Consider the following 139772-nt stretch of genomic DNA (forward strand, 5'->3'; position numbering starts at 1 on the left):
CCCTGAGCTAGGGAAGAATTTCAGATAATTTTCTCAAGGATGACAGGAATGGGCAAACTATTTCAGGATGCAAATACCTCACATAAGTCTGAGTGCACAGGGGAAGGCAAAGCCTACAGAGAAATCAGAAGAGCCACTGATTTGGGAAGGTCTCAAGCAGGTGGGAGGAAGAGGCAACGTGTTAAAGAGCCAGCACCAGATGTAAAAACAGGCAAAAAGTAGAGTCTTCCAAAAACGAGTCTACCAAAACAGCAGAGATAGAAATCTTCCTAAAATCCTCATACATTAAAAGTCGCTCAAATAAATACTTCTTAGGGGGCTGGATGAATAGAGGGGAAAGCATTTGCAGGCTAAAAGCCCACAACACACAGAGGTTGCCTCCTGACAGAATACTTGTTAAAAGAATCCATTTGCAGCTCCAAAATTCAGGGTCAGTAATTTCTCAGAGTAAGGTTAATGGAAACAAAACAGAATTCGGGCCACTTTTTTTTTTCAACCAGTATGCAGAAATATAGGCCAAAATACACCCTGTTGGCATATCCTCAGGTGATAAGACTACACAGTTTTTGAGATAGTCTTTCTTGGTAGTGTTGCAATGGACACAGTGGAGAGGAGAGAAAGTCCAGTGGTGCAGGGACATTTGTGTGTAAGGTTGAGCAAACGGACTCTGAGGCTTCTAGTGGCTTCTTGACTGTGTTGCAATGGTTCTGCGTTTGAAAGCAGAAAACTTGGACACAAATAAATCAAGTGGCTGGAAAAACTTTCTCAGATCAGCTTCCAGCCCCAAACACTGTTCAGGAAAAAAAAAAAAATGTATGCTTGTCACAGACTGACAGACTTTGGGGAAATCTGACTAAGGGTGGAACCATTAAAGTTGATGGTTGTCTTCTGATTCTTCCTTACTTGGAAAGGAAAACTGATCTGGGCAGCAGTAAAGGCTTGGGACAGTAGGATCTGACTTGTGGTTCACAGTCCGGAGAAGCCATTTTCTCCAGGAACATGGGAGACAATAGAGGACCAAGCAAGATGGCAAGAGAGAGGCTTGTAAGAAGCACAAGACATGGAAGCTCTGGAGGTATGGAACAAACAAGGGGCTGGGGTGAGTCTTTCCAGAAGGAAATGACAAGGAAAGCCATTTAAATTATTTAAAAAATATATATATATACCAGAGCCCTTCATACATTCTCTACAGATGTCAGCTTGGATCAACCACACAGCAGCTACCTATGTCATTTGACTGCAGGTGCTGACACTTCAGGTGGAACACGGATTTTCTTGTTCCAGGTTCAGGGCTACAGGTTGTGCAGATAACGTGTTCTTCAGTCATTACAGCATCTCTCCGTCTGTATCAAACCCTCAGCTAAAGAAATAATATCCAAAAACGATGGAGCCGGTTTAGTTGGTTTAAAAAATAAAGCTTGCCGCACAACCGTGAGGACCTGAAATTAGATTCCTATCGCCCATACAAAAATGTTGGTGTGGCACATGCTTATAATCTCAGCAGTGAGGAGGTAGAAACCGGAGAGTCCTTGGTCTTGCTGGCCATATAGTCTAGCCAATCAGAAAGCTCCAAGCTCAGTAGGAGAGCCTATCTTTTTAAACTAATAAGTGGAGAAATGATTAAGAAAGATATACAAAGTCAAACTCTACCCTCCATACATATACATACACATGTATGTACACAAAACACACCAATGTGGGGGTGGCTGGAGAATGTTGATGGAGAGTTGGTGGGTTCCAAATTGTGTCTGCTAATTAAACCAGAGAATGTGTGTGTGTATACACACACACACACACACACACACACACACACACACACACACAAGCCAAGGTGCTGCTCAGATCACTATGACTCCCTCTTACCCCTCTTACCCTTTTCTCAAAGAGAGTGTTTGGGGTGCATGGTGTTCATCTGCCCCCTTTAATGAGCAAGACGGTGGGGTTAGTATCAGCTAATACTGTAGGAATCAGCAGCACTGTGAGAAGCACATGCACGTTTACTGTAAGGGCATTGTTTGTTATGTTACACACAGCACCTTCTTCATGGATTTTTAGGGGGTATAATTTCTGGTCTTGTTGTTCATCTCCTTGCATTTATGTCACAGCAATGGGACTGCACAAATGGTGCTGATTCCCTATCGACTTCCAGAAAGCTCCAGAACATATTTGCTGCCCAACTTCACTTCATTCTTTCTTGTTAAACTTAATTATTTGTTTTACTTTATTTTTATCATAGTATACAATTTTGTACATTACTTTAAATCCTTTTTGTATAAGGCCAGGTACATACATACATACATACATACATACACGCAGGTATGCATACATACATACATACATACATACATACATACTTGCATACATACTTATAAGTAGAAAATGCCAAATTTCAAGAACAATATTAACTGTAAGAGTTTCATGTACACTTAATTGAAATTAGTGAAATCCTTGTTCCTAGTTAATACTACTTCTTGTTAAAATTTATAAGTAACCCAGTTTTTCTACTTCTCATTTTTATTAAGAAAATCCATTTCCACATGCCAGAAACCTAAATTTCTTTATTTCTCAAAGGAGGAACCAAGCCTTCTGCTTTCTATGGAACAACTTCTCCATCTATTGGCCCGATTTAATATAGCAAATATTATCTTGGAATGAGATGATCCCTTGTAACTCTGGAGATATGTTCTTCATTGTGTCTCTCAAAAAAAAAAAAAACAAAACAAAACAAAACAAAACAAAACAAAAAAAAAAAAAACTCCACTGTCTATAATTAAATGCATTTCCCAGCCATAAGCTTTTCTGCTTTTGGGAGTTTTTAAATCTCTGATTCAAAGCCAAGGAGATGCTTAGATCGCGTCTCTAACTCTTAAAGGAAGCCAAGCCACATTTCCCCCAAACAAGATAGCAAAAGCATGAAACAGAATTGTGCATAGATTTAATGCAGAACAACTTAAAATGTGAGAATCATTTTAAATCATGTTCTGAAGACTTAATGGAATGCTAAAAATGTCAACATGCCAATACTCACTTTTGGAGCAGGTTATGAGTAACAAATCAAATGGGGAGCCAAAAGGGACAGTGGGTTTCATGATTATGCACCAGAGACTAATGCCACACACTGAACCTGAACCAGTCTCACCATTCCACACCCAACAAGAAAGCTTCCCTTGAGGAATTTATTCCCTTCTGACAAAGAAAGCCTATCTTGGCTTAAACAAAATGTTCTTGAAATTCCTGTGGTGTTCAATCTCTGTGTGACTCTCTCTCTATCTCTGTAGTGTAATATAGGATACATATACTCTTCAGACCTGAGATTGAAATCCAGCTCTTCAGGGCTAATGAGATGGCTCAGTGATCAGAAAAGCTTGCTGCTGTTGCAGAGAAGTTGTGTTCCCAGCACGGATATTGGGTAGCTCACTGGAGATCCAATGCTCTATTCTGGTACCCACATGCACACACACCTGCCCTCCCATCACACACACACACACACACACACACACACACACACACACACACACACACAAATAAAAACAAATCTCTTTAAAACAAACGAACAAGACAAAGCCAGCCAGGTGGGGGTGGCACACACCTTCATACCCACCACTCAGGAGGCAGCGGCAGGGGATCTCAAGGCCAACTGGTCCACCACACAAGTTTCAGGGATACACAAAGAGACCCTCCTCCAGATATACAAAGTGTGTGAACCTTGAGCTAGTCACTTTTCTCTCCTCATGAGTAATTGTCTCTCTGTGTTAAGTAAAATGCTATTTAAAAAAATAAATACCACTAATCAGGCACTTGACCAAGGGTAGCTTTTTACTGGAGGTTACTCTTATTGTAAGAAGAGTTTTGCTGTTTTCCCATAATCCACTTCTTCACTAAATATCTGACCTAAAAAAAAAAAAAGTCTATGAGGACCCAAACACTGGGATGTTCACAAGCAGCAAGAAATAATAAGACTCCCATGAAGACTCTGAAGGACAGAAGCAAAAACAAATGAAAATAAGTCCCTTCCTTCTCCAGTCTTTCCAACTCTTCCTAAGCCTCACATTCTATTGGCAGAAACTCACAAAAAGCATCCAACACAGCATACAGGAGAGCAATAGGTTCGGGACACAGCAAGAGAGAAGGCAGAAGGTAATCTTGCTGGGAAAGATGAGATGACAAATCAATTCTCCTAGAAAGACCAATAAGATATTCCTGGAGACTAGGTTGGCCATATGAAGGGCTTGGGAGTCACCATGTTATCCTAAGAAGAAGCTAAGAGTATCAGAAGAGAAAACATCAATAACTTTTCTTTGATAATCAGAGAAATGAAGTCTCCAAGCAAACCATTCCGCTGAAAAACTAGAGAGATGGATAGGAAGATTTGGAGACTTGCAGCTATGGAAGCAGAAATCAGAAACTGGCTAAACTACCAGGGGAAGCAGCCAAGTGGGAAACCTGAACTTTCCATGTCAGTGGCTGGAGACTTGTGGGGCTTGGAGCTGAATTGCAGGCTAGTGGGAATCAACTGTAGTGTGGAGTTTGGCCTCAAAGAGTGGCCAGATCTTCACTGTGCTTGTCAGTGAATATACCCAATGCACTTCCAGCAAGGGGAAGAAAAAGATAACCATTTAGAAATATGCCAAGATCTGCCCTCAAAGAAAAAGATGTTACCAGACTCTAGACTTCTAGTAGGTTATCACAGTCTAACCTTTATAGAAGAGTGAAAAAATACCCAAGGTTAGCTCTATCCAACCATCCAGCCCCAGTTAATACAGAAAAATCCTAAGAAGCCCTGGTCAGATCCCCAGTTCAAAGGCACAAGTTTTCCATGATACCAAAGCCTGATTATGAGACTAAAGAATGCTTCCCTCCACCCACACACTACCAAAGTTCTACTTGCTGCAGGCTTTTAACCTGAACATCATACCAGCCATTCAACCAAAATGAACAGGGTGTGTTAAAACTCAAACAAAATAAGATAAGATGAAATACAACTTGAAGACACAAAACATGTAAGAGAAATAGATATGGCAAGAATGTCAGAACTAATAGACCAAAACATTTTTAACTGTAGCATAGACTAAAGGGTCTATAGGAAAATTAAATAATTTGCAAGAACAGATAGGCAAGCATCAAGATACAAATTCTTTGGAATACATGTTTATTAATTCTTTGAGAATTCCATATACCTATACAATGAATTCTGATTATATTCACACACACACACACACACACACACATACATACACACACATACACACACACACACACACACACACACACTCATACACTTTCCCTTCTACTCCTCCTGATTCCTGCTCCACATATTATTCACACTTTCATGTCCTTTTCCTTTTTTCCTGTATAACCTACTGTAGTAGTTTGTATGAAAGTGGTCTCCATAGACTCATAGGGAGTGGCATTATTGGAGGTGTGGCCTTATTGGAATATGTGTGGCCTCATTGGAGACAATGTCTCAGTCTTCCTCCTGCTCCCTGCAGATGAAGCCATGGAACTCTCAGCAACTTCTCCAGCACCATGTCTACCTGCATGCTGCCATGCTTCCTGCCATGACAATAATGGACTAGACCTCTGAAACTGTATGCCAGCCCCAGTTAAGTTTATAAGAGTTCCTGTGATCAAGGTATCTTCTCACAGCAATAAAACCATAACTAAGACACCCATTGAGTCCAATTAGAGTTACCCATATCACATGGGTATAAGTGCTATCCACTGGGGGACAGACACACCCCTGAAGATAAAATGACTCTTCTTCCTCTACAGCTATCAACTGTCAATAATTCCTCATGAGTCTCTTCCCCATCCATAATGGAATGTTGACTGGCTTGTTCTTGTGTAGGCAAACATATCCTTATCACCAGCTTCTCCTACAGGACCCATGAGAAGTGACAGATGCTCCACACTTACAAACAGGGATGCCAGGACAGTAAGTCCACACGCTCAAAAGATGAAAATAGAAACCTGGGATTATATCAAAGAAGCTTTTTTTTTTCAGAGTCTCAATAGAGTCGTTTGACTATTCTTTATTATGTACGTCGGCTCAGACCCTAAGTCTACCAGGTGAAGCCGAAGCTGGCGTTGTTCATATACTTCTTGGTGCGCAACCCATACATCTCGTCAAGGAGGGGTGGTAATTATCGTGTACTGTGGAACACAGACTCGCCCACCTTCGAGTTGGGCACATCTTTCATAATGATGGCCTCCTCTGGATTCTCCCGAAGAATCTGCAAGGTCCTCTGGTCTTTCTCTGCCTGGAAGAGCGGCATGAGGGCGATCCTGGCCTCCAAGTCCTCGATCAGCAGGCTCCTGCGCTCCTGGTTCCACCTCATCATTCTCCAGTAGCCAAAGATCAAGGCCCCGATGCCCACAGAAAACACGCTCCACCCCGACACTCCCCAGCCAGGGCTTGTAGTTGATGGGGCCATAGCCCCCTAGTGAGGGCATGTCCTGCTTCACCTTCGACGCCATACTTTGAGGCACAAAGAAGCTTCTATGCAGCAAAGGATGCCAGTAGTAAGTAAAGTTTGAATTGACAACCACATTATTTAGCATCCCTCCCACAAGAAATAATTATATATCAACCCAACAAAGTATATAGGTAAGATGCAAGGAAAACTGTAAAACTCCAACGGAGGAAATCAAAGGATCAAATAAACGATGAGAGATGGATGCTGGAGTATAGACTGATGACAGTGTCAAGATGTCAGCTCTTCCCAACGTGCTCTACAAATTCAGTGCAATTCCAGTTAAAGTCCAAGAAAGTTATTTCGTGTGTGGACTGGTTGAGGATTTATTATTAATAAAGTGGCTCTACAGTTTGTGTTGCATGGCAAAAGATCCAGAAGCACCAGTTACTCAAGGAAGAACAAAGTAGGAACCCTGGCTCAAACTCAAAGGAGCTCGATCAAGACAGTGTGAATTAGTGGGCAAACCGAACAGCATGAAGAGACCACAAGCACACCAGGTACACACATTCAAGTGATCTACACAAAGAAGAGTATGCAAATCATGAAACAAAGGTAGCCTTTTGAAGACAGTGCTGAAAAAAAAACTGGACATCCAGATGCAAAAAGAGACCTAAGACACACCTTCGAGCTTCAGTAAAGATTAACTCAAAATGGTTCATAAACAAGAAAATCAAATAATCTTAGGTACGGCGATGACCTTTTAAATACACCAAAGCCATTGTCCATGAAATAAATAATGCATAACTGGACTTCATTAAAATTAAAAAGGATGTCTCTGTGAGAGATAATGTCATGATAATGAGGAGCCACAGACTGGAAGGAAATAGTTACAAAAGACACTTTGATAAGGGCCATTAACAAAAATATAATCAAAATGTCATGATAAAATAACTCAGCCAACTAATAGCTACTCTAACTTGAAACCCACATCAGGAGAGGGAGCCATATCTGCCATTGTCTGGATGACCTGGAAACAGAAGCTGAATGGCCTAGAGTGCTAAGTGAAATGATTCCTAGTGATATTCTGCTACTATATATATATTCAAGATCTGGGTCACAGGTGTCTCCTCCATTTCTGGATGGTAGGTTTTTCTGAACGGTAGTTTAGTCAAGTTGACAAGTGAGAATAGCCATCACAGGTGCCTAGCCCAACTACCACCAGAGAGACTTCCTCCATCAACAGATGAGAGCAGATGTAGACACTCGCAGCCAAACATAAGCAGAGCTCAGGGGACTCCTCAGAAGAGAAGGTAGAAGGATTATAGGAGCCAGAGGGGTTGAGGACACCACAACACTACCCACAGAATGAACTAAACTCACAGAGACTGAAATGGCAATCATGGAGCCTGTATGGGTCTGTGCTAGCTAGGTCTTCTACACATATGTTGTTGTTGGTTAGCTTGGGTTTTCCTGGGACTCATAATAGTTGGAGTGGAGCTATCTCTGACTCTTTTGCTTGCTCTTAGGACCTTTTCTTCCTACTGGGTTGCCTGGCCCAGACTTAATATGCAGGTATGTGCCTAGTCTTATTGTAGCATGTTATGCTGTGTTTGGGTGATATCCCTGGGGTGCCTGCTCTTTTCTGATGAGAAATGGAGGAGGAATGAGTCTGGGGAAGAGGGAAGGTAGGGAGGGACTGGGACGAATAGAGGAAAGAGAAGTTGCATTCAGGATTAATATATGAGAGAAGAATAAGTAAAAAGAAACGAAAATAGGAAAATTACTCATTTTTTTAAAAGGAAAAAAACCCAAATACCCAGGTGTGAGTATAAGCCAAGTACAATGGTACTCATGAATGGAAACAGAAAAACAAAACTAGTTGTTTTGTATACTAATTATAAAAAGGAAAAAGACTCAAACATCAAAGAAGATACACAAATGGAAAGTATGCAGGGATATTTAATATCATATACCATTAGGGAATTACAAGTTAAAACAAAAATCAAACTCTGCAACACAAAGATAAAATGGCCCAAAGTCAAATCACAGCCAACAACAAATGCTTGCAAGGATGTGGTTATCTACTTTTTTTTTCCATTCTAATTAGAATGTAAAATGATGAAATCACCTTGGGAAAAATTTGTCAGTTATTCATAAAACTAAATATACTCTAAATATTCAGTTACAATCTTTGGTACTCATTCAAATTAGTCAAAATCTCACATCAACACCAACACACAGAGATATTTACAGAAGGTTTGTCAAGACTTGGAAGCAACCAAAAGTAGACACAGACACTGTGATATACCCAAGCATTGGAACATTACCCATTACTAAAAAGAAATGAAATACTAAAAAGTCATGAAAAGGCATGGATGAACAGAAATGCATACTACTAAATGAAAAAGATAGCCAATTTAAAGAGGTGGATAGAGTGTGGCCCCACCTATTTTATACTTTATAAAGAGAAAAAGTAAAGGCCCGTGGTTCCCAGAATCTGGGGAGAAGACACATAGGCAAAGTTTGGAGGGTATTTAGAGGAACGAGAAAGTGTGTGACTCGTAACAATGGATGTATGTCAGTCTACACTTATTCAAATCCATAGAGTGAGCCCTGCTGCAAAGTGTGAGAACTGTGGGTGATACTAAATGTGTCCAAGTGAGGTCATCAAAGCAACAAAGACAGCATTTGTGGTGCTAAATGTCAGTCGTGACATATGACAGGTTTCTGTATTTTATTGTGAACCTAAAATTACCTTTAAAAGTTCATTAATTTTTTTAAGTTTCTGTTTGTTTATTCTGAAAGGTTAATAATGAATCAAGAGGAGTGGGACCATGAGGGAAATGACAAAAAGGTCATATAATCTACTATACCCAGGGTCACAGTGGAGGCGATCAGAAAGGTGAGCAGAGCATGCCATGTGGAGAAGAGCAGAAGCCTCAGGGTAGGCCGTGAACCTGGCAAGTGTGAGCATCAATAAGATGGGCAAAGTGAACATGACATATATCAGAGGCAGAATTTAAATGTTGTAAGAGCTCATTGAAGATGAAGCATTTGGATCCTATCAAACACCATGTGAAGCCATAGGGGAGACTTAATGGTAGAGCAATGCAGTCTGATTTATATTTTAAAAGGAAAACTCAGCACTCTGTGGATGGTAGTGGAAAATGACTGGAAGCAGACAGCCCTGGCAGAATGCTATCAAAGGAGTAGAAGGAAATTATGGGTAGGCTGAGGGACGGAGGTGGTTGTAATGGTAGGACAAACGAAAAGAGATGGAGAGAAGTTTTGGAGGGGAAATTGACTGTCCTTGGACAGATGGGATGTAGGACTCTAGGAATAGATGAGCCAAGAGTGATTCCTAGAGCTTCAGCTCAAGCAAGGGAGGGTCATGTTGTTCCCTGAGACGTGAAGGGGGTTGTGGGGAGAAGTAGACCAGGCTGCTGAGGGAGAAGAGGTGAGGTTCTCCTCTGGATCTGGCATTTGGAACTGATCACATGGTTGGAAGGTATCACATGAGTTTGGACAATAGGAGAGTCTAAATTAAAGAGCTGATTTTGACAGTGTTCAATAAATATTCTGGATAAGATCACCAGGAAAAGAGAAGGGGGGAGGGGTAAAGAAATCCCATAGCAGAATCCTAAGGCTTCTCAACATTAGGTCAAGCAGCTGTCAATCTAAGTAACAAACCAGGGAGCGTCTCCAAGCGCAGTTCCTTTATTTGGGAGTGAATCTCAGAAGGAAAAAGTCTGTAGGAATATCCAAGGAGGCAAACTATTCACTATTTGTTTTAAAGATAAAACAAAGGGTGTTATCTAGGTTCCTGTATAATGATTATTCTTGACTAAAAAAATATCAATAACAATGATATCTCCAATCCATGAGGGACATGCAGCTGCAGGGCAGCTGTTCTTATAGGAATATTTGTCCTGTGGCTTAGTGCAAGGTCAAGGTTACAGCATTCTTCTGATATTTCTTGTTATCAGCTTTATCAGCTATGGGATAACCTGCCTTTATTTGTAATCTTTTCCTAGATTAGTACAGATGACTCCATTATAATTCAAACAGCATTCAGAGTATATGAAAAGAGAAAAGGGAGCAAATAAAGTGCAGCCAATGGAGTAAACAGAATATCCAGAAGTTATGCCGCTGATGCAAACAGGAGAGAGCACAATTAGGAGGCAAACTAGGCCACTGCTGTCAGGAGGCCAGGAGAGATGACTGTTAGCTTGGCAACATGAAGTAAGGCAGCCTTGACAACTGGAGTTTTCAAGGACTGTTGACAATAGAAGCCAAGAGGAATGCTGTGTGTAATGAGAGTCAGAATGGCGGGGTGGGAAGCCTTGAATTCTCACACTGTAAATGCCTAGGTACACGGTAGGGGTTGGGAGGAGCAGGGACATTCTTTCAAGTTTGAAGATCTCCAGGAAGCCCAAGTGAAGAGTTTTGCATCATCTGAGCATCGAAATCAAATTATCAGCAGCCTCCGGTGAGAGTGAAATGTCTTGGGCAATTGCACTCAGAGTGTGCAAGCTCAGAGCATAGGGGATACAAGTCTGAGAAAGTAGCTCCTACCTTCAGGATGCTGGTGATAATTCTATGGTCTCTATCATATGCAAGTACACGTTTATCAATACTTGAAGGAGTTGAGTCACATGGACAATAAGTGGGAAAGAAGTCCACTCAAGGCACACAGTGAAAAAATACAAAGAAAATGAAAGAAATATTGTCTTAGCCAGGGTTTCTATTCCTGCACAAAACATCATGACCAAGAAGCAAGTGGGGGAGGAAAGGATTTTATTCGGCTTACACTTTCACATTGGTGTTCATCGCCAAAGAAAGTCGGGACTGGAACTCAAGCAGGTCAGGAAGCAGGAACTGATGCAGAGGCTATGGAGGGATATTACTTACTGGCTTGCTTCCCCCTGGCTTGCTCAGCTTGCTTTCTTATAGAACCAAGACTACCAGCCCAGAGATGGTGCCACCCACAATGAGCTAGGCCCTCCCCCACCCTTGATCACTAATTGAGAAAATGCCTTAATAAAACTCATGGAGGAGTCTTCCATGCCTGCGCCACGACAGCCTGGATGCTGCCATGCTCCCACCTTGATGATAATGGATTGAACCTCTGAACCTGTAAGCTAGCCCCAATTAAATGTTGGTTTTTATAAGACTTGCCTTCCTTGGTCACGGTGTCTGTTCATAGCAGTAAAACCCTAACTAAGATAGAATTTGGTACCAGGGACTGGGGTATTGCTGTGATAGGCCTGACCATGCTTTTAATTAAAAGAATGTGGATTTTTGGACTTTGGATTTGGAACTCAGTGGAATGCTTTAAATGAGGCTTAATGGGTCATCCTAGTAGGAATATGGAAGACTTTGTTGCTGGGAGTAATTTGAACTGTGTTGACCTGGCCCAAGAGATTTCAAAGGAGAAGAATTTCAGTATGTGGCATAAAGACTGTTTTTGTGGTATTTTGGTGAAGAATGTGGTTATTTTTTGCCCTTGTCTGAAAAGTCTGCCTGAGGCTAAGGTGAAGAGACTTGGATTATATATGGTTCGAGTATTAAAGGCATACCAGGAAGTGAAATGGAGCAAAATCCTGTGTTCTAGGAAATATCACGTTAAGGGAGTGGGACCTTGGGGCAAGATCCTACCCAGCTGAATTTAGATCCAGGCATGGTGGTACACATCTTTAATCCCATGAGACAGGCATGCTGATCTCTGTATTCAAGGTCAATCTACAGAGCAAGAGTCAGGATAGCCAAGCTTAGGCAGTGAAGGATTTGGAAAACATAAAGCCAGTGATAATGTAATAGTACAACGGGGTCATGTTCTAGTAGTTCCTGTAAGCAGCAGAACTCTGCAGCTTCAGCCATGTGGCTCTGGCTCTAGAGTTAAGAATGGAAGGTACTACTGGGACAATTGATGCTGGTTAGCTGGAGCTAAGAAATTAGCAATGATTAAGAAGAGACCAGTATCACTGAGTTGAAATCTGGAAATTGTTTTCTGGGAAAACAAAGAAGCTGTGTTCCAGAGATAGCCAAGGTTGTACCCCGTGCTGCAACTGGACTTGGTAATGTGTAAGAGTCACCCAAGTGGTACTGGTTTTGAAGGCATGAAGGTGTCATGAAGAACAGCTGAGGCTTGGCACTGTGAGAGGTCATGGAAGGCCATTGGAGAAGGTGTAGCCTCAGCTGTAGTTGATGGCCCAGGACTGAAGATGTCATGCAAAGGATTTGAGGCTTGACACCATGAAGAAAGCCTATGAGAGGCTATTGGTGAAGCCTAGTTGGAGTGGAACACCCCTGTGTATTGGAGATGTCAGTACCATGGGATGATCACCAAGAACAGCAGCCAGAGTGAAGTGGATCAACCTGAGCTTAGAGTGCTACAGAGGGCAGAGCTGGAGAAGTGATGCCAGCCCTTAGGAGGAGCCCAAAAGATCAAGTGGAATCCCAGACAATGAAACAAGAAGCTGTATCATTGAAATTATCTTGGAGACTCAAAGATGTTAAAGATGCCAGAGCCATGGGATACATGCTGAGGAAAGCTGCTAACAGGGAGTGGAACCAGTCCAGGAGAAAGCAATTTGTTGCATTCAACAAAGATGAAAAAGGAGTGAAGACTACTTGACATCAGCCATGGAGATGCAGAGTTTGGAGTTTGCCCAGCTGGTTTCCTGTCTTTCTTCGAGGATTACAGTTAAGTGATTAGATGGATCTCAGAAGAGACCTTGAACTTTGGACTTTTAACACATTGTTGAGACTGCTATAGACTATGAGGACTTTGAAAGTTGGACTAAATGCATTTGCATTATGTCATGTTTAAGTATGGCCCCACATAGACTCAGGTGTTTGAACAAGTCTCTATGGGGGCCAGGGAGTGGAATGTGATGGTTTGTATATTCTTGGGCCAGTGAGTGGCACCATTTGGAGGTGTGGCCTTGTTGGAATAGGTGTGACCTGGTGGGAGTAGGTGTGTCACTGTGAGTGCGGGCATAAGATCCTCACCCTAGTTACCTGGAAGTCAGTCTTCCACTAGCAGCCTTTGGATGAAGACATAGAACTCTCAGCTCTGCCTGCGCCATGACAGCCTGGGTGCTGCCATGCTCCCACCTTGATGATAATGGATTGAACCTCTGAACCTGTAAGCTAGCCCCAGTTAAATGTTGTTTATATATATATATACATATATATATATATATATATACTCATGGAGGCATTTCCTCAAGGGAGGTTCCTGTCTCTATGCTTGCGTCAAGTTGACACACAAAACCAGCCAGTACAAATATCTAGTGAGGACTTGTCACGTGAGATAGGATTAAAACGTTATTGAAAAAAATGTTCACACAATATGTTTTGATAATGGTTTTTCCTCCCTCAGTTCCATCAGATTCTTGCCACTTCCTCACCCACTTAACTCCATGCCCTTTGTTTATCTCTCTCTTTCTTTAGAAAAAAAAAAGCAGGCAAACACACACACACACATGCACACACAAAACCATAAAAACAAAGTCAGAAACCATAAAAGACCAGTGAGACAAAAAAGTGCCATATAGAGCAATAGGAAACAAAAGACCTACAAAGATACCACTGAGCTGATTTTGTGTTAGCCATCTACTGCTGGGCATAGCGCCCACCCTGAAGTGTGATTTGTATGCACAGTGAGACTTCACTGGAGAAAGCTATGTTTTTCTTTGTAAATGGTTGTCAATTAGAGATAGCTTTTTGGTTAAGGATGGGAGCCTGTGTCCACTTCCCCATCTTAGTGCTGGGATCCTGTCTGGCTTGAACCTGTGTAGGTTCTGTTCATGCTGCCACAATCTATGTCTGCATGTCTCCCACTCTGCACATTTTTCAGCTGTGGGTCCCTGTATTTGTTCCCATCTCCTGCAAAAGGAATCTTCTCTGATGATGGCTGAACAAGACACTTTTCTATGGGTATAGCAGAATGGCATTAAGAGATCTTTCATTGCTACGTTCCTTTAGAAGAACAATAGTATTTGCTGTTCCCCTAAGAACATAACCTATCTCGTTTTGGGTTCTTGGCTACCCAAGCAGTGTGAGGCATGGGTTCCACATCATGGCGTGTGCCTTAAATCCAAACAGAGTTGTTGGTTACTCCTATGTTTGTGCTGCTACTGCAACAGCATGTCATGCAAACAGGTCGTTGTTATAGGTCACAGGGTTTGTTGCTGGGTTGATGACTACCTTTCTCCTCTGGGAGTCTGGTAGTCTGTAGCTCAAGTTAGGCACTACCTCAACTTAGCCGTGTTCAAAAAGATATATGAGCGTCATCTTCAGCAATAGAGCCAGGATTATAATTTAATGGAAATTAAAATAAACAAGCTAAATGTATTAGAGATTATAATAAAGTAATAACCCTCTGTGTTAGCCTTTTCTGACTGTGCCACTTAGGTTGTCAATAGGACACGAGCTAGAGTCACTGGGAAGAAGGACCCAAGATCGAGAAAGTGCCTCTATCAGATTGGTTTGTGGGCGTGTTTGAAGAAGCATTTTCTTAATTAGTGATTGATGTGGCAAGACCCAGCCCACTGTGGGAAGTACCATCCCATTAAAGGTGGTCCTAGATTGCATAAGAAAGGAAGGTGAGCAAGTCAGGGGGCAACAAGCCAGTAAACAGCATTCTTCCACGGCCTCTGCTTTATTCAATTCCTGCTTTGAGTTCCTGAATAGGTTTCTTTCAATGATGACTATCATGTACAAGCCAAGTAAAAACCCCTTCCAAGTTCCTTTTGGTCAGAGTGTTTTTACAACTGCAGTGGAAATTAAACCAGGATGGAAGCTGGTACCAGGGATGTGGGGTGTGGTTGTGACAGACTCGACCATGTAGTTTTGGGGAGGATTGTAGAAACATTTGGAACTTTAGGCTGGAAACACTGTTTTCTATTAGCTTTTAAGAAAACTCCGTGGTGTTATGTGTGGTGACTTAAATAAGAATGATCCCCCAGAGGCTCATATATTTAAATGCTTGTCATTAGGGAGTGGCAATGTTTGGGAAGGATTGAGGGGTGTGGCCTTGTTGGAGGAAGTGTATCACTGAGGGTGAGCTTTAAAGTTTCAAAAGCCCATGCCAGGCCCAGGTTTTCTCTCTTTCTGCCTAAAGATCCATCATGTAGTGTTCAGCTACTGCTCCACCACCCACCTGTGTACTGCTATGCTCCCCACCATGATAACAATGAACTAAACCTCTGAAACTGTAAACAAGGCTCCAATTAAATGCTTTCTTGCATAAGAGTTGCCTTGGTCATAATGACTCTTCACAGAAATGGAACTGTGACTAAGACACTATGTTTATTTAAAGCAATCTTACTAAGTGCTCCTCATAGAGATAAGTAGAACAAGACATTTCGGCAGTCATAGGCCATCGATGAAATATAGGCTGGTGAGTAGTTTTGAACAGTGTATATGTATGCATGTGTGTGTGTATATGTGTGCGTGTTTTCAAGTATTTTTCAGTAAGCGTGTTTTACTCTTATAAAAACCAGAGTGCTATACAGAGCTGCTCCTTATTTCTGTTTTGTTGGAACCCACATTTACTTACTATGTAACGACAAATGTCTCCTTCAAGAGTACTTTGGTTTTTGCTCTCTAGAAGTTTCAAAAACAACTAAGATGCTGAGCAGTTTAATTGCAGTGATAATGTATTGGCTCTGCTTAGGGAATTAGCTCACAGAACTTTTCCCTGAGGCAAAATAAAAATGTCATGCACAAAGGTATCACAGTGCTTATGCTAACTCTGGCATTTTACACACTTGAGCTCATTATTAATCTCATTAATTTTGTGATTGTTAATAACACTGCTATTTATATGTAACTTAGCCTTTGCAGATTTCCATCAAACACAGCAAAACCCAGTGGATAATGGATCTAAAATGTTAGGCATGTGTCTGAATAATTTTCTGCAGCAGGAAATAGTCTTTGAGATTCCATACAGATGAGCATACTGTGACAACTGAGAAGTGTTTTTACTTATGTTTTGATACATAGGGAAAAGTCAGGCAAAATGCATTCATTTGTTCAACTGAGAATAAGAAAAGATATATTTTCTAAAAGAATGTCAGGTTAAAAACAAGATACCATGTGAGTTAATTCTCCAATTGTAATATTTTTTAAGCCCTAACAAAAGCAATTTAAGATGGGAAGGTTTGTTTTTGTTCAAAGGAACTCGCACAATATGTACTCACTGATAAGTAGATATTAGCCTAGAAACTTAGGATACCCAAGATATAAGATACAACTTGCCAAACGCATGAAATTCAAGAAGAACGAAGACCAAAGTGTGGACACTTTACCCTTTCTTAGAAATGGGAACAAAACACCCATAGAAGGAGTTACAGAGACAAAATTTGGAGCTGTGACGAAAGGATGGACCATCTAGTGATTGCCACATGCAGGGATCCATCCCATAATCAGCTTCCAAATGCTGACACCATTGCATACACTAGCAAGATTTCGCTGAAAGGACCCAGATATAGCTCTCTCTTGTGAGACTATGCAGGGGCCTAGCAAACACAGAAGTGGATGATCACAGTCAGCTATTGGATGGGTCACTCGGCCCCTAATGGAGGAGCTAGAGAAATTACCCAAGGAGCTAAAGGGAACTGCAACCCTATAGGTGGAACAACAATATGAACTAACCAGTACCCGGGAGCTCTTGTCTTTAGCTGCATATGAATCAAAAGATGGCCTAGTCGGCCATCACTGCAAAGAGAGGCCCATTGGATTTGCAAACTTTATATGCCCCAGTACAGGGGAACGCCAGGGCCAAAAAGGGGGAGTGGGTGGGTAGGGGATTGGGGGGGTGGGTATGGGGGACCTTTGGAATAGCATTGAAAATGTAAACGAGGAAAATACCTAATTAAAAAAAAAAAAAGAAAATGAGGAGCAGAGCTAAATAAAAGATTAGAGGAATCTAAAATGTCTGAGAAATTCTTACAGAAATAAAATAAATAAATAAATAAACAAATAAATAAATAAAAAGTTACAGTTCATCAGGTAGCCATGAACTGCCCAATATGGGTTTGGGGAAATCAGATTTTATAGAGATAAAAAAAAAAAACAAAAGTTAAACAAAAAAGTTGCTGTGCTGTTATGTTGAAACAAAGCCTGGCTCCCCAGAAAGCACATCTGCCCTTCTGCAATAAATGGAGTAGCCGCCCATCTTGCTCATAATTACCTATCTCTGTCCGCTGTGTCCCTATATAGTTGTAAAGTTATGAACAATAAGCATTTATTCCATTATAAATGACTATATAAGAACAGTGAAACTATTATAATTTTTGTATTACTCTATATTGTCCAACTATGTGTAAAAGTGTGATAATTGCCCGTTAATGGTGAAAAATCTAATAGCTAACAAACCATTTATTGGTGACAGAAATACCTCTATAGCATTACTGAGGATGGTTTTGTTTTGCTTTGGAGAGACTGTTTTGTTTTCAGTACTGGGAATTGAACTCCACATCTCATCCATACTGACTGAGCATTCTATCATTGAACCACATCTCCGATTCCTTTGGTGGAAATATACATCAATTACAGAAAACACTATGGATATTTCCCCCAACAAACATAGAGCTATCTATGCTATAGAGATCCCAATCCTAGATACATTACTAATAAACATGAGATAATTATGTCAAAGACATAACTATATTTTCACAGTAAGTAATTTGGTTTCAGCCCAAGTGTCCATGAAGTGATGAGTAAATAAAGAAAACATAGTGTCCCTATGCATAATTACGAGCTGTAAAGAAGGAGATCCTTGTCAGCTGTGAGAATATAGATGACCTTGGAAAACAGTATTTTAAGTAAATTAAGCAGGCACAGAAAGACAAATGATGTCACTAATGTATGTAATCTAAAACACCTGAAGTCTTAGGAAGAGTGCGCGTAGGCTGGTGATTAGCCGGAAGCTGGGGGGTAGAGGTAGGAGTCAGGGAGAAGCTTGAGCAAAAGTTCAAATTTCTAGTTTAAAAGGAGGACTAAATTCAAGAGTCTATTTACACCTCGGTGACTACAGATCATAACAATACACTGCATGTTTGAAATTGCTCAAAGAGTAATTGTGGTTTTACCACTAAAATATGCATAAAGAATTTATGTTAAGTGACTTAATTTTTTATGCATTGTACATAATATATTTGTACATCAAAACACAAGGCAATAACTTTATAGACAAATACATACTATTTTGTTTATAAATTAAAAAATACTACGTCATATGGAGACTTAATGCTGATGGAGATTAAATTGTTGCCTCTCAGATACCATTCTATTCTTTTTATACCCTGACTTTAGTGTTGGACCACATTTCTATTTTGCCATTTATCTCTGGGTTAGACTCTGTTTAAGCAAAGAAACAAACAAAAACTGAAGGAATTGTTTCTATAGATATCAGTCTGACAGCAGTGAGTTCCACAGTGCTCAGACTACAGTCTGTAAGGACTATTTTCTACTAAACGAAATGGGGCTTTTTGGAGAATTGGCAGATTCTGGGTCTAGGGAATGCATCGGCAAAGCAAGTATGTTATGTCAGAGTGAAAGGACAATATCAAGGATGTCTGAGTTACATCAAAAGGACTCGGGAGCCAACCTGAAAGCAGTCCCACTGAGTAAAGCTAGATTAATTTAAGCATCAGTCAAAACAATGCTGCAGATATTGAAACCAACATGTCTAGATTCATGAGTTCATAAATCCAAGAAAAGCACAATTGGTCTCTTTAGAAAATAATAGGAATCCAGTTTATTATGCTGAAACCTAGAAGTAAATAAGTAAATATGATTGATGAGAGTAAAATAAAATGTTTGTCTTTCCTAGAAGAATTAGACCTAAAGGAAACCAAGTAGTTAATAAAGAAAGATGTTCACGTATTGATGAGGGGTGGTCTCCACTTGCAATTGATAAAGCATGTTATTATTTCATGGATCTTGAAGAAGATGCAAGATGCCTGGGTCATAAGAGTCTCTGTACTCAGGATACAGAAGGCATCGTGAGCATCCTATAACACTGTCCTTCTGCCCAGTGGAAGGATCTATAAAAGTACAATGCATACAATGGGTTTGCGTCATAGCAGAGAACACTAAACTGGTGATGCTTAATGTTGAAGGAACCTTGCAGCTGTGATTAAATTAAACCAGGTCTGAAGAATAAGGATAATCTCACCAGAGTGGGCCCAGTATAATCCCAGAGAGCCTGATAGAGGGAAGAAGAAGGGTGCGGGAGATAAAGAACATGGAGAGTCACAGAAGTGATGATGATCACTGCTGGCTTTGATGGTGAAGGGGCCACAGCAAGGCAAGCATGTGGTCACTAGCCCCTGGAAAAGAAAGGAGAATGGATTCCTCCTGCACACTCTAGATGGAGTACAGTTCTGCCAACTATTTGGCATCTGCCCACAAGAGGCCATTTCATATTTCTGGTTTACAAAACATAAGACAAAGATTAGTATTGTTCTGAACTTCCAGACGCCTAGTAACTTGTTACAGCTATGATTTTTAAAAAAATTATTATAAGGAGAGAAAAGGGAACTTTCTTAAAAATTTTTTGAAGGATCATTTTGCCTCTTTTCTTAACCTGGGCAATGTAAAGGAGCTTAAACCATTGCTGAGAACTCAGTAAGTTCTGTATCCAACCACATGTCTACTGTCTTCAGGCCACATGTGGATGATTTTGTCAACCCTACGAATATTGTCATAGTTAGCTTTTGTCAACTTGACATAACTTAGACATACCTGGGAAGAAGTCATCTCAGTTGAAAACATGTTTCTATCAGCTAGGGTGTGGACATGTATGTGGGTCATTTTCATGATTGCTGATTGATGTGGTGGCAGATGCCATGCACAAGTAGCTGCAGTGGGCAAGTGAGCTTCCTGGAAACTGCCCACCATTTTTTAAGTGCTTCGATGGGTGTGCCCTGGAGAGGCACAGCCCCAGGGCCTTCATCTCAGATTGCTTCTTGCCACTGATGTGCCTTCTCATGTTTGCCATTGCTACATTCCTCATGTATTTGGCACAGTGTGGTTGGGTGTGAGGAGACCCTCACTGCCTACAGCCTGGCGTGATTCCTTCCTGGGTGGTAGAGCACCCACTCTATTGGGTAATTTTCCTGCAGATCAACATGAAGATGAGTTTTGATAAAATATTATTTAGATGAATTATTTTCCAGGATTCCTGATTTTACTTAAATAGTTTTAGAAAGTTAGAGTAATTGGTAGGAAATTTAAGGAAATGGTTTAAATTGTTTTGCCAGAAAGATATAATGCAGTTAGAATCAAGGATAGAATGTGGCCCCTCCTAGTAGAATAGCAAGCAAAGGCTGCATAAGTTAGAAAAGGAACACAGTGGGCTGGAGAGATGGCTCAGCAGTTAAGAGCACTGAGTGCTCTTCCAGAGGTCCTGAGTTCAAATCCCAGCAACCACATGGTGGCTCACAACCATCTGTAATGGGATCCGATGCCTCTTCTAGTATGTCTGAAGACAGTGTACTCATATAAACAAAAAATAAATAAATCTTTTTTTTAAAAAAAAGGAAAGGAACACAGTGAGCTTTCATGCATTACAAGCACGTAATTGTACTAGAGAGAAAAATCGGCTTGGGACAAGTCAACGATCAAAGAAAAAGTTTCTTCTAGGTTGGGTCTGAGTTCCTGGAGGTTGAGATGTAGGGATGTAGTCACAGGCACAGGTTTCGGTATGCACCAGAAAAAGTCAGAGTTATGAGTAAAGAGTAAATAATTCTATTATAAAAATAGAGGAGAGACGATTAGCCAACTTAGCTGAACAAGAGTTCATAAATAAGATGTAAGATAGGTGATGGTCTGTTTCTTGGCAAATACAAATTGTTGTCAGCAAAGCCTAGGGAAAGACTTGCTACTGTAGACTGGCTTACTTAAACGTTGTTAATCAATAACAAAAAATAATTGCTTTTGGGTTGCAATGAACTTGTGGAGAGAAAGATGGTGGGAAATGTTTAGTTTGGTATGAGTTTCAAACGAAAAATTCATAGTCAATATCCTGTTGTAATTTCCTTCTGGGTAATGATTTTAATTTGTTTTGGAAGAATATGTTTTTGTGGTGACTGTTTTTAGAGAATATGTAACTTGTGGTGATGAGGTAATCTTTTTCTTACATAGACAATTACTCTATATTAGGTGGTATAAAAAGGCTAAAAGAAAAAATAAAGTTGTTTGAGTCAACTCATTGGAGTTTGCTTCATCCACCAAATGTGTGTGTGTGTGTGTGTGTGTGTGTGTGTGTGTGTGTGTGTGTGTGTAAAATGGTTGAAGCCTGATTATTTAAGCTTTGTTCCATCCACCAATTATGTGTGTATGTAAAGTAGTTAGAGCCTGTTTGTTGGAGTTTACTCCAAAATGTGTATATATACACATACATATTTTATATACATATATAAAGTGTCTGGAGCTTTGTTCAATTCACTCAATGTGTGAATGTGTCTATCTGTCCATTGTCTGTCTGTCCATATGTATGTATGTATGTATGTATGTATGCATGCATGTATGTATGTATGTATGTTTGTATGTATCAAGTTGTTGAAACTTGCTCATTGGTGCTTGCTTCATTCACCTAGTGTGTGTGAGTGTGTGCTTGCTGTATACGGTCACCAACCCCACATTCCCTCCTTGGATCACTGAACATATTGTTGAGCTCGTCTTAGACAATGTGGTAGGACCCAGCCCACTATGGACAGCGCTGTTTCTGGGCACTTGGGCCTGGACTGTAAAAGGAAGGTAGGTGAGCAAGCCAGAGGAGGTAGGAGGTAGTCTGTAAGCAGATTTCTCCCTGGTTTCTGCTTCAAGCTCTTACCTGACCTCTCTCAAGGATAGACTATGTCCTGGAAGTGTAAGCCAAATAAACCCTTTGCTCTCTCACAGCAACAGAAAGAAAACTAGAACAGAACTCCAGCAGAAAAACTGGTGAATTCTTAGAAAAATCAAACTAAACAGGAAAAAACACAACAGATTGTTAAAAAAGAAAAATCGCCATTAAAAAAAAAACAACAAACCAAACAATAGCTAAGCTTCAGAGAATGGAGATTTAGACTAACAGAGGGTTTCTCAACAAACACCATGGAAACCAGAGGTCTGGACATTTTTAAGAGCTGGAAAAAAATAATTGGGGGCTGGAGTTGTAGGAGTGCTTGCCTAGCAGGCATGAAGCCCTGAGTGTGATGCCCAGCATCACCTAAACTGGGCACAGTGGTGAATGTCTGTGATTCCAGCACCCGGGGAGTCAATGCAGGCCAGTGAGCACAAAGTCTTTCTCAGGTATACACTGAGCACAAGCCCAGCCTGAGCTAACCCTGTGGAAGTAGAAAAAGGGAATTGGGGGTGAGAGGGAGGAGAACAGAGAAGAGCAGAGGGAAAGAGGAAGAAGGACATTTCTCCCCCAAAGGAAACTTGGGCAGAATTGCGACCAGTGGGCAGATGTTAGAGAAAATATTAAGGAATCTTACTAACTGACTAGGTGCCCAGAACCTCTGAAGAAAGCTAGACATGAATGAAGAACAACAAAACTAGAATGTGTCTACATAAATCCAAATTCATACTGAACGGTAATGATGCTTTAAAGAGTTATTATCTAAGAGCATAACACACAAGACAATAATGGCCCAGAAAGGGAAAGGTAGTGAAATGGTCAGAGTTGTAAGAGCCTGGAATAACTGGGAAAAGAAAGCAATCGCCATAATCAACTTTAGATCTTGACATCACAAAGATGAGCACTGTCCAAGCTTGGGTAAGCATTAACATGGTAACCAAAGGGCTCTGGGAAAATAATAACAGCAATAATTCCCAGGTGCTTCAAAGCACTAATTTATGTAATCTCAATCATTCTGCGACCCAAATACCAAGCTCTTAACAAAGCCAATTTGCTGACCCAATATTTTTATTTCTACTATGACCTTTGGGACAGACTTAAGGGACAGAACAATCATTAATTTGTTAGTGTTTCTTCTTTTAAAAACATTTTGTTTTACTAAATTATTATATTTATTAATATACATTATATATATTACATTATATATATTGTGTGTGTGCACGCCCACACATGCGGAGGTCAAATGTCTGTGGAGGCAGAGATGTTAGATCCCCCCAGGAGCTGGGGTTGCAGGGTGCTTGTGAGCCACTTGATGTAGGTGCTGGGAACTGGATTCAGATGTGCAAGAGAAGAGCACACTCTTAACCATCTCTCTGGCTCCATTAATGTTTCTTCTCCTTCTTCTCTTTCTTCTTTTTATTTTATCTTCATTTACACTCCAGATTTTATCCCCCTCCCAGTCTACCCTCTGACTGTCCCACATCCCATACCTCCCCTCCACCACCACCCTCCCCACCCCCTCCCCCATCTCTACGAGGATGTCCCCACCCTCCCACTCCACCAGACTTCCCCACTCCCTGGGGCCTTCAGTCTCTTGAGGGTAAGGTGCATTTTCCCTGATTGAGTCCAAATCCGGCAGTCCTCTGCTGTATGTGTTGCTGGCCTCATATCAGCTGGTGTATGCTGCCTGGTTGGTGGCCGGGTGCCTGAGAGATCTCAGGGGTCTAGGTTAAATTGAGGTTTCTGGTCCTCCTACAGGGTCGCCCTCCTCCTCAGCCTCTTCCAGCTTTTCCCTAATTCAAGCACAGGGGTCAGCAGCTTCTGTCCAATCTTGCTTATTACTCTACTGCTGTTCCCTGTCTGCTTATCACGCGTTCACATTCTGCCAACAGAGGGCAGCAGCTGACCGCGATCTTGTTCACTTCCTCTTGGCACTTTCATAGCCGAACTTGGAATAGGCAAGATATTTTATTCTGTAGTTTGTAGGAAATGAACATGATGAGAAAAGTTCTTCCATGTTAAAAACCACTCTACCAACTGAACTACACTACCAGCCCCCAGCTTCCCCTCCCCCCCACCTCCCCTCTCCCCCGCAGGCAAGCAACACATTTGCTGTTCTTTTCTCCTTTCATCTGTCAAGGCTACTCAACCATTTCATTGGAAATATAAGTCAACAACAGCTGCTTTGGGTCACAGCATTGTATTTCAGTGCCCAGATAGATATGATGGGCCAGCCCTGACAGTTTCCTATCCAAAAAAAAAAAAAAAAAAAAAAAAAAAAAAAGCAATGCATTTAAAAGAAACCTAGAAAATTAACATACTTGAACTTGAAGGATACTAGACACTTGGTGTACTGGCTAGTTTTGTGTCAACTTGACACAGCTGGAGTTATCACAGAGAAAGGAGCTTCAGTTGAGGAAATGCCTCCATGAGATCCAACTGTAAGGCATTTTCTCAATTAGTGATCAAGGGGGAAAGGCCCCTTGTGGGTGGGACCATCTCTGGGCTGGTAGTCCTGGGTTCTATAAGAGAGCAGGCTGAGCAAGCCAGGGGAAGCAAGCCAGTAAAGAACATCCCTCCATGGCCTCTGCATCAGCTCCTGCTTCCTGACCTGTTTGAGTTCCAGTCCTGACTTTCTTGGTGATGAACAGCAGTATGGAATTGTAAGCTGAATAAACCCTTTCCTCCTCAACTTGCTTCTTGGTCATGATGTTTGTGCAGGAATAGAAACCCTGACTAAAACACTCGGTAATTACACAACAATCCTGAGATTCACAATTGTGCTGCCCTTGGTTTCTAACACCCCACCACCTAGGAAGACTCCACTTACTTACCTAAGTGACCTGACCCTACATTACCGCACTACAGCACGGATCTCTGTACTGCAATCAGAGAGAACAAGCGTGAAAACAGGTTAATACGGTATTGTAGACAACATGGTGACTAAAGTTAGTTCCCAGGATATCTAATTCCCTCCTTTTTCTGTAACTAACAGTAGTCATGATGACAGGGTGTCTGGCTGCTTTGTTGGGTAAAGGTCGAAAGAATGAGCTCTGGAGTAAGATGTGTCTACATGGAAACCAAGACAGCCATTTGCTCTGTGACCTGAGGCGACTAACACGACCACTCTGAACGCCGGTTTTCTCATCTTTCTAGTGAAACAGTACTGGTAACTTTACAGACCACAAACAGTTTAAATGGGCATTTGAGAATACTTTCTATTAGCTATCTTGAGGGAAATGTTGCTTTAGTATCAGTGGCTGGCCAGAGCATTCTGGGAAGGCCTCTAAGGATTCGAATACCTAGGCAGTAAGAAAGAGCAGGAAATTAAGTATGTGGCAGATTGAGGGAGGGGCGGGGCTGAATATTACATGGCACAAAGATGCTGCTGCCTTTCCTAATGATGATAGCTTTTTTGGGATTTAGAAGAAAAATAGGTATTAATTTCAAATTTTTCCTGTCATGGAAAAAGATATACATTGAATGAAGAAAAAAGTAGATATTTTAGTCTTCTCAAATAAGAAATTCAGGAGGAACCCTTTATACTTCATTCACTGACAAACAAATTGCATTCCTCTGTGTTACGCAAGAGAAACCTGAACAGTATGGAGGCCAACAGGAACCAATGAGCAAGCAGTGGTGAGGTGGTGACAGCAGGCCAGAGTCAGCAGCCCTGTGCTGGCATCCGTGATGCGATGTGGCTCCATATGCCAGATAAGGGACAAACTGGCATGCTTCCCCATCCTCATGAAGTCTATCTAGGCAGCAGGTCCCTGGTGCCAATGGATGAGCACGCTAGAACAGAACTGTGTGTGGCAAAATCTTAACTTCCTCAGAATCTGGAAACAGATCCCATCCAGAAGATAATAAAGCAGACACTTTAGGACAGGGTACGTGGGAAACTATATTTTTAATGTGTCCTCTGGTGATTCTGAGAAATATCACTGGTGTTTCTCAAAAGGTGAACTTCTAGCCACGTTTTGTGTCAAACCAGCCTCTTTATGAGTGTAGTGCTTATGCTTTCAGGGTACCCTGAGGCTTGAGAGCAGTATAATAAAGCTTTCTCTGGTACCCCTTCCCTCCTAAGAAATTATGCACATATGAAAGAACATTATAAGCTGTACAGTCAGTTAGACAGTGTTCATAGAATCTTTCACCAAATTGAAGGTCCAGCGTATTAATGCACCTGGTAACCACATTTTAATTCACAAGAGGCCGCTATACAACTCTGGCCACATATGATTCTAGCACCTACTGATCAAGAAATCTTAGGGTTGCATTTCTCAGAATGTGTTCCCAAGCCACATATCACTGCAATGGAGTCAGTGTGGAATAGAAAGAGGCAGTCCTGAGAGCTTAACAGGCCTCCAAATAGGCTGGTTAGTTTTCTGTCAACTTGACACAAGCTAGGGTCATTTGGGAAGAGGGAATCTCAAGAGAGAAAAAGCCTCTATCACATTGACCTTTAGGCAAGTCTATGGGACATTTTCTTGATTAAGTATTGATGGGGGTGGGGTGGGAAGACCACTGTGGCCACCCCTGGGCAGGTGGTCTTGAGTTGTATAAGAAATCAAGTATGGGGGCTGGAGAGATGGCTCAGTGGTTAAGAGCACAGGTTGCTCTTCCAGAGGTCCTGTATTCAATTCCCAGCAACAATATAGTAGCTCACGACCGTCTGTAATGGGACCTGATGCTTTCTTCTAGTGTGTCTGAAGACAGCTACACTGTACTCATATAAATAAAATAGATAAATCTTTTTTTAAAAAAGACAAGAAAAGGAAGGAAGGAAGGAAGGAAGGAAGGAAGGAAGGAAGGAAGGAAGGAAGGAAATGCAGCAAGCCATGGGGAACAAGAAAATGAGCTGCATTCCTCCATGGCTTCTGCCTTACTTCCTATCTCCAGGTTCCTGCCTTGACTCCGTTCCCTCAGTGATGGACTTCCACCTTGAAGTGGAAGATGAAATAAACCTTAGCCTGCCCAACTTGCTTTTGGTCAGTGTTTTATCACAGTAACAAAAACCACACTAAGGCACTAATGAAATCATTACTCTTCTCATGGTAAAGGCTCTGGAAGATAACGTTGCCAGCTGAGTATGGTAACTTTTCATTAAGGCTCTTCTGCCTCTGGCCAGTAAAGTAGAACCGAGTACCCGCCATACTTGAGTAGTTTCATCTCAGAAAGTCACAAAACAGACACTCTGCTAGTGACTACAACTTTTTGTACCATGACAGAAATATTTAGTAGGCAGATTCTGTGTAAGCATGGCCCCACGGTTCTCAAGACCCTGAATGTTCATCTTTCACAACCAATCAAAATTCAAATTCAAGATTCAAGAGTCAGGACAACATAGAAACTGGGTAGGTGGACAGAGAGTTAAGAGACAATACTAAACTCCCACTTGAGATATGATGACTGAAAAGTGACTTGAGAACATCAGGTGATGATGCACCACACGACTAGAAATAAAGAATGTGAAGATGAGTAAGGGTTTTTACCCTGTATGGGGACTGAAGTTAATTTTGATAATACATTTAAAATGAGGGAGACATAGCAGGCTTCAGCTCAGAGTGGCAGGAATTTTGCATAGTAACAGACTGTCTTAGTTAGGGTTTTACTGCTGTGAACAGACACCATGACCAAGGCAACACTTATAAAAACAACATTTAATTGGGGCTGGCTTACAGGTTCAGAGGTTCGGTCCATTATCATCAAGGCGAGAACATGGCAGCATCTAGGCAGGCATGGTGCAGAAGGAGCTGAGATTTCTATATCTTCATCTGAAGGCTGCTAGCAGAATACTGGCTTCCAGACATCTAGAATAAGGTTCTTAAAGCCCACATCCACAGTGACACACCTACTCCAACAAGGCCACACCTACTTCAACAGGGTCACAACTCCAAATAGTGCTACTCTCTGGGCCAAGCATATATAAACCATCACACAGATCAAGGAAAACTTATCAGCTTATAGAGTTACATCTGACACAAGATGAACAAGAGTATAGTGGATGGGCCTCAAACAGAGGATCCAAAAATGAAGACCTGAATCATAAAAGTACAGAGTTGGAAAAGCCTATAGGAAATTAAAATGTCTAAAATTCAACACCACAGTTAAATATCACAGAGAGGCAGCAAGGACAGTAGTGGAAGAGAGGCCACTATGTTCCCAAATACCATGCCACTGATGGCATGGCAAAGAGCAGCCAAGAAGAAGGGTATAGGAACCTCCCATATGTTGCTAAGCATGTTAGCTGTCGCCTTTCTGTTCACATCTATGATTGAATTGTTTTCTTCACTAGTTATCAGTTATATTCACGTTGTCACTGAACCTTAAGATAGGCCTACCTCAGGACAAGTTCAAATCAGCTTGACTACTCCCAGCCTTCCACTCTCACCTTAATGCCCAGGGCATCCAAGAAAAAAAAATTGTGAATGGAATTTGGGAGGTGGGTGGAAAGCCTCCTGTTAGAATACAGAAATTATACCTCCTCTTCAAAATTAAGAATAGTCCAGGGTAACATTGTGTAGCATGATGGGAGAAGCATACATGGAAACGCAAGAGTCAGATATACAGTGGCACATTTCATACCTGGCAACTCTTCAGTGGTGGTTGGAGGAGCTGAATTGAGTGACATGTAAAAGTTCAACCACGGGTCTCTACTTCTAGTGGGAGCAGTGCATGGTAACAGCATTAACTGTACAGACTATTTAGACAGATGAGAAGGACCAACTCTTCCCCCACTGACATCTGGCTAGAGATTAAGCATAATTACGTACAGATGATAAGACTTTATTTCAAGCACATTTCAAATGATCACGTTCCCTCCTAATAAGTTAAGCTATTGGGTGCCAGAGATCAACAACTGCCAAACATGTTTTTTTGTACCCTATGTCCTTGGGTGGGGCTCTCTCTACAAAGCAGCTTCTCTTGGCAACTGGCAGACTCATCAGAGCATTGTGGTTGCTTTAAATGCACCATAGATGCCCTGGGGAAATGCTGAGACACCATTCCTAGAGAGATATGAAGAAATGTCTACTCATCCCAGACAGGAAACTGATCAGAGACCAAAGTACAGACACTGTCAAAGTCCAACTATCAAACCAGTGAGTTTTATTTGTGTTACTTATAGAAATATGTGTGAGGGGTTACTTATAGGAGCAGAAATTACTCAAAGACATCTGTATCACCAAGCCCACCCTATCATGGATGACAGTTCACACAAACTAGAAACGTGGGACACAATGCACATCCCACAAGCAATTCAGTGTTTTGGAGTGTTTTTTCTAAGTTGCATAGTTGGTACGGATCTCTTCCAGGCAGCTCTGCTGGTCTTTGCTTCTTCCAGGCAGCTTGGCTTGTCTGAGAGTGACTCTGAACAATTCTTACTGTTTATAGGTGCTTGAAGCAGGGAGTGATTCTGGTCAGTTCTAGGGACTTCCTGGAGCTATTTTGAGTCATTTATTTACCGTTTTAAGAAGATTCCCTGCAGGATGGCGTGTTTCATCTCCCTTTAAATATCCCGTCTTGAAACATCCCGTTGATTCACCTCCCCTTATAGCTTAAGAAGTTTATAGCTTAAGAAGTTTCCTTCCAAAGTGCAAGGCTAGGAGGATACTGCTACTCAACAGTTAGCTATTTCACAGAAACAAGCAGCACTGCACCTACTGGCTGCTGTTGAAGCTAAAACTTTTGATCCAGGAGCTGCTGTTCCAATCACGACCTCTTCAGCAAACTGCACTGGCTTTGGAAGACTCTGTTCTCCATAAAACAGAGATAGTAAATTCTAGATGAGTCTGCTCATTGGGAAGTTAGTTCTTCCTCCAGACTGGAGAAGAGAGTAACTCTCTACTGACTCGGGAAGAAAAACAAACTGTGATTGGTGCAATGTGGGGCTTGCTGTGATTGGTTCTTAAGTAAAGCTTGTCAGTTTGTTTATGCAGCACTTGTGATTGGTAAGGTAGAACTATGCACATGCAGGGGCTGTGGTTGGTGGAATTACAGTCCATACACAAGTATGTCATAGTCCCCTTCCGGCTATGTGAGAAGACTGTTTCCCCTAATTGTTTTTTTAATCTTCGAGACTTCTTCTGGGATTGCAATATTAGGCCTAGCACAACACCTAACAAATAATCTCTTTGTCTACAGTCTTAATCAAGCTAGGCAGGTTGTATGGAGGAAAATGCGACTTCCATATCTGATGGCACAGACAGCAGCACTGGCATTGGCAATGATGAGGTAGCTGAAGCATTCCAGAGTCATCAAGATCTAAGAGACCCCAACGGCCAAAGCTCAGAGCAACAACACAGAAGGCAGCTAAGAGTTCCCGAGCCCTTCAAGAGCTCTGAACTATAACACTAGGGAGTGGTTAAAGGGTTTCCAAAGAAAATGCAAGAAACTATGACTATATAGGAATAGCAAAAGTGTAAAGACAGGCAGGGGCTCTGAAGAACAAAAAGCAGAGACTGTAAAGCTTGGTCTCAGCCAAAGATCAGGAGTTATAACTCTACCTGCTGCAGAGCAGAAGGAAGCAAGAGCAATACACCTCTGCCCTGAGTACCTGGAATAACCAGCCTTAGGCTTGGACAGCTTGGAACTCAAATCCACCCTGTGATGAGTTCCTGGAACTCAGGGCCTTCAACACTAAGGGAGCAACCTAGAGCAGCAAAACCCATCGCTAGCCAAGTGCTTGACATACTAGTTACTAGTCATTCTCCCTATATGATGCTCGTTCGTGTTAACTCAATGTAGAAGCCTACACTGAATTTCCAAATGATCTGGGCAGCAAAACCTTACATCCTTTCATCTAGAGCTAATCAATCATGTTTCCAAATTCACATTGACTTGAGAGGCTAAACTGCTAAGCATGGACGGAACCCCCACTCAGTCTCACAGCTCAGACTTTAGATCGGTGGACAGCATGTGCTGTAATTAATGGGTTGCTGTAGGCTAAAACCAAGTTTTATATATAGAAAGTTTGCATTCTGTGTAAGCTACAGACATGTTGAAGTGTGCTCCTGATGTATACTTCCTGTGCTTTGAGCTAGTAATAACGGAGAAACTGCCTTTTATAAGAGCTGGGTGTGGTGGGACAGAACCTGCAGTCCCGGCACTTTAAAGGTAGATGTAGGGAGTCCAAGGTCTGGGGAGTTCCACCAAACAATGAGCTCTAAGCCTGCCTGGGGCCCATGAGTATCTGACTCAAAAATCAAACCAAAAACCCCAAACAACTAAACCCTCGGGAAGAAATCTAAAACAAAACAGTAGTTGGGGTAGGAATAGGAAGTGAAGGGCAAGGTGGAGGAGGTGGGGGACACTGGAAGAGGCACTCAGAAAACGTACTTACCACCCAGCATTTAAAAGAAAGGTGGCGTTTTGTGTGCCAACTTGACACAAATTAGTCATCAGAGAGGAAGGAGTCTCAGTTGAGAAAATGCCTCCATGAGATCCAGCTGTAAGGCATTTTCTCACCATTTTCTCAATGGGAGAGGGCCCAGCCCATGGTGAGTGGTCTCACCTAGGCTGGTAGTCCTGAGTTCTATGATAAAGCAGGCTGAGCAAGGCATGGAAGCAAGGCATTAAGCATCACCCCCACGGCCTCTGCATCAGTGCTTGCTTCCAGGTTCTAGCCCTGCTTGTGTTCCTGTCCTGACTTCCTCCAGTGAATTGGAAGTGTAAGCCAAATAAACCCCTTTCTCCTCAGCTTGCTTTTTGGTCATGGCGTTTCATCGCAGCAACAGAAATCCTAAGGCTCCCTACGTTAGTCAGGCAGTTACATGTCACACTCTGCCCCTCGTGAGGGACAGTCAGCCTTCTCCACGCTCCAAAAGAGGAAAAGCCTAGAAATCGGCTCTACACTTCCTGGGACTGAGCCACTAGCAAAGCTAGATGCAGCCTCGGGGCCCAGTTTCTCCCGCCTATGGGGAGGAGCCACGAAGATCAATAGCCTTCAGCTTCGGGCCTTCGGGCCTAGGAGGTACAGAGGGGTGGAGCAGGTCCTAGGCTCCGCCCCCGTCCGTGGCCACGAGTCTCTTGTTCTAGGGGTGGGACGGTGCCCAGCCCCTAAACCTGGCCATGTAGGGGCCTGGGACTCGTCCCTCGGTATGGTCTGCCTTCAGGCTCTGGAAAGAAGAGGTGTTCCCAAGCTCTGCCCCTTGGCCGCAACCTCAAGTCAGATCTGGGCCTTGGGGCGGAATAGGCCCTAGACTCCGCCCATCTGCCAAGATCGGAAGGTTCCGAAGGGAGGGCGCACCCGGACTAGACTGCAAGCTTCAGCCATCGCTTGCAGCTTCTAGAGGGAGGAGGTGCCCAGGCTCCGCCCCTCGGGGGGCGGAGTGAGGCCCGGGCCCCGCCCCTCTCCCGCAGCAGCTGGTTCCGGCCCGCTCTCCACCGGTCCCGCCTCGCTGCCGGAGCGTCCGGAGGACCGCTCAGTGGGAGGAGCGCGGAGTCGGCCTGGGACATTGCTAGCACCCGCCTGTGTGCTCCGGGAACTGCACTGTGAGCGGTGAGTACCACGCGGCCCCGGGGCGTCCGTGCAGGCCTTTCCCACGGGTGCAGACCCGAGGACACGGGGAGAGCTGCGGGGAGGCGGTGGAGCTGGCTCCTGGGGTGACCTCTCTACTCGCTCCCCAGCCTGCGTCGCTCTGGACTGGGAGTGGCTCTACTCGGCGCCCCGGGAGTTCTCGCCTTGGTGTGAGGGCCGCACCGCCGGGGTGTCATTGTGCCAGGCCCAGCCCACGGGATAGAAAGGAACGATTGTGCCCGGCAGATTGGAGTCCCCAGCACGGGGCGAAGGCAGGCGGGGTGAGGGTAAGAGCCCCCTCAGTGGAAGGGCATAGAGTCCAAGGTGATTGATTGAGAAACCCAAGGAGAACGGGACTGTACCACTCTGGCCAGCCCAGTGCACTAGAACCGCAGATCTCCCTGCAGCACGCATGACAGCCTCCCAGCAGAAGTTGCCGAACTTTTGCATTTAGGACCGGCAGCGCGCCTAAAGAACCTTTGTTATATAGATTGTACCTATTGATTTTTGCAGTGTATAAATACAGCGTATAGACACTTAATATACTTAATTCAGATAGACCGATTCTGTAGTTTCCAAAACACTGTTATTAAGAATGGCATTCTTTAACCTTCCTGCAAATCTCTGCTTAGAAGACACTCAGCCTGTTGCAGTATGACAGGTCATGTAGCTTCTGAAGACTTTTAAGTATATTGGTGAAAATGTAACATTGTATTGCTTAAAGAGTGGTTTTGACCGTCCAAACACCTGCGCCTGTGTTTCTCTGCAGCATACTTTAGAACCACCGAAGTAGCCAGTGCTTAGGAGGCATAGTTCACTGGGTTTGCCACTTTATTTATGGTTCTTCCATTCCGCACCGTGGAGGAGTTAACCTCTGATACCCAGGAGCACTCTGGACCTCACTTTCCAACGGAATACGAGATCCCCACAGTTGGTGGTGGCTTTGGGTGATGTTCATGTGTGCCTTGGTTGTTTCTGTGCCTGCTGAGTTGATGTGTGTAAACCTGATGTAGCACACCAGACCTGTGAGTTCAGGGAGGTGGGTGTGACTAGACCATGCCAAATGTGTAGGGGTTGCTGTAAGATTACCAAGCAGTTGAGAGGTCATGTCTAAAACACCAGGTGGCATGTTTTTGCCTCCTTATCCCTGTGTTCAGTTCTGTTGGGGGTTTCTAGCCTTGGGTCTGTTGAAGTATGGTGTCCCAGTCTCCGAATTCTGCCACTTCCACATTCCTGGTGAGCTCTGTGTGTGGTCCTGCCTCTGCCACTGGAAAGCAGTTGCCCATTGTGTCTGTGTGTGATAGATGGAACCCTGCATTAGAGTCTTTCCTTTGTTTCATGCTGTCTACAGGAATTTGAGATAGAAGTTATATACATATTATCAAAAAATGTATACCTCAAAGCAAACAAGTTTCTTAATCCTCTACCCAAAGAGGCTATTGTGTTCTGATTGAGCAGCTTCAGCACTTTAAGTAATACATTAGAAATGATTGTCCTCATGCTGTTGCTCCCACAGTCGGGAGAAGGGGGCTGGGATCTGAGCCCTTGTGTTCTTGTTATACACATTGTTGATACTGGAGCCTCTCTTATTCATCCTTGAGTAGATGTTTATCTCAGCTCCAACTCTTCTGGACCTTGGGAAATGAATGATTTTAGAAGGTGAAGGGCCTGTCTGGAATTTACAGTCAAGAGCATAGGTAAGTACCGTCCAGTTGAGATCATTTCCTGCCTGTATGTGTACATGAAACACGGTCATGTAAGAAAGCAATACCTGCTAGGAAGGTGTGCATCAAAAAAAGCACATGCAAAGGAAACCAGAGGCCTACATGTAAAGATGACAATTAAAATAAATGGTATTTATTACCTTTTCCCCGACAAACAACATTGTTTGTCTTGTTTGCTCCAATCTCCTGTCTTTTAGGAGCAGATACCTCCTCATGCGACCACTAGAGTCTGCATAGGAAAGTCCCTCCCAACCTGTGTCCGTTCTTGGCCTCGCATTGTGAAGGTTACTTCATCTCTCAGAACTTTCGTGTCTCTGACTTTCCAACTAGACTGTGGTTAGTAGGTGTCCCAAACACCCATGGTTTCCTGAGAGAGATTTATGCTAGTGTTTGTGCACGTGTCTTCTCAACTCTGTGTTCAGCAGTGTTACATTTCTGTAGCTTGAAATGGACCATAATGAGAATATTTATTTACAACATGGAAATCATCCAGCACTCCATGTATGAGTTTTTTTCTACCTGGGAACAAATTGCTAAACATTTACCAGCACACTGCTGCTGTTGGAGCCAAGGTGCATTTAATTTGGTTTCTTTTCTCTTTCTTTTCTCTCTTTCCTTCTTTCTTTCTTTCTTTCTTTCTTTCTTTCTTCCTTCTTTCCTTCCTTCCTTCCTTCCTTTCTTTTCTTTTTGTTTTTTTTGGCAAAGTCAGACTCCTTTGCCTGAACAAAGATATTAGGTATGAGGTGTTTTATTCAAGTCTTCCAAATTTTTGGTAGATGGGGACAGGGAAGGCTGTATTTAAAATATACTAATATTGATCAACATGTGTGTGTGTGTGTGTGTGTGTGTGTGTGTGTGTGTGTGAAAAGCCAGACAGCAAAAACCACAACCATTCAGTTCTTATGCTGCTACTGTAAGAAAGCAGCCATGGCAATATAAGCAAAGGAGCATATCTGTGTTCAAATAAAACTTTATTTACAAAACAGGTACTGGGCCATAGTTTACAAACTCTTACACTAGAATGCTTCAAAAATATCTTCTGTGCAGAAAAGGACGTTCTTCAGGAATTCTGGGACTGGAATCTCCAAGGTGGATGTGTGTGGAAGTTGAAGCTACGGAGGTCTTAGAATCAATCATAGAAGAATGCAGAGTAGGTTGTTAACAGAAGGACTCCATGGTATGCACAGTGAGGGGAATCCTATTCCAGGCTCTCTAGAGCCATCTCAGATTTACACTGGGGTAGATGGACCCGCCTTCTAATACAGTGTAGACTTTAACTGTAGGCACAAACCCAGCAGCATCTCTTTCTTTTTTCCTTCAACTTTGTCTTTTATTTAGTGCATACTTATTGGCAACATGTTTGAGGTCTTTTTTCATTCCTTCTTGTTAATCAAGGACAATATCTCCTTATCCCATTTATCAGCTGTCTGTGAAAAGCCAATAGGGCTTGGCTCGCACTCTGTGGAAAGGAGGGTTCAGTGGGCTGTATCTTCATCCAGGCACCTTCCTCCCAGGCATTTCAGGTGCCACACTTGTTGATAGTAGGATTTACAGGGGAAAAGAAACACCTCAGAAACTATATATCCAGTTAGAAAAGAGTGTGTCAGGGTTAAAATATTGGGTTAAGCTGAAAGTCTGTCTATACAAAAGAAGGAGCAAGTCCGTGAGGGTGAGTGACTAATTGTACTATTGGGCTCAGAAAATGACACCTGAACTTAGAGAGTTTTGACTTGTTGAATTCTGTGAACTAAAGACCCAAAGCATCTCTATCAGCTATCCTAACTTCAGGGGCAGGGACAAACCTTCCTCGTACACATGTATATTATAATATTTATCATATGTGTTATATAGACATGTTTTACACATACTGTAGCTAATGTGCATATTTGTTACCTATATACATACATAAGTTGTATTCCCATGTGATCTCACACCCAGGAATGTCAAGTAGCCTCAGAAATGGAAAACAAACACTAAACTATTAACAGTTGCTATTTCTGAGAAGGAGGGTAAGATGAAACCAACAAGTCAGGAGCCTTTTCTCTCTTAGTGTTTGTGATATAAGAGCCTCATCTCTCCTGTCAGATTCATAGGTTCGTTTTACAACTTAAAGCAAAAAAAAAAGTAAATTAGAACAGCCTATGCCTTTAAAGGGAGATGGGGTGATTTCTTTGGTAAGAATACTCCTACACCACACTCCCCAAATCAGGCCAGTGTCTTAGTGTTCTGTTGCTGCGAAGAGACATCATGAATGGCAACTCTTAGAAAAGAAAGCATTTACTTGAGACTTGCTTAGTTTCAGAGGTTTAGTCCATTATCATCATAACTGGGAACACGGTGGCAGGTGGCAGGAAGGCAGACGTCATGCTGGATCCACATGCAGATCCTCAGGCAGCGAGGAGAAACTCAGAGCCCACCCACAGTGACGTACATCCTCCAACATGCCAGTACTTCCTAATCCTTCTCAAGTAGTGTGACTCCCAGATGACCAAGCATTCAAATATATGAGACCACAGGGGCCATTCCTATTCAAACCACCACAGCAAGTGATATTGTCATGGCACATTTCTGAATGAGTATGTGTAATACTAGTACATATTAACTTAAAATATTCAGAGCAAACCCTCTCAAGTCAAAATATTTCAATTTATATTCCTAGTGTTTGACTTAAATTCTTACCAGAGGTTAAAAGTGCTAAAAGCAAAATGTTTGTTGATGGGCCCTTATGGAAACCCTTGCACTGGAGTTACAAAGATCTAGTACGGTGTTTTTAACATAAGAAGTCTAAAATGAGTATTTTCCTATGATCTCTATTTGTGTGTGTGTGCTCATGGGTACGTACGTACATACATGTGTGTGTGTGTGTGTGTGTGTGTGTGTGTGTGTGTGTGTCCCTGTGTGATTACCTGGGTAAAGAAACTGGTTTGCCACAGTAATGAGTGGATTTCTCTTGGTGATGGGGTTAATGTGGGTTTTAGATTTTCCTCAACCTTGCTTCTTAGAGCTTTGCAGTATAAATACATTCTGCATTTGCTTGTGATAAAAGCTAATCTCTGCACACGGAGGAGACGGTTGCTCCGTTCCTACGATGAGTTACCCACAGGCTGCCTGGCAGCAGAGATTTGCAGGTCATTTTTCCAGTGGAGAGAGGAGAGGAGGGCAAGGCATGGGGAACTGAAAACAGGCACACTGACCACTGGAGTCATTCTGGGCAGTGCTGGGCTAGGCTGTGCTGACTTCCCCCTGGAGTCTGCTGTGACCCTTTGTCCACTTGACTGGGAGTTTAGAAGTTCCTTATAGGTTTAGTGCCATCAGCTGACCATCTTCTTGGATCCTTTGGGTGCCTCCACCCCGTCCCCCCATCAGTCTCTGCCTTTCTGTCTTCTCTTTCACTCACTCACTTGATGTCTCATTTTGAACTATTTTAATAAGAAATTTGGGGCACAAAAGTACATGGAAAAGAGGGTGATCTGGCTTCTACATTCTGAACATTACCTAGTGACCAGTCCCGTTTCCATCCATACCATTCTTCCTCCGTCCTCCCTGTACCAGGAGTTGTCATCTTCATATTCAGCTACTTAAATGAAAAACAAGAACAAACACCTTTCTTCGTGGTTCTTTTGTAGTCTGTCTGTCTGTCTGTCTGTCTGCCTGTCTGCCTGCTTTTCAGTTGCCTCATGTGGGCCAGGTGGAGCCTCTGCAAGCCTTGAACCCTCTCGGCCTTTGCTCTTCCTTTTGCCCCGGCCAACCCTGGCTTTCCTAAAGCCTTTTTCAGATCCCAGTTGTGGCTGTTTATATGGGCTACTCTTTTTTCTGACCCTTCTCATACTGTAATTAAATGTGTGTCTATGCCAGTCTTTTCTGTTAGGTTGTAATCTTTGTATAAAAGGTGTGTCTTTTTATCTTCTTTTCACCTGTGGAACCTAGTAATTACTTCTAAGAAGATGCTCAAGAAATGCATGCCAAGTGAGTTGATAAGACTCGCTGGAGGGGGCCTGGATAGATGGCTCACTAGTTTAAGAATATTAGCTGATCTTCCAAAGAGCCTGGAAGCTTTTTTCCCAGCACCCACATGATAGCTCACAACCGTCTGTAACTCCAGTGTCAGGGGATCCAGTGCCACCTTCTGGCCTCTCCACCTGTACCAGGCACCCAAACAGTGCACATGCACACATGTAGGCAAAACCACTCACATGCAGTAAATAAAAATATATTAAAAAGAATTAATGGAGGAATAAAATGAATGTAAAAGAGATGTTTTCAAACATTACCTGCGGCCAAGTAAAGTTTCTCTCATTTGCATAGATTTTTGAAAGTCTTAAAGAGTTGTGATGGGCCAGTTGTTTGTTTTTCTCGTCTCAAACAAAATTAGCATCTGTATCTGGAGCCTTTAAATCTGTCAGCTCTTACCATGCTTCTTCCTACTCCAGGAAAAAGACTTAGACATCCATATCTTATCGGGTCCCTTTTATTGGGTGAGAGTGTTTCTTGGCTCTGTTTAAAGTATAGATTTAAATCTTTAGCAAGAGGAATAGGCTACTTTTCTAGCCTGCCAAGCTTCGTGCAGTAATTTGGTAACAATCTCATCAGTTACTGTAACTTGTATCATAGAGCTCCCAGAACGTACAGTGCTTAGTATATTAACTCATTCAGTTATCCCAGTATTCCTTGTAATGAGGGGCAGAGATGTACAGACAGGTGCTGTGACTTTAAATCTGCAAAGAAAACAAAGTGATGTTTCTTTAATCTTCCTTAAGAAGACAGAAAAAGTTCTTGTCTACCACCTTAAGGGGCAGTCAAACTCAAGTGCAGATTAGAAACCAAAGAATTGGGGATTAAATGTTACTTTGTAAACTTGCAAGGGCATGAAACCACCTTGCTAAGCACTGTATGTCAGAGCAACTCAGCACGATTCTTACCGCATTAACTACCTTACGACATCTCATTCTCTGAGCCAGCAGTTCCTTAGACTTGGCTGTCAAGAGTTTTCCCAAGCACTCTGACGACTTGGCAGATGAGTCTCCCTACTTTTCTCTCTCATTCACTCCTAACCTTAGGGCAGTTTGGGAACACTTGTCTTTGTATGACTTGCCTTGTGCCGTCACTCCAAATGACTTGTGTGGACCACTGATTATTCGTAGTCCTCCTCGTCCTTTGTATGTTAGCATTACAGGACAGGTTATGACATGGTTCCTGAACATGCACCATTCTAAGTTGGCCTCCTATGTGATTCACTAGTTTGAATCTTTGATTGAGAAGAAGAGCACTCAATAGACTTGCTCAAGAACTGCCAAGAATCTGCCATGTTGGAGAGCTGTACCAGGGAGATGTAAAGACGATGAGCCTTGGGACTCAGGATGTTGTTTCCTGCATTAGCAAAGATAAGGGCTCAGTTGCCTTCATGCTGCTGTTGCCTTTATTATTCACATCAACCCAACCTTTCAGAGTTGTCCAAAGTCAAGGACATTTTAGGGAGCTTGAGGCTATCTGGTCCTCACATAGATGCCTTAGAGTTTGAAGATTATTTGAGTTTAATTTTTTCAAACACTATTTAATTTGGATGTTCATATGTGAAATGACTCTGCCTGTAGCTGAGAGGTTGCATCCTAGGTACAAGAGAGTTGTCTGTGGCAAGGGAGGCCTGAGATTGACTTCTAGCTAGGTTACCACCCAGAGGCCTCAACAGGTGACCTAACCCTTCTGACTGTCTTGTCACCTACAAAATAAAATAGTGGCACCTTGTGGATGAGTTGCTTAAAGATATTATCAGCGCTTTGAGGTGCCTGGCACTGCAGTGACAATCCACATGTCCTTGTGCAGTAGCTGCTTCTGGTCTGTAATGCTGTTAATTACTGTGCTTCCCAGCTTTGGTCCTAACCCCACCCACCTCCGGGACTCAGCAAATGCTTGAGTGAATCCCATCAGTTCCTTCTCTCGTATCAGGAGACCTTGTAGTAAGGTGATGTTATCTCCAAACATATTAGGTCACATTATCCTAAGATACACATGACCCACAGGCCGAATGAAGTTTTGATATTCCTTCCTTGCACTGTCCAAGGAATCCCAGATACCAAGACTCAATGTCACCGGGAGTCACATGTGTAAGCTACGCCACATGTATTCACTGAGCTGGAACTAGAGCGTGGTTGCCAAAGAGTTTGAGGGACTACATTTTGCACTGCTGTTCCTATCTCAACACGTCTGCCTGTGGCTTCAAAAGGATCCAACTGCCTGGCTATGATGATGCCCTGCTGTGGGGCAGGAATATGCTGGTCAGAGACAGGAGCCTCAGGTCCTGCAGACTTTGCTGTTCTTGTGGGAAATCATTGAGACCGGTTCGTGTACATGGGCTTCTGGGAACTTCATTAGCATGGTCATTTTCTCTGCATCCTGACAGTTCTGAGATCCTGACTAGACCACCTTGGACCTCCCAAACCCGATGAATGCCAAGGTAAAAGTGGGCCCGGGAGGTCCCTGGAGGCTACACATACAGCCTTTTGTGGTGACGTCCTAAAATTTAAGTCAAAAGCTCATCCCCACAAAAATTCAAGGGCTTGAGGAAGTCATTCAGGTTCCTTTTTTCTTTTTTTAAATGAGTCTCACCTGCTCTGCAATGTAACTCACCCCTCTGCTCTTCCTCCAAACTTACATACAAGCCAGGAATGGTGGCACATCCGACTCAAATTCTAGCATTGGGAAACTGAGATAAGAGGATTGAGAGTAAAAGGCCAGACTAGGCTATGCATGAAGACCCAGTCTCAAAACAACAACAACAACACACACACACACACACACACAAATACAGGGATTTTAATCCAGCAACAGGACTTCTTTAGCAAGTGATCCCATCCTTAGACTTTCTAGGTCTGTGTAATCTGGCTGGATTTCTGACACACTTTAGATTACAGTATGCTCTGTCTGGGCTACAGACACACCCTTAGCGCACAACTCTAATCCCTAACAGTGAAGGTAAGAATTAGTTTGTAGAAGGAAGCAGGCAAGTTTGAAAGTGATGTCTAATTGAGTGCCAGGAGAAGGTACTCAGGAGTAGCACAAAGAGAAAGTGTAGCAGCTTTTGCCAGAGCATTTTACAAAGGCAGGTGGCAGGGAGAGCAGGCTAGACACAGATGAAGACAGAATGAACCGGAGAATAAGGAGGAGCCAGAAGATTAGAACAGATTGCCAAAGTTAGTGTGAGGCCAAGCAGAGAAATTCACTGAGAGCCAAGAGAAGCCAGATCAAATCAGTCTACTTGGAAGATTAGATTGTATAGAGACTTGAAGCATCCAGGCCTAGACCTTAGAGATAGTTAGAACAGAGAAAGAAATGCTCTGAGCTCAACCCAAGCCATGCATTCATACAGATTGGGCACGGCTCTTGTCTCATTGCATCATCTGAGGAAATAAAGTAACATTTATAACACACACATTCACACACTCACACATACGCAGTCACACACACACACAGTCACACACACTTATTCACACACACATACTCTCACATATACACTTTCACATTCACGCACATTCACAACTTAGATGCAGAGAGCGTAATTGGGGTCTCTGCAGGCAAAACTTACTAAGCCCACTAATGACTGTTAGGAACTACAGAGTGAAGAGCACAGACCCAGAGGAATTGAGGGTTACCTTCCCAAGCAGAGAACAAGGCCAGCTGGCCTAGAGCCTGACCTCTGCCTCAGCAGCTCTGCTTTCTGGATTGGTGTTCTGTGCCTTGTGGCTGTTTTTCCTAGATGTCTCCAGAATCTATAAATGCTGAAATTCAGCAACATTTTGTGAAACTGTTTCAATTAACTACCCAATGATACTAAAAATAGAAATGAGTCTTCTGTTGTTTTGATTTGCTTCAGCTAACTTAAAATGAGTTAATTGGGTCGATTCTTTGTCTTTGAGATACAGGTAAGGACAGAGCCCTCTTCAGGACTGTGAAGTCCCCCAAAAGAACTTACTTATCAGGCATTGCTATGGCCTGCCCCTTTTCCCAGATCATGACCGTATTTACAGAGCCTGTGTGCACGTGCTCGGTATGACATGATCATTTCTGTGCTGCATACCCAGAATTCTCAGTATTGTTTAGTAATGAACTAAAAAGAAACAAAGGTTATGTCAGACTCAGGAAGGAACCACATCTTAATTATCATCTAATATTTTCCTACTGAGTTCATGCCTCATCATAGTTTAACAAACTTTTTTTGTTGAAAGCTTATCATTTAAACCAGGTGAACAGCCAGGAATGTATAACTGTCTCTACAAAGCCCCACCCAGTGGCTGAAAAGCCCCAAGTAGCCTGTTACAGTCCCAGCTTGGTGTTTTCCCTCTGGTCCTCGCTCACCTCCATTCTGGCCTCTACCACAGGGCCTTTGCATGAGATCTCACCCTCTTGCAGATTACTCATACCTTAACTGAGAATTGCGTGGAGGAGCTGTGCCTTCAGTTCTCTGCTTGGGTGGCTTCAATGCGGGACCGTTGGTCACCTGACCCTCCTTCCCATTGCCCCTGAGCTGCCTGTTGGCCTTGCCTCTACTTTACAAAGAGCAGACTCCCCACCCCACATTCTACATGGACACTCACTTGTCTAGTCTCTGTGTACTGGCCTATAATGGTGGGAGCTCTGTCTCTGTGTCTTTGCTGGTGTCTCCCTCAGACCTACCACAATTTCTAAGTCAATTCGTAGAAGTATCTATTGAATGCACAAGTCAGAAATTGTTTTTAGAAGACTTTCTAGACCATTGTCCAAACTTACTTTAGATCCGAGATCTACCTTATTTTGTACATTTGGAAAGCAGAGCACGGAAATGTCGGATGCCTACATGAAAACTAATTGTTTCACATCCATTTAAAACTCTAGAAATATATGGCCTGCTCTCTGGTCAGTCACCTAGGATAGGACAGAAAACTGAAAGAAAATAGACCAATAAGTAACGTCCAAATGTACCAAGAAGAAGACAGCCTGGCACAGGCTTCTGAGAAGGGACGCTTAGCACAATGGCAGCTCTGTGTGTAGTATATAGTCGGTGTTCCATGTAGTCGGTGCTCTATGTAATCGGTACTCCAGAAAAAGGTGCTGCCAGTGCTGCCAGAGCCGGCAACTGCTTCATTGTGTGTGTGTGTGTGTGTGTGTGTGTGTGTGTGTGTGTGTGTGTGTGTGTGTTTGGGGGAGTTTTGGTTTGGTTTGGTTCTTTTGTGACGGGGCCTCATTATGTAGCTCTGGCTGTCCGGGAACTCACTATTTAGATTAGACTAGTGTTGAACTCATATAGATCCACCTGCCTCTGGCCCCCCAATTCTGGGATTAAAGGTGTATACCACCTTTAACTTCTTCCTTTCTCTTTCTTTCTTTCTTTCTTTCTTTCTTTCTTTCTTTCTTTCTTTCTTTCCTTCCTTCCTTCCTTCCTTCCTTCCTTTCTCTCTCTCTCTCTCTCTCTCTCTCTCTCTCTCTCTCTCTCTTTCTCTCTCTCTTTTTTTGAGGTGTGTGTGTGTGTGTGTGTGTGTGAATTCAGTGCCTGCAGGGGCCAGCAGCAGGCATCAGATTATCTGGTGCTGGAGTTGGGTGTGGTTTGGAGACATGGGTGCTGGGAATCAAAGTCAGGTACTCTGGAAGAGCAGTCAGCACTCCTACCTAATCTCTGGGCTGTCCTGCCCCAGGGCCGACCGCCCCAGGGCCATTGCTTTTGCCAATGCCTTTGTCTGTGCCACTGTGGTCTTCTAGTCTCTTCCCAATGTAGATCATCGTACTGGCTTCTCCAGTGAGTCATTTGGTTACAAATGCCACACACGTGACTCTAGCTTCTAGTTATAAGCTAAGAGATTTTCATTGGGTTGAAATAGCTTTTACAAATATCTGGAAGGATCAGAGCTACCCCGTTTCTGAGAAAATCCATTTCCCACGTGCACCCACAACACGCAGACAGCACAGCCTTCCTAGAGCTGGGGACAAGCCATGGTGAGTCTGCCTTTCTGGGGACATCTGACCTCAGTATTTATGCTTATATAGACATCCTTGCTTTTTTTTTTTTTAAACAAAATAAGTTGTTTATAAGTAGCATAATGTTTACACACCAGTCAGTTTGGGAATAGGACCAATTAATTTCTCTTTAAATAGAGAGAAGAAAATGGAGCATAGCATAGCTGTGAACTGAAGTAAACTCTAAACGTGAGGACTGACTTTCGAGTTGAGAGCTGTGAACGTTCAGGCTGTATACGTTCAGAACGGACCATGGGGAAAGGAGGCCACCCGGCAAGAAACGCCGAGGGAACCTCTCCCTGCCGGCACCTAGACTGTAATCTGTAATTTGCTCACCCAAGTGAGCAGTCCTCAGAGTGTGCTCTCTGTGATGTGGTTCCTGCCCTATCAGGCGTGTACAGAGCGTGCAGTTCCCAAGAAACTGATGTACTGCCCCCACACAAAAACTAACAGCCCCAAACTCCGCACTCACCCACCACCAATGGGGTTCTGCTATTCAGGATCACTCCTCTGCTTCCTCCTCTGAGGGTGCAAAGGTAGGTAGTGTTGACTGTAGGGCCTCTTTCACATCAGGCAGCGTGACAGGATTCAACTCTGAGAGTGAGGGTAGCATAGGCCTAGTGAAGCTGTAGGCTGGAGTCCGATGGGGAAGATGCAGTCTCATTTGTCTGGTTTTGTTTGTTTTGTTTTGTTTTGTTTTGTTTTGTTACCCTGATCAGTGGCAGTTTGCTCTAAACTAGTATGTCTTTGGTGGACAGAACTGGCATGCACCCTTTGGTCCTGATGCTGCTTAGTTAGAATATGGCTCAACATACCGTTCAAGCAAGGGTGGTGAGTTGGCATCCATTCCTAAGCGGTTCTCAGTCTTCCTCTTACAATACTCTTGTAATTGCTGCTTGGATATGGAGGTTTAATCTAGGGCCACACATACATAGCAAAGCACCTTGGCCTAGATGGGAATTTTGCTCACAGTTAAACCAATGAGCCTCTTTGCTTGCTGCTGTAGGCAGTGAGGCTCTCAATTGTGCAAGCTCTGGGCCAGTTGTGCAACATATTTTAGAGCTTTGGTTATGTAAGGGGGAACCCAGAGTCTGAGTCTCAAATCCAGGCGCAGAGCAAGGGCTGTCCGATTCCCTCTGGGGTTTCAGCACTGACTCTTATCAATATTAACATCTCACTTACATTCCTTGGGGATTAGAACATTTGGTCACCAGAGGCCATCTCAGTTTGTCACCCAGTTTGACCTTACTGGCAGATAAGCAGTTTACAAATGGAGAAATTCACATATCTAACAGACAAAGCAGAAATATTTAACTTTATTAGCTGTTAAGGAAATATAAAGATTGCTTTTTATATCTTGAAGAAACTTGGCAAAAAGTAAGAACAGATCATCTTGCCTGGTCTGTGCACCTCTGTTCACAGCTGGCAGGAAAGAACGTTAACACAACTTTCCAGGGTGCTTGGGGGGAAAGCGGAGATGTAAAATCCTTTCACCTAGCTGGCCTGCTTCTAGGAACTGACAGCCGAGGACAGTTTAAGTGGATTAGGGGCCTCTAAAGCTCTGTGTACAGAGGCGCGGCATTGTTTGGTGATGTTTGCAAACAGCCAGGTCAGGGTAGGCCTACGTGCGCTGGAAGTTTACCTGACGCTGAATATGCACAAGAGAAGGTTCCAGATCCCACACGGAGACCACAGGACAGTTACCAGCAGACCAAGGAGAACTCAGAACTCCTTATCTGCATGGCTCCGCCTTTATATGTCTATCTCAGATTAGGATATTTGTGCCTGATACTTGGGCTTTTGTTTATTTTGTGATTTCCTCTAAAAACTCAGTGTTTGTAGCCTGCGCTGTCCTTGTGCAGTGTGTCCTGTGAGAATTCTGGCGTGCAGTTCACGTAGCTATCACTTCATAGTAGGTTAGCCTTGAGCCAGTCAGTGTCCTACCAAATGATTAACTTTGCTTCCAGGAGGAGGTACAGTGAAGGGGTCCCCTTTATTAAATCCTCCTGTGTAAGAACTCTTCCGCTTTCACTTGGCTGAGTGGCCAGAGGTGAGTGTTCCAGAGCCCTAAGTATTCCGCTAAGCCTCCAAGGAGGGCGGGCTCTGAATGATTGCCTTAGCTTCGCTCTTTAGGATAGCATTGCCCAAGTCGTCTAATTTTCTCTTCTTTTTTACATGTTTGCTTTTCCTCCTGCCTCTAATATCATTGCATTCTGTGCCTAAAACATCCTGCTATGTATGCGGATGCTTCCCACTTACCCACAGAAGAAGCCAGGATTATGTGCTGGCCAATTCCCCAAATCCACAGTCCACTCTCTGGGCCCATTCCTGTCTTTCAGTGTTCCCAAAACAGAGGAAAGAGGCCAGAGCAAAGCCACAGGGGAGAACGCACAGCTAGAGAGGAAAACTGGAGCCTGTGTTTACTCAAAAGGAGGTAGGGCCCCCTAGCCAGTCGGTGGGCTTCCTGGACAAAGCTGCAGACCTTGGAGTAGTTTGGAGATTGGGGGACTGTGGCAGCACAGGGTTAGGAATGGGTTAGAGTTTGACCAGGGAAAGAAGCTGACCGAGAAAGCATTGGCCATGCCTAGGATCTGTGCTAGATCTGGACCTATTCCCAGCCAAAGGTCCTTTCCCCCACTTCCTCATTGAAATATGGTCATTTGGGGATTTCTTGTGGAATTACCAAGCCACTAGGACCTCCTGTATGGAGATTTGCACCAAGAGTGGTAATGTGAGTGGAGCTGTGGAGTGCCCCTAGATTCTTGAGTCCTCCAGATTATTTCTCAACTTCCAAGCAAAACCAGTTTTTAGTTGCAGTAACACAGCTGCTATTGTTTTTGACCTGTGGCTCAGTAAAGGTGGGCAGGCCATGGATAAGGCATGACTCAGAAGAGGTGCTGGAGGGAAGAATTGTCCCGCCATTCAATGCTGAGCTGGTCCTAAGAGACTTCTGGCAGCTGTCTTCAGTTAGGGGCAGGTGGGTAGCCTGGTTGGACCAGCATTACTTCTACAGCAGGAGTTGAGCAGTGGGGACCGCCAGAGTTCACGCCTCTCTGTGCCTTCCTAGGGTAAATACATTGTAGCATCTCTCGGAAGTAGGAGTGCTGGTGTGTTGCCTTGGCAGAGCTCCTACCAGGACTGCAGAAGACCGCACAGGGCTGCCTTACACAGCTCTTGGCAGAGCTCCTACAGGGCTCCTTACACAGCTCTCCCTCCTGATCCCTTGTTGCTCGTGGGATTTTTACACAACCTTGGGTATAGGTGTAGAAAAAGGCATAGGCTCCAAGTATTTACTGAAATATTAAGAAATGTATTTTAAAATATATCTTTGATATATGTGTTAATGACTATACACACACAATTTTAGTATCTGCTAAGGAAAAAGCAATTCTACACACTAATGGAATGAATGTGCTTCTTTTGTTTCATATGAAGAATTAAATCTTGGCTGAATACGTGATGCTGTAGGGTTGGCGCTGATCGGTATCCTGATTTTATAACCATCAATGCTGACAATGCTGCCTCAAATAAACATAGAATACAAAATGGCAAGTGCGTTCTTAGGGACATTTCAGAAATGGATAGAAACTCTGTTGAGGGGCAGGAGAGATGGCTCAGCGGTTAAGAGCATTGACTCTTATTCCAGAGGTCCTGAGTTCAATTCTCAGCAACCACAAGGTGGCTCACAACCATCTGTAATGGGTTCTGGTCTATGACAGCATGCTTACATACATTAAAAAAAAATCACTCTTAAAGGAAACTCTGTTGAAATCCTAATCCAAAATTGATTTATTTTTTTTTTAAATGAAACTCAAGTTAACGATCAAATTGCACTTTTTAAAAACCAAACATGTTAATACATTACAACTCAAAGAAACACTAATTTGGTACTTAACCAGAACGATAGTAAGAAACATTAAAAGTTTTTTGTTTTCCATAATTAAATTACTCTGTGAGAACAGGAAACTTTGACTGTAGCTCATAATATACAATAGTCTTGAATCTGAGCTGCAGTGCTAGGCAACATTGGTTGGGGTTGTGTGCTGTGTGGACACGCAGTCCTGTGTGCACATGTGTGCTCAGAGGCAGGGATGCAGAGAAGTGGCTCAGCGCAGCATGGGTGAGCACTGCCAGAGCCATCTCAGGATCATTACTCATGATTTCCAGTTGACTTTTCGTAGTTGCATTAAATGGCTCCTGGCCACCCTCCATGCAGTGACGCGCTCCCCCACAGACTGTTGAGCAGCTCAGGGTATGCAGGTCGGTACCGGCTTCTGTTCGCTGAGTAGGAAGTGTTTCCTTTCTCCTCTAACACCTACGAGTAGAGTTCGCTTGGTGACCATGGTACTGTTACCATCTTCCTAAGGAAAAGGGAGGCAGTAAGAACTCTTTACACCAGCCAGTTTCTGCAGGAGCCATATTGGGCACCCTGGCTCTGCAGGCTGGTGGGAGAAACAGGATTCACGTGAGGACGTGTGTTGCACCCAGGGCATCTGAGAGCAATGCTAAGGAAATCAGCTAACTGCCCTCACTGAACGGCAGTAGATATGGGTACAGGTGAGCAGTTGATTTCATTGTACATGTTTGGCTGGCTCCAGGCCTAGCACCTTTAGGACACGATACGGAGATAAGAAGGATTCAGAACGTAAGAGTATCTGAAGAAGCGAGTGACAGATTTGCTCAGTTCTTTGAGTTTTCCACACTTCCTCTGACTGAAGCCCTGGAGATGTTCTTCAGTCAATCTTTTTTTTTTTTTTTTTTTTTTTTTTTTTTTTTTTTTTTTTCGTCTAGGCAGGAGAAACAACAGGTTTATCATTGTAGTTGCTATCATGTGGGGTGAAAAATTTGACCGTGAGGCCTAAGGCGTGGATGGCAAATCCAAAGGATGTAGTAATGTGGTGTTTGTAAATGGATGCCGTCTTCAAATTGATGAATCTCAATTTCACGGGCCCAAAGATTTCCAAACTATTTAAGTAGACAAGTTTTGATTTTTCTTATTAGAGAGTTTTGATGTTTTTTTTTTTTTTTTTTTTTAGACTTGGTTGGTTCCCCTCTTACTAAGGCACACTAACAAGTCTCTTGCATTTGTATGATGCTTCATCTTACATGTACCCCCACTTCAAAAAAGACAACCAACCATAAGGCTGGGGCATGGAGGTGCATGTCTCTTTTAACTCCAGCTCTTAGGAGGTAGAGACAGGTATATCCGTGAGTTCAAGGCCAGTCTTACCACATAGCAAGTTCCAAGTAGCCTGAGTTACACATTGAGACCCTGTCAAAAACAAACAAACAGACAACAAACAGACAGCACATGCTTAAATCACTGCCCCGTGCAGCCTCCTCTCCATGCACTGCTGAGTTTTTTTGTCCACTTGATAGGTGCTGGAGTTATCTAGTGTATTACTCTAGTTACTTTCCTGTTGCTGTGGAAAAGCACTGAGACCAGAGCACCGTACCGAAGAAGAGTTTTTCTGGGCTTTGGGCTCCAGAGGGACCAGAGTCCATGATGACATCACAGACATGGCAGCTGGGTCTGGAAGCTGAGAGCCACAAGCAGGAAGCGGGTGGGGGAGGGACCAGGAATGGCCTGTGGCTTTTTAAATCTCAAAGCTTCACCCCCACCCCCAGTGACACACTTTCTCCAGCAAGGCTACACCTCCTAAAACACCCTGAACAGTGCCACCTACTGGGGACCAAGTGTTTAAGCAGCTAAGCCTCTGGGGGAAGTTCTCATTCAGACCACCACATCTGGGAAGAGGGACACTCCATTAAGAAAATGCCTTGACCAGATTGACCTGTAGGCACATCTCTGGACATTTTCTTGATTAGTAATTGATGTGGAAGGCCCAGGCTGCTGTGGATGATGCCATCCTGGGCAGGCGGTCCTGGGGTCTATAAGAGAGCAAGTTGAGCAATCCATGGGAGAGCAAACCAGTAAGCAGTGTTCTTCTGTGTCCTCTGCATCAGCCCTTCCCTGACCTTCATCGATGACAGACTGTGACCCCAGAGTTGGAAGATGAAACATACCCCTCCCCCCCCCGCAAAAAAATTGATTTTGGTCAGTGTTTTCTCACAACAACAGAAACCCAATATAAGACAGGGAGTCTTGTTGTACTATTAACTCTTAACTGCTTCTCCCCGGACTACCTAGTCCAGGCTGGGTACTCATTCATGAAATGCTTCAGACCAGAAGTGTTTGAATGTTTACATTATAGCTGGGCAGGGTGGCATTTGGCTATAATCCTATACCCAGGAAGCAAAAGAGAATTGCTGGCATAAGTGCAGAGCCACCATTGGCTACATGGTGAGTGACAGGCCAGCCAGGGCTGCATAGACAGACCCTGTGTCAAGTATTCTTGCAAATTATTTTGGTTTTTGAAATATTTGCATGTGTACAATTAGATCTCTTAATGATGAAATGAAGTCTCAATATGAAATCCACTTGTTTATGCTTCACATACCATATGTTTCATATGTGTTTGTGTGTGTGTGTGTGTGTATCTCTAAAGCTAATCTTGTATACTGTTTGTTAGCATACCTGTGTTTTGCTTGTGCCTAATCATGTGAATTCAGTTATAAAATCTTAGGTTTATGGCACTGTCTTAGGATTTTACTGCTGCGAACAGACACCATGACCAATGCAAGTCTTATAAAAGACAACAGGTTCAGTCCAGTATCATCAGGGTGGGGACATGGCAGCATCTAGACAGACATGGTGCAGGAGAAGCTGAGAATTCTGCATCTTCATCTGAAGGCTGCTAGTGGAAGACTGACTTTCAGGTAGCTAGGACTACGGTCTTAAAGCCCACTCCCACAGTGGCACACCTACTCCAACAGGGCCATACCTACTTCAAAAAGGCCACACGTCCAAATAGTGCCACTCCCTGGGCCAAGCATATACAAACCCTCACAGGCATCCTCTCTGTACACAAAAGCTCCAGGCTTTCAGTCATTTTAAATGTAAAATGTTTTGGGTTGGCACTTAGTTCTGTACTGCACTTTGAATTGATGCACAGATAGCTGTTTCTTTTAAATTTTTATCTAGTATTTTAAAAACTTGTATGTGCTCATAGTTTAAAATGTAAAGGATCGTAAAGGATACACAAAACCCAAGCCTTCCTGCTGAGGCAACCAGTCCCAAGACGGACTCTTGTGTCCTTAGTGAAGATTTATACCACTGTAGTGAAGAATTGTAGACACCCACACTTTGCATTCTCACAGACAATTCTACCCTGTGCAATAATACCATCCTGCCATATTGGTCGTTCTATAAATGTATCAACTATCTAAATAATATTTACTCATATAAACCTTGAGATGAAGCAGGGAAATTACTAACTATTGTTATACTTAAATTAAAAATATTAGGGAGGGCTTGGAGAGATGGCTTGGAGGTTAAGAGTACTTGCTATTCTTGCTGAGGACCTAGATTTGGTTCCTAGCACCTACATGGCAGCTCACAACTGGCCTTAACTCCAGTTTCAGGGGATCAAACATCCACTCTGGCAGCAGACACACATGGCACACATATATTTATACATGCAGGCAAACATTCATACACATAAAATAAAAGTAAATAAAAATATTGAAGAATAGATTCATGGAAGGGTGAGTCCCACCTTTGTGTGTTTTGCTCTCAGTTGTATTTTTATGTCTATGGTGGACCTAGGAATGGTGTCCTGAACTAGGATAGCTGTCCCCTGTACACATATGTGGGGAGTTGGAGCCTGACCTGAAGCTCAAAGGAAACAGCATGAGAGGGCAGATTCTCAGATATCAGCACACTGCTACTAAGAGATGCCAAGGCGAATCAAAGACTTCTAACTGTCATATTCAAGTTTACTGAAAATGCTGTAGAAATTTAGAAAGTAGAAAGACATAGAACAGTATCAGAAAACAGGCTCTTGGATCCCTGCTTCCAATACAGCTTTACCAGTTGTGGCTTTATTGAAGCAGAGACAGCAGGATCCTGAGATGTATAAACTCACCTGCATGGCCTCCTGGTTTCTGCTAAAAGATGAGTCCAGCTTCTAGGTCTGTTCATATAGCCACGATTGTCTGTTAGATGGCATCTTTTGTTTCTTTTTGTTTCTGCTTTTTCTACATCAAGTTTTGGAAGAATGTTGGAAGTTTTGAAATAAGAGGGAAGGGTGCTTGGGCTGTTTGCTGTTGTGAGAGGCTAATGCTGGCTTTCAGACATGGTAGCTTTACAAGAAACACATTGTTGAGGCTGTCACTCTTGTGTTGGTTCAAGTCCTAACCCCCTTCCTATTTTGAAAAGTTAATAAAGGATTTATGTATGTAAATGTGTACCATAATTTCTACAAAGGGTCCATCTTCCAAAACCAAGTTATCTTCTATTTTAATTTTTATTAATTCTTTGAGAATTTCATGTGTGAATAAAATATATTTTGATCATATTCATCCTTCCTGTAACCCCTCCCCATTATTTAGTTTTTCAGAGACACGTGACCATCAATAAGCATGAAGAACCCATTTGCACACCTTGCTGAGCCCTTGGACGCTGCCCAACCAGGAAAGAGGTTCTTCAACTTGAATAAATTGGAGGACTCAAGATACGGTGGGTGCACGGCTCTGTGATGTAATTGCTGTTGGCAGCTTGTTTCCTGCTGTGTACCCGATCATGCAGTTACGTAGCCTCTAGGAGAGAGTCGGAAGAGATCACAGGAGACAGTGGGCGAGTGTAGGTTAGATCTACAGATACGCACATTCACCTCCAAATACGCATCTTACTGTCTTGTCTAGTTTGTACTTTTCATATATTTCAAGATAGAATTTCTATTTTGTAAATAAAATAGCTTTTAGAATAAATTATTTTTATATGAAGTGGACATGCTGCATTATGTTTAAGGCATTTAATTGTAAGTAGGTCATTTTTCTCATTTCTTGAGCATTAGTTTCTTAAGAAATATTATTCTGTGTACCTATGAAAATCGATATTGCTTGCTGCATGTCATACATGAGAGTCTAGACTGATCATGAGCTGTGATGACTTAATAGGAATTTTTCTTTCTGTTACTGAATTCAAAATAAACAACCATTTAACATAAATAAATAAATTTTTTAGTCTAGTTTTTTGAGTATTTTCAATTACTGAATGTTTCTGTATGAACAGACATTCAAATTCTGAATGTCTGTTCACTGTACATAGTTTTCACCTTATAGACATTTTAAACTTGTCAATCACTTGGCCCTCTTTCCCTGTTAGAAGAATAATCCGATGTCATGTGTCAAGTTTATCTGAGGATTGGCTTTCAAGAGAGTTGTGAAAAGCAGGTGCCCTGTGGTTTGAGGTTATTAATGCTTTCTACCTTAATCCCCAGGACGCTTACCATTTTCTATCAGAGTTCTCCTGGAGGCAGCCGTTCGGAACTGTGATGAGTTTCTGGTGAAGAAAAATGACATCGAGAATATCCTGAATTGGAATGTCATGCAACATAAGAACATAGAAGTGCCGTTTAAGCCAGCCCGAGTCATACTGCAAGACTTTACGTGAGCCTGACACCTCACCTCACCTCACCTCTCTCTCTCTCTCTCTCTCTCTCTCTCTCTCTCTCTCTCGCTCGCTCGCTCGCTCGCTCGCTCGCTCTTCCCTGCCCCCCCCTGCCTCCCTTGTCAGCCTCCCAAGAAAGTTTTTACTGTAGCAAAAATGCTTTGTCTCTGAGAAACCAGGAGATAAAAGGAAGGCAAGGGGCTCCTGGAACAAGAGAAGCCTGCTCTGTCTCTAGTAGTCACCCCGCCTCACCAGTGACAGGGGTACCATCCTCAGGACTGATCACACTGGGAAGGGTAGAAGACAGCACGCAGGAGGGCTGTGTGGAGTCTCTTGTGCAGGCTGCTGTGCCTGCATACAGTTGTGCCTACCGACCTCAGGGATAGACGAGGTGCTTCGTGAGGCCTGGCTTGCACTCGGCTTGCAGCCTGCTGCTCCTCAAGTCTGTGCTGCCCCTTTTCTCCTCCCTCCCCCCACCCCCCTTAGGCCCCATTGCTCTCTTGCACAGCTTCACATCTACTGTCATGTAATACACATGTAGACAGCGTTAGACATCTGCATGAAACTTAGGAGCCAAAAATGAGGGACACATACATTTGTCTTCCTGCCTGGCGTAGTTCACTCTATAGATTATCTCCATTAGCTGTACATGGTTTAATTTTTAGGGTTAAATTTTATTCTTTGGGGCTAACATCATTTGTACTGTGTGCACCATAATACTGTTTTTATCCACTGCTCTTTCCTAGTTGGTTGCATAACTTAGCTGCTGCTACAGGGCCACAGTGAATGCCAGTGTTCAGTGTCTCTGTGATGTGTTGACTTGGAGACTGGGGTAAATACCCAGAAGTGGTATGGCCAGGTTATTTGGAACATCTCAAAACCATTTAGGTTTTTTTTCTTTTTAAGGAATCCCTGTACTGACTGCCTTTGTGGACACTATGTCCACAGTGTATACTGTTCCCTTTGGTCCATGTCCTCGGTGTGTGTTGATGATTTTCTTGATGACTTCCACTTTGATTAGAGTAAAATGGAATCCCAATGTAATTAACTCACTTTTCTTTAGTGGCTCATGAGGAACTAAACATTTTTATGTGTATATTGGCCATTTGTATTTTATCTTTTAGGAACTGTCTTTTCATTTCATTAGTCTTTTTATTGATTGACTTATTTGCTTGTTTAGTTTTTGAGATCTTTACATATTCTAGATGTTAGTTCTCTGTCTGCTGTATCAATAGCAAAGATCATCTCCCATTGTGTTGGCTGCCCCTTCACTTGATAAGCTATTCCTTTAGTATGTGCAAGCCTCTAAATCAAGTATGAGGAAATTTGTTTAGTGTGGTGGTTAGTGTTGTCAGCTTGACAGAATCACCTGGGAGAAAGGTCTCTGAGAATGTCTGTGACGGATTATCTTGATGGCATTCATTGATGTGGGAAGACCTGTCTTAATTGTGCGTAGGGCCATTCCCTAGGCAAGGGATCCCAGACTGTATCAGTGGAGTGCTGTGTGAGAGTTGACCATGTGTCCTCAAGCTCCTGCCTTGACTTCCCCATGAAGGACTGTTCCAGGAGCCATGGGTTGCGGGCCACTGATCCCTTTCTCCCTTAATAAGTGGCGTTTGTCATCCGTCATTTATCACAGCAATGAGAAAGAAGCTAAGACACCCTGGGTTGCTTTGACAGCCTGTGGTGTTTTTTGTGTCCGAGTGGATTTAATGTTGTGTTTTTCTGTATCTGTGAAGAATAGTGTTGGAATTTTGATGAGGATTACATTGAACCTGTAGATGATTTGGTAATATAGCTACTTTCACAGCATTGATTCTTCCAGTCCATGAGTATGGAAGTCTGACCGTCTTTTAGGGTCCTCAGATTCTTTCTCTGGTGTTTTGAAGTTATGATTGTAGAGACCTTTCACTTCTTTGTAAGTCTTATTCCAAGGTATATATCTACTCCTTTGAGTGGTCTAAAGTTGAAGGGGTGCTCTGGGAAGCATCACTCTAATAGAGTTCTTGAGGGTAAACATACTGGTTTCCCATGGTTCCTGTGTTTAAGATAATATATGTGAAGTTCTACAAGGAGGTTCTGCTCACTCATACCACTTGCCACCTATGTGATTTCTGCCTAAGGAAATACATGCTCAGAGCTTCACTTGTCTAAGTCACCTATTGTTAGCTCCTCTGAGGAGATGGTCCCTTGTCAGTTATTAGCACTGGCAAACCTGCAGAATGCAGTCGCACACCTTTATGGCTGTTTCATGCTTTCTTCTTTCTTTCCTTAGGGGTGTGCCTGCTGTGGTGGATTTTGCAGCAATGCGCGATGCTGTGAAGAAGTTGGGAGGGAATCCGGAGAAAATTAACCCTGTCTGCCCCGCTGACCTTGTAATTGATCATTCCATCCAGGTTGATTTCAACAGAAGGTAAGGAAGAAAACTTAGGAGGAGTGCCTTGGGTTTCTGCTTTGTGCAAAATATTAGAATATATATCTTTTTAAAATTTGTGTACGTGTTGGGCTGGTGATGGCTTGCTGGTTGGGGTACTTGCTGCCAAGCCGGAGGCCCTGAGTTCCATCCTTGAGAAGGTTCTCTTCTTCCACATAGGAGAAGAAGAGAACCAATATGCATGCCTACACAAACCCATATACATACAAATAAGTAAACATAAGAAGGAGTTTTAATGTATGGATATGTCCTCTGACCTACACATGAGGGCCATGGAACATGCGTGCCCACACATACCCATATACATACAAGTATATGAAGGATTTTTTAAACATGCATATGTATTTAAGAGTATCTGTAAAGGTGTTGCCAGGAAATTGACTCTCCTGTGAATGATAGTGGGAGAGATGGACTGTGTGAACCCTATTATGTTGTGTTTGCTTTGGATAGGAGTGGTCTGCATCTAGTGGCTTGAATATATAGCTTGAAGTCTGATTCAGCGCACAGGTGTATGTTTCCTCACGAGAGATTGTCGGTGTAAGCGCATGGCTGACATTGGAGGAGTTGGGTTGCCCTGAATCCACTGCAGTCTTGTTCCTGCTTTGTCCCAGTCGCTGTTCTGTCTCTGGCTACCCGGGCCTTGCCATAGTGCCTGCTTGACTTACCCTTCAGCTCCCCTGCTTGGGATAGATCCTCATCATCTCCTGCCAAAATCCATCCCATCTTTCATAGCCAGTTTAAATTCCCATGTGTCAGAAATCCTTCATTAACTAGCCTGTGTTGTGTTCGTCTTGCTGGACTCTGTCTAGAGTGGACCCACAAACCCATGGGAGTTCGGTGTCTGGAGTTGCCTGGTTTACTAGAATGAAGCTGTGCGTGTAATATACACTTAACATAACTAAAGTTAACCTCAAAATTATCCCTAAGTTAAAGGAGAAGTTAAGTTAGCATGGCTGAGGTACCTTGAGATGGGGACACACTAAATCTTGGAAGCTGATTGGTTATCTCCTTTTCATCTCTCTCTACCCCCAAGATATAGATAGTAAGATGGCTTTTCAAGGAAATTGGAACATATGACTTTACAGTTGCAAACTAGCAACTTATCAGTGACATCATAAACATTTCAGAAATGAACAAATCTTAAGCAAACTGTCTGTAGCATTTGTAATCCTAACCTGTCTTACAGGTAACTGAAGTTCTGTGTTCACAGGTCACGGAGGGACGGGCAGTCTCCTGTGCTGTTATGCTGGTGAACTCTCTGCCTTTGTTCTCATTCTGCCTTTGTTCTCATTCTTCAAAAGGCTTTGCTAGATCTGGGGAATGATTCTTTGGGCTAGATGGCCTCTAGATAGCAAACATTACTGTGCATCTCCAATACCGCAGGAGAATCTGGGCACACCGGAAAAAGTTAAACTTGAGAAGAAAAAACTAATTGCCTCTGCCCTTTGAATCAAAATGGTGTGGACAGGCAGGAAAGGGGGTGAGAGGAAACACTATTATTTGTTCTTTCTCCATAAGGCAGAGTTTATACCATCAAGCCATGAAAGTTCCTATGCAAGGTTAGACATGAAAAATCACCTACTGCTGTATCAATAGCTCAAGGATCTCAATGGCAGTCAGCAGTAAGAATTGTTTTTCTGACATGCTTGCAGGTTGGTAGGATGGTGAGCTGACCCGCCCAACCCCCAAGAGTGGTTGGGCAGCTCTGCCTCAAGTGGCAGTGACTGGGCAGGCTGGGGATGCTGATGTGCAGGGCACCTGGTGACAGCTCCATTCCCTTTGTGTTTCTTTGGCACACAGGCTAAAGAAGAAGGCAGTTTAAACACTGAGGGTGTGGGGGAGGGGCTGGAAAACTAAAGTGTGCCTTAAAGCTCTCTCAGCAGTTACAGAGCCACTTCTGTCCACAGTGATAATGATCCAGCAATACGGTTCAGTCAAAAATCAGGGTGGAAACTCCAGTCCAGCTGTGGTAGGTAAGGTTTTGGAACGTTGGTTCAGACATAGAGAAGCAATCGGTCTGAGGAGCCTGGCATCTGACAGAAGCAGGATGAGTATCTGTGAGTGGACAAGGGACTTCCCACATTCTCGTAAGCAGTAAGAGTAGCAGTTCGTATTTTCATAATTCAAATACATTGGATGCATACAGTAAGTTTAATTATAAGGAAATAATAATTCTGGATGTGTCAAATGTTTGACTAGAAAGACTTTCCTAAATTTAGAATTAAAGAAAGAAAATAAGGGAAATATCTATAGAGATATTGTGTGTTCAAAAATAATAGGAAATAAATTATTTGCAAAAACTGTGGCAAAGGTTATATCTTAGTATGTAAACAACTCTGTGATCTCCTGGGAGACAGAATCAGGTGGAATTCCATGTTATAACCAGGATAACCAGGCCAGCCAGTGCTGCATGGTTAGACTGTGTCTCAAAACAAAACAGAAAAGAACAGGAATATGTAATCTATTTAGGAATATAAGACTCAGCAAATGATTTTTTTAAAGATTTATTTATTTATTATATGTAAGTACACTGTAGCTGTCTTCAGACACTCCAGAAGAGGGCGTCAGATCTTGTTACAGATGGTTGTGAGCCACCATGTGGTTGCTGGGATTTGAACTCCGGACCTTCGGAAGAGCAGTCGGGTGCTCTTACCCACTGAGCCATCTCACCAGCCCCAACAGCAAATGATTTTGTAAAGAACAATATATATTTCCAGTTTAAAAAAAAAAAAACTGTTCAAGAGCTGAACAGTATCTTTTTCAGCTTTGCAGGTGATAAAAAAATGAAATAAATATTTCTAGTATCATATTCTTTTATCAGTATAATTACGATTAAACCTTAATTATCAAAGTGTCATGAGGGAGACATTTATGTGCACTGCTAATAGCACTGTAATTGGAAATGATGAAAGCAGTATGTAGTAGTACCTTATAAGCTTCTATGTCTCGAGTCTGCAGAGATGGCTCTTCTAAGTTTAGTTTCTAGCACTCACAGTAGGAGGCTCAACACTACCCGTAACTCCAGCTCTGGGGACCTGACACCCGTCTTTGGTTTCTGGGGGCACCTGCATTCACATACACCAACAAGCACACAGATAAACAACTGAAAATAAAGTGAATCTTTAAAAAGACAAGACAGTTTGCTGTCCTTTGTCCTGGGATTTCTGCATTAAAACATACTTCTGACTAATACTGGAAATTCAGAAAAAGCTCCTGGCGGGTGCCCTGGCTAGTTCTTTGTCATCTTGACACAAGCTGGAGTCATCCGAGAGGAGGGAGCCTCAGCTGAGAAAACGCTTCCATACGGTCTGGCTGCAGGCAGGCCTATGGAGCATCTTCTTAATTAATGATTGACATGGGGGCTCAACCCATTATGGATGTGGTCATCCCTGGGCTGGTGGTCCTGGGTTCTGTACGAAAGCAGGCCAGCGAGCCATAGGCAAGCCATACCCCTCCATGGCGTCTGTATCAGCTCCTGCCTCCAGGTTCCTGCCCTGCTTGAGTTTCTGCCTTGGCTTCCTGGGACTGACACCTGAAAGTGCAAACTGAAATAAAGCCTTCTCAAGTCGCCTTGGTCACGGTGCTTCTTCACAGCAGTAATAATCCTAAGGTAGCTAGCAACTAAAGCATTATTGTAAATGAAAATCTAGACCCCTTCTCAATGCCCCACGAAAGGAAACAGTGCAGTAAATGATGGCATACCCTGACGTGGATAGCTGGGCGTCCCACAGTTACGCTAATGACTAACCCTCAGAATGTGCTTACGTTGTAGTTCGGTGTGCCAGAATCTAAGTTGTCTATATGAGTCAACGCATCGCAGTGATACCCAGAGAAGGTGCCAGCCCACTACACATCCCCTTCTGGGGTTTTAACTTGTCTTTATTTTTACAACAAGAGACTATTATTTGATCATTTTTGAGGGTCATTCAAAAATACTCCCACAAAACCAGCTAAGATCCAAAGGGAGACACAACCAATCCCCCATTGGAGATGTAAGTGGGTTCCATACGGAACCATTCTCAGGTGCTGCCTCTCTCCCAGGCCCCCTTTAAGTTACGTGAGCACTGCTCAGTGGCTCTGTTTTGGAAAGTAGAAGTTACAATACCAAATAGTACCCTACGTGAGTAAGGATTTTCTGAAGTCCTACCACACAAGTAATAGTAGAGTCACCTCACAAAGTCAGATAGCTACTTCACCTTATAAGGAGCAAGCAATGGTTCTTAACCTGCCGGTCATAACCCCTTTGGGGGTCACATATCAGATGTCCTGCATATCAGGTATTTACATTATGATTCATAACAGTAGCAAAATTATAGTTACAGCGTAGCAATGAAATGGTTTTGTGGTTGGGCTTCACCACAGCATGACTGTATTAAAGGGTCTCAGTTGTATGAAGCTTGGGAACCACGGTCTTAGAGACTTGCAGCTGCTGAGAGCTTGATTTCCTTGTACCTCCTCCTCCTTCACAGCTGCTCTGCTGCCCTCAGATCCCAAGTGCTCACACTGTGGATGCCTCTGGGCTCACACCGTGGATGCCTCTGGGCTGTCTTCTTGATTTTTCTCTTCCCTTTAAGTGTTGACTTTCATCAGCTCTGTTTTCTTTCCTTTTTTTTTTTTTTAATGGACCTTTTTCACTTACATGATCGTAATGGAAATGGTATTAGGAAAACTTAAGATGCAATGGTGAATGTTGCATACAAATTCAAATCTAGTGCACGCACACTAGGTGTGGAGAGGCCAGTCGGTCTAAGAGTCTAAGAGTCAGTTCGGGAGACTGGCCATGCTTCTCTTCATAACTAGTATGTTGCTGCCATGTGTCCTGTGTTTGTCTCACTAGCATCCCTGGTTTTCCCCCAAGAATTTCACAACAGTTAATAACTGGGTTTCATGAGTGTGAAAGCTATTTTCTCTGGGAATATTACTTGTGAGTTTCTAGGCTCTATTCCATGAAAGTCTCAGGAACTACAAACATTAATTTGTATTAAATAATTAAGGGGATTGTTACCCTTCTGTTTATGAGGCCATTCAGGGACTTCATTAGTTCTCTAGATTGGAGCAAGGCATGTTGCTACATTGGTAATCCTAGGACCTCGAGCACTGAGACAGCTTGAAGCCGGTTGTCTACACGAGACCCTGTCCCAAAAAAAAAAAAAAAAAAAAAAAAAAAAAACAAAGAAAAGAAAGAGCTTACTAGGTCGGACTAATTTAGGAAAGTTTTGAGTGGTAGTAAAATTAAATAAATTCCAAAATTTTGAATTCTAGGTCTATTGGTTCATTCTGGTAACCACAACAAAGCAAACTGAGCCACACTTTTGCTTTTGCTTTTGCTTTCATGGTGTTAGCTTGTTAGCCTGAGCATTTCTGGCTCTTAATCATTTTGTGAAGACCTCTGTGGTCATTTTGCCCAACATCTTCAGGGGCAAGCATTCTGTTCTCTTCATTCCATGCTTCAGCTGCAGTGTCCTCCTGATGCTGGAAGTTAAGAAAACAGGTGACTAGAGTCCAGGGGTGCTCATGTGTCACAGGAGAGAGGCCACCAGCCATGTAATGAGTCACAATCTCACCTGTACTGGTAGAATTAATATTTGGAATCCCTTCTCTGCTGTTCTTTTCAAAATAAGTTTAACAGACCTGTGTTGTACCCATATTTATCCAAGAAGCCAGTAAATTTCAAAGAGAAAGTTTAATGAATATAGGACTTCAATGCAGTTACTAAGCGTGGTCACACCCGAGAAGGACCAGATAATCCTGACGGGAGCCAGAGGGCTCTCCAGAGGGTCCCTCGGTCAGAATCCTGAAGCACCCAGACCAAGGGCGAGAAAAGCCAAAATATCATCCTAAGAGAGGACAGCGTGTAGAATTTTCAGAGATTCTTATGGTGGTGACCCTAAGAGTTGGACTGGAGAATATGAAGGGTCTGGAAAAGCAAGGCTCAGGTCAGGCTGAAGAACTGGCTTTTTAAACAAAGGATTTATAGTGTATTAGAATATGGCAGGCTGATAATGGTGTGCACATGTAGGAGACTCGGTACTAGTGGAGATATGGAAGTGAGTCTAATGGACTGCGAAGCATTGATGGTAAATGCTTTGGTAGATGAGCTGTGAACAGATAGAGGAGAAAGATGTAGGAAGGCCAGCAGAGTATTAGTTTCCCCGATGCACATGTGCCAGGGCAGGGAGAGACAGGCAGGCAGGAGCCAGAGGCCTGGAAGCCTCAGGAGGAACAGGAGCTGGTGAAGCTGAGGAATGGGCCATGTATCTAAAGGGTCTGATGATGTGGGTGCCTGCACTGGAGTCTTGCCGTGTTCTGCTCCAGCTGAGCCTCTCCTTTCTCCATGTCTTTCTCTGCCTTCCTCTAACATGTAAATACTCAGGCGTTCAGTTTCTCACTAGGATCAATACCTTTTTGTTTGTTTGTTTGTTTGTTTGTTCTTACAAAGTTGAGAAGTAAATATTCCAGGCTTTGGTAGCCACATGCTATCTCTGTCATATAACCCATCCCCAATCTTTAAAACAGAATCACTCTTTGGGGATGAAGCATCTACAGTATTGAGCTGAATTCAGCCCGGGAGCTAGAGTTTATAGACCCCTGCTCTGCTGTCTCTCAGAAATTAATTTCCTTAGAATATTCATGTCACAGTGTGGGGACAAGGTCAGTATATTCAATAAATGTGTTTTGGGGACATGCTGGCTGTTTTTATCTATAAAAACACAGCTCTCGAACTTCAAAAGGAATATGATATTTATTCCCATGGCCTAGGAGTGTGGACGTGGGTTGACTCTGACTGGTACGCTACACTGGGGAAGTGGTTATATAAACACCTTCGTGAGCCAGTGCGTTTGCTATATACGTTGGCAGGGATACCAGATAGGCAGGGTTCAGAAATCAGGACCTCTGATGATGATCGTAGATGTTGGCTGACATGCTTAGCTTTTCGAATGATAGAAGTTAGTGATCTGTTAATAACTTAAAACATCCCAAAGGCTAGGCCAGAAGCAGAGGTGGGTGATGCATAGCCGTTGAAGGAACTAATGATAGCCGCCTAAGATAATTTGAGCTCTGGGTCTGCAACATTCCAACCCTGTCCAACCAAATGGTTCCACTCAGCCAATCAGTGTCGACACCAGGGAGCCCTTTTTCACATCTTCTTCCCAAGAATATCTGTGTAATTTCCCCTGGCTGGCTCCCTTCTTCTTTCTGCCTGGATTGATGTCATTTCCTCCTTTCTGGAAGCTTTGCTGGTCGGAGTTCATGCCCTTTCTGCATACTCCTGTGACATCCAGTGTTACATGTGCAGAGTTAGTAATAACACTCCAGCCTTGTTTGGCTCCTACTCTTTCCTGCCAGGCCCTGAGCCTGCTGAGCAGGGGAGATGCAGCCTGTGCGTTCTCGGTAGCTAATTGGTGGGTGAGTGACAGGAAGGACTGAGGGTGAAGTGGAGTCTGGGAAACAGTCAGACTGGGATTCAGATGACAGTTCATGATTGACCAGTTCAGATGTGACCATGACAACTCATCCCTCCTCCCTGTGTTCTTCTGCGGGTTGTGATGGGGACACGGTGAGGCAGTAAGATCCAAGGGACAGTGTTGGGTGGGTGTGGGGGTAAGAGTGTGGACACCGATCCAGATGCCTAGATCTCACCACCTACTAGCTGCACGGCACCCGGCAGCTTTAACTTCTGCCTATCTCATTCTCCTCATGTATGGCACCCGGCAGCTTTAACTTCATTCTCATTTGAAAGCGCATACATTAGTAGTGCCCAACTCAAAATATCATTTTGGAGATTCAATGAGAAAATTAATCAAGCAGTTAGAATAGTAGCTGTTTCCCAGTAATGTCATATAGTAGTCATAGTAATGTCATCATAAGTAGTGATTATATAATGAGTGGTCTCAGCTGCTTAGTGTTTCCTCATAGTCCATATGCAGACTGTGAGTGCCTTCTGTGTGCTAAACATGCAGAAGTGTGATTAGTCTGCCTGAATGACCCTGAATAAACCTCTGCATGCGACCTGGGGTTTACAGTTGTTCGTGGAGAGCAGCCGTCTACATAAACCCCAGTCTGAAAGACAGGAGACTGAAGATTCTGATCGCAGTGGGCCTGGCCATTGCTCTCTGCTTTCTCCAGCACGAACACATTAGCGTGGCCCCACATGTGGCTCAGTGGAGAGAGGAGAAGCAGGCGTGTCCCTGCTGCTCTAGGCATCCGTGTCTTGAGTTTGTCCCTAGAGTCAGACTTGGGGACTTAACTTTCAATGGATTTCCACCGTGCTGAAGGCTTCGGCGGATCACGTGCACCAACCAGGTCAAAGGTAGCACTCGTCAGCAGCTTGTCTCAGTTTCCCAGCAGGTGACGGGGGCCGTGTACCAGCCTCAAACCTGCAGATGCAGTTGCTGGATGGGTAACATGCGAAGCCTTGCAGTTTATACAGCCAGTCTTTCCTTTCTGACAGGGCAGACAGTTTACAGAAGAATCAAGACCTGGAGTTTGAAAGAAATAAAGAACGATTTGAATTTCTAAAGGTATGGAGCAGAGTTCAGTTTGGAGTTCTGTTTGGTTTTGCGTGTGGGGGGACATGAGGAGAGGTGTGCAGACCGAGTAAAAGTGTCTTCCTGTTGTTCAACCCTAGTGGGGTTCCCAGGCCTTTTGCAACATGCGGATAATCCCTCCTGGCTCGGGAATCATTCACCAAGTGAACCTGGAGTATTTGGCAAGAGTAGTGTTTGATCAGGATGGATGCTACTACCCAGACAGCCTCGTGGGCACAGATTCACACACGACCATGATTGACGGCCTGGGAGTTCTTGGTTGGGGTGAGTCTTCTCCCGCATTCCTATCAGGTCCGCTCTTACAGAGCATGCGTCTCGCTCACCGCCTGTGCTTGCGCGGTCCTCGTCGGGAGCATGCACCTCCCTCACCGCCTGTGCTTGCGCGGTCACAGAGGAAGGCGCTTTCTCTGTTTTATCTACTGCTGTATTTCCAGTACCTAGGAGTGAAATTTGCTTTCCATTTGTAAAAATAAGCTGAATGAAGTTTCAGGACGTTCGTATAAGTGAAGATCAAGTAGGCATTTGTTAACAACGGTGCCTCCTAAATCTCCTCTCTATTAAGTGTGGTGTTGAAGAGATGTTGGCACAGGGGAATTCCTGGGGAATAGAGAGAAGTGAGTGTCCGCAGGGGACTACAGCTCTCTACCAGGTAGACGTGCCGGCTGGGCTGCTTGCCTCTAGCTGAGGGCCAGTGCGGACGATAAAAGCGTTCCCCTGCTCTGCTGTCACTGCAGGTGTGGGTGGTATTGAAGCAGAAGCTGTCATGCTGGGTCAGCCCATCAGCATGGTGCTTCCCCAGGTGATTGGCTACAAGCTGATGGGGAAGCCTCACCCTCTGGTGACATCCACGGACATCGTGCTCACCATTACCAAGGTAAGGATGTGTGTGTGTGCATGGAGTACAGAGAATAGATAACCTTTGGGATTTAGTTCTATCCACCGAGCTGTCTCTCTGGCCCCACCTGGATTTTAAGTTACTTTATGGTAACAGATATATCTATAGTTGGGAAGTATTAGGGCTTTTTCTTAAACTCGCGCAGGAACCTGCCCCGCCCCCTTTCTAATTCACTTGCTTTACAAACAGCATTCATTTACTTTTCCATGGAACAGGATTTGTGGTAGCAAGTGTTGTGCATTATCTCTTTAAAAACAAATTACCTACGTAAATACTGTGTTTGTATAAGAAGTAAGGTGGTTTCGTGGTCTTTATTTTAAACACCTTTTTTTTTCTTAGTCATATACTATAGAAGCCATTTGTATAGACCCTGTGCTTAAAAAAAGCCAAAAGGTTTTCTTTGGTTTAATCTTTATAGACTTTAGAGTTGAATTTATTTAAACACCACAAATTGTCATAGTATTATTCTAAAATGGGATAACAGGGCTCACCCCAAGAGTGTGGTAGAATGCCTGGAACCGAAAGGCTTCCCGTGCACTCGCCAACTGTCCGTGGTTGTCGCTGGCTTCCTGGGGAAGACGGGAGATGGGCAGTCTGTGGGATGTGTGGTAGCCAGAAGTGAGCATTATGTGTGTAAAAACAAATCATTTACCCAAATACTGTCCTTCATTCTGATGTTTCTCATTTGGAACAACTTACCCTGGTTTTATTCACATTTTTTTGCCATTTTTTTCTTTTTTTATTAAAACTATAAGAATAAATTTGCAACTACATTGCTCTTCATATTAAAATATAATAATGATAATTAAAAAAACAAAAAAAAAGAATAAGTTTGCTACAATCTCAGATTTACAGGAGCACTGATGGAAAACCAGTGGGGTCCCCGCCCTCTCCTTCCCAGCTCCCCTAATGTTCACACTATGGTGGCCTTCTCAAAACCAAGGCTGATGCTGATATTGCACTCCTAACTACAGCGTCACCCGTCCCTCAGTGGTGTCCCTTTGCAGTTCTGGGACCCAGTCCTAGATGCCTTGTTGTTTCTAGGGAGCATTGGAAAGAAGTAGTTCTGTTTTAAACACAGGCTGTCAAGCCTCAAACTTTCCTATCATTTCCACTGTGTAGCACCTCCGACAAGTGGGAGTTGTGGGCAAATTTGTGGAGTTTTTCGGGCCAGGAGTGGCTCAGCTGTCCATTGCTGACCGAGCTACGATTGCCAATATGTGCCCAGAGTATGGTGCGACAGCAGCCTTCTTCCCGGTTGATGAAGTTAGCATCGCGTACCTGCTGCAGACAGGTAAGTAAAGGGCTGAAGGCAGCGATGCTGGGAATGACAGCCCTGCCTTCCGCCTCTGCCCACACCGTGCTCCTGTATTATATTAGACTTCCTCTCCCTCTCTGCGGAGACAATATGTTGTCAGATTTAAAGAGGTGTGAAATGGAGCTATGATGTCCAAGAGAAAAACCCCTCTCTCTCTGATACCACAGAACCCAGATATGTGTGCTGGTTTTCAACTGCTGATTTCTTTATATTGACACAAGAGATCTTAGTGATGGTAACTGTTGTCTCTGGGGTGCCTTTTGGTGCCCTTCATACATTGGTAGGGTAGCTTGCCCAAGTAATAGGAGAGGAAACTTAGAATCAGGGCCGTGTAATTAACCAAGGCTGATAAGTAGCAGATTGAGAATTGAAGGCTGTGACTGGCTTACACCTGTGGGTTCAAGCTTGTATTCCTGGAGATACAGCACTGGGGGCTAAGACTTTAGTTGTCAGATGCAAATTCAGATTCTTGCTTCTGCCTTGTCCTAGCTGTATTCCTTAGAGAATCCTTAAAGAATTTAGCTCATAATTTTCCTGAGCTAGCATTTCCTCATTAGTAAATGAGAACCATAATAGTAATAATAGTAGCACTTGTTTCATGGGATCCGAGTTTGAAGTAATTCATATGAAGCCCTTAGTACACAGTGCCAGGCATACCGAACGAAGTGCTTACGAGCCAGAGGTATGAGGTGGTTGGTAATTATTTCAACAAAGTCATGCTAAGAGTGTCTGTGGCAGGTTGAGGACAGATGCGTGGGTGGAGTTGGGCAGTGGGCTCGGGCTGTGGATCCTCCTGATAAGGAACTGTCGCTGTACGTGGATCTGTTCTGTGCACGTCGCTTGGGTAGGAGTAGCAGACAGTGCTGATGAGAAGCGGCCTGGAGGCTGAGAGAGCAGCACCATTGGTGTGTGTTCACACGGAGCTGCAGACGGGCTCTCGGCTTAGAGCCTCCCACCAGGAAATAGTAACGAGCTTATTTGTTACCACCGCCATTTAGGCCGCGAGGAAGACAAAGTCAAGCACATTCAGAAGTATCTTCAGGCTGTAGGCATGTTTCGAGATTTCAACGACACCTCTCAAGACCCAGACTTCACTCAGGTATGAGAGTAGCTACCAGCTGACACGGCTCTTCTTTCTGAGGTCACAACTGCAGTGGTCTTTGTTTTTTCAGGGGTGGTCCAACTATGGGACATCAGTCTCTGTGTTGTTATTATAAGGGACAGGACAGGGTGGCAAAGGGTGAAAAATGAGAAGGTTAAGGACGTAAACATACCAGAGAGACTTCTTTTTTTGTTTGTTTGGTTTTTTGTTTTTTTGTTTTTCGAGACAGGGTTTCTCTGTGTAGCCCTGGCTATCCTGGAACTCACTCTGTAGACCAGGCTGGCCTCGAACTCAGAAATCCGCCTGCCTCTGCCTCCCAAGTGCTGGGATTAAAGGTGTGTGCCACCACCGCCCGGCTCCAAAGAGACTTCTTATATTTTTGGTTGTGAGCCTAGCCTTTAACGGCTGAGCCATCTCTCCAGCCCCCAAAGAGACTTCTTAACATGACTGCTGGCCTACCCTCTGTGACTTGGGTGCCCCCTCCCACCTACTGATTGACACTTCTTCGTGGCAAGCTTTATTAAGGCAGCTGAGCTGTTTAAAGGCCAAGGCCATCGTTGTTACAGTCCTAGAAAGAACTGAAGGCACGGCCATGTCAGTGGTTCTGCTTCTCCAGTGATTTACTTAATTTTCTGGGGAAAAACTGAATCCATATTTTTCCAAGCATCCAAGATTAGAAAGCTAACCAGGCTTGGGGTCCCCAGTGTTCGTGTATCAAGGGAAAAAAAGTTCTCATTGAGTAGTCAGACTGTTTTCTGCAGTGATGGATTCTGGGTCTATCCTTCAGTAGAAAGCCCATCTCAGCCTGCAAGCCATATGTGAGCTACTCTACAGAGTAGGGAGTGGCAGAGAGCAGGCAGCCTATGTTCACCCTGTCTAAGGCTTCAAAGAGTCCTGCCAGCCCATGCCACTCCCGTGCCCATCTTATTATTGGGAAATGACTCTTGCACAGGGTAGGAGGATTGCTGGCTCCCTGGTTTTGGAGCGTGCCTGCATGTTTATTTGGCTGTTTGTTGTTGGGATGTTCTAAGGGCTCGGGTGTGGTTGTGCTGTCTCTTTGTGAAGTCTGTGATTGCTTTTGGCTTGGGTGCACAGGTTGTGGAGTTAGATCTGAAAACAGTTGTGCCTTGCTGCAGTGGACCCAAAAGACCTCAGGACAAAGTCGCGGTGTCTGAGATGAAAAAGGACTTTGAAAGCTGCCTTGGAGCCAAGGTAGGGCCTCTGGACTCTGCCTGTGTCTTAGGTCCAGGCTTTCACAGCACCTTGTTATGAGTCTTCCTGAAGCCTTGTGCCAAGGGCATTTCTTCTCTGTCCTAAATGCTTTCATGATTCCCACGTTAGCTATGGGCCCTGTGGCTCCCCGCACTGTGTGCCTGCCTATAAATACAACCCGTTTATGCGTTTTCACAGGAAACCCATTTTCTACAGTGTCGTTGGCCCTATTCACACACACTGTTTAGGTCCCTGGACTTTAGTTCTTGCCCCTGTGTGTGGATGCCTCTGCTCCATCTCCTGACATCCTGTTCGCTCCATAAAGTTCTGCTCAGATACCCTTCTCTGTAGCATGACCCCAAGCATCTCCTAGCAGGAAGTCATCTTTCCCTCACCTGAAACGTCATAGCACACAGCCTGAAGCCCATCGGGTGAGGTGTCTTTTTCTTTCATTTAGATTGTTGCATGTGTGGTTTCCCCACTGATCTGTGCCTTTGAGCATAAGATTTGCATCATGATCGTCCCGTTACCCCACAAAGCTCCCAGCATGTCTGCTGCTCAGTGAGGGGCTCCCAGATGAGAGGTTGAGATGGATCTTACCCACAAGGCATCAGTGTTAGTTACCAGATGTTCAGCTGTGCCTTACATTACTGGTGAGAGTAATTGACAGTGACAGTAGCAAATATCACCTCCAAATTTCCATGTGGTCAGAATCAGTAGGCTCAGGCCATACCCACTGAACTGCACACTAATGAATCAGGGCTCTTTGCAGGCTAACTTCGAACTGTGTATAGATTTAATCTCCTAGTCTTACTGGAGGAGGGAAGAAAGCAATTGGTATTAACTTCATTGCTGAGCAAGATTCAGGACTCACAACTGCCTTCGTGAATTTTTAAAAAGTGAAATTTTCTGGGCTATTTCAAAGTCTACTCATAGAAGTGTTTGTTCTGTTAACAGTTGGCACTTAAAATTATTACCAAAGTTCTTCCAGAGTGAGAAGTTCTGGTCATATATATTTTTCTCTTTATAGCAGACTGTGTGTGTCCTATTTCTTTCTTACTACGTGCAATATTTTCAACTTTCCCTTCCCACAGCAAGGATTTAAAGGTTTCCAAGTTGCTCCAGACCGTCACAATGACCGCAAGACGTTCCTCTATAGTAACAGTGAATTCACTCTCGCTCATGGCTCTGTGGTAATCGCTGCCATCACTAGCTGCACAAACACCAGCAATCCATCCGTGATGTTAGGAGCAGGTGAGCGCATCCGCTTTCGGCCTCTTTACAGAGCTAGACACTGACTGGGCCAGAAAATTCCAGTGCAACAAATAGCATCCAATAGAAAATATTTGAAGTAGAATTCATCCTGTTTAACAGCCTTCTTATGTGCTTAGCACAGAAAATAAGGGGCGAGAAGCAGAGGAAGCAGGGTTTCTGCTAACACTTAGAATCTGGGTCTGCCTGAGAAAGAGAGAAGTAGAAGGACCTGTTGCTGTGTCATGGACTTTGTTCCCGTAAGGCCCACCCGGGCAGTGAGCTTTGCACTGTCTTGGTGCACTGGCAGTTGCAGCCGGACTGGTGCAGAGGGCACTGGCCGATCAAACTCCATGCGCCCGGCCTGTTGTGCAACGCTGAGAAGCAGTTAATAGTTACATGCAGAGCTCAGTGCCAGAAGAGCTCCTTAGTTCAGAGGTTTGGTCATCCTGGAGAGCCTCCCTTGGGTCCAGAGACCAGAGCCAAGAGTTCTTTCTTAGTGGGCCAAAGGGAAACCTTATGAGAGTTCATCTTTGCCACCTCACTTTATGTGCTTTCCTGGAGTGGACCAGTTTTATCAGGTAACATCAGCAGTCCCTCGTGGGCCTTGTCCCCCTGCTCCCACACCTCTTCCCCTCATGTCTTCCCCACAGCTGTCATTCTTCTGGAGTCAGAGTACAGGCTATCCCATCACAGTCCAGGGCCCAGGGCCTCTGATCTTCTGCTTTATCAATATCTGTGTTCTAGATCTGTTGTCGGCTGCCTGGATTCGCTGTCATTCAGTCCACAGTTCATGTATCTCAGAAAAGGCCTTCCCAGTTACAATTTTTTTTCTAAATCCAAACAGATAATTTTAGATGATTTTTCCCTCCAAACTTTAAAAACACATTTTATAAAACATTCCTGACTGGCCTGGATTTATTTTATTTTATTAGTTGATTGTTTTTGGTTTTTGAGAACTTGCAGTGTCCACCAGTTCGGTCTAACCTCGCAGAGGTTCTGCCTCCTGGTTGCTGGGAGTAAAGATGTGTGCCACCGTGCCAGGCTGTGATTTGTATTTGTTAAAAGGAGCGAGAGGTCCTCCCTCTTGCTTCCTTCCCGAAACTCATTTGGGCTTGCTGCATGCATCCATTGTCTCTGAGTAGTGAACTTTTGATCTGCCAGTCAAGAAGTGTAACTGGAAAAAACCAGGCTTTTTCCTAGTGTGTTCTTAACATATAAATAAAAGGCCACCCATGCTGTGTCTCTGTTCACCGTTTCACAGGATTGTTAGCAAAGAAAGCTGTGGAGGCGGGGCTGAGTGTGAAGCCTTACATCAAAACCAGCCTGTCTCCTGGAAGTGGAGTGGTCACCTACTACCTTCGAGAGAGTGGAGTCATGCCTTACCTGTCCCAGTTAGGGTGAGGAAGAGGGTGTTTGTCTTAGCTTTTGTGGAAGTCCTCTGGCATCTGTGTCTGTGGGTAGCGGTTTGCGCTTATCTGGTGCTGTGTACTTTCATAGCACTCCAACTGCATGGGGCCCATCCATCATACATACAAGAGTGAACCCTGGGCTTCCGTGTGACATCCCCTCCTTTCCCCAGAAGAGGGCGCCGTTCGTCATTTGTACTGAGATGAACCGCGAGCTGGTTGGTAGTGGCTGTGCAATTGTCTGCATTTTGGCATGAAAAGTAGTTACTTACATGGCTGCAGTCGTCTAGTCCTTGAGCCAAAGGAGTGATTAGATGCCAAAACGGTTTCTCCCATTACTGTGTTAGTTTGAATAGTATCTGTTTTCCCCGTGTGTTTTGTAAAATTCAAAAGGTTTGGGGAACTCACAACAATAGGAGATAGGGACGTTAAATGACACATCTGGTTTAAGCTTTTCAGTATTCCGAATCATTCAACTCCTGTGTTAACAAGCTTTAAAATGTCAGTAGCATCCTGTCTTAAACTCACTCCACTCCCATTCCTTTATGACCTGTGGCCTCCGGGAGGATTCCAACAGTGGGGCTCACTGAGCGGACATTTCCTATGCTTTGATGCCTAGGTTTGATGTGGTGGGCTACGGCTGCATGACCTGCATCGGCAACAGTGGACCCCTTCCTGAACCTGTGGTCGAGGCAATCACCCAGGTAAGTCCAGTGGTGTGTGTTCTGCAGACCTCTTGTCTGACGTCACGTAACATGTGGCAAATTCTCGAAGTTTGAAGACAGTCCTTGGGACTGGGATGTGGCGACATATATGCTTTAGAAGTAAGATTGAGAGAGAAGTCAAAGCTGTGTAACGTCGGGCAGCTAAGTTAGCTGGCTTGTGCCTTGGTTTCCACAACTGTAAACTGGAGATGCTATAGCAGAGTTTTAGAGAGTGCTGAATGGAGGGACTCTCGCCAGCCCAAGCATGGCAAACACAGCTCAGGAAGGCCTTGCCCTTCGCCCCATTCCATCTGCCTTGTTAAAAACCATCTATTCCCTTATTTGGCCACTCCCTTCCCCTGAGGCTGACTACCAAGGTCTAGCTATCAAAGTATTAAAGTCCAACAGTCAAATCCCCCTTTGCCCGTCCTAATCATGTGCAATCAAAATTAAACAACTCATCCTAACATAGGGCTTCCCCCTTTACAAACTGCCATTTCCCTGTGCCACATCTATCGCCTCTCTATCCAGAGATAGTCCTCTGTCATGGGCTCCCCGACACACAGCCCAACAAATATCCCTCCCCCTCTCCCTCATCCTCTGTCTCCTGTCTTCGTCTCTTCTTCCCTGCCCTGTGACCCTCTGGGGCAAATAAATGTACTTTGTTCTGAGAACTTGGTCTTGGAGTGTCTTGAGGGTCCCTGCACTGAGAATGATGTTAATAACAGTGAAGTGCTTAGCACAGTGCCTGACACACAGGCGAGGGCTCAGACCATGCTGGCTTGGATGACAAGGAGCTCTAAACGTGTTTGTTAGTGGTCATTTGAAGCTTGGTTCCAGATCATACACACCCCCTTATATAAACTGCCTCGCTTGGTTTGGCTTCTGGCCCCACAGATCCACAGCCCTGCTGAAAAGCACTGTTGGACCCGTCACTGTGGCTTCCTTCAGCTGTCACCCTTTGACCTTTCTTGGTAGTCTAACCTGGTCGTAGACTCCTGCAGTAAAAATTACATCATATGCTGACCCATCTGGTATTTTCTGAAGAACAGAAATGACTGTCCACTGCTCCCTGCATGTGACCTGGAACATCTCTTTCCCTTTGGTATACCCCTCCATGCCCTCCTCCCGGTAGCAGACCTGAGGGAAGGGTGGCTGACGTCTTTGTCCACATGATGTGAGTGCTGACCTGACAGAAGCCTAGGCAGTGCCTTCCTTGTGAACTAATAGTTCTCTTGCCTCACACAGGGAGACCTCGTAGCTGTTGGCGTTCTGTCTGGGAATAGGAATTTTGAAGGCCGAGTCCATCCTAACACACGAGCCAACTACTTAGCATCCCCCCCTCTGGTAATAGCATATGCGATTGCAGGCACCGTCAGGATTGACTTCGAGAAAGAGCCTTTGGGTAAGATTTGGGGGGGTTGTGACTCTCTAGCGAATTGAAAAATAGACTGGAAGGAAGTTGCTGCTGTTAGGAGCGTTCTGGCATGCATCTTTAATCCTAGGACTCAGAAAGCAAAAGGAGGCAAAGACTCTGTAGAGATGAGACAAAGAGGTCTCTTCACTGTTCTTCTGGGTACAGCCAAAAGACAAAAGAAGAAACAAGACTCTGATAGGGGTGGTTGATTGCAAAAAGAACGTAAAGCCCAAACATATTAGCAATTTGTCATTCTGGATTCTTCAGTGATCTTTGGCTTGCCTCCTCTGGCCTCCTGAGGCAGGCTTCCCGTTACTGCGCACCCTGTATGCGCACACTCCAGGTGTTTCAGAGTCTCACAGTCCCAAGTGCTGCTTTGCCCTGGGTTTTTGCTCTCTCTGTATCCTCACTCCACCCTTTGGAGATTCAATGTGGCAGGCATCCCTTAGATTCCCATTTGAAAAATCAAACTCCAGCTACAGTTGACCCTCCATGGCTTTGGATTCTACGTTTTCAATTATCCCTGCTCACTAAGATTGAGTAAATCAATATTCCCAGTGTTGTCAGGGAGACGTGAGCTTGGGGGGGGTGGCAATCTGACTCACCCAGTACACATCGTCAGTGTGCCACAGCCAGACACAGCATCACTCTGCCCTCTTGTCTCGGCTCTTTTATCTGTAAGCAAATGTCCTTTTCATAGTCAGTGACGTTGCTTTCACTTTAGATAGCCTGGAGCATAATCTTGAACTGGCATCCAGTGTTCTACACACAAGAAACCAGTGGTGTGCCTGACATTGACACGGCCTTCAGTCAGGCACAATGTGTGTGCTGTTGGGTCTGAGTTCCCAGTTAAGAACAGTATTGTAGGCCTTCCTCAGTGTCCATAGAGCATTGGCTTCAGGAACCTCTGAGGATATTGAAATCTGCCAGAACTCAAGTGCCTAATAGCGAACGAGAACGTATTTCATATTAGTCACAGACCACCTCTAAGCCACTCATGACAGCTATGACTCTGTCAACGCTGTATAGATGTCGTGTAGGGAAGAACGAGAGGGGAGACGTACAAGTTCAGTGCAGACACTCTTTGTTTTCTGCTTTCAGTCTGTAGTTGATTGAATTAACAAGTTCGGCGCCTACAAGTTAGAGGCCCAGCTGTATGTAAGTGTCTGTAAATAAGAGAGCATATGCTGTGTGATAATGAAAATGGGTGTTAGAGATTTTCTCATCAGCAACATGTCTTCCTCAGGAGTGAACGCACAGGGCCGGCAAGTGTTTCTGAAGGACATCTGGCCCACGCGAGATGAGATCCAGGCGGTGGAAAGGCAGCATGTCATCCCCGGGATGTTTAAGGAGGTCTATCAGAAAATAGAGGTGAGACTCACCATGGCACATGCGCGCACAGGAAAGCATTTATTTTGGGTTATCTCTGCAGACCTCAAGGCTAATAGGAGCATAAGCTATAGAGAGAAATATCTCTTGCTTTCTTTGACTGGAAGTGTGTTCTTGGTTATTCTTCACCCAGGATGCACAGATCAGTTTCAAGGAATGGCACAGGCCTCAATAGCAGTCTTTAGGTCTGCTATAGCTCCACTTTTTTTCAGACATCCTGGCATGTCCCTGTGTTGAGGACCACGATGGCCCCTATCTTTTGTCACTGGAGTGGAGTGAGTTGATTGAATGTGCCTCTCAAAGAATCATTTGAATATTAAAAAAATAAAAAAATCAGAATGTGCCAACTTGTTGAAATGGGGGTGGGGGGGGGACATTGTACATTTTAAAATAGGAGAAAAGTTGGGCATGGCAGCTCATGCCTTTAATCCCAGCACAGCACCCAGAAGGCAGAGGCGAGTGTATCACTGGGCATTGGAGACTGGCCTGATCAATAGAGTGAGCCCCAGGACAGCCTGGATCTACGAAGTGAGACCCTGTCTCAAAGTAACTAAATGAATAAATAAATAAAACAGAAGAAAATGAGTGGGAAAAGAGCCTCGGTAATGCTCGTCCCTGATGGCCAACGTCTTCTGGCCAGGGTGATGGTTTGAAATGAGAATAAGATTCTAAGATGGGGTAGTAGGCATGGAATCCTCTCATTGTTCCCTCCACAAGCTACTCACTGGGAAATAGCGTCAGGGGGCTTTGTCAGCCATCGACAAAGATCAAGTTAAGGATCTATGAAGAAAATTCAAGCCAACTTAGATACACAGTTGCTGTCATTTGCTATCTAGTGTCCATGTAACCTGGAAGCCCCGTATTTTAAGAAAACATATCTGCTATCTGTTGGTTCCATCATGGATGGGGGTGGGACTCACGAGGCCCCATCCCTCCCTGATGAGCGGTGGCTTGGAGAACAGGAGTCATTTCTTCAGAAGTGTAGCTGATGAGAAGGTATCCAGGCTCCAGCAAATCACCCACCCCGTGCTCTTCATACAAGCAGTGCTAATTAAACTGAGCAGGTCAGAAGAAAAAGGCATGAACGCAGGAGAGAGGAGGTGAGAAGAAGGAATGATGTTAGTGAGAATTGGAGGGGACAGGATGTACATGTACATGAAATCATTAAAAAATAAAATATAGACACATATATTGGAAATAAAAATAGGTAACACTTAACAAATTAAAATGAAAGCATTTGGTGTCTGTGGGTGCAGAGCCACTGGGAGCCTTGGCCTTCCCAAGCTCTAAGTAAACATCACCCATCTGGGCTGACACCATCTACTGAGAACCTCCCTGGGCTTTGGACCGAGGTCCCCAGTCTCGAAGTGGTTCGTAAGTGGCAGCTTCCCTCAGCACCACTACATGGCTTCTTTAGTTCCATCATGGTAGACAGTTACCATCAGAGAAACCGAGAGTAGCCAGTGTCTCCACAGGAAAGGTCACCTGCAAGTGAGTCCCTGGGGAGGGCAAAGGGCCTTTCTACCAGGGCAGGACTGGACAGGATTCCTGTCACTTAGCAAGACAAAGGAGCCACTTTGTGTATCTGCTTAGAATCAAAGTGGATTTTAGTAGACTGCTTTCGAAAGTTTTTATGTACCTAGCAGATTTTTCCTGGACTGGAATGTGACTGAATCTTTACCCCCTTTCTTTTCACATTTTTTTCAGACTGTAAACAAAAGCTGGAATGCCTTAGCAGCCCCGTCAGAGAAGCTGTATGCGTGGAATCCCAAATCTACTTACATTAAGTCGCCACCATTCTTTGAAAGCTTGGTATGAATCTTTATTATATTTGTAGATGCTGTGTATTTTAAATTGTGCTTGTTCGTGTGTGTGTGTGTGTGTGCGTGCGTGCACATGCGCATGCATGTCTGTGATGCTTGTATGTGAGCTTGGGCACAGGTGTACCATGCACGTGGAGGTCAGAAGCAGCTTACTGAGTGAGTTCTCTCCGTGCACAGTAGGTTCCAGTATCAGACTCAGGTCCTTGGGGTCAGTGTTGGCAACAGCCTCTACCTCACGCCCTCTCGCTGGCCTAACATTCGTTTTTTAACACGTATGACTGTTTTGCTTGCATGTATGTCTATGTACCACATGTGTGTGATGCCCAGGACGGTGACAAGAGGGCGTTGGATCCCCTGTACCTAGAGTTAAAGGCAGTTGTGAGCCATCATGTAGATGCTAGAAACTGAGGAGTGTCCAGTGCTCCTGACCTCTGAGCCATCTCTCCAGCCCCTGGCTTTTTCCTTTTAAACATAAGCTCTTAAAGATGTTTTTTTTCTTGTACAGTCTTAGCCCACAGCCTTGTGCTGGCTGCTCATTACAGTAAAACCTTTGCATACTCAACCCGATAATGCTCAGTGCGTTGGAGGAGGCTCGGCTGCAGGCACTGTTTCTCTGGTCAGAAGTTCTGTATGACTGTGCAGAGACAGCCTGGTGAGAAGACACCACCTAGGAGAGGACCAGCTATGGTCTTCAGGACTGGTCCGGGAGAATCCTCAGGGGTTGCCATATGTATTTAACTCTTACACTCCATAACAGGTTGCTATGGGACAGTGGGGCGGGGGAGGGAAGAGTCAGCCCAGTTGTCCTTGTCATCTGAAGAATTATGGAGAAGCAGGAAGGATGTCCTTGCAGCTTCGTTCATTGGCTGGTGCCAATGTCACCTTCTGTCCACTCTTCAGAAGCGAATACTTTCAGTTCACCTCACTTTGAATTGTAAACACCGTCGCTATGAGCCAGTGATTGAGACCTTTCTGTGCATTGGTGTAGAACCCCCAGTCTGGTTCACTTGGTGACCTATCTGGGAAACCTGGGCAAATGTTGATTTGTGCGTTCTTCAATAGACTTTAGATCTCCAGCCACCCAAGTCCATAGTGGATGCCTATGTGCTACTGAATTTAGGAGATTCAGTAACAACGGACCATATCTCTCCCGCCGGCAATATTGCAAGAAACAGCCCTGCGGCTCGCTACTTGACGAACAGAGGGTGAGTGCGGGTGATGCCGGAAGGGCTGAAGGCAGAGGGAAAAAATGAAGCTGGCATTTCTCTCTTCCTGTGGTGACGTTGAGATCAGACTGTTGTCTTTCTTTGCTAAGCACTGGTACTCGAAAGCCAGTTGGTTTCCCTGTGAGTCACAGTGACCAGGAGGGATAGCTTCCTAAGCAACTGTAAGCCTTAGGCTCAGCCTTCTCAAGCCTGAAGCCTGGGCAGAGCCTGCTGAGGCCCAGCAGTGTTACAACCTGGAATTCATTGCCATGTCCTGTTGACAGTGTGCCAGGACTGCCTCCAGTGTGCAGCTCACTCACCCCTTCCTCCCCTCAGACAGGCGTACAGTCGTCCCCACACCATTCTCTCTCTGCTCAGTACAGATAATGAATTTGGGGGTTCCCGAGTCTAATTGCCATGTGGGAAGCAAACAATTTCCTGATTTCTGTCCCTCTCTTCTGAATCAGTTCCCTTGGAGAGGGGGCTCAGAGCAAATTTGAGGAGTAAGGCGCTTTTTTCTCTGGGAACTGGAGGGGATTCTCTTGACATTGGAGCTCTTTAGGGCAGTGAACACAAGCGAGTACCCACTCCCTGCAGTGCACAAGCCCACAACATTGGGGACAGGAGTTCCGAGGTTCTGAGGCCTGCCCGCCTACTCCTGAGACCCACAGAAGCTTCTCTAGCCTCCAGATAGAGACGTAACTATTAAATCGTGTTACACTGACCACCAGCCAGTACGGAAGGCACAGGCCAGTAACCTGGCTGCTCTGTGTGTTGGCTGAAACATGCTATTCTTGGCATCACAAAGTTGCCGTCATCGATCCTCCGGCATAAGATCTCTGGCCCTGCCGTGAGTGAATTCACTGCTTCCCTTGGCCTGTAGGCCCTGATTATTCAGGGCAAATTCAGGCCCACGTGTAGTCAGTGGAGCATATCCCGTTGCCCTCCATTCTCTGATCCATCCTGCTGGCCTCCCTATTGCTTTTAATTCAGTTTTCACTTAGGTGTAGCTGTGTGAGCTTCCCGCTGAGTTAAGAGGAGATCCAGATCCTCTTGAGTTGATCCCAGGGAGTATGGATTCCTGCTCTACTCTGCTCCTGCCTGCCTGACCCAGTTAAGGCTTTGAGAACAACCTGCGTGCAGAGCAGTGTCTGGCAGATTCAGTGACGTGCCTGGGTTTATGGCTTTTTCTTTTTGGTCCATGTGTAAGCTAAGTTCACTCTTCACTCACGTGCTACATCTTTTATTAGCCTAACACCACGAGAGTTCAACTCCTATGGCTCCCGCCGGGGTAACGACGCCATCATGGCCCGGGGGACATTTGCCAACATTCGCTTGCTGAACAAGTTTCTGAACAAGCAGGCACCTCAGACTGTCCATCTCCCCTCAGGAGAAACCGTGAGTATCAGAAACCAGTGTCTGTCAGGCTCTGACGCCTCTTCTTCATGGTGGCCTTCCTTATCTTCACAGCCTGCCTGACTTCCTACTGTTCCTCTTGCTGGGTGTCCATATGTGTCCCATTTATCACGGTAGACATTACAATCTCCTGTTGGTTAGTGGATGGACACCAGAGTTCAACTAAGACTCATTTCCTGGAAGTTGAGCTTTAAAAAAAAAATATCTCTGAGCAAAATTTCATCTGTGTTTAAAGTACTTGAGGTATAAATTCCAGATTATTTAGGATATTTATCAAGAGGGCTATTGTTCTTTTCCATTGCATCCGCAGCAGAAGGAAGGGCCATGGGGGGCCCTTTGAGGTTTGCCCAGCCCCGAAGGAGCTTTTTGAAGCTGGTGTATACGTGGAGTTGTTTATTTGTAGGTGTGGGTGTATGGGGTGGGAAACCCTGAACTCAGAGCCACCTGAGGCGAAAGCCCAGTATCATTTATTTACCTCTGTAGGCCTTTTTATAAATCTGTGATCTAGAAATAACACCAGCCTTACGTGGCTTTGAGGCTTAAAACAGTGTGGGGTGATCTGTAAGATCCAGGATGGTCCCACATCTGCAGGTCTCCAAGGTCTGTTATGGACCTGCCTGATAATTGCCTACCCTCCTTGGAGATGACCTGCCCGCTGCTGCTGCCGCTGCCTCTTCCTCCTCCTCCTCTTTTTCTTTATACTTTTCTTTTACTGAAAATATATATATTTTCATACAATAACCCAACAACAACTCAAAAAGGATTCTAGCTGGTGTCAAGTCGATATAAAAATTACCTAGCTCAACAGTCCTAAACAGTATAACAGGCAGGTGAGAAGAAAGCAGAACACAGGGAGGGAGGGAGGGGAAGAGGGAGGGAGGGAGGGAGGGAGGGAGGGAGGGAGGAAGAGAGAGAGAGAGAGAGAGAGAGAGAGAGAGAGAGAGAGAGAGAGAGAGAGAGAGAGAGAGAAATGAGAAAATCTGGAAGGAACGCCAGCCTGCAGGTAACATAAGCTGCTTCCCTGTGGGATTCTGAGCTGCAGTCTCACAAAGCTTTTTTAAGACACAAACTTCCATGCTGTTAGTTCACCAGGCTAGTAATCTCTGGAATGTGGCGGGTAGGTGGTCTCCTTCTGATCCTGCTATTTCCTGTGCAGAGAAAGACACTTCCTGTTGTTGCAGTAGAACCAGTTTAAGTTTATCCCGCTGACTTAGAAATAAATGAGACTCGCACTATGGTTACATTATTTGGCTTTGACAATTACTTGGGGGATAACTGCTAATCTACTTTTCTAACTGCTGGCCTGGCTGCCTCCCCAGTGATGTGCCCAGACACTTACTGTTTCTCCTGGCTGTGCTCATGCTCCATCTGCCCTCACGGCAGCTTCCTCCCCTTGATTCTTCACCCCCAGCCAGGTAACTCAAAACCCACCTACCCCTGATCCCTCCAGTAGCCAATTTTATTTAACCAGTAGTTTTAAATTAAGGAACAAGTTTTGCACAGCAAAAGCTTGTGAATGTGAACTCCTGGCCCTAGACCTTTGGGTACAGAGTTTAGCATTAACATAGCAACAGGCCAAACCTCAACAGGTTGTGTATGTAGCATTTCTATATTCATGAGTTCTGGCTAACTCAGGGTTCAGGTGATGACAAATGGAATTAAGCACAGCCCCAGCCATGCACAGGATTTTAACACGTGAAAAAGCCTGCTTTAGGATTTAACCAAAGGCTTGCCTTGAGCCCCTTTCAGTTGACTCCTTTTTAAAGGACTTTACTTTCTGATCCACTTAGCTATAAACAAATAATTTATAAATTCCCAGTCACCAGAGATGCCATCAGATATCGAGGGAATTCTCAGCTCAGCAGACTATCCTGCAAGAAGCACATTAGTTTGTGGAAGACGTTTCTCACTTGCTAACTTAGCTGACCCTTCCTGACCTGCTGCGTCCATGCATGCTTCTGCCGCCTCCGCCCTGGCCTGCACCGTGAAGGGCAAGAAGACTTTGCATTTGACATATGATTTATAAATATACTGTAAGACTCCAAAAATCAGAGAAGGAAGACCCCAGACTCAGAGAGTATGCAAAGACAGAGCCTTTATTCTTCGGAAGCATCCAGCACGCAGGGATCAACCACTCTTTGAAATGGCAACCTCAGACAAAGGGGCTCAGGCTTCTTATAGGGAACCAGGGCAACTCTCTAGGATTGGGTAGTCTAAAATTTCGTTGGTGGGTGCTAGGGGAAGTCACAGGTGGTCTGCATTCCTATGTCAGGAAAGTCGTGCCCCAGGATGAGATAGGGCTGCCCAGCCGAGATGGCCCATCCTGAGATAAGATAGTTCCCATTTTTGTGGTTATTCCCAGGCTGTTCCTGGAGAGGAGGTTTTATGACCTTGCTCCCTGGTCTTTATGTTGTCCTTTCAGTACCATCTTACATTTCCCTACCTTTCAGAACTGATCATTGCTGCACCCCTAGTACCGGACTAAAACTGAGGCTTTATGGGATTTTTCTTTTAGTTGCAAACGGTTTAGTCAGTAGAAGAGAAAGAAACAAAAACCGTATGTAGTTCCCTTTTTTCCCTCCGATGCCCTAGGATTTGAATTTATAATATTGGAGAGCAGTTACAGTTCAGGCAGAAGTAAGGTTCATGTTGGTAAAAATGAGTAGCTGGTGTGCCCTGGGGACTTAGACCCTCACATGCCCTGGTCTTTAGTTGTTGCTGACTTAGCTGTCCTCGAGGCACTTTGGACCCTGTACTGCCACGGGTGTCCTCGGGGGGTCTGTGTGCCCACTCTTGCCTTTTGTCCATCTATAAAACCTCCCTTTCCTCTTCTCAGCTTGATGTATTCGACGCTGCTGAGCGGTACCAGCAGGCTGGACTTCCCCTGATTGTTCTGGCTGGGAAAGAATACGGTTCAGGCAGCTCCCGAGACTGGGCAGCCAAAGGCCCTTTCCTGCTGGTACGTATGGAGCAGAAGCTTCCTTGTGGGGCCACTCAGAACTGGGGCTGGAGCCCGGAGGGCGCTTGGGAATAGATGCTATGGCTTTGCTCCCAAGACATTATGAAAGAGCAGCTTGTGATATCCACCCAGCCTGCTTCTCTGTGGATCTAGACCTCTTCCACCCAAAGGGCAATGGTCCATAGGGAGAACTGGCTCAGGTAGGTCAGCTGGGCTTGGGCCTGACAGCATCAGCTCTGAAGGTATCTGTCCACAACTTTGGAGGAAAGCCTGTGGTGGCTGACACATTCAGAAATGTATAAGCAGCTATCTTTCATATATATATTTCATTCATATATATATATGTGTGTATATATATATATATATATATATATATATATATATATATACACACACACACATACATACACACACATATATACATATATACATATGTGTGTAAATAGCATGGCTTTCATAATTGTCACCATTCTAGAGGACCTGGGAGAATAGAGCCCATAAATGGGGCAGAAGCCAACTTTATTTAGAACCTCAAATAATTTATACCGTGAGAGTTAAGGTCACATGACTTCAAGCTGTATACAATCACAAGGACAAGATGCACGTGGCAAAAACATGTTTTCCATAGAAGTATATAAAGGATAATTTAAACATTTAATAGGAGCCAGGCAGTGGTGGCACACACCTTTAATTCCAGGACTTGGGAGGCGAGGCAGGTGGATTTCTGAGTTCAAGGCCAGCCTAGTCTACAAAAGTGAGTTCCAGGACAGCCAGGGCTATACAGAGAAACCCTGTCTCAAAATAATAATAATAATAATAGGATTATAGAATAATAATTTAATAGAATAATGACAGCAAGCAATAATGAGTAATTGAAAATAAACTTACTCCAATCCACTATACCTGGGCAGGCACGGAAACACATTCCAAGAGCAGTTCCCTGTTCTGAAGAAACTGAGGTCACAAGACCCTTGTGTTGCTTCTTGGAGTTTTCTCATAAAGCACTCAGAATTATCCTCACATGACTCCATTCCTGGACCATGTTCCAACATGTAGTCTCAGAGCTCGGAGCCCCGAGATGTATTAAGGTTGTAGTCCTCAGTGAGTGTAAGGAGCAAGCTGCAGGCTGTGCTGTAGTCCTCAGCAGTGAGGAGCTGGGTAAAGCAAGGGTGGGTGCTTTCATTGTAAATTGCATGGATTTAGTATGTTCACTCATGCTCATACATATGCAGGTGCATACACACAAGTGCCCACACAGCTACAAGTCGGAGCAAAGATAGCTTGCAGGAGTTGACTCTAGCCTTGTGGGACCTTAGGCATGATGGCTGGTGCCTTTACCCACTGAGCAACCGCACCAGCCAAAGGGTGTGCACATTTTATATTCTGCCAATGTTTCTTGTGTTAAATGTTCTCTTTAAAGAATACACTTCATTTAATAAAGGCTTAGACATTGGGATTTTTAAAACCTCCCCTGGTGATTCTAACATGCAACAGCTTCAATACCTACTACTTTACAATCAGGTTCTTCAAACTTAAATGTAATATCTCACACACACACACACACACACACACACACACACACACACACTCACACCCCTGCAAGGTTCTGGTGCAATAGATTTGAGGCTGTATCTAAGGATTGATAACTGACAGGAAAGCGTAGTTACCACAGTTCTCTGCTGTATTGGTCACTGCTGTATGTTGCCAGTTGCACACTAACAATAAAAGGCCCTTTATAGGAAGCTGCATAGCAACACTGTTGAGTGCAGTTTGATCCTGAACTAGCAGGTGGGAAAGCTATGCATGCTAATCGTTTAATTAGTAGTACATTCTGCATGTCAGATCTGATTAAACCCTTGGTGTCTGCTGATGTGTGCCCACAATAAAATAAAACCCAAAGAAAGGAAAATTATATATATATATATATATATATATATATATATATATATATATATATATATATATATATATATATATATACACACACACATGTATATATAATTTTTTTGAGATACGTATTCTAAAGGGCTCTTGTGTCTCAAAGTGGTTCAATGCATGGTCAGACCTCATGGGTTCCAATACTGCATCCCACCACTGAGACTCCCTCAGTGAAAGGTAGCTGTAATAGCATCGGCTGGATCTCGAGGCTACTGGAGGGCAGGAAAGAATTCAAGGAGGTGTTTACAAAATGCTGGTGTACGATAGGCAGTCGGAGACGACTCACCACTCAGCTATCTCTAACCAGAGGATGGCATTTGAGATGAAGGACCAACAGGTCTGTAATCTAGCTGTGAGAATTTCCAAAGAAGCGTCTTGCAAAGTGTCTGTGTACCTCTTAAAGAAAAGTTGGAGCTGTGTCTAAACATCTCTCTTGGTTCGTCAGGGAATCAAAGCTGTCCTGGCAGAGAGCTATGAGCGCATTCACCGCAGCAACTTGGTTGGCATGGGGGTGATCCCCCTTGAGTATCTCCCTGGTGAAACTGCAGACTCTCTGGGACTCACAGGTCGGGAAAGATACACTATCAACATCCCTGAAGACCTCAAGCCTCGCATGACGGTGCAGATCAAGGTACGCAGGGCTTCTGCTGGCACAACCGGCAAGGCCTGTTGTTTGTCATCAGTTGACAGAAGAAATTAGTGGGGTGGAGGGGAGTTAACTCCAGACGACATCCGATGTGAAGCCTCGTGGTCCTTCGTAGGATAATATCTGCTGGTTAGCATCATTTATCAATTCATTCTGAACGCCCATCCCCAGCCAGCCCCATTCTCTCCGTCTCTCTCAGCCCAAAGATTAGTGATGCAAGTTCAGAGGTGATGCTTTCCTGTTATCTAAAATTTTTCTTTTTTAATGAAATTGTCATCAACAAATTCTGTATGTACGCCCTCCATGACCCTCGTCCCAGGCCCAGGCTTCACTTAGTTAGCCCCATGGTTTTGCTTTAAACGAGAAACGTCCCCACAGTCTCTTCCTGCATCTGAACTCTCAGTAAGCAGTGCTCGCTCGTGCCTCCAGGAGGTTTAGGTTGTACGCCATGCTGGGGAAGGAAGTGTGTTACTGGGGGCCGAGTTGGAGAGTTCGGAGACTTACAGTTGCAGTTCCCTCGAGTGCTCATCTTCCTCCTGCAGCTGTGGCTCCCACCATGATGGAGTCTGAGAACCATAAGTTGCTTTGGTCATGGTGTTTTCTCACAGCAACAGAAAAGTAACCCATGTCGAGGTAATGACACATCGTCAGGAGAGGCGAGAGTAAAGTGCCCTCTGCCAAAGTCCCAAGGGGATTTGACACTGCAGAGACAGCTGCTGAGGTCCCAGGATGACCCAAGGCAAGCAGCTGGATCAGCTGCTTAAGGAACAACCCCAGAGACCTCTGCTGCCCAGAGCATGTCCAGAAAAGACTTAGGGCAAAGCGTCACAGTGTCACTCATAGCTGCTGCCCTGAGAGGACACTTTGTTCTCATGTGCTACACCTGTGTCATTAATTCTGCAATGCTCCTCAACCTCTGGTGGGCACATAAATTCCCAGGGTTCTTGTTGGGTGCAGAGACCACTGGTTCCATCCGCTGCTGGCACTGTGGGCATATACCACGCCCCAACTGAGGCCAGTGGGCAGCCAAGCCAGGCGGAGTCTCCCTGAGGTGGGAGTCTCGGTTCAGCCCCGCCTTCAGCAGCGCTCTGCCTCTTTGCTCTTGCAGCTGGACACTGGGAAGACCTTCCAGGCCGTGATGAGGTTCGACACTGATGTGGAGCTCACGTACTTCCACAATGGAGGCATCCTGAACTACATGATCCGAAAGATGGCCCAGTAGGTGCTGACCTCTCAGGAGACCCGCACTTGGTGCTAGACCCAATGAGGAACCAGGCCCCCACTGGTGGAGGCCTGGCAGAGCAGCCACATCTACTTCTGATGAGGGTGCTGGCAGGATGAGCAAGTGGGCACTGCCATTCCTGGAGGCACAGAGCCAGGAGTCTCTAGTTTTGTGATTTGTTCATCTTTTTATCCCTTTCTGTAATCTGGATTCTAGAATCACGGGAAGGTCCGTAGTACCAAAGAGAACTCGCTTCTCTTTAAAGTCACGGACATTGATTTTTTTCCCTCTGACTAATCTTGAGCTCAGCACTAGCCAGTATTCTCAGAAGTGGCTCCTACCCTTTCTGTTGTTCTGTGTTTGTCTCTGCTCGGTGACACCCTTCCCTGGAGAGCCCAGTCCTCCGTGTATTACACCAGTGTTAACTGACATAGCATAGACCTTCTTCACACTTCAGATTCATAGCAGCGATGGGATCCCTTCCTTTGAAGTGAACAAGTCCTTGTAGATAGGTCACCCGTCAAAAGTGTTTGATTATCTACCTTTCAATCAACATGAGATTGCCTCTTACCATTTTCAACGATTGTTGACAGGGGTCCTTTGTTTGAAAATAACTGGGGAGAGATACGGGATTTCTAATTTGAATAAGATTAAATATATTTTCATGAAAACGTGTTGGCTTTGGAGTTGAGTTCTGTCGGGGGAATGTCGCGACACTGAGAGCCCCGGAAGTCCTTCGAGTCCTTCGAGTCTGCTGTTTGTACCCCTGCGTCTGAGCTGCGGGCACAGAGGGAACACTGTGGAGCCAGCGTGTGAGCAGCTAGTGTCAGCGCAAAGGACAAGAAAGCACCTTCTGTCTTGGTCACAGCAGCAGCAAAGAGCATATCGCAACTTCTTGGTGCCCTAAAATCTCTTCACTGATCTTCATAACTGGAATTATTTTAGGGTGTGCCTTATTCTGCTCAGGCTGCTGTAGCAAAATGCCTGAGTAAGAACCAGAACTGAGAACTGAGCTGTGAGTGACCCAAACCCTGAGCCTTGTCCAGACCACCCAGTGCCTGTGATGGAGTAAACATTCCGCTGGGGGAGGGGTTGCTTTGTCTCTCTTAACGTTTTATCTTTTCTTTCCTTCTTTTCTTTTTCTTTTTTTCTTTCTTTCTTTCTTCTTTTTTGTTGTTGATGTTGTTGTTGCTGTTGTTGTTTGGTTTTTTTCGAGACAGGGTTTCTCTGTATAGCCCTGGCTGTCCTGGAACTCACTCTGTCAGCCAGGCTGGCCTTGAACTCAGAAATCCACCTGCCTCTGCCTCCCAAGTGCTGGATTAAAGGTGTGCGCCACCACCGCTAGACTGTGTCTCTCTCTTTTTTTTTTTAACTAAAAAGTAAAAATTGTATTTACTTCGTACATGATTTTTTACTATGTAAACATCATGGAGTGGCTGAATTGAGCCTCACATTCTTACTTCTTGTGGTGAGAATACTTCCAAGAATATATTTTTCGAAGAATATAGGATGTATAGATTTCAACAGCAATCTCTGTGCTGTACTGCTTCTTCCTCCTGAATGAAATCCCACGTTCTTCCATGTTTTCACGTATGGCTTGTACTATTTTCTCCATTCATTTCATAGCTGACCCTTCACTGCCTCCTTAGCTATGACGTCCTCTCCGCCCCCGTAACTACTGCCGTGAACATTTAGACATAGTGAGATTGTGCTGTTGTCTTCCTTTTGTGCATGGCCTTTTTCATTTAACACAATGTCCATAAAGTTCATCCCTGTTGCCACAAGTAGTGTATCTGTGTGTACAGGCGTGTGCCCTTTGTTGTCTTTACTGATTCAGCCGTGGGTAGACAACCGGGCAGACGCTACCCTAGCTTTGTGAGTAGCACTGAGATGAATGATGCTGCAGGTGTTCCTCAACAGACTGGCTTGATGCCTTTGGGTGCATACCTAGAAGTGGAATTCCTGGGTCATAAGAGTGGCCTTTGTGACTTTCTGGAGGGCTCCATACTGTTTTCCTGTTACATGTACCTGTATATGACCTCCTACTGTGTGTGCATCCCCTCTCCCGTACTCTCAACAGTGCAAACCTTGATTTTTTTTGATATGGTTTTAACTATGGTTTTATATGCAACTCCCTGATGATTAGTGATGTTGAGTATATTTTCATGTATGTATCAATCACTTTTGTGACTTGTTTTGAAAAACGTCTGTTCAAGTCCATTGCCCATTTTTAATTGAGTTATTTCATTTTGTTGTTGAATTTTAATACCACCTATCCTAGATAGTAAGTATTTATCAACTATTTTCTCCTATTTTGTAGTCAGTCTTAACCCTTGACTATTTACACGGCTAGAAAACTTTTATTTGGAAGCAGTCTGGTGGGCCCGTTTTCCTTTTCGTTGCTGAAGACGTAACTATAAATAGCGCCATAGCATTTCTTGCATTTATCTAATCCTTTCTTGGAGTGAGGTCTTATGCTTAAGTCTTCAATCTGTTTTGAGTTGCTTTTCATATAGTGTGAGATAAGGGTCCAGCTTCGTTCCTTTGCATGTGGACATCCAGTTTTTCCAACAGCATTTATTGAAGACAGCTCTTCTCCATTCACTGGGTGTCTTGGCTTCCTTGTCAAGTCCTAGCCACGCCGGTGTAGGTCTACTTCTGCGGCCTCTGTTGTTTCCCATTGGGTTCTGCATCTCTTCTTAGGTTAGCAGAATGCTGTTTTCATTGCTGTGTCTTTGTAATATATTTTGAAGCTTGATAACGGTAATAATTTCAGTTTTGTTTTCCTTCTTGGCATATCTTTGGCTGTTGGGAATCTTGTGGATCTGTGTACATAGTAAGGAAGCTTTTGCTTTTTGGGAAAATACAGCATTGGGAATTTCCTAGGATTGCACGGCATCTGCAGATCATGGTGTTAGCGCAGACATGTTAATAACTTTAATTTTTTTTTGTATGGAATTTAATTTTCTTAAGCCCCCGTATGGCTCATTAGTTGTTCAGGAGCATAGTATTTACACATTTTTTGCACATCTCTAAAATGTCTCCTGTTACGGGTAGGTGAGGACTCACTTCCACGTGGCTGTGGATGTCCCTCTTGGCCCCTTGTATGCGCGGTGATGTTCTTTGGTGGAGTCTCCTGTCTGTCTAGTGGAGGTTTGGAGTTGTGATTGCAGTGAGCCTCAGGAGTCCAGTGATACCGCAGGCTGTTTTAAAAGCTGGGCGCACATATGAAAACTTGCTCTTCCTCCGACATTTTGTATTTTAAACACCATGCTTAACTTGTTTGTATACTGTGCACCTAATAACTCATGGTTGTGATTATCATTTTAATGGTGTTGTCTTTAAACCTTTAAAGTGGAAGTAAATGGTTGGAAGGTTTGCATCCCATCCAGTAGCGTTCTCGTTGGATCTGGACTTAGTTCCTTTCCCTGGGAGTTTTATGCTTTTGTGTCTTTCCTTGTTTCTAGTGTCGGCTTGAAGAACTGCCTGTGGTGGGGATGTTAGGATGGCTCCCTTGTCTTCTATTTGAGAAAGCCTTTATCCTCTCTTCAATTTTAAAGAACAGCTATGCCAGGAACGGGATTCTTGGCTGGCAGTTTTTAGGGGTGGGACTCTTGGATCTTGGCTTCCTCAGCCTCCAGAATATCTAAGCTTAAGCTGACTCCTGTGTGAGATTTTATTGTAGCAGCCCAAGCAGACTCAGACGCTGCCTGTGAGGGAAGTTTCCAGTGGCTGCGCCTCTAGAACAAGCTTCTTACACTCTCCACTCCTCTAGCTAAACGTGGCTGCTGTTCTTTGTGCTTCAGTATTGGCCAGTACCCAATGCTGGCCCAAAGCTAGACTGTACATCTTTTTACCTGAATTCTTAAGGCGGGGCTGGCCCACCTACTCCCATCCCTTCCTTCATCTTATAAAAGGGATGGATACCTCCTTTGTGTCTAAGTCCGTTACTGCCTCCTCCTTCCTAAGCAACAGGCCTCCCTTGGCACATCCATAGTGACCTAAATGGCATTTACTTAACACAGCAATAAAGTGCAAGTACCTTTCAAGTGTGTGTGTGTGTGTGTGTGTGTGTGTGTGTACGTGTACATACAGTGTTTTTGTGTTTCATAGAAAAAGATTATATAAAGGAAGAATATGTTAGTCAGGTCAGTCTTGGGGTGTTAAAAGGATGACTCAATGTGGCTTAAGCAAAAGAAAAAGTAAACTGGTCCATGTAACTAAAAAATAGTGACACCATGGCCTTGGGCTTATTTGGTTCTAGTGATTTAAACGTAGGCCGCTTACCTGTTCGCTCCCCTCTTAGCTCATGTTCTAATGGCCTCTGAGACAGCATCTGTTTATATCTCCTATTCTGAGTCCCTCCAGGGTCAGGGTTATGGCTACCATTAGCTGTTTGGTGACAGTTAATCACTTGTCATTGTAAACATCTGCCTCAGGCACAGACAATAGGACTTTCTACTCATCACTGAAGAACCTTAACTTTGGTATAGCCTCTCCTTCAGGCCTGTGTTAGTGTCTGAGTTACTTTTCAGTTGCTGTTGGGAATATATCCTGACAAAGCAACTTCAGGGAGAAGGTTTATATTGGTGAAGGGTTCCAGACCTGGTATCGAGAACATGGCAGCAGGCAGGGAAGGCACGGTGACTGAAGCAGAAGGCTGGCCAGCCACATTGCATCTCCTCTTAGAAAGCTGACTGAACAGGAAGAGGAACCAGCTACAGAGTCTCTAGATCCATCCCCAGTGACACGCCTCCTCCAGGGAGGCTTCATCTCCCACAAGTTCCCCAACAGCACCACGCTCTGGAGCCCAAGTGTTCAAAGGAGGCTACCTTCAGGTAAGATGGCATGGAGCAGCCCATGGGTTGTACCGGACTGAAACAGCCTTGCTTATGAACACAGGAACTGTGGTTCTACCGGCTCTTTAGGAAGTTGTTAAATGTTGTAAGCACAGATGTACTTTAACACTCAGCTAATTTCTGTTCTCTTAGTCAAATTGCCATAAACAAAGATAATCATAGCTGGCATTTTTATTAGGAGTTTTAAAAGTTCGCACCCAACAAGCCTGTACCTGTTTATTAAACACAGATTTGTAAAATGAAGTCGTAGTTATATTTTATGGTGTATTATTAAAACAGTTACTGGCATGATCCAGGAGTGTACAGTTCACTTGGATTCTACCTGTCTAGTTGATATTTGTTGGTGGGTTTTTACAGGATGCTAATTAGCAAGGTCCAATGAACTGAAGTGTTTCAGGAACCACTGGTTCAAGTTGATGTTAATATGATGGAAGCAACACAGTGACCCGTGGGCTGTTAAAATGGAAAAGGGTACAAAAGTCTCCCTGGCCACTCAGTGCATCTGTCAGGGGACCTCACAACACCATCCCACAAGACATGCATGCAGAAATACTGGCATCTGGTTGACTTGTTTGAAATTACCAAGTCTGTTTTAAGTATAGGAGTCAGGAGTCCAGCGTCCTTACTGCACAATGAGGCCTTTGACTGAAGGCTCCAGGTCAGGATGAAAATGCTATGATACCAATACTGACCACAAAACAGCAAGGTCTGTGGTTGCAGAACAAGTTGTATCTCAGCCTCAAAAAGGACACATGGATGGCAACCTGTGAGGACTCTAGTGGGGACTGGTGATGTGCTCATGGGAGAGTCCAGATGCAACTTCCATCAGGGAAGTCCAAAGACAAGCATTTTCCCATCTCTCAAAACCTTCCTGTTGTATTCATTCAGTACTTAGTAACCCAGGGTTTGCTCCATTCCAGGGTATGCTTGGCAGTGGCTTAAGTCAGTGTACAACTCAAAACTTCATTTGGTCTCAGATTTAGTCTGCTTTTCCCCATTGGCAAAAAAAAAAAAGGGGGGGGAGGACTATTTCACTTCAACTGATTTATCATTGCCAGGACTGGAGAGATAGCTCAGCAGTTAAGAGCACTGACTGCTCTTCCAGAGGTCCTGAGTTCAATTCATAGCACACACACACACACACACACACAGCAACAACAGCAGCAGCATAAAACTATAACAATAGAGAGGATCCAATGCCCTCTTCTAATGTGCACACAGACTTGCAGAAAAAAACACCCATATACATAAAATACATAAATTTTTAATTAATTAAATTATTGTAATGTTTACAAGTTTTTTTTCTCAAATAATTTCCAGTAGGTATCTTATACAAGCTGTAGAGTTCTTAAACTGTAGCAGCAAAGAAAGGCAACATAGACTAAAAGACATAAATGAAAGTCAGCTCTCAGCCAGGCGTGGTGGCGCACGCCTTTAATCCCAACACTTGGGAGGCAGAGGAAGGCGGATTTCTGAGTTCGAAGGCCAGCCTGGACTACAGAGTGCATTCCAGGACAGCCAAAGCTATACAGAGAAACCCTGTCTCAAAAAAACAAGAAAAAAAAGAAAGTCAGCTCTCGGCAAATTCATTTTATTGCACTAAGAATTTTACCAGTAACCACTATCAAGAACTACTACATATCTTTTTTTCTACCTATTCTATCAATTAAAAGCCTAATCCCTATAGGTGTTTTTTCCCCAAAGAGTTATGTTGCTGGGTAATTTCTCTAGGCATCTGTGAGAAGTGGTGTGCTATCCCATGTCATACTGTTGACCTCCAGGGTTGACCTGGGGAGTTTGGGTAACCCACTGTGCTCTGGGTGGGCTTGGGATAGTCTTCAAATGTAAATGTCCTGGAAGGGGAGTTATGTGGTCAGATGATCTCTGCAGTTTGGTTTAGGCCATTGATGGTCTACAACTGATGAATTACAAGTAAGTTCTAGGAAGGTGTTAAAACCACTGTACTGCCTACAAAACCAGCACTGTTCCTTCCCTGAACTGAAGAGTACTTTGCTCTGTTGGCAGTAACAGCGCTCAGACACTTGTCTCTTGATCTGAAGAACCCCAAACTAAGCTCTCTGAAGCACTGGCACACCTTGAGAAGAAACACGGAAATGCCATTTGAATATATAATGTTTAAGAAGAAAGGGCAAGCCAGGCATGGTGATGCAGGCCTTCAATCTCAGTGCTCCGGAGGCAGAAGCTGGCAGATCTCTGTGACCAAGGGCAGCCTGGTCTACACAGCCAGGGCTACAGAGAGGAACAGTGTCTCCAAAAGTAAACAACAACAACAAGCCACGTCAGGGAATGAATTGGAAGTAGTTCAAACTTTAAACATGAGCCTTTATTGAAAATAGCTAGAGCCAGGCATGGTGAAAGATTTTAATTTCAACACTTGAGAGGCAGGGGGATCTGTGAGTTCAAGGCCAGCATAGTCTACATATGGAGTTTCTGGTCTACAGAGAGACCCTGTCTCAAACAGGTGGGAAACAGACAGACATACAGACAGGGTTTGAGATGTCTATTCAAAGACGGGAAATGGCCCAAGTTAAAAGAACAGATGAGAGCAAGGGTAAGATGTATAGTAATGAACAGAACAGAAATACCATCTCAGTAAGCATAGCTGTCAACTATAGTCTTTTACATTTTAAATTATATGTCATTTTAAATATATATGTGTGCATACTGAACCTTGCAACTACCAAATTTGAGTCAGCAAAGAAACCAAGGAAGAGACAGAAACCAGGAGACTCTGCAGAGGGTGACAGGGTGGCAGGGTCAAATCCGGAAAGGAATCAGTGCAAGGGACAGAAGGGACAGAAGGGATCTGGCAGTCAGTCTGGTGGCCTGAAAAAGAACTAAGTCACTGTTCTTAAGGGCACTGTCATTAAGGGCAAAGGCAGCTTACAGCAGATCGAGCAGACAGAGAACGGGAACCCTTCCAGCACGCCAGCCATCATGCGTCTCGGTGTACCGAGTGGCTGCACGTTCCCTGTCGGGCAGTTCTGAAAAGTGTAAAAGGGACAAGTTTAACCCCTCCCCACCATGGCCAAGGGCTACGCTATGAGTTATTGGTGAAGAAACTATTCGGCGCCGCAGTTCAGGCGTGTGTGCTTTGTGTGGACAGCACCAGCTTGAAACCAACCAGTCAGGTTATCTGGCATTCAACACAGTGCAGGCTTGTGTAAGAAAGGATTGTGCAAGCTTGGGTAAGAAAGCATTGGCTCATCAACTCCATGCTTAAGGCACGGCTCCCTGCGGCACGAGACGGAGAAGCCTGAGGTCATACGGACATTTCTGCAGGATCGAACTGTATCCTTTCAAAATGAAAGTCCTTCCACTTTGAGTGCCGGTTCTGAACTCCGCTCACAATATCTTCCACGACGAAACTTTCAATTTTTATGACTGGAATCTCGAACGTCTTGTATCTCACAAAAATTCCCCAGTCGTGGCTACAGTTCTGTTTGGCGCAGAATATCTTTGCTTTCTTCTCAAAATTGTCATAGATCTTTGGTTTAGGGTGTGGCTTACACACAAAGCGCTCCTTAAAAGCGTCTCCAAGGACAGTGTAGTGGGACGTCTAGGAGGAAGAGATGGAGCGCACAATGTTAGAAACGGGTCTGAAAATGACTTAGAAGCCACTCAGTAGCTAAAAGTCAGGAATGAGTGGGATCCCATTTATTTTACAAGTTGGAAGAAAAAAAAACTATATAGACAGTCTTCCCCAGGCCGATTAGGACCCATTTCCTGGGCGTCTGGCACCTGAGAAAGGAGGAAACCCAGCTTTCCAACTCAGAAGCAAAGAGGAGTTCACATACAAAGTTCAAGTTCACCAGAGGCCAGGAAGGCACCAAAGCACAGGGCTGGTGACACCCAGGGGTCACAGGGTATGTGTGTGAACAGGCTCAGGAGCCATGCTGTCCACAGACCCCACTTAGACTTGACTTAAGAGAGTACCCTACAACTGAAGGAACCCCACAGGGAGAAAAACAATATCAACCAACCAGTCCCCCAAGAGCTCCCAGCGACTAAGCCATCCACAAAGGAGTACACATGGCTCCAGCTGCGTGCGTTGCAGAGGATGGCCTTGTCATGCATCAATGGGAAGAGAGGTCCTTGGTCCTATGAAGGCTTAGATGCCCCAGTGTAGGGGAACTGAAGGTGTTCTTTATGTAAATAAAGAAAATATCCAATTAAAAAAAAAAGAGTGTACCCTACAGACGCAAGCGCAGACCAAGCATCTCGTTCTCCAGGCCACTGGGAAGGAGAAGCCTTGAATTTGGAGCTGAAAGGACCTTCTGCATCTAAAGAATCAGACTCAGAAAGTGGATGTCACTCATAATAAGGACTGTACCCCTCCCCTAGCTAGCACAGCCATCTGCCCCCGCCATCGGTAGCAGGAATGATGACTGCAAGATTCGTCTCTGGAGGTTTTTTGCCTTAGTTAAAAGTTTTAAGAAGACCTTGTGTAATGGTACATGCCTTTACGTCCCAGCGTTTGGGAGGCAGGGACAAGGGAATCTCCATATAATGAGTTTCAAGATACCCAGTGCTATAGAGAGAGATCCTGTCTCAAAAAAAAAAAAAAAAAGTTTAAGGGGTGAAAAAGTAGAAAGCTAACCTACAAGTGTTATATTTTTTAAAATGAGGTGTTTTGTTTTCATTATAAAAGCATTCTCTGTTCCAATAAGGAAGTTTAGAAAACAAAACAGGAAGAGAGAATTCACTAGCAGAATATGTCATTTTTATATATTAGCCTTTTTTCCCCTTTAGGAAAGGTGGACCCACATTGGTCATGACAAAGATATCACTGCTCATGTTGTATGTAGCCATAACAAAAGCATCTTTATAATTTCATATTCATAGTATTTTCCCACTTTACCATTCATTTGCTGGCAGGTTTATACTAGAACCATGTACACTTCAAAATCAGAGCCTTAACATTTCTTTGGCATAATCTTTGACATACAGTAAAGTTACAGAGATGCCTCAGAAGATTTGCAAATGCCTTTAGCCCAGTTCCATTTTGAATGCAGTTGCACATTTGTTAAAACTAAGAAATCAATGACAGATTTTTATGCCTAGCCCTTCCTCCTCCCTGGAACTAACCAAGGACATAACACTGTATCTAGCAGAGCCTTCATTTTCTATCCCTGCACTGGGAAAAACTATCTCTTTGGAGAGAGTGGTGGTGCATGCCTAGAGTCCCTGCACTGGGGAGGCTGAGTCACAGAAGAATCTCAAGTTGAAGCCAGCCTGGTCTGAGTGAGACTGTCTTTCAAAGCACACAGTTGTCCTCACTTAGGGTGTGCAGTGTGATAATTTCTAAGTATCTAATGATCTCGCCAGAGTAATTAGCATTCCCTTCTGCCTGGACAGTTTTCATCTCTTTATGTCTGAAGCTATGAATTCCTCTCGTCTAATTCTTTGTAAGAGTTGTAATGAATCAGAAACTATAAGCAGTATTCACCCTGCTGTGCAGTGGAACGGGAAACCTTATCCATCCTGCCTGACTGTCTGGGGCAGCTACAATTAGACCCCCCTCCTCTTCTCGCCGTTAAGCACCATTTTCTGTTTTGGACTTAAATAACATCAGCCTTTCTGGTTCCCACATAGAAGCAGGATTTTATTTCTTTTTTTTTTTTTTTTTTTTGGTTTTTCCAAGACAGGGTTTCTCTGTGTAGCCCTGGCTGTCCTGGAACTCACCCTGTAGACCAGGCTGGCCTCGAACTCAGAAATCCGCCTGCCTCTGCCTCCCAAGTACTGGGATTAAAGGCGTGTGCCACCACCACCTAGCAGGATTTTATTTCTTAATACAGGACCATGGTCAACACTCGAAACCCCACAACATAGTGTTCTTGCTACAACCATTTCTCCGGAAGATGGTAAGATTTAACCGGTGCTAAATCACCAGGGCCACTCACCTCAACCACTCGAATGTCAGCTGTGTAGCACGCAAAATTCTTGCACTTTCCACACAGCAGTTTCTTGTTTTCTTTGTCAGGAACAGGTTGTGGTTTGTGCTGACTGTCTCTGAGGAGTTTTTCATTCACCTGTATGCGGTGAACCTACATGCGAACAGAAAGGTTATTTGAATGGCCAAAACTAGCACACAAAGATAAATAAATGCACATGGCCACAAACACATACCACACACACACACACACACACACTCAGGACCAACCATGGTCATTTGTTATTTCTAGTCAGATTCCATAAGAGTAGCACAGAAAAAGAGACTTACCGTCTTTCCAAATTTCATTTCATCCCATGTCTGCAGTCTTAAGATGGATTCATTCATTATTTTTTCCTTGATCATGTTCGCCTTTTCTTTTTCAATCACGTCAGCGCTGCTGGTCAGGAGGAAGCACTTGCTATCTCGTGCTCTTCCTCGGCCTGCAGAAAACGTTTTCTTTGTGTGTTAATGTCAAACTCTGAGGTTACTGGAAAGAGATGTGAGGAGTATTTCTCGAGTTCAACTTTGATTCACTGCATCCTACTTTCTAGGGAAGCTGAACCGAAGAGTAGACTCAAATGCAGGTTCTAGCCAGTGTGCTCAGCACACAGATAAGCCATCTCTGGCAGTTTTCATGGGGTCTCCAATGGCATAGTCTGATTGCTCTGCACTGCCAGCAACACTAATTTACAGATAATCTGGCATGAGCCCGCAGCAGTGGCACCGTGCACGCGCACCTGACCCTTCTGCAATGCGGAGAAAGGAATGCAATTGTCATGCTCTTGCAGAGACAGATATAAACGGTAGTGGGCATTTAAAGGAGTGCTTGTTCTAGGTAGAAGAATTAGGTTGTGTGTGGCAGAGACAGAGATAGGACCTAACATGTAGAGCGACAGTATCTGAGAAACTGGACGAGCAGGAAGCGGAGTCTGGCTGGCTGAACCGCACAGTAAGCGGTGGAGGAGGACGAAAAATGGATGTGACTGATGAGTGACAGGCACAGAGACGTTATTCCGGAAAGGGAATGTGGGGGCTGTTCTTGGGGAAACAAGAAAGGGAAAGGAAGTCAGACTCTGGTTCAGGTGGGACCAGACTCTGGAGTACAGAGAGCTACTCACCACACCCATCAAAGGTCTACTTGCCGACTGGCAAAGCCTCTGGCCTAGTGGATATGATATTTTCACGACTATGCCATTGAACGCTGGGTAAAATTGCAGTACCATTGTGGAGAGTTGCAATGGAGTATTATGGGTAAACCTATAACCACCCAATCCTGACCAAGGCAGTCAGCTTTTAGATTTCGAGTACCAGAGTCAGCTGTGCTGTCAATCACATGGTACAGCTGAGGAAAGGAGAAAAGCGGGTGCGGGGCGGGAATGACATCAGCCGCTCTCACCTCTGGTTTGGATCATCTTGATGACGTTGCCCACGTACTCATAGAGAATGACGAGATTGCACTCAGCAATGTCAATGCCTTCATCAGCGACCGAGGTAGCAATCAGAATATTGTTATCTCCGCTGGCTCTGAATGCCTCCAGCACACACTTCTGTGCCGGGAGCGTCATTCCTGTGTTGGATAAAGAGGTCACTGTACAACTCACTCATAAACTGGCTACTAATTTTGAACCATCTAAAAGTGCCAAAGTCATTTTCACAAAAAAAAAAAAAAAAAAAAAAAAAGCTCAGGTTTCACCATTCTCGTTAACCTATGAGCTGGGGACAACTATTTATTGTTCCATTTGACAGATGAAGATAGTAAGGCATAAACATTACAACATGTGTCTCAAAGTAGGAAGTAAAAATGCTACAGATAAGGGAATCTGAAAATGTCCAAACACCAAGCAACCTGTGGCTTTTTGTAAAAGTCCACCTTTTTTCCCAGGTTAGCTATAAAACAAGAAAGAATCATCCAGAAAACAACAATAGCAGAATCATCCTAACCAATTCATTCATCCATCCAACACTCGGTCAGCAATTATGGGTTATGGCTGAGCAGGTAGAAATATGACGCTTAAAGATTCCATCTTTATCTATAAGGATGATGAGCAGGAAGCCATTGTGGAGGAAGTGGGGTGAGATCTGTAAGATGGGAACGTGGCGGGGGGAGGGGCACCTCGGGTGTTAGATGACAGGGATGGCTGCTTCTTCACAGAAGCAGGAGCTGAGTAAGGTCTAAATGCATGACGGAAAGATGGATGCATGCACGGATGGGTGGATGAGTGGTTGGACACATGATTGGATCCATGGATCCATGCATGCATGGATGAGCACACAAAATATTATTCAAGGCTCGATTTATATGTCAGTAGCAAAGCTTGAAAATCAAGTTGGATTCATGTTGGAGAGATGGCAAAGAACTTTGAAAATCCAGCCACATTAGGGTAGTGTTAGACTCGAAACCACACATTCAACACTTGAGTCCATTCTATGTTTATGAGATCGGGAAATTCCACAATGGAAAAGTACAAGAGCAATGCCTGAGGACGGAGAGAGAAGGGGTGGAGACTTGTTTAGTGTAAACAACACTGGCAGGAAGAACAGCGAGGGCAGGTCATACAGTCGTGAGATATGACTTGGGACGTAGCTGTGATGAGAGCTAGCCACATAGGGTTCTTATGGGAAATGATAACCTTCCTCCCTAGACCACACTAGCTAGAGTTCAGGATTGCCTGGACTGTTTTTTTAAAACTATTAAAGAGGCAGTAGATGGGGAAAAAAAATCTACTGGGTAAAGAATAACAGTATAGGCCAGGCAGTGGTGGCGCACACCTTTAATCCCAGCACTCGGGAGGCAGAGGCAGGCGGATTTCTGAATTCAAGGCCAGCCTGGTCCACAGAGTGAGTTCCAGGAGAGCAAGGGTTACACAGAGAAACCCTATCTCTAAGTACATAAATAAACAAACAAACAAATAAGCATACATACTTACATATATACCACATACATATGCATAATCTAGTAGCTTTATTTCTCTGGTTGAGCTCTGACTGATAGAAACACTAAAACAATGTAGTGTTTATACATTTTATATACATAGTATACTAAATCTAATTCAATAGACATAAATACCTGTTGCCCGGTTTGTTCTGCCACGCCCAGTCAGTATGCCAGGCTTTAGAAAGCTTAGTGCAGGATTTTCTTCAATCCATTTCTTCAGAGCCTAAAAGTGAAAAGCAACGGCCAGTTAGACACCACTTGTAAACTTTAAACCTCACATCAATTTGATATAATGGATGTATATGCAAAAAGAGAATACAACTAAAGATAAAAATGGATTTCAGACTGGCAAATCCTAAATTCCAAACAACAATTGATGCTAGTGATATAGAACTCTGCCTCATTATGGCTTAATGTAGGAGATATTTTAAGTGATTAAAAAGACAAGCTTCAGACATAGAGTAAGTGAAATTTAGCAAGGCTTTAAGGTGAAAGATCAATCCATGTAAATTAATTACACAGTAAATATCAGCAGACAGCTGCAATTGGAAGAACTGTGTGTTGTGTGGAGGTGTACATGGCTGACTGTGTTGGAGGGGAGTATGTCCACGCACGCATGTGTGTGTGTGTGTGTGTGTGTACATGCATGTGGAGGTCAACCTCAGGTATCATTTCTTTTTTTTTTTTTTTTTTTTTAAAGATTTATTTATTTATTATATGTAAGTACACTGTAGCTGTCTTCAGACACACCAGAAGAGGGAGTCAGATCTCGTTACGGATGGTTGTGAGCCACCATGTGGTTGCTGGGATTTGAACTCTGGACCTTCGGAAGAGCAGTCAGGTGCTCTTACCCACTGAGCCATCTCACCAGCCCTAGGTATCATTTCTTAACAGCCACCCACCTTCGTTCTGCCTAAGACTGAGTAATGAGTAACTCCCTGGGACCTGGGCATTGCCAGTTAGGGTTGTGCTTATCTCTGTCCCCAGGGCTGGGATTACAAGAGTACTCTACTGTACTCGGCTTTTTTACCAGGTTGCTGGAAGCCAGGTCCTGATGCCTGTACTTTAGACACTTTACTGAGATGTCTTCCTAGCCCACAGTGAGAAATATTTGAAAGTACAATTTCGGAATGACAACACTAAAATTAATACCTAGGTATGAATCTAACAAAATGTATGCAGGACCTCTATACTAAAAATGACAAAATGCTAATAAAACACAGCAAAGGGGGCTGGAGAGATGGCTCGGTGGTTAAGAGCACTGGTTGTTCTTCCAGAGGACCTGAGTTCAATTCCCAGCACCTACATGGCAACTTACAACTGTCTGTTAACTCCAGTTCCAGGGCATGTCATGCCCCCTTCCTGGACTCTGTGGGCACGACACGCACATGGTAAACACCCACATTCATTAACAAAAGAAGACAGCAAAGATCACATGACAAGCGACCCTTAATGACTTCTACATCCTATATTCTAAAAATAATCTGTAGTTTATCTCTGAAATATGGGAGATGTGGTGGGACATCAGGTCCAAGATGGACTTTATAAAATGGCAGTGTCTGTCTACTAGGCCCTCTTCTCCTCAGTCTCTCATCTCACTGTAGGCAGGGGCAGCTGCCATGTTGGAGGCTCATCTTCACAAGCCTGCCAACAACCTGCAAAAGGAGCCGAGAGGTCAGCCTTGAGTGCCGAGCTGACTGTGGCCTCAGGAGACCTTGAGGCATAAGTATCCAGTCCTTTCCAGATCCTGATCCACGGATCTCATAAAATAATAAAGCTTGACTTTTTCTGCCTCTGGCTCTATGGGTAATCTACTACTCAGCAGAAACAATGCAGGCATTCTACATAAACAGAGGGAGGCGCTGTGGCCAGACTCAAGGCATTCTACATAAACAGAGAGATATCTATCTTTTTCCAGAACTGGGGATTAAAGTCATGCATGCTGAACAAGCATTTGACCATTGAGCTGTATCTCCAGCCCATTGCCCAATTTTAAAACTGGTTTTTAAAATCTGAGTAAATTATTTTTAAAAGATGATATGAAGATAACTGTGAGGTATATAAGACACATTAGTCATTAATCAAAACCTACAGGATGACTGGAAGTGGAAATTTTAAATTTTTAAAAAGGATGCAGGGCTTCCTCTATAGGACCAAGACTTATAACTGTGGGTCAATACAAACAATGACAATTGGTGTAAGAACAAATCATCAGAACAGGTCCACACATGTATGGATACTTGATTATAAGGCAGTGAAGAACGGGCAACCTTTTCAATAAACTAGAGCTAATCTGTAAACACACACACTTACATCCACGAGTGCTCTGGTCTTCACGAAGAGAATGGTCTTGGTCTCTGGCTTTAAGTGGTACTCTTCTTGTAAGACCAAGTAGAGGTCTCTTAGTTTAGGATTCTCATTGCTGGGATCCCTGGAAACTTTTTCTAATTCCTCTAGTTTTTCTGCAAATAGAGAGCATTTTGCAAAAGGCTTACAAATGTTAAAGCTTTAGAACAAACAGTGGCCTTCTATTTCGGTTAACCTTTCCACTGTTCACCAGAGATCAGAGCAGTAAACACTCGTTTCATCAGGAATCCCCTTTAGAAAAGCAGCGCAGCAATACAAAACTCACATGTTCTTTGATACAGCAATCCACAGATAGGAATTGACTCATAGTTCTATTTAGAAAACTCTGGGGCTGGAGAGATGGCTCAGTGGTTAAGAGCACCGACTGTTCTTCCGAAGGTCCAGAGTTCAAATCCCAGCAACCACATGGTGGCTCACTAACATCCGTAATGAGATCTGACACCCTCTTCTGGTGTGTCTGAAGTCAGCTAAAGTGTACTTAAATAAAATAATAAATAAATAAATCTTTAAAAAAAAAAAAAAAAAAAAACTCTGAAGAAGATTCCAAGGACAATCAGTGTTGAAACTATGAACTAAATACAAAAAAAAAAAAAAAAAAAAAAAAAAACCAACAACCAAAACACTGCTTAGTGAGAAACAGCTCAATGGATCCCAGGCTACCAAACTGAGGTAAATACACTGTTACTATTAAAGTTAAAGAGTTATATACACCTGCTGATTTGGAAACATCAAAAAGATATATTTTTTATTTGTGGTTGTTTTGTTTCGTTTTGTCTTGAAACAAGGTTTCTCTGTGTAGCCCTGGCTGTCCTAGAACTGGCTCTGTAAACCAGACTGGCCTTGAACCCAGAGACCCACCTGCCCCTGCCTCCTGAGTGCTGCAATTAAAGACATGCACCACCACCACCACCCAGCTGTCAGAAGGTTATTTTATGTTAAAAATTGAAGCATAGGATATCTTTTTTTTTTTTAATGTATAAGTATGCATAGGAGCACACACGCACACACACACTGGTGGTGTACTAGATAGAACCAGATCAAACCAGATTATGGTCAGTTATTAAGTTCTTCAGACTTGTGGACCTGGTTTTAAATATAACTATTATTAAAATTTCAACTCTTTATGCTTGCAGCTCAATGACTAAAAACAAATGTAACAAATAGCCACGCTTATTAATTTCCTAACTCATTTTATTACAGTTTACTATTATCTACGCTCTTGAGTGTGTACTTACCTGTAGTGTATGAATGGTAGAAATGTCAGTGTGTGTTACTGCTCAATTTTACACAAGTTCAGCAACATGGTGATGGTTGGAGATTGGTGATCCTAGAAGTACCCATACCATGGAAATGAAGATAGCACTTGCTTCATCCTTTATTGTCTGGCTAGACTTTGTAAAGTGCTAAGTATATAATGGGGATTAAATTTAGCTACTGTTTATGCATCACGTAAAAATGCAGAAATGTCCCACCCGTGTTTGAAAAACTATTATCTGGCTCAGAAAAATGTTGCTCCCATCACTGAGAAACAAGCAAGCTTCCAAAATGCTTCTGCTGTTTCGTTTTGTTCTTATTTCTGCCATTAACAGGAAATAAAACTGACTTTCATTTCAGAACTCCATATTGGGTAATTGCTGTCTCTGGTTGGCTCTGGACACAAGGGTACTGAAAAGACCTCCAAAGGCATTCTGTGGAACATGAACTCCGTGTTTATTATTTGTGTGTTTTGTGCTATGCCATCTCCTGTATCAGTAAAATTTATAATAAACATATGCACATATATGTGCACAAACTGGGCATGGTGGCACACGCCTTTAATCCCAGCACTCAGGAGGCAGAGGCAGGCAGATTTCTGAGTTCGAGGCCAGCCTGGTGTACAAAGTGAGTTTCAGGACAGCCGGGGCTATACAGACTGTGTTTTGAAGAAGAAGGAGAAGGAAGAGGAGGAAGAAAGAAGAAGATGAAGGAGGAGGAAGAAGAGAAGGAGAAGAGAAGAGAAGAGAAGAGAAGAGAAGAGAAGAGAAGAGAAGAGAAGAGAAGAGAAGAGAAGAGAAGAGAAGAGAAAGGGGGGAGGGAGGGAGGGAGGGAGGGAGGAAGGAAGGAAGGAAGGAAGGAAGGAAGGAAGGAAGGAAGGAAGGAAGGAAGGAAGGAAGGACATACATACAGCACAATCTTGACACCATCAGACACGAGCTGTTGTTATTAAACCTTCTGAATTACTGAGTTAATCAGAATAGCACTACCTACCACCTAGAGGAAGCACCCTTTCCAAATCCCACTGTTTCCCATTTTCCCAAGTGAAAAGTGGGGCAAGCATCAGATCCATCCACAGGCATTAGATTTCTCTGAAGCCAAACCCTCCTGTTGTCGGTTGGTTGGCTCTAAAGTTTCAGCATAGGTTCGTTTTTTAGTGCTGGGGATTTCAGCCATGCTAAGGTCATGCTCCGTCACAGCCCCTACAAATCTCACCTTAAACCCAACATGATGGCTACGTATGCTAACTACGATGTGCACACTGCCACAAAAGCCACCAGACCCCAGGGACTCCTGACTTCAGAAATCTCCCTCACCTTCAAACCTCCGAGTAAGCTCTCGCTCGGTCTCATCGAATGCTGCTTCTCGGACATCGTGGAAGAAGGCTTTGAGGTAATTTAGAGCGTCTGTCATCTGTGCATCCTCACTGATGATGAGTGCATCGTTGTATTTCTGTTTGAAATGAAAAGTGATTCTCAATACATTTCTGAGGTCGCATATGGTCACTACACTCAAGTTCAACTCGCTGTATTTAGCACAAAACTGGTTTGCAGAAAATCTTTCTCATACAGTACAGCTGAGGGTTTAATGGCGAATGGCCCTTAGTGGGTCTACAATAAAAACCTCTGAACCAAAAGCTGGCTTCTATTTTTGGCTCAGCTAGAAAATTAAAAGTAGATTCACTTTGGATTATAAAACTCCACCTTGGGAGAGGAGAAACAGCATATCTTGAGAAACAATAACAAAAGCAAGTTAGCTTTGACATTCCCCTTAAATTCCAAGTCATACTTAAAGTGTACATGGGCCTTGCATAACGATGGCCCTTACCACCTATGCTGAAAGTCCATTAAGCGTTAGATCCCACAATCCCATGGTGTGGAGTAAGTCTTTAAATAGTTCCCAGAGCATAGCAAACAGAGCTGAGGGCTCTTACAGTTACTCCTTCCCTCTGTGTTAACCAGAGCCCCTGAGATTCTAATATATGACTTTATAACAAAATTAAGACCACGAAAGCTTCAGGATATGGCCACAGGAGCCACTTTTTTGAGCTCAGTTAGATGGTGGTCACCAGTCACAAGCTGGAGGGAGGTGTGGCATAGACTCTGAGCCTTTAATCCAGTTTTTGGAGACTTGATGATAAGTTTCAGAAAACAAATAAGGTTAGTGATGACTTTCGGGAAAAGTTCCTCACTAAGCTCTTAGACTTGAGACGCTGATGTTCTCTCAGCTGCCTCAGTACAGATCCCAGGAGGCGCGGTGATGAGAATAAGCCCTGGAGAGCAGCAATGTACCCGCAAATGTGATGTGTACAGGAAGAGCGCTTTGCAGACCCGGCTCTCCTCCTCTTTGTCTGCCATCTGAAACACTGAGCACGCTTTGTGGACGCCGACAATCCACTGTTCATATTTCTGGGTGCCGAATTCTCTGTTTTGAATTTGAAAAAGCTTTCCTACAGGGTAAGAACATAAATAGATAAATAAAAGATTTGCAAGCACCGGTCCTCTGATTTTCTTTCTTATTCATTATAAGAAAGATGTTTATCCTGAAGTAGACTGGGTCTTAAGCTATGTGTGTGTGTGTGTGTGTGTGTGTGTGTGTGTGTGTGTGTGCCTGTGTGCGTGCGCGGGGGGTGGGGGGGAGGAGTGTGTAAAATAACTATTTACTAAATGACCCAAAATCAAGCTTCATAATTGCATTGAAATTTTCTAATTTCATGAGGTCATTATTTAATTTTTTTTTTTAAAGAGGAAACAGGCTGGAGAGATGGCTCAGTGGATAAGAACACCGACTGTTCTTCCAAAGGTCCTGAGTTCAAGTCCCAGCAACCACATGGTGGTTCACAACCATCCGTAACAAGATCCGACTCCCTCTTCTGGAGTGTCTGAAGATAGCTTAGCTACAGTGTACTTACATATAATAAATAAATAAATCTTTAAAAAAAAAAAAGAGGAAACAGATTCAGAAAGATTGAGTAAGGAGCAGAAGTGGTGGCTCAATAGTTAGGCCCTTGTAGAGGACCCAAGTTCAGTTCCCTGCACTCACATTGGGTGGCTTCCAACGACCTGTAAATCCAGTTCCAGGGCATTCAGCGCCCTCTTCTGACCCCTGGAGGCAACAACACCATCCCGCACATGCACATGCACATAATTTTTTTTTAAGTAAATAAATCTTCTATAAAAGGAAAACTAATTTACCCCCAATGTCATAAAGCTCATATTGTGTGGGTGAGGCAAGAATTCAAGCCTAGCTCTGTGGTGTCTATGCTCTGCAGGCTTAAGGGGCTGACAGCCAAAGTAGTTCAGAAATAACAGAGAACGAAGAAGAGGGGTAAGGAAGAAGGAGGAGGAGGAAGAGAAGGAGGGACACACTTTGCCTTTCAAAATGAAGATACCATTAGAGTAGCACGTCTCAAGAGCTTCATCGGAGACAGTTATATAAAAATGGGAGCACCAGGACCCTTCCCAGCATGCTCTATGTTGCTATGAAGCCCAAACACCTGATCTCAGAGCAGCACTTGCAGCACCAACCACAAGGCGGAGTCAAACACAGTTATCCCGGAAGCATCTGTGTGCGCATGTGCATGTCTTGACTGCTTGGTTCTACTGTGGGATTCACAGCGATTCAGACTCAGGGGAAGATTGGTGTGGGTAGGGGGGGAAAGGCGAAGTGGGAACAGCCCCAGATGCTTGCTCTATTGTTTTGTGTCCTGGGCTTCTTGAGACAAGCACAGTACAGTTCAAAGAAGTGAAATGCATTTGTGTGTTAAATGGCTTCCCTCACATTTGCAATAACAGAACACAGGACGGGTACCAACAAGAAACAGTGACAAGTTCTTCCCAGCCTCCGCCCCAAGGACAGGAGCTCAGTATGTAGCCTAAGCTGGCCTCAGACTCAGGCTCCCAGCTGCTGGGAGTAGAGATGGTGCCACCACACCCAGTTCACAATGAAAAACGTCCAAGTTCCAGAAGAAGTGAGGCAGCTATTGACAGATACTCAATGTGAGGAGGTGGGAAAAGATTCTAAAGTGTGAATGCCTCCGGAGGCAGAGGCAGGCAGATCTCTGTGAGTTTGAGGCCAGCAAAGAGAGTTCCAGGACAGTCAGAGCTATACAGACAGACTGTTTTAAAAACAAAAACAAAACAAAAAAGTAAGTCATACAACTCTATTCCTGTCCGTCTGTCCATCCACCACTTTAGTCAGACCATGTTATCTTGTTCCTAGGTGAGCCATGTACTGACTACCTGGTCTCTTTACTCTTTACCTTACAGAGAGTTTCCAAAACTCTAGAGGAGAGAGCATGCTTGCTACCCTACTACTTTAGGACCCATAGTGGATTCATTATTCAAACTCCTCCCCCAGTGCTGTGCCTTAGCTACTGTCTAAGTGCCTTCTGGATGCTCATGTGGCAAAAGGCTGGTTGGTCCTCAGTGTGTGAGGTTAGGAGGTGGTGACACTTTCAAGAGCTGAGGACAGTGAGAGAGTGTTAGGTCACTGGGGGAACTGCTCTTGGAAGGGACAATGGCACTCTAATGGCAGCTCAGTGATGATGCACATCTTGGGAGGAGGAGGAGGAGGAGGAGGGGCAGAGTTCCCAGTTCAAGGCCAGCCTACACTGAACACAGAGATTCTATCTCAAGAGGGGAAAAAAAGGAAGAAAGGAAATTTAGAAGATGATTTAAAGACAGTATTTCTCAGGTATGTATGTCCAGGTGGATGTGTTTTGTATTTAAAAAGAAAAAGGCAAGAGAGAATTAAAGAACTCCTATAAGGTTCCTAAACAACCTAGGATTAAGAAAGTCTATATCTGAGCCAGGTATGGTGGCGCTTGCCAGAGACCCCAGGACTCAGAAGCTGAAGCAAGGGGACCCCTGCAAGTTCAAAGCCAGCCTTGTCTTCATAGCAAGTTTCAGGCCAACCAGGGACACAGGGAAAAAAACCTTGTCTTAAAAACAGCTAGAGAAATGGGGGCTCCTCAGTGGTTATGCGCACCAGCTACCCTTCTAGAGGACATGGGTTCGATTCCCAGCAGATGTGGTAGCTCACAACTGTCTGTAACTCCAGTTCCCGGGTATCTGATACATGTGATATACATACATACATGCAGACAAAAACATCTACACATATCAAATAAAAATAAATCTTTTTAAAAAGGAATGGAGAAAAAAATGATGGCAAAAAAGAATGAAGAGATAAAGAAGATACAGAGACAGAAAGAAATATGTGTGAATAAATAAGTCAGTCCACCTCTGAGTATAATCTCACCCAAAACTGAAGACACTAACGAGCAATCCATGAGTACCTCTAAATGGAAGGGACAGGAAACATGAGATTTCTCTCTCCAGGACTTGGCACAGGCTTACCAAGTTCCTCGGAGACATCCTTGGCTAGCTTCTCTGTCTCCTTCATCAGCTGAGAGATGATGCATTTAAACGTGTTCGAAGTCCGGGATGCCACTTTCCTGGAAACTGGGGTCAAAGGCATGTGAGTAAGCTGAAGGAAACCCAGGTCCTATGCAGCCATTTCCCGAAGCTGCTCCATCCTGGGTAAGTCCTTTAAAGCCACAGGCTCCAAGCTCACGTGGCCCAAATCACAGCAGGCGGTCAGAAGCCTCTGACCTCGGAACTGCTTCTGATTCTAGTGTCTCTCCTGGTCTAGTCTAAGCCAGCGTCTCAGTCAGCTTTCCTGGTGCCTCTACTGTGGCAGGTCTGGCAGCCTTCTGGTTTCGGCAAATACCATACTCCAGCCCCGTTTTCCTGATTTCCTATTCTCCTGCGCACCTCCGAGCCCCCAAGAGTGCCCCCATTGAGCTTATCGTTCACATTTGTGTACTTTTGGCAGAAAAAGAACTGCCTGTCACATGTCCTGTTTCAGTGACAGAGAGCTGACAAGAGCTACCCTATGCTGCACAGAAGGCAGGTTCTTTCTTTCTTTCCTTTTCTTTTCTTTTCTTTAAAGATATTTTCGTTATTTACATTTCAAATGTTATTCCCTTTCCTGGTTTCCCCTCCAAAAACCCCCTATCCCCTCCCTCCCCCCTCCCCCTGCTCCCCAACCCACCCACTCCTTAAAGGAAACAAAGGTGTGCTCCTAAACCCGCCCATCAGAGCCCTGGGAAGCAGGTGCAGGCCAGGAAGGCATCTCTCAAAGAGGGGAGGAAACCTCATTCTCTCCGGGGAAGCTGCCGCAAGATGAATAATAAGGGAAAAAGGAAGGCGCGCAGGAGCTGGGACACACCCTCAGAATAGCTCGTAGAGGGTTTGCATAGACGGAGAAAGTGACACAAAATGACTTTGAAGTAGACTAAGCTCCAAGGGCTCAAACTGTAGAAAAACCCTTGAGTGTTGCTAAGGGGTGGGCGTGGGTGGGGAGGCACCTTCTTCACACTCTCCACGGGGGACTCTCAGAAAGAACCAGGGTTGTGCCATCCCAACCCCCACCCCCCCATTGCTCATCCTGCCATTGACCCTGCCATTGATCCTGCTGTCAACTCACAGAACGAGTGCTCAGGCCAAGATCCAGCCGTGGGTAACTACGGTACCTCCCTGCTTACACAGGTAGTTAATAAGTAATAACCATCTTCTAATGAAGCTCATTTTAAAAACATGTTCTGGCCTTTTGAACTGTCATGATTCGGGTCATGCCACTACAATGATCAGATACATACAAGAACAAGATGGCCACATAGCCCCTGCCTAGGGCCCGGAGCACAGAGACCTGATTCCGCCACTAGCTATTGAGGCTTTCAAAATGCTTGAATCTTCCCACTGCCTCCTTCACTCAGCTGCTGGTAAAGAGTAGGGATGTTTGTCCCTTTCTGGCTACCTTTGAGACTCATGCGTCGCTAGGGAGAAGAGGTTGACTAGGGAGAAAGATAGGCAATGTAACCACTATGCTTTTACCAAACAAATACAGCATCAAACTTCATCCACTGTCTCTGACGCAGAGGGGACAGAAGGTTACAAAGTCGCGAGGTGTGGGCTGCTGACCTCCACTTACTTTTCTGGGGCTTATAAACGACCTGTTCCAGTTCTGCAACGTTGTCTCTGACTGTGGCAATCACGGAGGCATCCAGGGCGGCACAGAGTTTACAGATATGTTGCATGGCTTCCTCCGCGGTCTTAGCATCTCCAACGCCGACGGAGGCAGTCAGCCCAACGACCTGTAAGGAGCACCCCACCACTGGCTCTCTGACATTCTCCAGCACAAAGACCCCCCTGGAGCAAAGCTCGGAAATAAATCTAGCGTGTCATCCAGAACAGAGAGGAAACCTTTCCAGGCAGGGCTACCCTGTTTTTTTTATCCCCCAGTCTCTTACTAAACATCACAATGGGAAGAAAAAGTCCATTCCAGGCTCATTCATATCACATGCATTTTGTGCGCCTGGACAAATACCTTCAACAATCAGTGAGTCGTGTACAAGAGAGCTGTGTAGATTCAGTATGATAACACCCTTCAGTAAGCATTCACCTAAATGATTAGCTGGACGGTAAGAAATCTGCTTCCTAGCAACGATACTCGAGAATAACAAACTGTGGGTCCTGTACTAAATGTCCTTTAACCTGCACGTCCTAAAAAGGTTATTGTTGGAGCAAAAGAATTGTATATAATTCATGGTTTACAGCTTCTTGGGGCCCCTGATAGATACACTACCGTCATTCTTTATTGCATCTATCAGTGCCTGAGTCAAACCGTCCTCATCCTCTCTAGCCCCCTCCTGTTTCTATATCGTTGACTTTCAGCAAAGCACCCCCTCTCCTATGATAGACAGAAGGAGAATTTGTACTCCTCTTGTCACATGTAAGAATGACTCTGAAGTGACTCTTCTCATATGACATCAGAAGGCTGCTGCTTGTTCCCTGTGCTAAGCCATCCACTTGCCCACTGACGCTCTGCCCTCCTGGTGTCTCTGGGTCATCTGTCATAACAATCAGCTTGACTGTTGTTCCCTGCTTCACACTCTACCCTCAAGTGATACTGTAGAGTTTTAAGGTTCTGGGGCATGTCAGGCCCTTCCATTTCCCTGAGCCCCTGGACACACAGCACCCTCTTACTAGAAACCAGAAGCTATCTACCTGGCAAGCCCCTGTCAGTTCCCTTCATTTCTATGCCTTATTACCCCTTATGTTCTGACAACACCCTTTACCTGTCTCTGCAGCATACCTCATGATAAGCTGTGACTACTATGTTCCTGGCTCCCTGCAAACTTAACTGTATGAGAGCCAGGACTATATCTTCTGTATTGGTGTCCCAGAGCCTAGAACAATGCACAAGGTCCATGGAAGCCCATGGTTTATACAGCTGGCCCTCCAAATCCAGAGGTTATATAAATGTGAATTCATACAACCATGGATCAAAAATATTTTTTAAAACTTCATAAGTACTAAACATGTATGAATTTCCCACCTTTATTCCCTAAAAATTACAGTACTAGAACTATTTATATAAAATTTTCATCATACTGTACAATATCAGTAATCTAGAGAAGATTTAAAGTATGCAAGAGGAAAGTGTGTAGATTATATATAAATGCAATGTCATCTCATACAAGAGACTTAAGCAGCCTAGATTTTGTTTTTTGTGAAGGGCATCTACCCTGGACACCAAGGGACAACTGTTGGTCAAATGAATGAACCAACATTGACCACTGAGTTGTACCGATGGACTGAGACCCCGAGGAGGGCAAGCTCAAATGTGGCTACAAAAGAGCAACTAAGTGGGACTCTGAAAAACTGTGGTTCTTCTTAGAAGATTGGAAATACCTGAGGCAGTGGGTCCCGTGACTCTCCAAGTTTGTGGTCTAGGTATCTGAACATGATCTGATTGTATGGGTGGTTTTTGCTAGTGTTATGACACTCATCAAATATCATCAGAGTGAAGACAGACAACGAGGGGATGGCTCCGTTGTTGAGATTGTTCACAAGAATCTGGGGTGTCAGGATGATGATATCATTGTCTTCAATGATGTGCTGCACTGAGACGCTATCAGATGTTGCCCCAGAAATGCTCGCAATGTTGTACCTGGGGAATGACAGAAATCCCTTATCATCAACCTTGATGTGAATGAACAAGGAGACAAAGTAGAAGTCTAGGTCAGAGCAGCAATTAAAGAAGTCAGCCCAAGCCCAAAAGAGTACAACTGGGTAGTACCTTGAACTTTCTCACAGGCCTGACACAAAGCCGGGGAGTCAGGAAATGCAAGAGGTTATAGCTGATCACAGTGTATTTATTCTTTCAAGTCATTAAGAGAGAAATGATTTTGAAAAGAGTAATAGCCAATCAAGTATAACATCATTAAGGATGACCTGTGTATCGCCTACATGTTAAATTTGGCCACCAAGTTCATTAACTGTCAGAGCATGACATGAGGGCTTAGCATTTCTGGTAAAGTTAAACCAAAAATGTTATTGCACAAAGGAACTACCTCTAAAAGTTAAGTCCATGGCGATTTTCCTTTAATCATAGCTTTGAAAATCAGAGAGGGCTGGTGAGATGGCTCAGTGGGTAAGAGCACCTGACTGCTCTTCCGAAGGTCCGAAGTTCAAATCCCAGCAACCACATGGTGGCTCACAACCACCCATAATGAGATCTGATGCCCTCTTCTGGAGTGTCTGAAGACAGCTACAGTGTACTTACATATAATAAATAAATAAATCTTAAAAAAAAAAAAAAGAAAGAAAATCAGAGAACAGCCAGGCATGCCAGTGCACACTGTAATCTCAGCACTTGTAGAAGCAAGAAGATCATCTCTTCTAGGCCAACCTCAGCTACACAGTGGGTTGGAGACAACTCAAGGCTACGTGATACACTGTCTCAGAAAACACACAACAAAGCCCCCAAAACCAGACACAACAAAGCCCCCAAAACCAGACACAACAAAGCCCCCAAAACCAGACACAACAAAGCCCCCAAAACCAGCCAAAGGGGCTAGAATTTAAAATACAAACATAAACAAAACAAAAACCAAAAATCAAAGCAGTTAGATTGATTGTAGTAGTACATACCCAAGTCTTTCAAAATATCGTGAGAACACAGTTGCCTGCTGCTCATAGACAGGAATTTGGTTAGCGAAGAAGACCACTTTCCCTTTTTGTCCACATGGGAATTTTTTAAGATGGTGTTCACATATAAGAAGCGACACAAAGGTTTTTCCACAACCTTTTAGTAGGGAAGAAAAAAGAAAAAAAAAGAAAAGAAAAAAAAACCAACAGATAACCTGTGTTAGCTGTTTTTCCAGAATGGTACTTATTTTGGCTTCTCTATGACCACTGGGATACAAATAAACTAATAATCCCTCCTCCGCACTAACAATGACAGTTTAAACAATGGCTGAAAAGTGCCAAGCTACTTCCTAAGTAACGTGCACTCAGGTAGCAAGAACCAAAAGCAAACTAAAGAAGACACTTATCTCCCTCCTTATCGCTGTCCAGGTTCCTTAAGCTGCTAGACCAGCTCTCCCATGGGCAGCATGGGCCACGGGGAAAACTCCTCCTTTTACAGCCCCCAAAGGGGGAAGAAAAAGCGAAGCCAGAGAGTTCTGTGAGTGACAGCAACTGACTTACCAGTAGGGGCACATATTATTGTATTTTTCCCTTTCTTGGCAGGCAGGGCAAGCTCCAGTTGGTAATTTCTTGGTTTCAATGGGCTGTGTAAATTATTAGAAGACGCTTCTGTAATATAGAGGGGACAAAGTTATCGAAGGGTTCATGCTACAAGGAATCATGGTGCAACTGCCATTCAGTGGACATGAGTTCTGACTCTAGCAACAATGCCCCTGTTTGAGGTTTGGGATCTTGGCCAAAGTGTGTTCTCTCTCTCTCTCTCTCTCTCTCTCTCTCTCTCTCTCTCTCTCTCTCTCTCTCTGTTACTTCTTCCTTCCTTCTTTTCTCTTTGAAGATTTATTTATTATTTAATGTATATGAATATACACATTGTCGCTGTCCTCTGACACACCAGAAGAGTACACCAGAGCCCATTACAGATGGGGTAAAAACATTAACCCAGACGCTGGAGTCACTATGTGGTTGCTAGGAATTGAACTCGGGATCTCTGAAAGAACAGTCGGTGCTCTTAAACGCTGAACCATCTATCTCTCCAGCCCCATGAATTCTTTCTTAATCGTGGAAACTTTATCAAGAAAAAGGACAGCAAGAATGGCCTAATTCAAAACAAAGCCACTTGGAACAAAGTAAGAACAGATCATCAAAAACAGCCGAGGAAAACCAGCTGTCAGCCCAGATTCTCAAAGCCATTGCTTAGTGAGCAGAAGTGTTCTTTAGAGAGCAAGGCTGCTTTGAGAAGTCATGGACACTGAAGTTCTGGGAACACGGTACAGATGAAGGCATACATACTGGAGGGAGGGGGAGGGGAGGGGAGAGGAGGGGGAGGGTTGAAGGCCATGCAGAGGCCATGGAAGACAGGAGCAGGGATTCTAATTATGAAGTCCCTATTGCCCCACAAATTCTTTCTTTTCTTAATCATCCTTTAAAAAGACTTTTTTTCAAAGGGCATCAAAGTGCTGGGGGACACCATCATGGATGAGAGCAAACGATGCTTGGTACCTGAAGGAGGCCCGGGATTCTGACTGAGATTCTGACACTCTGGCTCTTCCTGAATGAAAATCTGGATGCTGGACGCCTCCGCTCCATCATCCTCATCAGCCTTGCTTTCAGCCCTTTTGAAACCTTTGTGATAAACAGGCAAGCAAACAATCATAAACACAAATAACAGCTTACAGCTTAGAATCTTTTTTTTTTTTTTTTGGAAGGGGGTGGTGGTCGAGGCAGGGTTTCTCTGTATAGCCCTGGCTGTCCTGGAACTCACTCTGTAGACCAGGCTGGCCTCGAACTCAGAAATCCACCTGCCTCTGCCTCCTGAGTGCTGGGATTAAAAGCATGCGCAATGTGATTATGGTTTTGGTTGGGGAAGTCCCAAAAAGTCCTAACACTAACACTAAACATCTAAATTTCCGTTGAGCTCTTACAATCACGGTCTTGCACTTTCTTAACATTTTATTTATTTTTGAAATGGATTTGTTTACTGTGTGTGTCACACACGACACAGTGAGTGTGCCGAGGGATGAGGACACTGTTTGGGGATTGGTTCTATCATGTAGGCCCTGGACGTTGAATTTGGGTCTTCAGGATCAGTGGCAGGAACCTTATCCACTGAGCCATCTAGAGAGCCCCACTTTGACGGCTTAAAACAACTGCAAGGATTATTCTGAGTTTGAAGCTCAACTTGGCAATTGAATTCCAGTTTCATCTGGAACTACGCGACTCCAAGTGTGGAACCCGGGGCTCTCAGCAGTTTGCATCCGGAGCCCCTCCCCACTCCGGAACTCACGCCAATAACGCAGGGGCGTCATTCCTGAGCACACTAAAGAGACAGGATTCCATCTCTGACCAACGATGTAGAGAGTTTCTGGAATAATTTATGTTCTAAGGAAATCTAGGTGAGAAAGGAAACTAGAAACTCAGGTATTTATCAAGGTCTGTTTAAAGCAAGAAGTGAGTTTCCGGAAGCCAAATGAGGTTGGCTTAAACACAGAAAATCTTCGTTTACTCTTGCTCTGTCGGAGTCCAGATGGCTTCCGGGCAAGAGCACCAGTCCATAGCTATCACCCCCAACACTCAGCCTCTGCTCTGATAGGGAGGTAAGTCTTGCAGTTTGAACCTTTAGGTCTAGAATTCTCAAGCTATTTCTCTGATAACAAATTGGGGCTGGAAGCCTTCCCTAGATTCTTTGACCTGGTCGGGTTAATTCCATGCCATGTAGTTCCCTTCCTCCCAGAATTCAGCTTTCCACTGCTTGTATCCTAGGGATATAGCCTTTGGTATCTGAAGTGAACAGCGCCTCTGATGGAAAGTAAAGTGGGGAGAACTGGGAGGAGCGCAGCAGGGTCCAGGGTTCTTTCTTGGAGCACCCCACCTTTATCAACAATCCACAATTCACTAAACTTGCTGTTGTCTTTCTCCAAAGCAAGTTGCAAGACCTTTGGCCAGTTTTCCTTGTCGGATCTGATAAGACATTCGGCCATCTTCTCCGCACCTGCCATTCTCCCTTTAGTGTCTCGGATCTGGGGGAGACAAATGCAGCACACTGATCAGGCAGCTCAGCCTTTCCTCTGGCAAGCTTTTGTGGAAGCGGTATCTGATTGAAATCACTGTGAAGTATAGTTGAGTAGGGCTTAGTTAGCATCATCTTTTTGCCCTGTCCAGCACTAGCTTTTAAGATATTCCTTTCTTCACCTTTGTCCTTTATAATGTGTTATCAATATGCCAAGGCAAATGTTCTCATCTTCTGAATCCTTATATCCCTGACCAAGAGCAATCCTGGGGTAAAAGCGTTAACCCAGACGCTAACCATTCACCCTAAGGATGTATCGGCACACAGAGCCATTTGGAAATGCCTAACAGCACAGCAGCAGGTCTCTTTTCTAAGCAGATGTTCTATGACTTTTCTTTCTAATGATAACTGAAATGCATTGTGCATAGACTGCTATGCATCAAGCTGACATACACATTTTGTGCATGACCTCTCATTTAGCCCTAAAAGAGTGCTAATAAGGTACATTTTCGTCGGGCGTGGTGGTGCATGCCTTTAATCCCAGTACTCGGGAGGCAGAGGCAGGCGGATTTCTGAGTTCAAGGCCAGCCTGGTCTACAGAGTGAGTTCCAGGACAGCCAGGGCTACACAGAGAAACCCTATCTCGAAAAAACAAAACAAACAAACAACAACAACGACAAAAAAACCAAACAAACAAAAAAACAAAAACAAAAACAAAAACAAAAACAAAAGGGGGCTGGAGAGATGGCTCAGGGGTTGAGAGCACCGACTGTTCTTCCGAAGGTCCTGAGTTCAAATCCCAGCAACCACATAGTGGCTCACAACCATCCGTAACAAGATCTGACGCCCTCTTCTGGAGTGTCTGAAGACAGCTACAGTGTACTCACATATAATAAAATAAAATAAAGAAATCTAAAAAAACAAAAAAACAAAAAACAAAAGATAAATTTTCTTACTTTAGACATGAAAAACAAACAAACAAACAACAACAACAACAACAACAAAAACCCCACAGATGCTTAGAGAACTGCCTGGCATCACATCACTAGTTAAGTGACTGCGAGACTGTAATAAATGTATCTATGCCCAAGAGCCTGACATATTTTTCCTTTTAATTGTTGCACTGTTTGGTGTGATTTGCATTATGCATAAACCACTATTTTTTTTAAAGTAAGGGGGCAACTTTAACTGCAAATAGGTTAAATAATTTTCTAATAGTCTAGCACAAAAATTACCCCATTCACTTTAAAAATTCTATTCTAGTCATTATATCTGCTAGATGAGAGCTTTTATGGGTTTCAATTATCCTTGGGCCTAAAACAAGACAGAAAAATGGGCATTTCCAATGTCTCTGCATTTTTCTTCAAATTTAGTACCTGGCATTGGTTTACCTGTCTGATTTCTTCACATTCCTGATTAATCAAACATTCGGATAGTTCAGAAAGGATATCATTTGGATCAACTGTGGCCTTAAATTCTGGTTCTAAACGTCTTAAAAGTAATCTGTGTTCCTCTAACTTTTCAATTTTTTGAAAGTCCCAACTTTCGATGGCTTCACAAAGTCCACAGTAACCTGAAAAAGAAAAGAGAAATGGGGATTTCTTAAGCAAATCCAACATAAAAATGCTTTGAAGTCAAAATCATGGGAATCCTGTTCAAATCAGTGGCAAGGGAACTGAAAACCATCTGCAAATGGCCTCAGTCACTGGACAGTCTGGGGAGCCAGACCATGAGGCTGACAGGTTGCAGGCTTGGACACCAGCTGGTGACAGTCTTTAGAGGTGACCACACCCTGCGGGACCTGGTGACCACATCCTTCGAGTCCTGGCGTCACCACTGGCAGCACATTGAGTTCATACAGAAGGAGCAACTGAGAACTGTACCCTCTCTGGGAGAAGTGAGTCACTGGAGATGTGCTTTGAAGAATGCATCTTGTCCAGGGCCCCTGCCCGGCACCCTTTGCCACCTGTCTACCAGAAAGTGCGGCTTTTCCCACATGCTCCCGCCATGGTGCCCTGCCTCACCACGCACGGGTGCAGAAGCTACAGATCCTCTTGGCTCTCATTTTTCTGCTTTTTATTTCCTCGGGCATTTACTCACAGTAGTTAAAGTCAACTAATACAGCTATTCATGATTTTCCAAAATGGGAGTAATACTCATTTTTGGTACCCAACAGTTTAGGTCTCCTAAAATTCATTATCTTTCAGGGTCAAGTCCTAAGGACAGATATGAGGCCTTGTATTTGACCTTAGAATAAAATCTTCAAAATGCCCCTCACGCACTTTAACAACAACCCACAATATATTTTTTTTTAATATTTATTTCTATTTTACTTTGCATGTGTCTGTGTATCGTGAGTGTGTCTGGTATCTTTGGAGAGCAGAAGAGAGGGTCAGATTCCTGGAACTGAAGTTACAGATGGTTGTGAGCTACCATGTAAGTCTAGGAACCAAACCTGGGTCCTCTGCAAGATCAGCAAGTGCTCTTAATCACAGAGCCATCTCTTTGTCATCTCAATTTACTTTTAAATTAGTCAAATTCATCATGTTTATCTTCTCAAGAGGAAACAGTAAAGAAGACCAGAGGAAATACAAATCTTACATCCTGCCCTTGAAAAGTGTTTCCTTCCACACCATTCCAAGAAAAGATTAAGTCAATGGGCAAATGGAGAAGGAAAATGACTTCTGACTAAAAGAATCCAAGAATGCCGTACTCTGGGGTTTTTGGACAGATCCACCAGGCGTGCCTGCCTCTCAGACCCTCATTTACTTCATTCAAGGCCCTGGGAAGACAATGTGGTTTTTTTTTTTTTCTCCCCCCTATAGACCCAAAAAACTAAAACAATCAAAATAGCTCCAGGACCAAGAAGGTGCTTAGTAGAAAAGTGCTCACCACACAAGGCTGGGACCTGAGTTCCTGTCCCCAGCTATCATGTAAAAAGCCAAGTGTAGCAGCATGACCCTATAATCCCAGCCAGTCGAGCCCGAGAGGGTAAATTCTGGGTCTAATGAGAGATCCATTCCCAAAAACATACGGTGGAGAGCTCCTAAGGAAGACACTGAATGTCAGCCTCTGGGCTACACACAAGTACCCTCATACCTGTGTGCACACATGCATGAACGTATACACGTGTTACTTTGGCTAGCTAGGCTCTACCTCCTAAAACCCCACAAGCTGGGGACCAAGCACTCAAAACATGAATGTGATGAGAACATTTCAAATTCACATCATAGCACAAGATTATGCCTGATACCTCTCATTCCCATATGTATACCCACTTACCCCAATGTATTTTCATATTAAAGGGACTGGGTTTTTTTTCCCCCTTTTGGGTGGTCATGGTACCCTTGTTGAAGAACCTTTGGCCATATCCTTCAGAGTTTACTTCTGGGCTAATGGTCTAATTATCTGGCTTTATGGAGGTTCTGTACTGTTTTGACACCAGGAAGTATAAGTCCCCCAAGGTTTCCAAGTGAGTTTCTCTTTCCAATATTTTGACCATTTAAGATTTCATACAAATTTGAGAGTAAATTTTTCTATTCCTGTTTAATAAACAAACAATCCTGCCACCAAAATTTGGCATTATGAAAGGTATCACTGTGCCAACTCTGGGTAATATTGGCATCTTTCATTTATTGATTTTTTTAAAGATTTATTTATCTATTATATGTAAGTACACTGTAGTTGTCTTCAGATACTTTTCCTTCTCTCTCCAGCCCCGCTCACTCCCACCCAAAGATTTATTTATTTATTATATGTAAGTACACTGTTACTGTCTTCAGACACACCAGAAGAGGGCATCAGATCCCATTACATATGGTTGTGAGCCACTATGTGGTTGGAGGGATTTGAACTCAGAACCTTCGGAAGAGCAGCCAGTGCTATTTTTTTTTTTTTTTTTTGTGGTTTTCAGAGACCTGGAACTCACTTTGTAGACCTCAAACTTAGAAATCCGCCTGCCTCTGCCACCCAAGTGCTGGGATTAAAGGTATGTGCCACCACAACCGGCTAGGAATGAGATTTTTAACTAAGTGATTCCTTTTTTTTCCATATTTTTTTAGAATTTTTTTGAAGATTTATTTATTTATTTATTTATTATATGTAAATACACTGTAGCTGTCTTCCGACACTCCAGAAGAGGGAGTCAGATCTCGTTACGGATGGTTGTGAGCCACCATGTGGTTGCTGGGATTTGAACTCAGGACCTTCGGAAGAGCAGTCGGGTGCTCTTACCCACTGAGCCATCTCGCCAGCCCCAAGTGATTCCTTTTATAACAACAGTGAGAACTTTAAATAAAGTTAGGAATAAGCAAAGCTGAGCAGGGGAAAGACCTATGACCCGAAGACCATAAACCACTTCTGAAACGAACCATAGGGACACGGACATGAATGACATCTTACATTCACGAATTAGGAGCTGGACTTAGTGCTAAGATGTAAAAGTTTGCATTGCTGAGGTGGTTCAGCAGTTAGGAGCACTGGCATTCCTAACTTTATTGTTCTTGGTGCTGTTATAAAAGGAATCGCTTGCTTAAAATCTTTTTTGCATTATTTGTTAATACATAAACTGGAAACCTACTTGATGATATTGGCTTTATATTCTGAGCCTTTTCTGAATTTATTAATGCAGACTATTCCTTTATGAAACTCTTAGGGGGGCTGGAGAGATGGCTCAGCGCAGAGGAGCACTGACTGCTCTTCCAGAGGTCCTGAGTTCAAATCCCAGCAACCACATGGTGGCTCACAACCACCTGAAATGAGATCTGTCTGAAATATGAAGTAAATAAATTAAAAAAAAAAAAAAAAGAAACTCTTAGGGTTGTACACACAAAGCACCTCACTTGCAAAGAGAGATGTTCCAGCACTTATGTTCCAATACAAATGTTTTAAAATTCCCTTTCTTGCTTAAACTCAAGACTTTTCCTAGTAAACCTCATATAATTTTACAGTTAAAGTTAGCTGTGCCATTTTTACTTAAGAGAATAGATCTTAAATATAATATTCAAATTAGTTAGAGCCCACAAAAGGAAAACAACAGCTTCTCTGATGGGGCTACATAAGAGATGAGGAAAATAAGCAGAAGTTGAGTTTCCTTTTCTCTTGATCCCCTGCTGGGCCATTTGATGTGCTAGGTAAGTGTTGTGGATAGCCCTGGGGCTAATTATATTTGATGGTAATTCCATTCTGCATTGAGTGGCTGCGAACAAGGAATGAGTCAGCACTCCGGTGATTTCCTGTAAACCTGCTTCCCACCTCAATTAGTAAAATAAAGGAGAGCTGGTGATTGGGCTGATAAAGGGAAGTTGGAGAGGAAGGTGGGAAGAGAGAAGGAGAAAGAGGAAGAGGGAGAGGATACCACAGAGGAGGAGGAAGAAAAGTGGAGCAGAAGCACACAGCCTGGAGAAACCGCCTGGTGGCGCACGCCTTAATTCCCAGCACTTGGGAGGCAGAGGCAGGCGGATTTCTGAGTTCGAGGCCAGCCTGGTCTACAAAGTGAGTTCCAGGACAGCCAGGGCTATACAGAGAAACCCTGTCTCAAAAAACCAAAACCACAAAAAAGAAAAAAAGAAAAAAAAAAGGGGGAGTCTCATAGATGGAGAAGATGGTAGTGTAGCGGTAGATCTGCCCAATCTAGGTGCACAGCATGTATTCATATGAATTAAGTCTTGTTTTCATTGCCAGGGCTTATTTGGAATGGAGAGTAACTGCAACAGCTAAGGGCTGGGGAGATGGCTTAGCAAGTAAGGTTCATCGTGTTCTTGCAGGGGACTGGGGTCAGATCCCAGCACCCACGTCAGTCCCTCACAACTGCCATTAACTCCAGCTCCAGGGGAATGTCTGACCTCTAGGCAATGCACTCATAAATGCATGCCCACTCTCAGACACACACACACACACACACACACACACACACACACACACACACACACACACACAATTCTTAAAACGAAATAAAAGGGTAAGATAAGCATGTATCACTGAGATGCAAATAGATAATGTATCAAAATGATGGTCTATAAAGCAGGAAATAGAAAGAATAAGTCAATTGTTAATCCTGGAAATAGCAGGAAACCAAGTTTTATAACAAATGACATTTAAACCCTTTTACCGAATTAAAAAGAAAAGGAAAAAAAAGCATTAGTTTTTATACAACTGCTGCCAACATGCTGCCAATGTGTGGCTTCCTAGGGACCGCAGCACCCGAGGAAGGCAGCGTGTTTGCTTTAACAGTACCATGTTAATTCAACACACCTGTGTTAGGATGTGATGGATACAGTTCTTGCTGAGGCCAGCCATGACTGGTGGAGCTCACAGGGATCTGCCTGCCTCTGCCTCCCCAGAGCTGGGATTAAAGGTGTGCTTCCCCACCCCCCACCCCATCCCCCAGCCGACTGACAAACACTCCAATACAATGAAAGCAACAGGAGCCCTTGGCTTTCTTTGGTGTTTCTTTCTTACTACACTGGGCCGGGCCTGCTTTTTCCCATTTCCCATCCCCCGCCCCCCCCCCCCCATTGTTGGTAACACTAAAGTATTCTCCTTCTTTCACCAGTGAATAAGCTAGAGTGGCAGAGGGGCAAGAAATGTAATTGCCTAAGTGTTAGAGTCCAGGAATTGCCTCACAAACCACAGGACACCGATCTCAGTCAGACAGGGAGAGTTTATTAAGCTTACTCCCCAGGACTGGTCAGCCAGGGTCGCCCAAGATCCAGTTTCCTTCCCTATATGTTTAGTTTGACTCATGTGGAACTTTATAGCTATTATAGTTTATGATATTCAAATTTAAATGCTGCGTGCCTACAGTTCAGCTGGGTTGTCATTTACAGACATGTCCACACGCTTCATTGCAGTATAATGGAGCACTGTAAACATTATAAAACCGATTTATTTACTCGTTCTCCTCTTGAAAGATACCGGCATGCTACTAATATTGTCACCTCTCCTAGTAGTTACAACTCTGTAGATTGCTTTGGATATTTCTGGTATAAACCATTCTCTTATCTGATTCAAAATAGTCTTTACATTTCCCGCCTGAGGCAGAAGCCACACACAGATGTCACAGAACGAGTCACTTTTCTCCCCTCAGCCTTCTGAGGCAGCAGAGTGAAGTACTCTGAACTGTGAGGAAGAAGAAGGAACCAACCTGCATGGTACAGGGCATCCAAAAAGGCCTGGAACCAGCCCTCTGACTGCAGCTTCAACAGGTACTGGAGGAAGAGTGAGGCAGCTTCCATTGGGCCCTTGTTGTTCTTCTCAGCCTGAATGTACTGCACCTCCTCTGCAAACAGAAGCAAGGGCAAGTGAGTAGCCTGCAGAAGCACTAGTCACTGGAAGATAACAGACCAGACCTTCCCATGTGGGTCTGGGAGTCATAACAACTCATGGAACCAGAAGACCTTTGAGAGGCAGCAGACTCCACTCATCCATCCTCGCACACTCCCGTCCTCCACTCCTTCATGTATGCACACTCTCGTCCTCCACTCCTTCATCTATGCACACTCCCGTCCTCCACTCCTTCATCTATGCACTCTCCCGTCCTCCTCTCCTTCATCTATGCACACTCCCGTCCTCCTCTCCTTCATCTATGCACACTCCCGTCCTCCACTCCTTCATGTATGCACACTCCCGTCCTCCACTCCTTCATGTATGCACACTCCCGTCCTCCACTCCTTCATCTATGCACTCTCCCGTCCTCCTCTCCTTCATCTATGCACACTCCCGTCCTCCTCTCCTTCATCTATGCACACTCCCGTCCTCCACTCCTTCATGTATGCACACTCCCGTCCTCCACTCCTTCATATGCACACTCCCGTCCTCCACTCCTTCATGTATGCACACTCCCGTCCTCCACTCCTTCATGTATGCACACTCCCGTCCTCCACTCCTTCATCTATGCACACTCCCGTCCTCCTTTCCTTCATGTATGCACACTCCCGTCCTCCTCTCCTTCATCTATGCACACTCCCGTCCTCCTCTCCTTCATCTATGCACACTCCCGTCCTCCTCTCCTTCATCTATGCACACTCCCGTCCTCCTCTCCTTCATGTATGCACACTCCCGTCCTCCACTCCTTCATGTATGCACACTCCCGTCCTCCACTCCTTCATGTATGCACACTCCCGTCCTCCACTCCTTCATGTATGCACACTCCCGTCCTCCACTCCTTCATGTATGCACACTCCCGTCCTCCACTCCTTCATCTATGCACACTCCCGTCCTCCTCTCCTTCATCTATGCACACTCCCGTCCTCCTCTCCTTCATCTATGCACACTCCCGTCCTCCTCTCCTTCATCTATGCACACTCCCGTCCTCCTCTCCTTCATCTATGCACACTCCCGTCCTCCTCTCCTTCATGTATGCACACTCCCGTCCTCCACTCCTTCATGTATGCACACTCCCGTCCTCCACTCCTTCATGTATGCACACTCCCATCCTCCACTCCTTCATGTATGCACACTCCCGTCCTCCACTCCTTCATGTATGCACACTCCCGTCCTCCACTCCTTCATGTATGCACACTCCCGTCCTCCACTCCTTCATGTATGCACACTCCCGTCCTCCACTCCTTCATCTATGCACACTCCCGTCCTCCACTCTTTCATCTATGCACACTCCCGTCCTCCACTCAAGTTCCCCACAGTAAGCAGAAGTCGCAGTGGAGGGTGTCACATGGAAGAAGAAAGGCTTCCTCCTCTTCTTCAAAACTCTGAAGCAACTGCTGGACTAAGGGGTTGGGGGTGGGTGGGAATGAACGCCCTATGGCAACAGTAACGAGTATAGCTGATGCAGCAAGCATTTTGAATTACAAATACATTTGTGGTCTTTCATTCCAATTTTTGCTAAGAGAGTAAAAGAAACACAGCAGAAAAGTGGAAGGGGTGGGGCAGCTAAAGAGACCAGGTTGACCAGGTGACAGGAAATGCTAGCAGCTGCTACTTTCAAAATGGTATGCGTTTTGAATGTACACGCTAACTCTGTGCCTGGGGTATAACTCACTGTCCTCCTGTAGCCTCTTATATCCAAGTTTCCCACAGCAGAGGGAGTACAAATTCCCAAGGAGGGAGCCAGTTCCCAGTGTGTTTTCAGCACATTCTTAGAGCTTAGGAGATCTGGCCCAGAACACTCAAGGAAGGTATGCAGAAGACCTAGGAGAGGGAGAGCCCTTTACCTTAGCTCTCCTTTAGGGATCCCTATCAATAGTAAATCTAGTGACACCAGTCAAACCTGCTCTTTTTGATGGAATTTCCAGTGTACTCATCACATATATAAAAATAAATAAATAAATAAATAAATAAAATATTTGGGCAGTGGTGGCGAATGCCTTTAATCCCAACACTTGGGAGGCAAAGGCTGGTGGATTTCTGAGTTCGAGGCCAGCCTGGTCTACAGAGTGAGTTCCAGGATGCCAGGGCTATACAGAGAAACCCTGTCTCAGGAAAAAGGAAAAAGAAAAGAAAGAAAACAAAAAGAAAGGAAGGAAGGAATAAAGGAAAGAATGGAAGAAAGAAAAAAGAAAATTTATTTTAATGGCCTTTGGCCTTTCCACCAAGTCTCAAGGTTTTCTGCGTGGCGGCGTCTAATGTAGATCAAATCTTTAACTTGGAAATGATGGCCGGGTGTGGTGGTGCACGCCTTTAATCCCAGCACTCGGGAGGCAGAGGCAGGCAGATTTCTGAGTTCGAGGCCAGCCTGGTCTACAAAGTGAGTTCCAGGACTGCCAGGGCTATACAGAGAAACCCTGTCTCAAAAAAACAAACAAACAAACAAACAAAAGTTAGACAAATAGGAAAGGAATGAGTCAAATGATTCTTATATAATCCTATAAAGACCCCCCAAAGACTACCACAAACTCTCAGCCCTCATAAAAAGTCAACCAAGAGGCAGGGTTCTAAATAAACATACAGAAACCAGTAGCTTACTTACATACTAAGAACAACCTGGCCCAGAAAGATATGGGGGAAGGAGGGAGTTCTATTCACAATAGCCTCAAACAAACAAATAACAACAAACCCTAACCAAAGAGGTGAACGATAGCTACAATGCAAACTTCTAAGGCAGTGGGAAAAAAAAATTCTTGAAGACACTGGAAGATTTCAGAAAGATCTCCCAAGATGGGTGGAAATAATACTATAAAAAGGCCTCTAGCACCAAGAACAATCTACAAATTCAACATAATCCACATTTTTAAAAAAATCTCATAACTAAACAGACAAAAAACCAAAACCCTAAAATTCATGAAACTAAAACAGGCACCCTGAGAGGAAAGGATGATACTTTAAATGGGGGAGGGAGGGAGGGAGGGAGTGTGATGAACCTCATGTTATAAGAAAGCAGAACGGGGTACCATTTGGGGGGGAGGGCATCCAGAGAGGGACAGGTAAAGGGGGTGGAAGAGCCACAGAAGAGGCAATTAAATAAGAACAAAGAGCAATGGCAGGAATGGCTGAACAAACTAGTTACTTTGTTTCAGTATTGAAACTAGTTACTTTGTATGCTAATGTAAATGACTAAAGATCAGATTAAAGGATTGAAAGGCAAGTGACCCTGGTGTTAAGAAACCTCTTGGGTGGGTTTCCTCTCCTCAGACCCCGCCCCCAATCATTAGGGCTTTTTTGCTGCTTCTCTCTAACACAACCGGGATGTGGGTAGCCCTGGGTAGTGCTCTTTTACTCCTCTCTGCATAGCCTGTTAGGCTTCGGAACTCAAGAGAGTCAGAATTAACCTGCAGTTGCCACCGTCGTCCAACGCCAGGAAAGACATCTAGGCTTTAACTGGCAAAATGAAAAGTAGCTGCCGCACGCCCTCGGTCACCCCTTCAAACGCCCTCTCCCTTCTCCCTGGGGGTGGGGGTGAGGTGGGGAGGTCTGTTTGCTCAGGTGGAAACACCCAGTGCAATTTACAAAGAGTCTATTATCCACCAATCAAATCCCCAAAGCTAGATATGAACAACTGTGTTAAACTCTGAACACACGGAGTCTGGAGAAAGTTTTCTTCCACGGACTTCCTGTGAGCAACATCCTTTGACAGAAATGTGCGTGTCAGTCAGTCCTCTTGCTTCCTGCGGCCCCCACCTCCACCTTTGGCCCGAGCCCAAAGCCTTGCTCTTTGCTCTGTACAGGAATCTAAGGAGGGGCGGGCGCATTCTGATTTCTCAGTTTCTCATGACAGGACAAAGGGAGGCACACAGCAGTCTAGAAGGTGTAAATAAGAGAAACAAACTATTTCCCCAGCATTGAAAGAAAGAAAAGAGTGGCATCCTTATGCAAGTTACTACAGCTTGCAGGAATTTTGTTCCTGACCATCAAATCCCTATGCTGTCTACTCTAATATGGCCTGGGAGTCTCACATACACCGGGTTACACAAATTAACTTAAGGACAGCGCGGGGGAGGGGGGGGGGCAGAGCCTTCAATTGTTTCTGATCTGAGTGATGTTTTCCCCTCGCTAAGGTGGAGAGCCTGAGAGCCCCAGTTGGGGACCACTCACCATCCTCGAGCCAGGAACTCATGTAGCTGAGGATGTAGGTGGGGTCCAGAATCTTCTTGATATAGTCTCTGAATGCTTGCAGATTCTGCCGCTGCTCCGCTGTCATTCTGTGGCTCCAGGCGATCGATGAGCGCCCTGGCTCCCGCAAATCCGCCAGAGATGAACGAAGTGGGGACTTTCCAAGGAGTCCCGATGAAAAAGCTGCCTAGCCGGCTGGCCATAGGAAATCGAAACTGCCTCAGGGCGCTGGGGAGGGGGGGGGCGGGGGGGCGGGGCGGGGATCCAGTTTCGTTTCTGAACCTAGACAGCCACTGAACCGCAAGGACCCAGAAGTACCTTGGAAATTGCCTTTAAGTTGGGGCGCAGCTTTTCGCGTGGTGGCTTTATATTTCTAAAGTGCGCACAATTGAAGTGCATTGTTCAATGAGTTTCGAAAAACATAAACACCCGTTACCTCTTCCACAGATCAGCTGGGTCCTGCAATAATCTTTAACCATTCCCCGCGCCCCCCCCCCCTCGGGGCAGGGTTTCTCTATGTAGCTCTGACTGTCCTGGAACTAGATCTATAGACCAGGCTGGCCTCAAACTCACAGAGCTCCGAAATCGTCCCTGCTTCGGTCTCACAAGAACCGGGATTAAAGACCCCCACCCCCTCCACCACCTCCTCCATGCCACCACACCACCACCACCAGGCCTAAAGAAGAGTTGAGGGAAAGATTGCAGGGTGGGGAGGGGGACGAAGGGGATAGGAACTCCACAGGAAGACCAACAGAGTCAACAAACTTTGATCCTTAGGGCTCTCAGAGACACCACTAAGCAAAGAGCACACACAGGCTGGACCTAGGCCTCCCTGCACTTTTGTAGCAGGTGTGAGTTTAGTCTTTTATGAGTCCCAAACAACTGGAGCGTGGCTGTCCCAAAAGCTGTTGCCTGTCCGTGGGATATGTTCTTCTAGCTGGGCAGTCTTGTCTGACCTCAGTGGGAGAGGATGCGCCTAGCCTAACAGAGACTTGATATGCCAGTGTGTGTGTGTGTGTGTGTGTGTGTGTGTGTGTGTGTGTGTGTGTGTGTGTGTTTGTTTGATACCCAAAGGGGCCTCCAACCGCTCAGAGTAGGGGAGGGGGCATGAAGTGACTGAGTAGGGGAGGGGGCATGAAGTGACTGGGAGGGGACAGTGAGTGGGATGTAAAGTGAATACGTTAAAAAAAAAAGTGAAAAAAAAAATTTAAAGAAAATGCCCTAGCCGGGTGTGGTGGCACACGCCTTTAATCCCAGCACTCCAGAGGCAGGCGGATTTCTGAGTTCGAGGCCAGTTTGGTCTACATAGTGAGTTCCAGGACAGCCAGGGCTATACAGAGAAACCCTGTCTCAAAAAAACAAAACAACAACAACAAAAAAAAGCAAAACAACAACAACAACAACAAAAGCCCTACAGGCCAGTCTTATGATTTCCTTAATTGAAGGCCCCTCCTCTATGATGAATTCAGCTTGTGTCAAATTGACCTAAAAGTACCCAGCACACCAGCTCTGGAAGTTATCCAACGCTTCTTTTAGAGTGATCATACGTTTAGTTTTACTCTTGGTTCTACAGTTATTTCAAATTAACTTTTCGATATAACACGAAAACTACAGCAACTTTTTCCAGACTTCTGATTGTATACTCTCACATATGCTGAAAACCTACCGTTTCTGGATAGCCTTGGGACCTTTATCAGGAAAAAGAAAAAGACAAAACGGACTTTACGTGTGTAGATCTGCTTCTGACTCTCTTCCAACTGTTTCTACTCCCTGACATTTATAACAGTACCAACCACTTCACCTGGGTTACTGCAGATTGCAAATGAAATCTTGAAATCAGGTAGTATTGAGTCCCCCAAACTTGTTTCTCATTATAAAGTGTGTAAAACCATGCCGGGGGGTTTTACATTTCCATATCCAATACCAACAGGTCAATTGAAAAACAAAACCAAGTAACTACCAACTGGATGTTTATCAGGGCTGCGCTGAGCCCACAGATGCAGTCAGAGGACCAGTCTTCTCCAGGAGCATGGCATTTCTTTCCATTTATTTAGGTCTCTGGTTTCTCTCAGCCGTACCTTACCGTTTTAAGGGTACAAATCTTTTATACGTCACATTAACTTTCCTCCATGTCCTTTAATACTAATGTAAATGGGATTGTTCATGAATTCTTATTTTCAAGTTGTTGCTACCCTACAGAAATACAAGTGGGTTTTGATTGCTGACTTTGTATCATGGTACACTGCTAAATTAACTTATTAGCTCTAGTAACTTAATAAACTTTTTTTGGTAGACCATCCTGTCACCTGTGAATATGAATAGTCTTACTTCTTCCTGCCGCGAAGCTATGACTTGTTAATGTCCATTCCTCATAGTTTCCCAGTCTTTATGCCTTTTGTTTCCTTCCCTTCCCTTGTCACCCTAACGCCTCTAGTAGAAAACGGAATGAAAAGGTGAGAGAATTGACAATCTTTATCACTGATCTTGGTGGGAACCGGTTGGTCAGTACTTCCCTTTAACTGTGACGTCAGATGTGGGTGTGGCTTGCTTTCCCTGAGTAACTGGGTTATTTGGCCTCCAGTTTTCAAGACCATCATCAGGGGAAGTCAAGGCAGGAGAAACTCAAAGCTTTAGAAACCTGGAATCTGGGATGGAAGCAGAAACCATGGAGGAATGTGATGTCCTGGCTTTTTTTGCTCTGGATCTTGTTAGATGTGAGAAAAAAAAAAAAAAACCCCAAAACAACAACAAAAACATTTGCACAGCTGTCGAATCAAAGCAAGCTGGATTTAGAAATGCACAGGGGTCTGGCCAGATGACTCCCTAAGAAGTGGGGTTTCAGAGAGCAGCCCCTCATTGGCTTTTGAGATCTCTTTTATGGGGAAGGGTTAGGGTTCATAGAAAAAGCTGTTGACAGGATTGGCTGTTAGTACCAGGACAGAAGAGTGAGAACTTGGGGGCTCAAGGCTGCCTGTGGAGTAGAAGTGAACGAATACATTGTGTGGAAGGGGAGTCATCACAGGTGCTCAGGAGCAAGGCAAACTGGTCCATATACATCACGGGGTTATCTCAGCAGAGGCTGAGAAACATGATTTGCAGGATACATTAAGCTTAGGAAGCAGAACCCGCCAGCCCCCAAGCCCCTCCCCCCCTTTTTGAGACCAGGTTCCTCCGTGTAGTTTTGCCTGTCCTTAACTCACTCTGTAGACCAGGCTAGCCTCCAACTCAGAGATGCACCTACCTCTGCCTCCTGCGTGCTGGGACCAAAGGCCTGCAAGAGGACTGCCCCTCCCGGCCAGAAACGTATTCTTGTAAAGTAGGAGACTTAATAACGAAGTGTAACGACATGGCTTCTGAACAACAGTGTAGTGCCTGTTTGCTGTCACACTAGTTCAGCTTCCTTTCCTTTCTTTTCTTTTCAGCTTCCTTTCCTTTCTTTTCTTTTCTTTTTTTTCCCCCCAGATAGGGTTTCTCTGTGTAGCCCTCGGCTGTCCTGGAACTCACTCTGTAGACCAGGCTGGCCTCGAACTCAGAAATCCACGTGCCTCTGCCTCCGGAGTGCTGGGATTAAAGGTGTGTGCCACCACTGCAGCCCAGCACAGCCTGGCTAGGGGCAGTAGTGCTTCAAGTGTGATGGGCACTCCCCATGGTTCAGGCACAGAGACCTATCTGCTGGGCCATTTCTCAGCTGAGGTAAGTCAGGCTAGGTTTCTGTCAAGTTGACAAAAACTGACAGATGCTCTCTGTCAGATTAATGACACACACACACACTCTCTCTCTCTCTCTCTCACTCTCTCTCTCACTCTCTCTCTCTCTCTTTTCGTACTTTTTAAGGTTTTTTTCCCCATGAATGGATGTTGATTTTTTTTCAAATGTCTTGTTCCACATCTATTGTAGTGATCATATATTTTGTTAACATGCCAACTTTTATAGATTGACTTTTATTTTGTTTTGTTTGGCACAGGATCCTATGTAGCCTAAGCAGGCCTGGAACTCAGTATGTAGTCAAGGATAGCCTTTGAACTGTTCCTCCCGCTTCTACCTCTAGTCTGTTGGGATTACAAGACTGTGCTAATATGCTTGTCTCATTGGCTCACTTGTGAAGGCTAAGCTGGCCTAAAATTCCTGCAATAAATCTCTTGGTAATGATGTATCATCCTTTTTATACACTTCTGGATTCAATTTGCTGGTACTTTTCAACTGGGTTTTTTGTTTTGTTTTGTTTTTTGGCTTTTGGCTTTGGTCTGTACTCATAATAGTTATTGGCCTGCAATTTCCTTGTAATGCTTTTTGTGCTAGTATCATAAAAGTCTATGTACTGGTAGCATGTTTTCTCCTTAAATATTAACAGGATTCACCAATAGACCATTTATTTGGGCTGGTGATCATATTAGTCATATTTGTTTAGATTCAATTTCTTTTCTACATATAAGGCTATTCAGAATTTTTTAAACTTCACCTTGAATGAATGTTGGTAAATTATGATTTTTTTCAAATGCTAAAATAATTAAATGAAAATCTATTAGACTGGGGAAATTCTTTTTTTCTTTTCTTTTTTTTTATTTGACTGGGGCAATTCTAAGACGCAGTAAAGGAAACAGAGAAGAGGACAAGCTCGGCCAATCACGGGTAGCCGCCGAGCAGTCTTTACTTCCTCTTAACTGCTCACCAAGAAAGCCCAAGTAAGGCCCAAACCGCAACCAATCAAACAAATGTGCTTCCCTTGTGGATCCAAGCGCAAAAGCAAAACAAAACAAAAAACCAAAAAACAAGACAAAAGAACTTTTTCCCACCAACACCTTCTGGCCAAACTCGGAAGCACTTCTAGTTTGGAGATGACCAATTCATGACTTATCTGCTGAAATAACCATGCTAAAAAGGTAACATGCCCCAGGAATCTTCCAGCATAATACATGTGTTTCTTCTAAATTAGTAAAATCGTGGCATACTTGTTCATGACTTTCCTTAATTCTTTTTAAAAACCTTTAAAGAAATTCATCCTTGTTAGACATTTACCAATGTTACCTTGTTTCAGAAAACCAGCTTTTACTGATACATTTCTTCATTATTATTCCCTTTGCTACTTTATTGATTTCTGCTGTCAATATTAGTGCTCCTTATCCACTTGCTATTGTTTATCATTCTTGTACTAGCTTCTCTGTGTAGTCCTGGCTGTCCTGAAACTCACTGGGTAGACCAGGATAGCCTTGAACTCAGAGATCTGCCTGCCTCTGTCTCTAGAGTGCTTTTGTATTAACTAATTAAACTAGGATTCAACTGGGCTGCTTATTTTACCGCTGTCCCTGTATAAAAGCACGTGAGTTACCCGAGTTTCCCCTTTTCAGATGAGAATCTGGAACATTCTGCAAATCTTGATGTTATTTTCATGACAGTCCATTTGCAAGTTTCTAATATTGTGAATTCCTCTTTGATCTCTAAATAAGTATGCTAGGAATTTTCCTAAGTAGCTTTGAGGTATAACTTCTGATTCTGATCTGCTGTGGTGACAGACACTGCAATACTTAGCCTTCTGAAATTTAGTGCAACTTGTTTAGGGCTCGGCATATAAAATATTTTTTTAATTAGACATTTTTCTTTATATACATTTCAAATGCTATCCTGAAAGTTCCCTATACCCTCCCCCCACCCTGCTCCCCAACTACCCACTCCCACTTCTTGGCCCTGACATTCCCCTGTACTGGGCATATAAAGTTTGCAATACCAAGGGAACTCTCTTCCCAGTGATGGCCGACTAAGCCATCTTCTGCTACATATGCAGCTAGAGATACGAGCTCTGGGGGGTACTGGTTAGTTCATATTGTTGTTCCACCTATAGGGTTGCAGACCCCTTCAGCTCCTTGGGTACTTTCTCTAGCTTCTCCATTGGGGGCCCTGTGTTCCATCTTATAGATGACTGTGAGCATCCACTTCTGTATTTGCCAGGCATTAGCCTCATACAAGACAGCTATAACAGGGTCCCTTCAGCAAAATCTTTCTGGCATATGCAATTGTGTCTGGTTTGGTGGCTGATTATGGGATGGATCCCTGGGTGTGGTAGTCTATGGATAGTCCATCCTTTCATCTTAGCTCCAAACTTGGTCTCTGTAACTCTTTTCATGGGTATTTTGTTCCCTATTCTAAGGAGGAATGAAGTATCCACCCATTGGTCTTCCTTCTTCTTGATTTTCTTGTGTTTTGCAAATTGTATCTTGGATGTTCTATGTTTCTGGGCTAATACCCACTTATCAGTGAGTGCATATCTAATGACTTCTTTTGTGATTGGGTTACCTCACTAAGGATGATATCCTCCAGATACATCCATTTGTTCAAGAATTTCATAAATTCATTGTTTTTAATAGCGGAGTAGAACTCCATTGTGTAAATGTACCACATTTTCTGTATCCATTCTTTTGTTGAGGGACATCTGGGTTCTTTCTAGCTTCTGGCTATTATAAGTAAGGCTGCTATGAACTTAGTGAAGCATGTGTTCTTATTACCAGGGAACTTCTTCTAGGTATATGCCCAGGAGAGGTATTGCTGGATCTTCCGGTAGTACTATGTCCAATTTTCTGAGGAACCTCCAGATTGACTTCCAGGGTGGTTGTACAAACTTGCAATCCCACCAGCAGTGGAGGAGTGTTCCTCTTTCTCCACATCCTCGCCAGCATCTTCTGTCACCTGAATTTTTGATCTTAGCCATTTTGACTGGTGTGAGGTGGAATCTCAAGGTTGTTTTGATTTGCATTTCCCTGATGATTAAGGATTTTGAACATTTTTTCAGTGCTTCTCAGCCATTTGGTATTCCTCAGTTGAGAATTCTTTGTTTAGCTCTGTACCCCATTTTTAATGTGGTTATTTGAATTTCTGGAGTCCAGCTTCTTGAGCTCTTTGTATATATTGGATATTAGTCCCTTATCAGATTTAGGATTGGTAAGAATCCTTTCCCAATCTGTTGGTGACCTTTTTGTCTTATTGACAGTGTATTTTGCCTTACAGAAGCTTTGCAATTTTATGAGGTCCCATTTGTAAATTCTTGATCTCACAGCACAAGCCATTGCTGTTTTGTTTAGGAATTTTTCCCCTGTGCCCATATCCTCGAGGCTTTTTCCCCAATAAAATATTTTGAAATACATCCCAGAGGCAGTTAAGCTTAAAGGAACTAGGGCTTGGGAATATGGCTCAATAGGTAAAGTGTTTGCCACACAAGCATGAGGACCTGAGCTTAATCATGCAAGCCCACACAAAAATGCCAGGTTTGGTAACATATGCTTGTCAACACAGCATTGAGGAGGCAGAGACAGGGGGATTTCTGCAGCTCTCTCTGTTCATATTATCTATCCTAACTGGTGATCTCCAAGCCATCGAGGAGAGAGACTGTCTCAGGGGACATGAGATGCTGTTCCTTCCTGAGAATCACACCTGTAGGCACTATGTGCGCCAGCAACACCTCACACACCTGCACAGCAGACGCATGCATAAAAGGAAAGGGCAGGCATTGTGTAGCTTTAAGGAATGGCGTTCCATATTTTCAGTTAAACCACTACTTTGGTTTATAATGTAGCCCACATCTGCTATAATCTTAATAATACCCTGTTCTCTGGCACTATCAAATAGAGAGAATGTCAACATCTCCAACTATTACTGCTTTTTTCCCTGTGTCCCTTTGTTTCATAAGCACTGAAACTGTTACTAGACATTCCCACATTTAGGACTACTACAGGGTTCTGATACATTGTGTTTTATGTCATTTCAAAGGGGCTCACATCAAAGCCTACATTGTGATGTCCTTAGAGCCATACTGGCTTTCTGTGCTTATGTTTTGCATGCTGTGTCTTTCTCTATCCTATTTGTTTCCTTCCTCAGCTTATATGAAAGGTGTCTGTCTAGTATGTATGTATGTACGTATGTATGTATGTGTTTTATATATGTGTGTGTGTAGCTGGGCATTACTTCATACTCGTTTTAACAATCTTTGCCATTTAATGAAACAGTAAACCCAATTATGTTTAATTATTGACATGGATTTAAAATTTTGATTTTGCTGTTTATTGTACCTGATTCTATTCTTCATTTCTTTGTATTATACAAATATGATTTTACCTTTCACCTTCAATCATCTATCCCTTTTCACACATGTATGTATGTCTGTGTACATATGCGTCTTTAGTGGTTGCTCCAAAGATTACAGAATACACATCGTATGTGACTTTATAGTTCACTTGAGATTGGTGCTGCACTTCATCAGGTACACACACAATCCCACCTTCTCGCCCACCGCTCCTGTGGGCCACCATCGGAAACAACCTTTCCATGTCATGTAAGACAGAATAGACAGATATAAGCTTCGTTGTGAGTATCTGCTGTCCTTTCCTGAATCCCGTTCTGCTTCCACTCCAGCCCCAGCATTCACTCCTGGTGGGAGGCACTGCTTCCTCCGGACTTCATGCCTTCTGCTTCTCCAGTCTGCTGTCAAGGGTTGTTTCACCTTCATTTCCTTTCAGGCATTTTTTTTTTCAAACAGTTCTGGGATTTCAGCTGTGCTGCCTTCCTCCCCTCTGCTTCATTTCCCATGACTCACCTTAAAACTTCTCTCTGCTCATTGTAAACTTTTCTTTTTTAGTTGACATATGTTTGTTTTTGTTTTTTGGTGGTGGGGTTTAGACAGGGTTTCATGATGCAGCTCTGGGTGTCCTAGAACTCACTATGCAGATCAGGCTGGCCTCAAACTCACCAAGATCTGCCTGCCTCTGCCTCCTAAGTGCTTCGATTAAAGGTGTATACCACTACCACTATGTCCAGCATTACATATATATTTCTAATAACATCTTTGAAGTCCGAGCTGAGCCAGGCCAGATGGCCAGGCTTGTAGTTTAGCCTACTTGGGATCCTGGGGCCAGAAAATACTAAGACCACTCTGAATAATGTGGTGACTTCTGTCTCAAAAGTGAAAAAGAACGCTAGGGATGGATGTGACTCTGTGGTAGAGCATTTACCAAGCAGACACAAAGCTCTGGGTTCAACTGATCCCAGTAAGGGAAAATTTAATCCTTGTTTGGAAATTCCATTATTGGGTTACTGTTTTTTCTCTTGACTCTGCGTCCCCTCACATTTAATAATTTTTAATTTTATGCAGGGCACTGTGGATACCTTATGGTATCTCTAGATCCTACCATCTTAATCTTGAGAATGTCACCTTTTGTTCTAACACACCTCTAAATTATTAGCACTCCACTTTGAACTCCCAGAACTTCATTTACACATTGTGACAGCTCTGTCCCATTTTTGCCCTTAATGTCTTTGGTCTGGATCGTGGCCCTTCATAAAAAGTCCTAAATGGCTGGGCAGTGGTAGCACACACCTTTAATCCCAGCACTCGGGAGGCAGAGGCAGGTGGATTTCTGAGTTCCAGGCCAGCCTGGTCTACAAAGTGAGTTCCAGGATATCCAGGGCTATACAGAGAAACCCTGTCTTGAAGAAAAATGGAAAGGGAAAGAAAGGGGAAGGGGAAGGGGAAAGGGAAGGGGAAGAAGGGGAAGGAAGGGGAGGGGAAGAAAAGAAAAGAAAAGAAAAGAAAAGAAAAGAAAAGAAAAGAAAAGAAAAGAAAAGAAAAGAAAAGAGGTTTCCCAGTCATTCCGGACCGGTAGGACTCAAGCTCTAGAATGTCCCCTCTGTAGGTTTGCTCACCCTTCCATGGGTTCTTCATATCTTTCCTGTATACAGGCATCTCAGACCCAGAGAAAAGCTCCAGTAAATCTTGTATATACAATCTTAGGACTCTCCAAGTACCTCCCTGCTTTCTAGATCTCTCCCTCATACTCCATGGTCCATCCTATAAAACAGTAAGGATGGTTTCTTAGCTTCCAGCCTCCATCTAGACTGAGGAAGGCTCACTCTTGTTTGTTTGTTTGTACACAGAGGCAGCACATCTCTGTGTAGCTCTGGCTGTGTGGACCTTGCTTTGTAGAGCTGGCCTTAAACAGGAGGCTCTCATTAAAACAAACAAACAAACAAACAAACAAACAAAGCCAGCTATTTTTATACAGTGCAGTTCCCATTTCTCAAAGGTTCACCTCTCTTTCTTTTGGGTTTTTCTCAGTGACTTTATGTAGCTTTTCTGTTTTGTACACTTGAACCATACTAGCCTTAAGCTTATGGCTCCTCTGCTTCAGCTTCCTGAGCTCCGCAATTACAGGCATGCCACCGTATCTGGCTTAGATCTAGTGGAAATTTTTAGCCCTTGAATGCTTGAGACTGGGTATCTGTGCAGCCTAGATTGGCCTAGAACTTTCCTTGCAGTCCAACCTGGCTTTTAACTCTTAGATTGCAGGGTATGTCACTAGATTAGGCCCTGGGCATGGGTTTTTGACTGAAAGAAAGAAATATAATCAAGAATTGCTTTCAGAAGGTAGAAGTGTAGCTGGACAGAGTGGCAGAACTTGGGAGGCAGAGGCAGGGAGATTTGAGTCTGAGGTCAGTCTCATCTGCATAGGGCGTTCCAGCTCATCCAGGATACGCAGTGAGACCCTGTATCAAAATAAGAAAAAGGATAACAATATGTCTTGTTTTATGCTCCCAGTGGGAAACACTGTACCCTTGAATGCAATGGATTTATTAACACCACAGTTGTAATCTGATTCCTAGGTAAAATGTGACCAAGCCATGAAAAGGGTGCCCCAGGATGGTGACAAGACCCATGCAAACCTCAGACCCTCTCTTTGGCTGGGTGTTATCACTTGACACATTTAGAGTACACATCAAAGCATTCCCTACATAGACACAATTAGAAGGTGTCTTTATGAGCTTAAAATCTGGCTGTCAAAGAAGGACAAAGATGTATAAACAGAGTCAAATAACTGCCAAATGTGAAGTGACGTGAAGACAGGTCGTTACTCATCACAGTGGTGAAGGAATGCCTAACTGAGC

At 44.0% G+C, this 139772-nt stretch overlaps 2 protein-coding genes and 1 pseudogene across 2 annotated transcripts; 1 reads left to right on the plus strand and 2 right to left on the minus strand.

Moving 5' to 3' along the window:
- Positions 1-6062: 6062 nt before the first annotated feature.
- On the minus strand, positions 6063-6477 carry Gm12389 (annotated as a pseudogene).
- A 26028-nt stretch (positions 6478-32505) lies between these two features.
- Aco1 (aconitase 1) lies at positions 32506-88250 on the plus strand. Its single transcript, NM_007386.2, has 21 exons — positions 32506-32782; positions 52960-53086; positions 53850-54018; positions 56295-56432; positions 64906-64975; positions 65083-65266; positions 65737-65876; positions 67020-67191; positions 68214-68314; positions 69413-69529; positions 70624-70783; positions 72045-72180; positions 72809-72893; positions 74142-74298; positions 75557-75681; positions 77407-77511; positions 78585-78727; positions 79978-80125; positions 82980-83102; positions 85486-85671; positions 86795-88250. The coding sequence occupies exons 2-21, from the start codon at positions 52990-52992 to the stop codon at positions 86906-86908; spliced, it is 2670 nt and encodes an 889-aa protein (NP_031412.2). The 5' UTR covers positions 32506-32782; positions 52960-52989; the 3' UTR covers positions 86909-88250.
- Positions 88251-93017: 4767 nt separating this feature from the next.
- Ddx58 (DEAD/H box helicase 58) lies at positions 93018-129066 on the minus strand. Its single transcript, NM_172689.3, has 18 exons — positions 128832-129066; positions 124489-124623; positions 118736-118917; positions 117207-117354; positions 115838-115960; positions 114839-114946; positions 114281-114434; positions 113039-113297; positions 111276-111438; positions 109640-109744; positions 106571-106728; positions 105596-105731; positions 102972-103120; positions 100791-100881; positions 99120-99290; positions 98012-98163; positions 97692-97835; positions 93018-95347 (listed from the first exon to the last, which is right to left on the minus strand). The coding sequence occupies exons 1-18, from the start codon at positions 128935-128937 to the stop codon at positions 95051-95053; spliced, it is 2781 nt and encodes a 926-aa protein (NP_766277.3). The 5' UTR covers positions 128938-129066; the 3' UTR covers positions 93018-95050.
- Positions 129067-139772: the final 10706 nt, after the last annotated feature.

This window comes from Mus musculus, chromosome 4 (assembly GCF_000001635.26).
Source record: "Mus musculus strain C57BL/6J chromosome 4, GRCm38.p6 C57BL/6J".
Taxonomy (NCBI): domain Eukaryota; kingdom Metazoa; phylum Chordata; class Mammalia; order Rodentia; family Muridae; genus Mus; species Mus musculus.

What these genes read in the sequence shown, in the direction of transcription:
- Ddx58 (NM_172689.3), bottom strand. Translation starts at nt 128,937, where the DNA reads ATGACAGCGGAGCAGCGGCAGAATCTGCAAGCATTCAGAGACTATATC. An exon ending in AATAATATGTGCCCCTACTG is followed by an intron (nt 114,435 to 114,838) that starts GTAAGTCAGTTG and finishes CCCTACTAAAAG; the next exon opens with GTTGTGGAAAAACCTTTGTG. An exon ending in CAGAACAAACCGGGCAACAG is followed by an intron (nt 99,291 to 100,790) that starts GTATTTATGTCT and finishes TATCCAACACAG; the next exon opens with GAATGACGCTCCCGGCACAG.
- Aco1 (NM_007386.2), top strand. Translation starts at nt 52,990, where the DNA reads ATGAAGAACCCATTTGCACACCTTGCTGAGCCCTTGGACGCTGCCCAA. An exon ending in ATTGGAGGACTCAAGATACG is followed by an intron (nt 53,087 to 53,849) that starts GTGGGTGCACGG and finishes CTTAATCCCCAG; the next exon opens with GACGCTTACCATTTTCTATC. An exon ending in CACCATTCTTTGAAAGCTTG is followed by an intron (nt 77,512 to 78,584) that starts GTATGAATCTTT and finishes GTTCTTCAATAG; the next exon opens with ACTTTAGATCTCCAGCCACC.